Source organism: Taudactylus pleione, unplaced genomic scaffold (genome assembly GCF_031769625.1).
Source record: "Taudactylus pleione unplaced genomic scaffold, aTauple2 ptg000154l, whole genome shotgun sequence".
Classification (NCBI taxonomy): domain Eukaryota; kingdom Metazoa; phylum Chordata; class Amphibia; order Anura; family Myobatrachidae; genus Taudactylus; species Taudactylus pleione.
The window spans coordinates 27,105,514-27,249,692 of record NW_028284556.1 but is presented as its reverse complement, the minus strand read 5'-3'; the positions used below and the strand labels follow the sequence as shown (position 1 = coordinate 27,249,692).

Below are 144,179 nucleotides of genomic sequence, written 5' to 3'. Positions count from 1 at the left end.
CATCCTGTGTCATGCTAACAGTAAAGCATCCTGAGGCCATTTATGTGTGGAGTCGCGCATGCATAGCCAGGCCGACGGGAGGGAGGTAAGTAATGCAGCTGCGCTACTAACCGAGGGGACAGCTGCTTTTCGGAGCAGCTGGCCCCGCACCGGAGAAATTATGAATTGCTCCAGTGTAATCTATCCCCCACAGCGATTTAAATACTTAAGTCTCCCTCACAGTGAGATCAATACTAAATCATTGGAGGTAATATGGCCGTCGATGATGCATAGGCCTCATCAGTCTCTTCTGCAGGGCACCTGTAGATGGAGGATGCCGCAGCAGGACGAGGCACCATTTTATTAGGACCCGCAATTCGTGGGACTATTTGGAGAGGGTGGACAAAATTATGTGATTTTAAAGGAATCGTATCATATTAGCCCAGCCCCATCCTCAGTGATTCTCTAATCGCTGCATTTAGCTGCAACGAGGTGGGGGCTTAATAACATGGCGGCCATTGTAAAGAAAATTAAATAGTCTATCAGGGGAGGGGTCTCTGGGTGCTTAGAAACCCCCTCTACATGCGCCACTGCTGAGGAACTCTTAATTTCATCAGACAAGCAAGCACAATGGATAAATTACAGGACCTGGAAAAGGATGCCTAGTAATCGGTCTAACATTAAACTTCTGGGCAACAATATGGCTGTCCAGACTGTTTGTCGGAACTAAGCCAGTGGAACTGCGTACAAAGATGCAGTCATTGGCTGCGAAACACCCACAAAATGCTCACAACACACCCATGTTTGACTACCCACCCTCCATTACCTCCGATAATACATGCTAATAGTCAATCATTCTGCATCCAAATAATCGACTGCTATCAGGAAACCATCGAGTGCAATTTAGACGCATGCGCAGTACAATAAACATCGACAAACTGTGCAAACATCGGCAGAGAGTCCCCCTCTGAATCAGGCCCTCACTTTCTATTTTAGTATCAAATGCAAAAAAGCATCCAGAGCAAAGTTACTCCATTCATCGGTAAGAGCATGCCCCAGGGAAGTCAATAATGATGGCTGCTGTCTACAATATTTTATTGTTGTAAATAAAACACTTTAAAAAAATCCACACTCTCCCACTTAAAATCAATAACCTGCACAAGTGAAAACAATTGCTCATTTATAAGCACTCTACATTATGATTATAATTGTGTTGAACAAAAGGCGACTGGCAAGCCTTAACATACAGCCCACAGTTTTATGTTCTCATTCTCAATCTGACCTACTCTCTGCTTCATATAGATTGGTAACATTTGCAACACTGCAGGAAGGTCACATAGCACAACCAATCGGAGGAGAGATTGCCATGCATTCTGCAACATGTTTCTCCCGCCTTCCTCTGCTGTCTTCAGCTATGCAGATAAGAATTTTTAGCCATAGTACATTTGAAATCTTTGGGTTTGTGGGGGGACTGAGCGTCTGTGGGGCTTTTTTTTGTGAGTGCGGGTTTTGTGGTGGGAATAATTTGGAGAAAGTTTCAGGCATAGTTCCAGACATTAGCAAGCCCTGTCACGACTCTAGGAAAACTGGCCTCCTGTGACGGAGCAGACTTAGCAGACTGGGATAGTAGCAGTATGAACCGAGGAGGTCTGAGATAGGTCTTCCTCATAGGACGGCACAGGGCCAGGAAGGCAGGTCAAATGAACAACAGACGAGGGTGAACCATGTGGAGGCAGGAACTGGATATGAGATGGACAAGATAAAGTATGAGACTTTATTAAGTTTAGATAGCAGCAGAAGACTTTGGTACAGATGTAGCACTTGAACTCAGAGGTGAACAGCAGGAGTTTGTAGTCAGAAATACTGAGGTAATTCAGTTAGACAGAGAGTAGGAGACCTAGGGCCTGATTCAGACCCGGTCGCAAGCGCTGAGCGCTCGCAACCGGGTCGATGGTGGCCCAGAGCGCATGCGCACAACGGAGCCGGCTCCGTCGTGCGCATGCGCGAGACCTGGATAGCGACGGGCAATCCGTCGCTCCGGGTCTCGCACCAAAGGGAGCGTGCTGTCAATGTTGAGTGACAACACGCCCCCTTTGGTGGGCGGGCCGGGGGGGTGGCTGCCCAGGCAGAGGCGTTGACATGAAAACGCCTACAGTCTGGGGGCGGCCCCACTGACATCACAAGTGATATACTGACATCCCAAGTGTATACAAGTGATGTCAGTGGGAGAGCTTTCGGCTCTGTTAGAGCCAAATGCTCTCTGGGGCTTGCGGCCACGAGACCCTATCACAAGGGTCTCGTTGCAAGCCCGATGGTCTTGATCATCGCGACCATCATCCTGGCCGCCAACCCACAGTAATGTGAGCGGCCAGTTATTCCAGATAGTGTTGTCCAAATTGGATCTTCAGACCCTCAGCACTTCGGCAGTGGTCCCCGCATACACGTGAAGTCCGCACAGTGAGACAGAGGTCTCTACCGTGCGTGAAACTGTAGGTGCAGGGGGGCTTGTCAGCCTCTATCTCGTTGCTAGGACAATCCTGTGGTAACTGGTGCGGGGTCCTCAGAATGGCCACCCACAGCTTATGTGAGCGGCCAAAAAGATGGTCGCGAGGGCTTGCGACGAGACCCTGCGGTAGGGTCTCGCTGCTGCAAGCCCTGGAGTGCTTTTGGCTCTATCAGAGCCAAAAGCACTCCCACTGACATCACTAGTGATGTCAGTGGGGCCGGACCCAGATGGTAGGCGTTCCCATGGGAACGCCTCCGTCTGGGCAGCAATGCCCCCGGCATGCCCACCAAAGGGGGCGTGCTGTCAATCAACATCAACAGCACACCCCCTTTGGTGCGAGACACATAGCGACAGCTTGGCATTAGGGCACCATCGACCTTCTTGCGAGTGCTCAGCGCTCGCGAGCGGGTCTGAATCAGGCTCTGAGTCAGGAACAGACATAGATCTGGCAGGAGCCAAAAGGAAACCTTTAGGTGACGTTGCACAGACACTGACAGAATGTCCAGGAAGAGTTTATATGCCCAGTGCCTGCTGCTGATAGGTCAATACTCCCAGACTGAACAGGATTGGTGGATGCAGTACCAGGCGATCCTATGCAAGATGGCTGTGCCCATGGCATGGATATTGTGGATCTGCATCAGGTAAGTGGTAAGGAAACAGAGCTGTGCGCTAACCTCCTTGGCAGTGCTAGAATGAATCATTCAGCAGACTTCGCATACCAGTGCGGGGAGAGCAGATATCTGGGGTCTCTGCTGCAATCTGGCAGCCTGGGTCCTGACAGTAACACCCCTTTTTTAGGTGGCCTCCGGAGGGAATCTCAAATGGAAATTTAAGCACCAATCTGGGAGCATGGACATCAGATGCTCTTGACCAAGATCTTTCTTCTGGGCCGTATTCCTTCCAGTCGATAAGATACTGAAAGTGTCCTTGATGCCAACGTGAATCTAAAATTCTCTCAACTTCGAACTCCACTCCACGGGAAGTCTGCACTGGTGGAGTCTTGGGTAACTTGTCATGGAAGCGATTGAGAATTAAAGGTTTGAGCAAAGAAATGTGAAAAGAATTAGGAATCCGCAGATTGGGTGGCAGATGTAACTTGCAGGCCACGGGATAAATGACCCGTTTGATTTGAAAGGGTCCGATGTACCGGGGAGGAAATTTCATGGTAGGCACTTTAAGTCTTAGATTCTTAGTAGAGAGTCAGACTTGATCTCCATGAGAAAACTTGGGCATAGCAGAGCGTTTCTTATCAGCAAAAACTTTATAGTTATGTGAAGCTTTTTTAAGAGATTGATGAACTCGCCTCCAAATTTGTTAGAAGTGTTGGAGAGCCGCATTGGCAGCAGGAACTTCCACTATTGATGAGGACTGAAATTCCGAAATACGTGGATGTAATCCATAGTTGGCGAAAAAGGACTTTCTCGTGTAGCAGAATGATAGTGGAAGTTGTGAGCGAATTCCGCCCATGGCAATAGGTCTGCCCAGTTGTCCTGGGAAGAAGACAAATACATTCTGAGAACTGTCTCTAAGTCCTAATTGACTTTCTCGGTCTGGCCGTTTGATTGGGGATGGTAGGCTGACAAAAAAATAAATTTAATCTGCATGGCAGTACATAGGGATTTCCAAAAACGGGCTACAAATTGAACCCCACAATCGGATACTATCTCTTGAGGAAGTCCAAGCAGACGGAAGATCTCTAGTATAAATATTTGTGCCAACTTAATAGCTGAAGGTAACGGAACAAAATGAGCCATTTTAGTGAATCGATCCACTACTACCCAAATGTCTGTGAAATCCATTGAAAGATGGGACCAGGGTCTGACAGGAATCGACAGAGGATGGAGCAAGCCTGCTGGAGATTGCTGTGAGATCTTATGTTGAAGACATTTGGAACAGGAACTTATGAACTTCTGTACATCTTTCTTCATAGAAGGCCACCAGTAGTCGCATTGAAAAAAGGAGTAAGTCTTACGGACTCCGGAGTGGCCCAAAAAAAGGGAATCATGTGCCCAAGACAATAACTTGTTCCGTAATTCTGGTGTGAGAAAGGATTTACCACGGGGAGGGCTTGGAGATGTAGAGGTATTGAAAAAAGCTGGAGAGGGCATTGGCTTTACCGTTCAAAGATCCAGGTCGATACTTCAGAACAAAATCAAAATGAGAGAAGAGTGCCCAGAGGGTCTGACGAGGATTCAAGCAATGAGCGGATTTCAAGTACAGAAGTTTTTTGTGGTCAGTATAGATGGTTATGGGATACTTAGCTCCTTCTAATAAATACCTGCACTCTTCCAGGGCCAGTTTGATGGCTAAAAGCTCCTGATCCCCAATGGAATAGTTTTCACGGCCGGAGAAAACTTGCGGGAGAAGAATCCACAAGACATGAGTCTCCCACCGAGGGATGTCTGCGACAAGACTACTCCCACTCCATAAACCGATGCATCAACCTCCAGTACAAATGGTTTTTCTAGATCAGGTTGCAACAGGATAGGTGCAGAGAAGAAAGACTGCTTAAGGGTGTGGAAAGCAGAGAGGGCTTCTGGAGACCAATCAGCAGGATTAGCTCCTTTCTTGGTCATAGCCGTGATGGGAGCCACAATGGTAGAAAAGGACTTGATTAACTATCTGTATTAATTTGAGAAGCACAGAAATCTTTGGATAGCTTTCAGAGACGTAGGTAGCACCCACTCTTGAATGGCCTTGAGTTTCTCAGGATCCATGTGTAATTTTAAGCAGGAGATCACATATCCTAGAAAAGATATGGTAGGAACTTCAAAGACACACTTTGATATTTTCCTATAGAGCTGATTAGCACATAGCCGAAGTAACACCTCTTTAACATATTGCCGATGACTGCTGGGGTCACGTGAAAAATCAAAAAATCATCTAGATAAATGATAACGTATTGATACAGAATGTCACAAAAAATCTCATTCACAAATTCCTCGAACACATCTGGAGCATTACACAGGCTGAAGGGCATCACAAGATTTTCATAATGTCCATCATGAGTATTGAATGTGGTTTTCCACTCGTCCCCCTCTCTGATTCTTAATAAATTATAGGCGCCTCTCAGGTCAAGCTTGGTGAAAATGTTTGCGCCTCTAACTCTATCGAGGAGATCGGTGATGAGAGGCAACGGGTACTTGTTCTTGATGGTTATATCGTTTAAGTCTTGAAAATCTATACAAGGGCGGAGTTTACCATCTTTTTTCTTTACAAAAAAAAACCCTGCATCAGCAGGAGACGAAGAAGGTCGAATTAATCCTTTCCGTAGGTTTTCTTGTTTATATTCAGACATGGACTTAGTTTCATGGACAGAGAGGGGGTAGATGCAATATCTGGGAGTAAGTTTTCCAGATATAAGGTCAATTTGGCAGTCCCAAGGACGATGGGGGAAAATACATTGGTAAATTCTTGATACGGTGGTGGAAGAATATTCAGAGAGTGAGCATTGGTATCTGCTACTCAAACCACTTGAAGTAAACAGTGCTGTTGGCAGTGGGAACCCCAGGCCAGAATCTGAGCATTAGACCAATCAATATGAGGATTATGTCGAAGCAGCCACGGCATACCCAAAACAACTTCATGAGTAACGGCTGGAAGTACTAAGAATTCTACTTGCTCCATATGTACAGCACCAATCTTCAGCGTGAGAGGTCTTGTAACTTCACTGACAGTTCCTCTTTCTATTTGAGTCCCATTCACAGCGATGAGAGTAACAGGACGAGGCAGGGTACAGACAGGAACCACAAGTTGTTGCATGACTGATGAGGAGACAAAGTTATGTCGAAGCCGGATGATTGGCTGAGACAGAATCTGTTGAAATTAAAATCTGCAGAATGCCATTTTGCGAATGGCAACAAGACGCCATTTTGCGAATGGCCGCCCAATGCCAATCTCACACATTATCAGTACATACGGCGATGTTATTATTTAGCATTGTGCATCTCCTACACAATAGAACACTATTAAAAGTCCTTACCAAAACTATACGTACATTTATTAATACCCATAATAGGAACAACCCTGCAAAACATGTACCATGGTGTACTCCACAAACACGTAGACGCACAATGCTAACTAGCGTCTTTTCTTAATATCCCTACACTTACACATTGCACACTTACATAGGAAGGTTCCCTAGCATTAAGGTTAATATCCAAGGTTATATTCAGTATTAATTATGTTATGAATTGACTGTATTTAAGATCTAAGGTTTTGTACATGATAAGCAGACCGTGTTTGGTGCTATTCTAAACCACTGTTTATTTGCAGACTTCCGGTTCCATTGGCAAGGAAATCGCAACATGTGTCTGTGAATTATAGATCATAGAGACATAGGCATTGAAATGTACTCTGTAATGTAATGTAATGAAATTTACTCTGTAACTAGGAGGAAGAACCAATGGGATTGTGCCTACTTGTTCTATTGTATTGCCTATCTCTGCAAGGGTTTATATGCAAGCACCCTGGATCTGGTAGTTAGTCATCTTTCTTTTCTGTTGACGGAGGTTTCATAGTTGATGCCGGAAAATCTGGATCCAGAGTGCATGCGTATGTATTGACTGTACCTTGTGATTTTATAATTCGATTGTGCTAATTGTATTTAGATCACAGCGTGTAACTATATGGTTTTTGGTGAATAATATCTTTTTGTGCTTTGGAACCACAATCAAAGTCTAGTAAGCAATTATTTCTTGTGCGAATTACAATGCTAAAGAGCGACATTTTGGGTATAGAGATCATTAGGCATTCGTAGTTGGGGGCTCGTAAGAGTGAGATCACACTGCCAATTTACACGGTAACATGGTTATCGGTCCCTCATCAAAGGGTGGAGGCGCCATATGCAGGAAAGAATGCATTACGCCTTCGAAAACCTGCTACCACTTGATGCTGAGAGACCGCTATCCGTTATTGTGTGAGTTCAAGGAGCGCTGGTTAGAATCCAGGGACAAGGAAGGAAAAAGTTTGTTTTCCTTTGTTGATAAAGTTTTGTGTTAAAAGGGGAAGTCGCACAATAGCGTACACATATTTCCTGTATTGCTGCCACGTGTTCAAAACAGTTATTGTATGTATAGCATGATTGCTTGTTAAAACTTCTGAATTATACTGCCATATTAAGGAAAAAAGGTTTTTATTTTCTGCGCAGAAAAGGTGTGTAATTGAAACATGTGATTGTAAAGGCTACTGTCTGCTAAGCCTAAAATAGTGGAGGTTACTGTCTGTTAAACCTCGGTGGAAACTCGGTAGGTGCCTGACGGGGCCGTAAAAACTACTGGGCCAGTGTACAAAGCAGGTACATTGTGGTTTAGGTTATCGAGAAACTAAGGGGTTTCTTGGTCCGGCACCCATTAATCGCAAAGTCCATTTATCAGTTAGGTTCTCTGGGCAATGCGATCGAACCGCATGGTTATATAGACCGTGATTGTGAAGTGGAATGTCGTGGGAGTGAAACTGCTGGCAAGGTTAGGAGTTATTGGAACATCTTGATGCTACCAGTCGGAGTAAACTCAAAGTAGGAAGCGAGCAACGGAAGCTTGAGTTAATAATTTGCAATAGGTAGTTATTCTGCTCCTAGTTATACAGGCCGACTAACGCCAGGCGGGTCTGCTGTGTATAACAGGAGGGAGTGCATGAACGTAGCTCACTGAAAATCGTTCACCAATCGAAATTCTCTAGAAATTGCTAAGCATTTACTCAGATGGGTGCAAGGCAATCTCTAGTAATGGTCGATGATGTGCTGCAGATGGAAGGGCCATTAGGGTCGGCCAGGTATGTTATGTTTAAAAGTACGCTCTAGCGTATTGTGACATATGGGTCAAAATGACCAAGAAATGTAAAACACCTTTTCCTAAGATTGGTAGCTTTGATTCGGAGGTTCTGAACAATCTCAGAGACAGTATATGTTTAGTGAAGTCTCTGAAGAAAAGGGTAAAGTTTAACGATTGCTTGAACTTGTGGCAGCACGACGGGGATATGTGGCTTAGCGCTGTGCACGCGACACAAACTAGCGTCTCGCACACGACGCAAGGGAGCGCAAATGCAAACAGCGTTGCGTGCGCGCCGCAAAGTAGCGCACACGCACAGCAAGGTAGCGTTGCAGAAGGTAATATCAGTAGTGCACGCGCACCACCACCGCCCTATGCAGTTGGGGGTGAAGGTACAGTCAATCTAAAAACTCATAAAAATTTAACAAGTAATTTGTACCCTCTTCTAAGTAACTATAGGGAACATGTTTATGATGCAGATGATGAACCTGTTGTGATGTCCGCTCTTTCCCATGTTGCACAAATGTTAAATTTACCACCACAGCAAGCACAGGTAGCTGCCCCGCTAGTACCAGAAATGGAGGTAGCCCAACCAGTGCAGGAAGTATTAACACCCGTTTTAACAGTAGCAGAGATTACTAATAGCATACATAGTAGCAGTAGGCTGAACCCTCAACTAGGTAATCAAGCCAAAGGTAGCATTATGGCAGGCGTCCATCCCGTCCGGACAATATCTGTTCCCAGTGGGAATCCGGATGCACAGGGTGTAGTGGCCACAAGGGATGTAGCGATGCACAAGATAAAAACATCCTTAGGAAGAGAGAAATGCAGAGCGAGAAACTAATGGCTGTTAGTATTTAAGCTCTGGAAGGAATGCAAATAACACTGCAGCACTTTAATCACACTCAGCCACAATACACTCATCCCACACAACCTCCAAACTCTTATCCCTTTACACAACCACAATCTTTCCTCATTCCCCAACCCACACAACAACCTTTCACAACACGTCAACTACAAAGGTGTTATAGATGTAACAAGGAGGGCCACATAAGTAAGTTCTGTAAGACTAAGAAATGGGAAACACCAAACCAGGGAACTTCGACATACCTACAGAAGGGGTACCCACAACAGTCAGGACAATTCCATCTGTTGGGTGTAACGGGTAAAGTGCAACACTATCCTTTAACCAAATCTGCAGAGGTTACTATCGGTCCATTGCATACCGGGCATTCCTTCCTCCTGGCAGCAGCGGCCCCTACTGACCTACTGGGAAAGGTTTTTTTATGTAAAATGGGATGTGTCATTTATTGTACCCCTGATGGTATATTTCTAGATATCCCAGAGAGAGTTGCGAACGAGGTGAAGAATATATTGGACACTCCCCAAAGGTTGTTTCACTCTACTGTTCCAGATAAAAATCCATCTCAGGTAGAGCAAATGTTATCCCAAATACCAGGTTTACTTTGGACCAAAGATGGACAGGACACTGGAATGATAGCAAATGTAGCTCCAGTAATGGTAAATCTAAAAAGCTGTAGGCAAGCTCCAAAAATTCCCCAGTACCCATTAAAACAGGAGGTAGAGATAGGGGTTTTTCCCATAATTGAGCGGTTATTACAACAAGGAATTTTAGTCCGTACAGCGAGTGTAGCCAACAGTCCCATCTTTCCTGTGAAGAAGAGTCGTGGGAGGGGTTATAGGCTGGTACAGGACCTTAGAGGGGTTAATAAGGTAGTAGAGAGCCAATTCCCCGTAGTGCCAAATCCAGCTGTCATTCTCATGCAGATCCCACCAAATGCAACCCATTTTACTGTCATTGACCCCTGTTCTGCGTTCTTCTGTATGCCTCTTCATCCTGACTGTCAGTACCTATTTGCATTTACATACAGGGGGGTACAATACACATGGACACAATTTCCCCAGGGCTTCATAGACAGCCCCAGTATCTTCTCCCAGGCCTTACACGACTGTTTACAATCTTTTCAACCTGTCAATAGATCTGTTCTAATACAATATGTGAATGATTTATTGTTGTGTTCTGATTCATTTATGTCATGTTTAAATGATACTAAACATTTATTGCTTCATCTCTCGCAAACAGGACACAAGGCTTCTAAGGACAAACTACAGCCATGCCAGTCCAGGGTTAAATACTTAGGACACTGTCTAACGCAGGGATTACGACATTTAACTACTGACAGAATCCAGGGCATACGGACCATGACACTGCTTCAGAACCAACAGCAAATCCGTACCTTCTTGGGAATGTGTGAATACTGCAGAATGTGGATCCCAGGTTTTTCTATTTTGGCATTACCATTACAGGACTTAGTATCTTCCTCAAAGCCCGATCGTGTCATACACACAGAGGAAACAAAGCAGGCTTTCCTTAACCGTAAGGATAGTCTGACAAGAGCACTTGCATTGGGAATACCTGATTATGAAAAACCTTTTGATTTGTATTGTACAGAAGCTGAGGGTTGTGCAGCAGGTGTCCTCACACAAAAACATGGTGATGCCAGTAGACCCGTAGCATACTACAGTGCACAATTGGACACTGTGGCAAGATCACTCCCAATGTGTTTAAGAAGTGTAGCAGCAATTGCTCTTTTGGTCAGTAAGAGTGAAGATGTAGTATTAGGCCATGATATGATTGTTTATACACCCCATGCTGTATCTGTTTTGCTGATCTCTGCCCAAACCAGACATGTTACCTCAGCTAGATTCACAAAATGGGAACTAGCTCTAATAGTACCTGCAAACATAACCATTAAACGGTGCAGTACGTTATACCCAGAAACGTATTTACCATATGTGCCTCAGGATGCACAAAGGGTGGAGAGAGGTGAGTTGCTGGCGGAAGGTGAGTTTTGCAGGTATATTGATGCACATGATTGTATGGAATATTTGAATCAGACGTTTACTGCAAGACCTGACATACAGGACACACCTTTAGAAAATGTAAATGTGACATTTTACACGGATGGGAGTTGTCATAGACAAACTGACACTGGAGAGTTATGTACAGGTTATGCTGTTGTAAATGACAAAGACATCATAGAAGCCGAACTCCTTGGTCCACCCCACTTGGCCCACCCCACTTGGCCCAAGTGGCAGAACTGGTGGCACTAAGTAGAGCATGTGAATTTGCAAAAGGCAAATCTGCTAAAATCTCCACTGACTCTAGGTACACCTTCGGGGTAGTACACGATTTTGGTGCTCTATGGTGTCTGCGAAATTTTATGACAGCAGCAGGCACACCAGTCGCACACTCAAAACATATAAAAGGACTAATGACAGCTATCCAAATGCATAAGGCAGTAGCCGTCATTAAGTGTAAAGCCCATACATGTGAAGACGATCCGGTGTCACTGGGCAATAACAGGGCAGACAAAGCTGCCAAATGGGCAGCAGGTTTAAGAGTAAACATGCCAATTAATCAAATGATAATGGTTTTCCAAATGATTGATATGCAGGAATTAATTGAGATGCAAAATTTGTGTTCCATTCAGGAAAAGGCAGTCTGGAGATCCAAGGGATGTGGGCAAGAGTCCTCTGGACTCTGGAGAGATGGACAAGGTAAGTCGGTAGCATCCAAGGCATACTACACAAGCTTGGCCGAGGCAGAGCACGGTCTGACTCACCTAGGAAAGCAGGGTATGTGCAAGTTGGTCAGGGCGTATTGGTGTGCACCAGGTTTCTTTTCCCAACTGAAAAGAGGGCAATGTCCTGTTTGACATGCTTGAGGAAGAACGTTGGAAAAACAATACCAACCAAGCCATCCCACGTTCCTTCGACAGACGGACCTTTTCAGGTAATACAAATTGATTTCATCCAATTACCACCCTGCAGGAATCTCAAGTATGTTTTAGTTTGTACAGATGTATTTTCTAACTGGGTAGAGGCATACCCAGCTGCCACTAATACTGCTGCCTTCACTGCTAAAAAGATTGTTCAGGAGTTTGTTTGCAGATACGGTATCCCTAGAACTATTGAAAGTGATAGGGGTACTCATTTCACAGGTGATGTCTTCCAGAACATGTGTAAGTTGATGGGTATTAAAAGTAGACTTCACACCCCGTACCGCCTGCAAGCCAGAGCCAAGGTGGAGAGGATGAACGGTACTATTAAAAATAAATTGAGTAAGATCATGGCAGAAACTGGACTGGGGTGGCCAGAAGCATTACCACTTGTCCTTCATAGTATCAGGACAACTCCTAGAGCCTCTCTCAATCTGTCCCCCTTTGAGATACTGTTTGGTAGACAACCTCATTTGATTATAAGTCCGCAAGAAGATTTGAAAAGTAACAACGAGGTTACTGTAAGGTATCTTATAACAATGAGTAAACAGTTAAAACAGCAACAGCAGAAACTGAAATTGTAATCACATGATATGCCAGAAACAAGCTGTCATGATGTTAAACCTGGAGAATTTGTTATGATCTGAAATTTCTTGCGTTCAGGTTGCTTGACAGATCGATGGGAAGGTCCATATCAAGTGTTGCCGATGAGTACAACTTCCTTGATAGTGGCAGAGAGAGATACCTGGGTCCATTCCACTCACTGTAAGAAGGTCAACCAACCGGTGGAGAGACAAGGCGGAATCGAGGCAGATAACGTAGACCTGTCAATTGCGAGTCTGTTCCGGGAGGGTTAAATGTTACAGTGAGATACCTGAGCTAAATAAGTTTGTAGATCATTGTTTTCAGCAATGGAGTGGACTTATGTGGTTATTTTTGTGTTTTCTCCCAGAGTTTTCATCATCCTGGGTTGTTTCGGGATCTCTGGTTTCTGTGACGGAGGACAGAGGACGGAGAGGGGAGCTGATGGTGATATCGATGAAGTGGAGTTGGGAGAAGGAGCAATACAGTCACAAGGGTGGCATCTGACCAAACTGGGGGCCTGATTCAGACCCACTCGCGAGCGCTGAGCGCTCGCAAGCGGATAGATGTTGGCCCAGTGCGCATGCGCACGACGGAGGCGGCTCCGTTGTGCGGATGCGCGAGACCCAGATAGCGACGGGCAAGCCGTCGCTCCGGGTCTCGCTACAAAGGGGGCGTGCTGTCGATGTTGAGTGACAGCAGCCCCCTTTGGTGGGCGGGCCGGGGGCGTGGCTGCCCAGACGGAGGCATTCCCATGGGAACGCCTACCGTCTAGGGCCGGCCCCACTGACATCACAAGTGATGTCAGTGGGAATGCTTTTGGCTCTGTCAGGCAACAAGACCCTACCACAAGGGTCTCGTCGCAAGCCCGATGGTCGCGATGGTCTGGACCATCGCGACCATCTTTTTGGCCGCTCGCTATAGCTGTGGGTGGTCACCTACAGCTATGCAAGCAGCCAGGAGGCCGATCTAAAAAAAAAGAAGGACGGCCCTGATTCAGAGCGAGTGCTCTGTCAGAGAGTCCAGCTCTGAATCAGGGCCCCAGTACAGTAATTGTTAAGAGATGTGTTATTTTGGAAACTCGGAGACAGTGTGAAGGTCTATCGTCTGAGGATTATTGTATGTGTGAGTTTTGTGGGTCCCTAGTTGATGAGAGATGCATCCAGCGGTGTCAACCTAAGTATAACCCGTATTGGGGTGGGTATCCTTTAGAAGATTATCATACCATGGTGGGCAAAGTTTTAAATCAAACTGACTGTTTGGTGTGCTCTCACGTGCCTCAAGGGCAGCATAATGTAGGGTTAGTGCCATACCCATTAAATGTCTCTGAGGTTTTAGAATTGCGAAGAGGGGAAGCACTGGATGGAAAATTTCTTATGTCCAAACCACCTCATTTTAAACTCCACCAGTACAAAGTAGATAGATAACTTTTATGTATGAACCTTACCAACTTCAATAAACCAGGAATTTGGTAGGTGACTGGAATAACCAGCCGATGACCTTCTCACTAAGAGTGAATAGTGACCTTATAAATTTTGAACTTTTACGCACAATTAGAGTAGGTGGAAGACACTTCCGGTATAAATATACACTAAGTTCCACCAAGGAAATGGTTGGTAGGGTACCAGAAGGGTACTGTGCCAAGGTATTACAACCAGAAACTTGTATGAGTCAAATGGGAGAACCTGAAATAGGATCACTGGCTAGGGAAATGGCCATTCGCAAAAAGACGCCATTTTGCGAATGGCCGCCCAACGCCATTTCAGCGAATCTCACACAATATCAGTACATACGGCGATGTTATTATTTAGCATTGTGCGTCTCCTACACATTAGAACACTATTAAAAGTCCTTACCAAAACTATACGTACATTTATTAATACCCATAATAGGAACAACCCTGCAAAACACGTACCATGGTGTACTCCACAAACACGTGGACGCACAACGCTAACTAGCGTCTTTTCTTAATATCCCTACACTTACACATTGCACACTTACATAGGAAGGTTCCCTAGCATTAAGGTTAATATCCAAGATTATATTCAGTATTAATTATGTTATGAATTGACTGTATTTAAGATCTAAGGTTTAGTACATGATAAGCAGACCGTGTTTGGTGCTATTCTAAACCACTATTTATTTGCAGACTTCAGGTTCCATCGGCAAGGAAATCGCAACATGCGTCTGTGAATTATGGATCATAGAGAGATAGGCATTGAAATGTACTCTGTAATGTAATGTTTATTAGCCAGTTTAGACTTGTTCTTCGGCGGGAAAACAGACACAAAGAGCAGTTGGCGGCTGAACTATTACAATACAAACTGACCTATGAACTGCATCGTAACAGAAGAACCAGGAGAAAGAACCAATGGGATTATGCCAACTGTGTTCTATTGTATTGCCTATCTCCCTGGATCTGGTAGTTAGTCATCTTTCTTTTCTGTTGATGCAAGCACCCAGGATCTGATAGTTAGTCATCTTTCTTTTCTGTTGACGGAGGTTTCATAGTTGATGCCGGGAAATCTGGATCCAGAGCGCATGCGTATGTATTGACTGTACCTTGTGATTGTATAATTTGTTTGCGCTAATTGTATTTAGATCACAGCGTGTAGCTATATGCTTTTTGCTGAATAATATCTTTTTGTGCTTTGGAACCACAATCAATGTCAGGAAAGCAATTATTTCTTGTGCGACTTACAACGCTAAAGAGAGCTATTTTGGGTATAGAAATTCATTAGGAATTCATAGTTACCGGCAGCGCCGGAATCAATCAGAGCAGTGAACTCTATGGACTGGGATTCAGCACTTTCGATAGTGACAGGAACAAGACAGTCTTGATTTGGGGAAGATGTGGAAAGAACCCCTAGTCTGACATCCCCTTTACTGACTAGGTTCATCCGTTTCCCGGTCTCAGGGACATTTATTAAAAAAAATTCTCGGAGGATGCACAATAATGACACAAATTCTGCTGTCTTTTGTGCTGTTTTTCCTCTTCTGATAACTTGGACCAATTAATTTGCATGGGCTTGTCAAGTCCTGAGTGGACAATACAAGGCTGTGGCAAAGGACGAGGTCAGGTTTTTTCAACACCACGTTCAATCATCCGTAGATCAATCTTGATACTGAGGGATATCAGATCATCCAGATTATCTGGTAAATCCAGAGTGACTAACTCATCCTTGAGCTTATCCAAGAGACCACTCCAGAAAGTGGGTTTCAAGGCTTCATTGTTCCACTGTAATTCAGCTGCCACTGTTTGAAATTGGACGACATATTGACCCACCGGGCCCGAGCCTTGTCTCAACTGAAGAATATCGAAAAAAGCTGCAACCAACCTCTCTGGCTTATCAAAAATTATTTTGAAAGCCTGGATGAATTCTTGATAATTAGAAACCACCAGGTCATTCCTCTCCCACAGTGGAGACACCCAGTCCAACGCTGACCCAGCCAAGAGAGAAATTATGTACATCACTTTAGTTCTTGGAGATGGAAAATTCTGTGGCAGGAGTTCAAAATGGACTTCGCACTGATTGAGAAATCCACGACAATTCTTGGGATTGCCATCAAAAAGACTTGGGGTTGGGAGGTGCAAATGAGACTCAGAAGACCTTATAGGACTTGCAACGGTGACCGGTGCAGCTGTTCCCACTGGTAATGGTGTGACTTGGAGACGATCTAGTCGAGCCGAAAGATCCTGCAGACATTGGAGCACTTGCGTCTGAGTATTCCCCTATGTCTATAACCTTGCAGCGAGATTTTGCAAGACTTGAACCCCAGAAGCCTGATCCTGTTCAGAATTCATTATGTCTGTGCAAACTGTCACAACTCTAGGAAAACTTGCCTCCTGTGACAGAGCAGGCTTAGCAGACTGGGATACCAGCAGTACGAACTGAGGAGGTCTGAGATAGGTCTTCCTCATAGGACGGCACGGAGCCAGGAAAGCAGGTCACATGAACAACAGACAAAGGTGGACCATGTGGAGGCAGGAACTGGATATGAGATGGACAGGATAAAGTATGAGACTTTATTAAGTTTACATAGCAGCAGAAGACTTTGGTACAGATCTAGCACTTGAACTCAGAGGTGAACAGCATACTGTAGTCAGAAATACTGAGGTAATTCAGTTAGACAGAGAGTAGGAGACCTTGTTTTGTACTGAGTAATAACTTGTACTGTAGACACTCATTGAAGTCTTCGCGTGAACATGCTGGGTTGAGCCCAGGTAAAAGACAGAGGGCCTGATTCAGACCCTCTCACAAGTGCACAGCACTCGCAAGCGGGTCGATGGTCCCCTACTGCACATGCGCCGCCTCCGGCGTGCGCATGCACGAGACCCGTCCTGTGACTGCAGCTCAGTCGCTACGGGTCTCGCTACAAGACCGGGTGGCTGTCGATGGTGAGTGACAGCTCGCCCCGTTTTGTAGGCGGGGAGGGGTGGTGGCAACACAAATGCAGGCATTCCCTTAGGAACGCCTGGCGATTGTGGGCGGCCTTACTGACATCACTAGTGATCACTAGTGATGTCAGTAAAGGACTTCCTGCTCTATTAGAGCAGGAAGTCCACTCGGGCTTGCGGGAGCCGAGACCCTACCACAGGGTCTCGTCGCAAGCCCGATGGTCGTGATAATCGGACTTTGCGAGAGGGCGGAGAGAGAAAAAAACATGCCCTGATTCAGAGCGAGCGCTCGCCAGCAGCGAGCGGCTCTGAATCAGGACCAGAGTTCTAGGAGCAAGGTGCTGAGCTATGCTCAGTAATTAACAAGAGTTCTTGGAGCCAGGTACTGAGCTATGCTCAGTAATTAACAAGAGTTCTTGGAGCCAGGAACTGAGCTATGCTCAGTAAATAGCAAAAGTTCTTGGAAACTGGTTAAAGTGTACTGAGTCAGGAACAGATGTAGATCCGGCAGGAGCCAAAAGGAAACCTTTAGGAGACGTTGCACAGACACTGACAGAATGTCCAGGAAGGGTTTGTATACCCAGTGCCTCCTGCAGATAGGTCAATACTCCCAAAGACTGAACAGGATTGGTGGATGCAGTACCAGGTGATCCTTTCCAAGATGGCTGCGCCCATGGCCCGGAGGACCCAGTGTGGATATCGTCTATCAGCATCAGGAACGTGGTAATTAAATGGAGCTGTGCACTAACCTCCTTGGCAGTGCTAGAATGAATCATGCGGCAGATTCCGCTTACCAGTTCGGGGAGAGCGAGCAAGCAGGATCGTGTGCCGGAACCTGAGCGGAAGATGTGCAGTTATCCGGGGTCTCTGCTGCAATCTGGCAGCCCGGGTCCTGACAAGCCACTTTCAGGAGAGTGAGGTCCAGGTGGGTGGGTTGGGAGTGTGACTTGGCAAATTGTGGCATATCAGAGGCAATTGGGTCTTGATGATGCAATCCATAGCGAATTGCCTCATCAGGCCTTTTGTCCCACCCACTTTACCCGAAACGAATAAGGATGTGGCATAACACATCAACCCCTATATAATTTATTGCCAGAGATACTAACTACACCTGAATGCGCCTTGGAAGATCCCCAACAACCACTATTCTCTCTTGTGTATATATGACACTTTAGTCTATCATTATATTGTGTGTAAATAGTGTAATGGGACTTTTGCATTTATTACCAACACTGTCAAACAATGGCCCTCATTCAGAGCCGCTCGTTAGCGGCAGTACGCTCGTTCCGAGCGATGTTTGCACATCTGCGCATGCGTACGCTTTTTAGTACGCATGCGCGAACCAGTCAGTGCGGCCGAAAATCCTTTGTACGCTATATAGCGAGTGCCTGCTATTTTGAGTGACAGAATGAGGCGTATGTGGGTGGTAACAGGGGAAGGTGTTTGAAAATGGGGAGTGGAGATCCGAACGCAGGCGTGCTTAAAGGTCAAAACGGGCGTTTTATGGGTGTGTATATTTAAAACAGCAGCGTCATTGACCACGTCACTGGGTTATTTTATAGCCAGAACTGCACGCAAATTTGTGGTAGCAAACACCAACCACAAGAATAGCGAGCAGTTCATACGCTGGTCGATGTACTCGATTAATCTAATAAATAGAGGACATGACGTAGGATGCGTGCGGCCAGGGGGCGTTTTTAACAAATAAACGAGCGTATGTTTTGCTCGCTCGTTCAGACTTAGAGGTGTGAACAGACTGCAATGTGCGTACGGATCATTTGAATAGCCACCCCTTGTTGTTAAACGAACGACCGCAAATAGCGAACGGCTCTGAATGAGGGCCAATATCTCTATTCTATACTTAGGTATAAGTACTGTATACACATTTCTATGTCTGACAGACCTATCTTATAAATATGCTCTTCTGCAGCACAACCTTTACAAACATGTCTAAAAATGAGGCATACACTAAACCATTGTATGTTCAGACACACAAAACGATTGTACTGTCCTGAAAGTTTACTAAGATTTAATCATTTTAATTTGGTTTGTTTTCAAATAAGTCTTTGGAGACAGGAATGCCCAGGTAAGTCTGAGATGTCCAGGAAAGCTCTATTCATATAAATTGATTTGTGCATTCCTGCTTGTATTTGGGTTAGGTACCCAGGGTTTATTTTTTGACTTAAATAATGTGGGCAACTTTATGACCTTAAGTTTACTTAAATCAAAATTCTAAATCTAATGTTCTCAATAGGCAATACAAATGAACAGGGCTGTAACTAGGGGTGTGCAAGCGGTGCAGCCGCACAGAGCGTAACGCTCTGTAGGTGACACCAGAACTCACCTTTGGTCCCCTGCATCTAGCTAGCTGGCAGGGGTGCCATCAGGGGGGGACTGTCGGGACTATCATCCCGGGCACTCCGACAGAGAAGGGGGTTCAGCCCGCTCCTACCACCCACCTGCCGCTACTTCCAGTGCAAGAGGCCTTCTCTCCTACGCCTGCCCACAGCAAATGAACGGGGCCACCGGACAGTCCGCCCCCCAACCCGCCGCCTGCCATGAAAGAGGTGCTTGTCGCCCCCTCTGCAGATGTACAATAAAGTTTATTATCCGGTGCATGCGACATCATGACGTCACTGCGCACCACTGAAGGAGAGAGGGGCCGCAGCACCTATAGAACAGCTGCCTGGAACAAAAGGTAAGAATATTCATATGCTGCCTGGCTGAGGCAGAAGGGGGCTGGCTGGAACAACACTGCCCAGGGCTGCAGAGAGTGAGGCAGAAGGGGGCTGGAAACATCAGAGTGCAGACAGGGGCGCTGAGAGGGGGGGGAGCGGGTACAAATTACCCGGGCCCGGGCTTGCTGGAAGGGCCTGGCGGGGGCCCAGGTCTGGCACCGCCCTTTCTCCCTTCTACATCATAGCAGCCAAGCACATGCTGCTGTGTGCTGGGCTGCAGTGGGAGACTGCTAAGCAGCAGCTGGAGCAGTCTCCTATGCCTATGGGGTTAGCGATCACGCTGATCGCGCCCCCCACTGGCTGTGTGCTGTTTTTTCTGTGTTTTTTCATAAGGGAGTGTAGCCATACCTCCCACGATTAGGCCACGCCTCCTGTCACCCAGGCCCGGCGCTGCTCTTGGTGGCCATGAGTGCAGGGCTGGAGAGACAGACTCTGTTTACTCAGATAGCCTATATAGACTTAAGCTGGCCACACACTAGACCAACTTACATCCAACCAGCCAACTTGTTGATTGGTTGGAATGAAAATCTGGTAACGTATGGGAGTAAATGATGATCAGCAATTTGCTCCTAAATGCCAGAAAAGATGAAAATGGTCGTTCAGACAAGTTTGATAAATGTTTGATCTAAACTATTTGTTCAAACAACAGTTTTGGTCCATTTTCCAGCGTTTGGCAGCAAATTGCTGATTGTATTCCTTACCAGATTTTCATTCCAACCAATCAACTAGTTGGCTGGTTGGACAGATAATCTTTAGATGTGTGGCCAGCTTTAGTCAAACTATATATGATATATATATGTGTGTTTATATATCTGTTTGGAGGCATATCATTGGCATCTAGCAGCAGCAAACCAGGCACATATGCTGCATGTGCAGATGCCGTAAGGCATACTTACCTACCTTGTAATTTCTCTTCCCGGGAGAAGCCGGGGTAAGAGAAGCAGGAGGGTAGTGACGGGGGCAGGGCCTGATGATTTGCATCATTAAGCCCCGCCCCCTCATGGTAAAATCTCTGCGATTTGGCTAGAATTTACATAGGGGCGGTGCCAAATGATGATATTCATGTAGAATCGCGTCATTAAGCCCCGCCCTCTACATGGAGACACGCGATCGGGTGGACATTCTCTTCATTCTGCCCACTTCACTAGGAAGTGGGCAGAATGTGAGAGGAATGCCTACCGGCAGGGTAGGCATGTATGCCCTAAGGAGGGGTGTGCGGTATTGTCTGGGGGTGGTATTAGCCGTACCTGCCGTTAGCTGCAGACCGTGCCCTTCTCCAGCTCACGGTTTCTGTACTTTATGGGAAGGGGGGGTCCTGCCTATTTCTGATGGCAGACCTGCTAGCAGGGTTCCTAGAATGGCACCCTGCAGGCAGAATCTCTGCGCAAGTGCCACCTGAAGCATCCTTAGGACGCTTCAGACAAAAATACATTGCTGCTCTTACAGCCCCCCGTAGCATCCTGAGGATGATCCGTGCATTCCTATAATCACCGGCAATTGTGGCCACGCCCCCTCTGAATAATGTCACGTGGAGGGGGCATAGCCTGCACCAGGTGCCCGGAGCGCTAGTTACGGCACTGTAAATGAATATACTAAAATGTAAACAGATGGGTCAATAGCTAGCATAAAGACTGAAAAAGGAGAGTTTCTGTATATGGAACATATTCCATGTGTCACACTTGCTTACACAAGGATCAACATTTTCAGTATTTTCATTTATTAAAGTCAATAATCATAGAAAGTAAGGTGACCATATTTGCACTCAATTAAGTAAATTATCTAATTTTTACACTGTCAGCAAAACTTGTCCTTCCCATGCGCTACTCCTCCTATTGGCCTTTGCAAATTTCTACTAGACGGCAAACAGAATAATCTTGATCCACAAACCCATGTGCTTTGGCAGAAACTGAGGAAGATCTGTGCAAATCGATGACCATGACACCACCAACGAGTAATATCAGATCTTTTACGCTTCATAAATAGCCTCAATTGTCAACAGTAGATGTCTTTATTGTTCCCCACTGTCAACAAATGCTGCTTATCATTTTATAAACTTAGTACAAATACCAAAATTTGGTAACAAAATGGATTGATAAGAAAAAATACAATGGGTGGTATCCAATTAGCCCCGAACATTGTTTGGGCGCTAATTGATCCCCGTGATAGTCGAAAAAAACAGGGATTTTTTGCTGATTATCCCCGTTTTTCGACGATATTGTTTTTCACCCTATCCTATTATTTTGAACCAAATAATAGGATATATCTCACGAACACACATAGGGTCCGTGATAAGCTCGCAGACCTTTGTGTTTTCGCCTTTTTTGGGGTGAAAAAACAGCACTTATCGTGGATTCTTTTTTGGGACACATCAGGTCCCGGAAAATATCCATGATAAGTGATGGCATCGGCCAGCACTTCAGGCCTAATAGGATAGCCCCGCCGCAATCAATTAGCAGCGCTAATTAGCGGTGCTAATTGGACACCACCCAATATCTTGCAGCTGATAAGTGTAAATGTACAAAACCCTTTTATTAAATTCATAGCCTGCAAAAAAATAGCACAACAAAACAGTATATTTCAAGACAACACCACTAGTAATTTGTAAAACCGTTTGCGGACACTACGTCCTGGCACTGTCAGGACATAGATTAAAAAAGACTGACTTATACCGCTTTTATACCGAAATTCCGGGTTTGACCCGGAGGTTGGAACAGGGGCCCTGATTCAGAGCCGGACGCTCTGACAGAGCGCTCGCTCTGAATCAGGGCGACTTTTTTTTTTTATGGAGCGGCCTCCTGGCTAATGCGAGTGGCCAGGATGATGGTCGCGATGGTCAAGACCATTGCGACAATCGGGCTTGCGACGAGACCCTTGTGGTAGGGTCTCGTGGCAGCAAGCCCCAGAGAGCTTTCGGCTCAAACAGAGCCGATAGCTCTCCCACTGACATCACTTGTGATGTAAGTGGGGCCGCCCCCAAACGGTAGGCGTTCTCATAGGAACGCCTCCATCTGGGCAGCCACCCCCCCGGCCCGCCCACCAAAGGGCACGAGCACGATCCAGGTCACCCTGCAGCACGATCCAGGTCACCCGTTTACACTGCAGGGTTTCACGGGTTGTTCCCGTGTTAAACCCTGCAAGTTACCTGGGTTGGAGTGCCGGGTCACTCGACCAGACAATCCAACCCTTTCCCCTTTTACACCAAGGAGCTACCCGGGTTAACCCTGCAATAACCCGGCTTTTAGCTCTGGTGTAAAAGGGAATAAGCTTTATATCTGTAAAACATGGGAAAAAAAAGTATCCTGGTTTGAGTACTTTTGGGTCCTTATAGGCCTATCTAGCTTTTCTCACAAGTGCTCAATGAGATTTAGGGCTCAATTCAGACCCGCTCGCTAGATGCGTTTGCACGCAGCGAAAGTATGCAAATCCGCGATCGCATGGCAAGGCATTAGCACGCCCACTATGTCTTGGCATGCGATCTCAATGTTTATGCAGATGCCCACCAGCCTGTCTTAAGAAGCCCACTTATGCATGTCATCTCCAGGATGTGTCGAGTACCATCGGAAGCTAACGCAGCACTTGTGGTTGACCATACCCTACCGCAAGCACTGCGAGTGCTTCAGTGTGTAAAACAACCATGTGGCATATACTATGACACTGCATCTTAATTATGCATGCCTCTGAAATGGCGTTAAGACGCTCAGGCATGCCTGCGTTCGCACCACCACTCCCCCGTTTCCAGTGACCAACCCCTGTCACCACCCACAAGCAGCTTTACCTATCACTCATTCTAGCAAGGTGGCTATGCGATCGCATGGACTGGTTCGGGCATGCGCACTGCGATGCGTACGCATGCGCAGAATGCAAACATCGGCAGGCTGCGTGCGAACGCATCCTAGCGAGCGGGTCTGAATCGGGGCCCTTAGGACGGGACTTTGTTTTGGCCTCTCCAGTACATTAATTCTCTTTTTGTGGAAGTACCTGAATAATTTTGTAACTGTGGGCCTGATTCAGACCCGCTGAGCGCTCGCAAGCAGGTCGATGGTGGCCCAGTGCGCATGCGCGAGACCCGGATAGCGACGGGCAAGCTGTCGCTCCGGGTCTCATACCAAAGGGGGCGTGCTGTCGATGGTGTGACAGCACGCCCCCTTTGGTGGGCGTGCCGGGGGCATGGCTGCCCAGACGGAGGCGTTCCCATGGGAACGCCTACCATCTGGGGCCGGCCCCACTGACATCACAAGTGATGTCAGTGGGAGTGCCTTCGGCTCTGTTTGACCCGAAAGTACTCTAAGGCTTGCGGCAACGAGACCCTACCACAAGGGTCTCGTCGAAAGACCGATGGTCGCGATGGTCTTGACCATCGCGACCATCTTCCTGCCCGCTCGCTATAGCTGTGGGTGGTCACCCACAGCTATGTGAGCGGGCAGGAGGCCGTTCAAAAAAAAAATAGCCCGACCCTGATTCAGAGCTAGCGCTCTGTCAGAGCGTCTGGCTCTGAATCAGGGCCTGTGTTTGAAATCAGTTTATTGATCCATTTTCGGGGCATGCTCTTTTTGCCAAATGGTAGAATTTAACTAAGATTACTCCGTAAACTAACTGACTTGAACCTGACAGACATATGTTATTCCAGATTACATTTTCTCTTGTAACTCCATAACACCTTGGACCAATCAGGGGCTGTCCAGCTGAGGTGATCCTTGGCAAAAGTAACCCTTGCTCTCTTATTCTTGACACTGATGAAGAACTTCTTGCTCAGATGGTGACCAGTAAGCCGTGATCCTTCAGTAGACACTTTATAATTGAAACAGACATTTACCCTATAGTTTTTACATAAATATTGGACTATTTGAAGGAAGACTTGCGGGGATCAGCTACTGACTTATCATTCAGTTCACCATGGTTGTGGTTTTCCTAGGGTGTCCTTGCTTGTTGTTGACCCTGGACCCTTTTGAGACAATTCTTAACATTGACTATTTGATGCGAAATGCCAAAATCACGTGCAATGCTGGTTTGACTACATCCATGCCTTAAGCAGCCTCCATCACACGTATGACAGCCTACCCTCACATTTGCTGGGTATGCTTTTCTGCGACAACACAGAATGTTCCGTAGAGACATAACTTAAAAATCATAGACATAAAAGACTTTTAACTCATTGACACAAGGTATTTTTCTGATAAAAAATGTTCTAACTAATATTTTGTGAAGCCCCTGAGGTAAAACGTGTTTACTTCCAATATTCTTTTCTGTGTTAACTCAAACTATCGCACTATTATGCCAACTCTAAACGTGAAAACTGATCTGTCAAAAAACTTTTCAGCTGTACTGTATAAAAGCACAGGCCATCAATTACGGTAAGTAAGTCCAAGCCTTCAGCATAATATCCTCTTTGCTGATGGTTCGCCTACATTTCCCTCTAACATAATCAGGTTTGAGGAGCAAACATTTATGCTGTTTTATGGGAGGAGATAGGTGGAGCTCGCTCCTTCCCTGCTAACTACAGAGCATGCCCAATGGCGAGCCTAGTTTTGTTGAGCATCTAAAAAAAATTGATTTGGAGAGTTTACTCTGCAAAACTCTTGATTTCTGAACCAGCTGGCCCAGATTAAAGCCGGAATGTAATGAATTGCAAATTTTCTTTGAAAAGTGCAATCTTTTACCAGTAATTCCGGCCTCCAAATCGCCAGCTTTTACATCCGGTGAGTTGCCAAGCTGCCAGCCTAACCATTGTGTTATAAACCTACACATTGCCAGCATACAGACTTGTTTCTAGATTCATAAATCATTTGAAAAAAAGAGTAGAGTCCTCCTGGTAATTTAGATCTCAATTTAAAAACACATGATTATGAATGTATGATCCAATATAGGGACTCCCATTGATAGGAGGTAGGTGCACTCTTACTAGTAGCTCAGTGATGTGGCGGGTGGCTTATCATATATTTGCAGATGTGTGTAGCTGATACTTCTGCAGGTAGTTACATTTGGCATGCTAGCTTTTGTACTGGCTTACTGCAGGGTCTGGGGGAAAGTTTTGTGTTTTTCTTGTCTAGATAACCCCACCCTTCATGCACATATTTCAGCCCGTGAATTGATTTGGACAATTTCCATTCTGTATATTCTTGCTGTATGACCATACTGCCTTTCATGAATTGTGCAATGATCCTGCGTGCCACATTTTAATGCCTATTTGTGTCTTTATTACAAAATTCTCATTCACACTCTCCTCTCTTTCCCTCTACTTTATTCCCTTTCGCTTTTACCTGTCAAGAAGCACTCACCTTGCATCGATAAACAACACTTCTGCCACCAAACAAAACAAGAAAGGGGTCTATTCATTAAGATGTGCTGTACAGAATTGTTACTTATCACTATAGATCGCATCAGTTCAATGCGATCTATAGATTAGTTAAGTAGCGAATCATGTACCCTCACCTGTTTTACAAAGTGATGCGGTATATACCGGTGGTGCAGTCTGGTCTTCTTTTTAACAGAGCAGTGTCAGTGCCGGGTGGGGGGTGAACAGGGCACATCAAGCAGACTGGGGGGGGGGGTAAGGAAGGCACAGCGAGCAGACTGGCGTGGAGTGAGATGACCCGACACCAGGTTACTTCACATAGATATACATACAGCTGCTTCGGGGTGGGGGCAGTGGCAGTCAGCCGAGTTAAGCAAAGGGTCAACAAAATCTATTAGATCTGTATTATCCATTGCTTAAATGGCAGTGTCTGGTCAGTGCACAGATACTGAAAGGGGGGTGGAGTGACTGGTGAGGAGGCACCTCACTGGCCAGCATGAGTGAAGAGGTTGGAGAGGGGGCGGGGAGACGGCAGCCTTCGCTGCTCTTCTCCCCTCAGCAGCCTCCTTATGCGTTCTAAGATGGTGAATACAATGAAGCAAAAGAAAAGGAAAGCATAGCTTACCGTTCTTTCATGAATCGCACTCACTATACAATAGTATGCTGATACGATCCGGGCATGGAGCAAGTGCACCGCTGGAGAAGAGACAAGTTTCTCCACTATATCTTGCTTTATGAATTACAGAAAGGAGAGAAAAGCCCTGTTTAACGCAAAACAGGGTTTTTCTCAGCTCCATGAATAGACCTCTAAACCACTGATAAGCTTCCTCATAAATAAGGCAGCCCTGCAGGAGTGCAGGTAGGATGTGAGCATGCCACAGGTAATAGAGGGTGGGGCCCAGCAGGGGAGCCAGCCCCACTGTTGATCTGACGGGAAGCAATCGGAAAGCCGACTGCCTAAATACCGGCAGCCGGATTCCCGACTGTCTTATCCCGGCATGGGTGAAATGCCGGGCGTCTAGATGTAGACGCCCGCATTTCCCCGACGCCGGGGCTGGTGCCCGGCATCACGATCGTAGTGATGCCTGGTGCCGCGAGCAGACAGCCGCGGGGGGGAGGGTCAGGTTTAGGGCTCCCGGGGGGGACTTAGGGTTAGGCACGCCCCTGGGAGGGTTAGGGTTAGGCTAGGGGGAGGGAGGGTTAGGCACCCCCGGGGGGGACTCAGGGTTAGGCACTCCCCAGGGGACTTAGGTTTAGGCAGCGGGGAAGGGGGTGGTTAGGGTTAGGCACTTAGAGGGGGGATTAGGGTTATGCACTTGGGGGGGTAGTTAAGGTTAGGCACCCCTAAGGAGGGTTAGGGTTAGGGGGGTTAGGTTAGACTATACTTACCTATCCACGATAGGGATTTCCAGTGCTGTCGGGCTTCTGCTGCTTCGAACTCTGCTCCTGTCGGGCTGCCGCTGATGGGAAACAAACCGCCACCGGCGGTATGTCATACCCATTCTGATATGACTAATGTGGCAGGTCTCTCCTCTGGAAACAGACCCCCGCCCTCTTCTTCTCCTCCCTAAGTCCCCTCCCCTTCTCTATAAAGACTTTCTCCTACCCCTTCTCTAGACAGTCACTCTACTCCCTACCAGTGGCGGCTCCAGAGGTGTGGCTGCAGCACGGTCCAAAATTTAAATAGGGAACCACATCAACTTCCGGTGATGTTTGGTATCAGTTAGGGTGATAGTTGGTGTGCTCCCCTATTTGACCACCTCTGGAGCCGCCACTGCTCCCTACCAAGACCAGTGAGATCAACCTTCCAGGTAAGTCTCAGTGAAGGTGCAGGTCTGTTTTAGTGTTATCAAGCGGTGCTGTATTTATGTTATGGGGAGGGGTATATTTGGTTTGTTTGAAGGGTGGTGTGTTTATTAATATTTATGGATTGGATATGGTGTATGTTTGTGTGGGAGTGGGTATTATCTGTGTTATATAGCAGTCACTGATGATCTCTGAATTGTATGGTGGGCTCTGATGCTCTCTGTATTATATATATATATATATAGTGGCTTTTCATGCTCTCTTCCTTATATTATGGTCACAATTACTCTCTGTCTTGTATGGCAGTCCCTGATGCTCTCTGGATTGTATGGTGGTCACTGCAATGCTCTGTGTTGGGTGCGGTAGATACTTGAGTATTGAGATAGTATAGCCTGAATGCTCTATTTAAAGCGAAGACACCCCAGAACCACAGAATAAATGCAGCAGTCACTGGCACTTTAATGTAATGGGAATACAAATTAGCTTCTTCCTTACCGTATATACACTTCAGCTGTGTCCAAGCAAATCGAGGATGATTACTATCTACAGGGGGGTCGGCGCCGAGCCAAGTCTTTGCCCCAGATTGAAGAAAGAAAGCCTAACTTCACACTTGCATCCCTGGGTACATGCCTACTTTTCCTATTTGTAAAATACAGTCCTGGAAAAAAAGTCACCTTGGGGCAGCAAGAATTTGTCAGTGTCTCCTAATATCTTAACAAACAGCAGAGTGTATTGCTGGAATTGCACATCTGTCATAGTAAGCACAATTTATCCAGCCATGGAACATCATTCAATGGGCGGAATGCGATGCATCACATCCCACCACTCATCGTATGTATGTTGGCGTTAATAATGCCGGTATGCATGAAGAAAGTTGCAGAGGACAGCTTAGGTCAAAGTGTGGTAAGAAGCCCATAGGCTTCTATTGGGCAACGCCATGTGAAAATGGTGTTGCCCACCGGTTGTAAGCTGCGGAAACCTTTGTTTTACTAAGCTTGGTGCATATGAGAAACTCAGTCAAACCCACGAAAACTGCATTTTCAAGGGTTTGACCGCATAATAGAGGATAGTGCAACCCACCCAGTGAAATAAACCCTATCTGTAATACATATCAGGGAGAAATGTATCCAAAATATTAATGACAGGGTGATATAGTATGACCTATTTTAGACAGACACTGACTACAGAGTGGCTATATAAGATTCATTTTACAAGTAGGAATACAGCAAGTATTGAACCATATAGAAACCCGCATTAAGGGATACAAATTAAATGTAACCAATGACATTGTTCAGTTAATTCCAATATCCGCTCGCAAGCGTGTCGATGGCCGTGCAGTGCGCGAGCCCTGCAGTGAAGGAGAAATCACTCGCTCCGGGGCTCGCAACAAAACGTGGCAGCTGTCGATGTTGATCGACAGCTCACCCCGTTCTGTAGGTGGGGAGGGGGGGTGGCTGGTCAAACGGAGGCGTTCCCGAAGGAACGCCTGCCGTTTGAGGGAGGCACTACTGACATCACTCGTGATGTCAGTAGTTGAGCTTCCTACTCTATTAGAGCAGGAAGCTCACTGGGTCTTGCGGGAACGAGAGCCTACCACAAGGGTCTCGTTGCAAGCCCGATGGTTGAGACCATCGCGACCATCACCTGGCCGCTCGCAACAGCTTAGCGAGTGGCCAGGGGCTACAAAAAAAATTTAAAAACGCCCTGATTCAGAGCGAGCATCCGACTCTGAATCAGGGACACAGTCTAATTGTAGTTATTGTGGGGTCCAGTTCTGGTTTTAAACCATTTTGACATCCGTACGTAAAAGCAACATCTTCCACATAGTATTCACTGGAAATGAAGGGGTTAGCAGGACATATAATGGGATACTAAACTAAGAATACATTTATTGTGGTGAATCCTTCCGTTTTTGTCCAGGGGATCACAATAAGAGAACACTGGTCCATGCTCTCTCCTTTATGCGTTTGTGTTCTTGTATATGAAGACATTCTGTTTGGGACAGTGCCAGCACTCCTCCCTCTGCCCCTGTCCCTATTGCTTTTAATGTGCCTGTGTTGATACTGCAAGGCGTGTCTGATGCTAGACTCATGTGAAGGAGAAAGAGAGAGGGTAGGGAAGACTGAAAGAGGGATGATAGAAGGAGAGGCTGTCATTTGAAGGAAGAAAAAAACCACACACAAGAGTGTGTAAGATAGTTGGCTTGAAGCTGCACTGCTTAGAAAGCATTTACATTTTACAACTTGTCTTGAGCAGGAAGGTTTCACAGATCTGTTACTGGATTAGAACCTTAACAATTACAGTCTGCAGACAGATACATACATCCATCCACTATAGCTGGCCGGTGAATAGTAGAAAATTGAAATTCAATCTCTCGGGTTGACAAAAGCCTTCATACACCTTTTCAGGTAGATCTGCTCTCAGAGGAGTTTATTTTCTGCCACCCTAAAGAGGGACGCAGGTCACAAAGCGCTAAGAAGAAGGATCACACCATGGGAGCTGGGACTTCTGCAGAGCAGGTCGCTGAAAAGACGAATGAAGAACAAGTTGAGCAAAGCAATGACCTGGGGCAGCAAGAGCTGGATGGACAAGAGGTGGAAGTAGACCTAGAAGATGATGCCAAGGTAAGCTGTCAGATATACCTCTTTACAAAAGTATCCAAATGTTTCAAAAATAACTTTGCTGTAATATATATAGTTCCATTCACTGCTGTACAATCCAACATAGTGGTAAGCAGTTCATAGAGTGGGCACTCAAGTGTCTGCCACACCTGAAAATGACTTCCTGACAGTCCACCATGCACACGTTAAGCATAAACTGGAACAACAACTGTGCAGTTATACTTCTGTCCTATGGTCAGCTACTGATAACACTATAATGCACTGACAAATACAGTACAAAGTTAAAACATATATAATAATTTGTGAAAAGAAATGTAGTGTAACTAGTTCAGAATGCTCAGAGCAATGGATGAATATCAGCAATGCTGTCAGACTGTCTGGCTGGGGACGGTATGTAAATAGTTTGGTGATCACATAGATGGATAGTATTTGTTTGAAATAATTTCAAGTTTCCTTATTGTGCACCCACGAAAGGTCCTATATCTAAATCAGAACGGGATGTGGGAGCAAGACACAACAAAACAGAATAACTTGAAATTGCTTTTGTTTATTTTGTATTTTGTACATTCCTAATGCTGGGCATACACGGCAAGATAAAATGTCTGTCAGACCGACAGACATTTTATCTGGCCGGCTGCCAGCCGCAGATGTCCGCGGCATACACTGTGAGAGAAATCTCACAGTGTATAGCCCGATATCTGCGCTCCGCCCCCGGGGGAGGAGACATTTCCCTGTTCCTTCCGTAGGAAGGAACACAGGAAATGTCCGTCTGTCGGCCGCGTTGGGCATACACTGCCCGATGCGGCCGACAGTTACCGGGTAAATATCGCATCGGACGGGCATGCTGGACAATCCAGCATGCCCGACCGAGCAATATTTAACCCTCGGTCGCCCCCCCCCCACGCTACAATTATCGCGGCGATCCGCCGATATCGGGCAGATCATCCCGATAATTGCAGCGTGCATGGCCAGCATAAGATTTTATCAAAGCAAAACACTGTATAATTAATTAGGGGGTGGTATGTTATCCCATATCTCTTCTGTGCATGGGATCTTGCTGTGCCAACTGCGCAACGATAAGATCTACAGTCATAAAACCGGTAATCACGTTAACCTAATCCACAGCCATGTGTTAGCAGGAGGCTGACTTCTAATAAAAAGATGAGTTTCTGAGAAAGACCCTGCAAAGATTGCACAATCCCTTGTAAAGTAGATTTTACTGCTGTCTGGTGTGTCCAGCTTGCAGATCCTGCATGCAGCATTGAGCTACTGCTGCCAGCACGCGGTTACTCCTGGGTATTCTCTTCCACACCCTCAAGGTTAAAACACGTGGATATTAGATCAACCAATTTCCTAATGTCGAGGCTCATTCTAGTTGCACACAATGACATTGGTGTTTGTTTCTGCAGCAATAGCATCTCATTGTGCAATAATGCATGAATACATGATCAAATTGTGTTGAATATAAAGACTAAAATAAATTTTAGGATAATCATAATTTTGGTTATATGATCAATAATTTACAATGTACATTAAATTGGGTATTATTTTAAATAAACATAAAAAATTATCTTCAGGATATTTTCAGGATTGATAATGACAGTATTTACACAGCGTGACTGATCATGTGTTTTATAATTGGTTTTTATAACCGGTGCTCTCCAAGTCCTACTGGCAGTGAAAAGGTTAAGGGACAGCTTAGTTTAAAAAAAAAGCCCACTCCCTAATGCTTCTTGCATTCAGGCTTTCTGTGAGGGCCTGGTACCCAGCAGATCCTGCTTTTCCATTATGAGGGCATGACGTGGACTATACCGAAACAACACCTGAGATACAACCAGGATTTATCATTGATGTGGATCCTGTGTGCAGGAGAACTTTGGGTCATTTTCCGGAGCTGTTCTTACAATATATCAGTGAATAAAATCACAGCTATCCATCAATTTTTCAGATATCTAGGAAGGAAACAACATCCGCCAGTAGTGATTAAATATTAAATTATGTGTAAAGCTCTGCATAATATGATGTCAGTATGTAAATAAGTAAAGCATGTGTAAAGTGCTGCATAATATGATGTCAGTATGTAAATAAGTAAATCATGTGTAAAGTGCTGCATAATATGATGTCAGTATGTAAATAAGTAAATCATGTGTAAAGTGCTGCATAATATGATGTCAGTATGTAAATAAGTAAATCATGTGTAAAGTGCTGCATAATATGATGTCAGTATGTAAATAAGTAAATCATGTGTAAAGTGCTGCATAATATGATGTCAGTATGTAAATAAGTAAATCATGTGTAAAGTGCTGCATAATATGATGTCAGTATGTAAATAAGTAAATCATGTGTAAAGTGCTGCATAATATGATGTCAGTATGTAAATAAGTAAATCATGTGTAAAGTGCTGCATAATATGATGTCAGTATGTAAATAAGTAAATCATGTGTAAAGCGCTGCATAATATGATGTCAGTATGTAAATAAGTAAATCATGTGTAAAGTGCTGCATAATATGATGTCAGTATGTAAATAAGTAAATCATGTGTAAAGCGCTGCATAATATGATGTCGCTTTGTAAATAATCAAACAAACAAACAAAATGCTAATAATCAATGGTGGCTTTTTTATGGATCATCTGCTCTCCTGTCCAGGATTACCATTATGATAACACAATAGGACATAATTACCATAAAGCCCCATCTGCTCCCCATTAAATAGTTATACAACTTGCCGCAAATTTAACTATTGAATTATTCCAATGCAATGGCAGCTTCTCTGAAAAGTAGCCCTAATGCCGGGTACACACTGGGACAATGTCGTTCCGATTTGGACAAATTTGAACAACAATAGTGCGTATGGTGCAGTGTGTGTGCACGATATACGTGCTCCTGCGGTCCCATGAGACATCGTCGGGTTTGATGTAAAGCACATCAATCCTCATGATATCGCATGTGGCCCCATTCATGTTACTGAAGGATGGAACGAGTGATCATTGCTTCATTCATTACTGCGTTCTGGTTTGTACACGTGGCACGATATGTCGGGCCGGTACACGTTGTCCAGTGTGTACTCACCATAACACTGCTTTCTGGTTAGCAGTGAAAGCCTACATTGCCAGTTTTGATTTGGCAGTGTCACTGTTGTTGGACTTGATGACTGTAGGTCCCCATACTAGTGTTTAGGGACAGCATTCTACATCTGGGATAAAAGGTAAGCAGGAGATATCCGTTATAGCTCCTGTGTTACCAGGCGCTGGCTGGCAACTTCTAGCCTGGAGGGCAAGTCCAAGGCACTGGCCCATAAATAATGGAGCATCCTTAAATGGAGGTGTACGTGTAAAATAGCGTTGCTAACATACATAAGTGTAAGTGTAAAATAGCGCTGCTAACATACATAAGTGTACATGTAAAACAACGCTGCTAACATACATATGTGTAAGTGTAAAATAGGCTATTTTACACTTACACATGTATGTCACCAGCGCTATTTTACACATACACTTATGTATTTTAGCAGCGCTATATATTAAATAGCACTGCTAACATACATAAGTATAAGTGTAAAATAGCGCTGCTAACATACATAAGTATAAGTGTAAAATAGCGCTGCTAACATACATAAGTATAAGTGTAAAATAGCACTGCTAACATACATAAGTTTATTTATTTATTTTATTTATTACCAGTTATTTTTATAGCGCACATATATTCCGCAGCGCTTTTACAGAGAATATTCGGCCATTCACATTCCAGTCCCGGCCCCAGTGGAGCTTACAATCTATATTCCCTACCACATGCACACACATACACACATTTACATAAGTGTAAAATAGCGCTGGTTAAAGCGCATTTGTCACTTAGCAGCACCTTGTACATATTCCTCAAAGGTCAGTGTAGAGAAATATTACATACAGGAACTCCTACCATATTTTTTTTTTTCAAAAGAAAAATAAGAGTATAAAATCCATACTAAACATACACTTACCTTTATTTCTTCTCTGCTTTTCTCTTCCTCCACTTTCTGTTCTTTTAACTGGGTTCTTCTCCTTCTTTCCTTCAGCTCCTCTTCCCCTGCTTTTTTCCCTCCACTTCCCAATGTTCCCATCATATTCAGGGTGCAGCCAAGGGTGGACTTTCCATGGCCCGGCCTATTTATCAGTCACATGTTCTACCAGGGGTGGGCTATAATAAGCTGCCCTTTAGCTGCTGGTAAACTACACATCCCAGCATGCCTTGTCAGGATGCTCTTGTAGAAAAACTGTGGCAGGCATGTTGGGATGTGCAGTCCCAAAGCTGAAGGACCGCTTATTTATTAATATATTTTTAAATCACTAATCATGGGAGCCTCTTATTAAGAATAAGGCTCCCATTTTTCCAACACACCACTTTTATTTGGGCTGCAAATATATCTGTGGGGGCGGGAGGAGGGGTCCTGGGTGACACTGCCAATAGCAGCAGGGTGGCCGTGTCACTCATATACTGAATAATTAACCAGTGCTGCTGATGCCCTGTGACCCCACAGCAGGATACCCCATAGCAGTGACCCCATAGCCGCTGCCCCCCCAGCCCCCCAGCCGCCGCCGCTCGTTGTGTACGGCCACCTGTGCGCGACACCGACGGGACGGCTGGGGTTGTGCCTTGTTGATTATGTACCTACAGGGCTTCCGTAGCCCTGTAGTACAAACAAGAACAGCATGTGACCGCGGCTGCCTCCGTCAGTCAAAGTCGGAACGCAGCCGCGCCGGAGGCAGCAGAGCTGCACACTGGTCCACCTCCACAGCCCTTTGCAAGGAGGAGGTGGGCGGCCCACAATGCTTAGTAATAGAGCGGCCCGGGGGGGCACATGGCACCCTGCCCCCCAGCCCAGCCCGCCACTGTGTGTTACCAATATGATGAATGCCTCTGATACTTACATTTTACAAAAGTAAAGGAAAAATATTATTTTCAATGAACCCCTTTATCCTTTATTCAGCCTGTATGCAGTGGACTCTCTGGTTTCAGATTACATTATTTAGCGGACAGAGGGCCTGATTCAGAGCCGGACGCTATTTGCGCTCGCTCGTTCAGAAAAAGGGGCTATTTAAATTGAGCGCTCGCTCTTTGCGGTCTGTTGACGCCTCTATGTCTGAGCGAGCGAACGAAATATGCGCTCGCTATTTTGTAAATACGCCCCCTGGCCGCTCGCATCATACGTCATCTCCGCTATTTATTTGATTAATCGAGTACATCGAAAGGCATCTGAACTGCTCGCAGTGCTTGTGGTTGTATTTTCCTACCGCAATCATGCGAACAGTTCAGGCTAAGAAACAACCAAGTGACGTGGTCGATGACGCTGCTTTGTTAATTATGCACAACCTTAAAACACCTGTTTTGACCTTTTGGCACGCCTGCGTTCGGATCTCCACTCCCCGTTTCCAAGCACCTTCCCCTGTTACCACCCACAAACGCCTCATTCTGTCACTCAAATTAGCAGGCATTCGCTATTTTGCGAGCACACAATTTCCGACCGCAATGAATGCGTATTACAACCCATACACATGCGCAGTTGTGCGAACATCGCTCGGAACGAACGAGCGTCCGCTTACGAGCGGCTCTGAATCAGGCCCAGAGGACACAGTTGCTGGTGGGATGGTTAAAAATTGGAATTTTCAAGTACAGGCTACAGATAGTAACTGCTCTCTAATGGAGGTCATCCAAAAAATGATTTGCGTGAAAAGACCATTACACACTTATTATTAACATTTATTAATATAGTGCCAGCATACTCTGCAGTGCATTACGATTGGGAAACAACACATAAGCAAGCCTGGTAATTAAAAGACACAAGTTTTCAAACTACAAACTTTATACAAGAATTCACAACAGTTTTGATACAGAAACAAAGGGGGAATAGCCGGGGAGGAAATGAGAAAACGAGAAAACAATAAACACTAATCTGCAGCTGCAGGAAAACAGCTTCTAGGGCTGCATAGTCTGCAGCCCATAGAGGCACATTATGGTAGACAATTAGCATAGCATGGGCTTCCTGCTGGAAGCTCTAAAACTGGGTACACACTGAGCGATGTGTACCCAGCCAATATGTCAGGCCGACATAACGGATCCTGGGTACAAATCAGAACGATGTAATGAACAACGGAATGATCACTCGTTCCTTCCGTCATTACCCTGTATGGCACCGCATGTGATATCGACAGGTTTAATGTGCAACACATCAAACCAGACGACGTTGCATGCGACCATGGGAGCGCGCATATCGTGCAACTGCATACACACTGATGCGTGCTATGCATGATTTGCTGTTTTGATGTGGCCAAATCGGCCAAATCGGAACGACATCGCTCCAGTGTGTACCCAGCCTTACTGTTAATCACTCTCTGTAGTGACAGTCGTAGGAGGAGGTGATGCCCCCCCCTTCCCTGAGATTGACAACCCTGTATAAGATTAGCTAGCAGAGCTTCCAGCAGGAAGCCAGTACACGACCAACTCGTCCTTACGCAGGACCGGTCCTACACAGGTAGACTGTCTTCTTATGCCTGCTATACCTGCCCTGTACTAGTGAGGACTCGGCGATTGTAAACCTAGACCTTAGGTAAAATCCGTCACTGGTAGCTAACCTCAAAGCTAACCTGCTCATAAATACTACAAAATAAATAGTTGGGTCGCGTACTAGCTCTGCTTGTGTTGTAGACTAAGGGCCGCATTCAATTAGTTTCGCACCCTCGATACTTTGTTGCATGCCGGATTTTTCGCCTACATCACGTATTTTAGCTATGGAAACTTATCGTGCGTGCCACCGCTATTCGCCATATTCAATTCCAAAACACGCGAAAACGGAACCCGGCGAATGCAAACCAGGCAAAAAGTACTGTCAGAATTGGGGAAATCAGCCTGACACCCCCAAAAACATTCACTAACCGAATAGCCCTAATAAAGCTATTTGGGGTACTTAAGGTGTGTCAATTTCTTCTAATTAGCATCTTTGTACTAGTGGTGAAGAATAGTATTAAGGTGCGTACACACTAAGCGATCAGGAAAGACAGTAGGATTACGACATCGTAATCGTACCGTCGTTCCTGATCCCCTGTAGTGTCTGCACTGAACGATCAGTCGTTCAGTGCAGGTACTGTCCATCATTCCTGAACATGCCAATCTGTCGTTATCGTCAGATTGTGCTGCATGTTCAGGCGATGGAGAATTTCGGAAACGACCAGCGGCAGTGCGCTTCACTGGTCGTTTCCGACATAAAAGTGCACGATTTGTGCAGGATTACTGAGCGATTGCACGATTACGATGTCGTAATCGTGCAGTCGCTCAGTAATATCGCCCAGTGTGTACCCACCATTAAGCAGGTTTCTTTTTATAAAATAAGTAGTCCTGTTAAATTTGTTGTACTTAAAAATGGGTGCAAGCATGGTTTAAAGTCCCTAAAATAAAGTTTAAAAAAACTTAAAAAACTCACCTGCAACAAGCACCTGCAAACCAAAAAACACCTCAACCATACTTGCAGACCTCCAAAAGTCTATTTCGCAAGTTTTTAAATTGGTACCCCCACTTTGCACTTTTTTGCCCCCTTTTCAAGTCATTTTTTGGGGTGTTCCTCTTTTTTTTTTAGTTTTTTTTACGCAGTTATTCTTTGGGGAGCTGTCCCAAGGGTGCAGAGTGGTTTTTCCACCTGTGCACCCCTAAATAGCGATTTTACACTTTTTTTCAACACCTATTCATAGGCGAATCTTTTTCGCCTATTACATTGCATTGCGTTTTCACGTACGCGAAAAGATTTTGCAATTGAATACGGAGATAACTTTCCGCCTAGCGAAAAGTTGCAATCGGCGATACTTTTTTGCGGATTCCGACTTTTCGCGGCTAATTGAAAACGGGCCTAAATAAGAATTCCGCAGAAATTACCATAAAAATTATTATAGAAATTCATTAAATTACATACAGAATTTCACAGAAATTAGAGTATCAAAGTAAGGAACTTCTCATTTTTGGGTAACAAGAACTGTTGAAATGCTTAATACATTTGTAGAGCTCTCCCTAGAAGTTATTTATTTTGTGCTGAATTATTTATAAACTTAGGGAACATGTGACTAACCTATTACCTATAAAATGTTGAAAGCAAATTTGTGTTTTATTACATATATTAATATATGTTTTTCATTAATTTGGGTTTCCAAACGCCGTCCTCGAGGCTCCACAACAGTACAGGTTTTAGCTATAAATGGCTGAGCACAGGTGACTTAATTAGTACCTCAGTCAATTTGATTAAACCACCTGTGCTCAACCATGGATATATCTAGAACCTGAACTGTTGGGGGGAGCCTTGAGGACCGCGTTGGGGAACCTCTGTACTAGACAATTGTAGGTTACCTTTCTTTGTAGTATACCTGATTGTTAAATATGTCGGTGCTGGAGACAAAACAATACGTTTCTATGTGTGAAATTCCTCTAGTTGTCCTTGTGGCTAAACTTCATTGCTATATTTTGTTTTTCTTCTCATTCATTTTCTATTTCCCGTGCTATTTATTTACAGAAGGTCTAAAAAAAAAGAGGTGTGGGATGAAAGCTTGTTCACATATGCAAGAAGCCTTACAGACTTCGCTAGTATCACTGCACCTGGAGTATGTATACAAATGTGTTTGGCATTGGCAGGTGACTACAGCTGTCTGTTTTCTGACACGTTTATTAGCACAGCTGCATGTTATATATGTGCCTTTTGTGTTTATTAATAAAAAATATTTAAAAAAACTGATCAAGACTTAAAGGTGCATACACACACAATGATTGAGTTAATGAACGATTTTAGTAAACGATTTTCTACCTTGAAAAAATTAACTAAAATCATTTACTAAAGTTGTTCATTTACTATGTTCATTTAAATGTAATGAACGATTTTTATGAACTACAAACGATTTTTGCATATTAACTTAATGAAAATCGTTGAGTTGACAAGTCTGACTGAACTACAAACTACAAACGTGAAAACGCATGAACAATAATCGTTCGTTTGACTCAGAAAGTGAACGATTTTTTCAAACGATTATCGTTAAACGATATTGTTTAACGATAATCGTTCAAAAAAATCGTTGTGTGTGTATTAGGGGTGAGCGGGTTCGGATTTCTGAAATCCGAACCCCCCCCCCCCCCCGAGTCCCCCCGATCCGAGGACGATCCGAGTCAGGCTCGACTTTTCCCGCCTGACTCGGATCTGAAATCGAGGCAAAACGTCATCATCCCGCCTTCCGGGTCTCGCGGGTTTTGGATCCTATATAAGGTACCCGCGTCGGCGCCATTTTCTCACTCGGCTGTGGACAGTGAAGAGGGAGGGTGGGAGTTAGGGCTGGCAGGGCTGTGTAGTGTAGTGTAGTGTAGTGCTGTGCTGCGCTGTGCTGCTGTTGTCCATAGGGGCTGTGTCCACTACTTCAAAGTCCATAGGGGCTGGCTGGACTGTGTTGTGCAGTCAGTTGTCCATAGGGGCTGTGTCCACTCCAAAGTCCTGTGCAGTGTCCCAGTCCTAAAGGGGTGCTGTAGTGTTGTCCAGGGGGTGCTCTGTCCGTCAGGGGTGCTCCCCCCAAGTGCAAAAAAAAATAATATTTTTTCTGTGTTTGTGAATTGTGTGCACTGTGGCTGCACGTGCATCAACAAAGGAGCAGCGCCAAGCGTGCGCCTGTGTCCCATAAGTAAAAGGCCGGCTGGCTTGTCCGTTAAAGGGTACTGTAACCCCCAAAGGGCACTCCAAACCAAATAAAAAAATATCTTTTTTTGTGTTTGTGAATTGTGTGCGCAGTAGCCGCACGTGCATCAACAAAGTAGTGCCAAGCGTGCGCCTGTGTCCCATAAAGGGCCGGCTGGATTGACCACTAAAGGGTGTTGTAACTCCCAAAGGGCACTCCAAACAAAATAAAAAAGTATATTTTTTTGTGTTTGTGAATTGTGTGCACTGTGGCTGCACGTGCATCAACAAAGGAGCAGCGCCAAGCGTGCGCCTGTGTCCCATAAGTAAAGAGCCGGTTGGCTCAGTTCTTAAAGGGTGGTGTAACCCACAAAGTGCACTACTCTCCAGCAAAAATAAAAAATTATTTTCTGTGTTTGTGTGCGCCTTAGCCCCACGTATATATCAATATAACATAAATGGAGGACCAAACTTTCTCCGATAAAAATAAAATAGGGAAAGATCAAGAACCACTTCCTCCTAGTGCTGAAGCTGCTGCCACTAGTCATGACATAGACGATAACATGCCATCAACGTCGTCTGCCAAGGCCGATGCCCAATGTCATAGTAGAGGCCACATACAATCCCAAATGACAAAGTCCAGGAAAATGACCTTGAAAAAAACATTTAAATCATCTGAAGAGAAACGTAAACTTGCCAATATGCCATTTACGACACGGAGTGGCAAGGAATGGCTAAGGTCTTTCCCTATGTTCATGACTAGTGGTACAGCTTCACATGACGATGGAAGCCCTCCTCCCACTAAAAAAAATCAAACGAGTTAAGCTGGCAAAAGCATAGCGAAGAACTGTGCGTCCTAAGAAGATATCACAAATCCCCAAGGAGAGTCCACGTGTGGTGGTGGTTGCGATGCCTGACCTTCCCAGCACTGGACGGGAAGAGGTGGCTCTTTCCACCATTTGCACGCCCCCTGCAAGTGCTGAAAGGAGCACCCACAGTCCACTTGCTGATATGCAAATTGAAGATGTCACTGTTGAAGTACAACAGGATGAGGATACTGGTGTAGCTGGCACTGAGGAGGAAGTTGGTGAGGAGGATTCTGATGGTGATGTGGTTTGTTTAAATCAGGCTCCGGGGGAGACAGTTGTTGTCCGTGGGATGAAAAAGCCCATCACGGTCATGCCTGTGCAGAAGACCAAACATTCCACCTCTTTGGTCTGGCAATATTTCTATCCAAATCCGGACAACAACTGTCTTGCCATATGTACCATATGTAAAGGTGAAATAAGTAGGGGTAGGGACATTAACCACCTAGGAACATCCTCCCTTATACGGCACCTGCAGCGCGTTCATAAAAAGTTACTGTCAAGTTCAGAAACTGTGGCTAAGACCGTAAGCAGTCCAGGGACACTGAAATCCCGTTGTCCTGTTGTATCCAAGCGCCTGCAAACCACACCGTCAACTCCCTCCTCGTCAATTTCCTCCTTAGTCAGGATCGGAAGTAGTCCTGCAGGCCATGTCACTGGCATGACTGACTCTCCTATCCGGGATTCCTCCGGAGGATCCTGCATTGCTACGCCTCCTGCTGCCGATGCTGCTGTTGCTGCTGCTGGGAGTCATTCATCATCCCAGAGAGGAAGTAGGAACACCACTACTTTTACTAAACAATTGACCCTCCAACAGTCCTTAGCGAGGAGGATGAAGTACGACAGCAGTCATCCTGAAGCAAACGTATAACTGAGGCCTTGACTGCTATGTTGGTGTTAGACGTGCGTCCGGTATCCGCCATTAGTGCAATGGGATTTAGACAATTGATGGAGGTAGTGTGTCCCTGGTTCCAAATCCCATCTAGATTCCACTTCACTAGGCAGGCGATACCGAGACTGTACAGAAACGTCAGAAAAAGTGTCCTCAGTGTCCTGAAAAATGCCGTTGTACCCAATGTCCACTTAACCACGGACATGTGGACAAGTGGATCAGGGCAGACTAAGGAGTATATGACTGTGACAGCCCACTAGGTAGATGTATCACCTTACGCAGCAACAGCAGCAGCATCACCAGTAGCAGCATCTCAGGAATGCCAGCTCGTTCCAAGGCAGGTTACGCTGTGTATCACCGGTTTCAGTAAGAGGCACACCGCCGACAGAAACTGAGGGAAATCATCGCCCAGTGGCTTACCCCACTTAGACTCTCCTGGGGATTTGTGATATCTGACAACGCCACCAATATTGTGAGGGCATTACATCTGGGCAAATTCCAGCACGTCCCATGTTTTGTTCACACAATAAAGTTGGTGGTGCAGAATTTTCTGAAAAGCGATAGGGGCGTGCAGGAGACGCTTTGGGTGGGGCGAAAAATTTCTGAGCACTTTCGCCATTCAGCGACTGCGTGCCGAAGACTGGAGCGCCAGCAAACACTCTTGAACCTGCCCCGCCATCACCTGAAGCAAGAGGTTGTGACGCGGTGGAACTCAACCCTCTATATGCTTCAGAGGATGGAGGAGCAGCAAAAGGCCATTCAAGCCTATACATCCACCTATGACATAGGCAAAGGAGGGGGTATGCACTAGGGGTGTGCACCGGCCACTTTTCGTGTTTTGTGTTTTGGTTTTGGATCTGGATCTTTCTTCGTGTTTTGGATCTGGATTGGTTTTGCCAAAACCACCCTTCCGTGTTTTGGGTTCTGGGTTTTGTGTTTTGGATCTGTATTTTTTTGAAAAAAAGCATAAAAACAGCTAAAATCACAGAATTTGTAGGTTTTTCTGCTCCTATGCTATTATTAACCTCAATAACCTTAATTTCCACTCATTTCCAGTCTATTCTGAATACCTCACACCTCACAATAGTGTTTTTATGTCCAAAAGGTTGCACCGAGGTAGCTGGATGACTATGCTAAGCGACACGAGTGGGCGGCACAAACACGTGACCCATCTAGGCGTGAAACTGCAGTGGCAGACAGGATGGCATTGAAAAACTAGGCCCCAAACTGTACATAATGCAAAGAAAAAAAAGAGGTGCAAGATGGAATTGTCCTTGGGCCCTCCCACCCACCCTTATGTTGTATAAACAGGACATGCACACTTTAACAAACCAATCATTTCAGCGCCAGGGTCTGCCACACAACTGTGGCTGAAATGATTGGTTCGTTTGGGCCCCCACAAAACAAGCTGGCAATTAATCTGTCCCTGCACAAACTGGCTCTACGGAGGCAAGAAGTCGTCCTCATCCTCCTCATCCACAGATTCCTCACCCTCTTCAGTGTTATGTACATCCTCATCCTCACAGAGTATTAATTCGTCCCTGCTGGAACCACAGGTCCCTCTGTACGTTCTGGAGGCTGGTCTCCCTGGAAGAGTTGATCATTCATTTTATGAACATCATCTTCTCCACATTTTGTGGAAGCAACCTCCTACGCCTTTCGCTAACAAGGTTCCCGGCTGCACTAAACACTCTTTCGGAGTACACACTGGAGGGGGGGCAACTCAGGTAAAATAGAGCCAGTTTGTACAGGGACCTCCAAATTGCTTCTTTTTCCTGCCAGTACAGGTACGGACTGTCTGACATGCCTACTTGGATGCTGTCACCGATGTAATCCTTTAACAGACAGACGCACGCTTGTCGCTGCTGCTTTGAGGATTCAAGTGCGGCTACAGCCCACACAATTCACAAAGACAGAAAAAAAAAAAGAATATTTTTATTGTTTGTGGAGCACACTTTGAGGGTTACACCACCCTCTAACAGACAGACGCACGCTTGTCGCTGCTGCTTTGAGGATGCAAGTGCGGCTACAGCCCACACAATTCACAAAGACAGAAAAAAGAAGAAGAATATTTTTATTCTTTGTGTAGCACACTTTGAGGGTGTCACCACCCTTTAACAGACAGACGCACGCTTGTCGCTGCTGCTTTAAGGATGCAGGTGCGGCTACAGCCCACACATTTCACAAAGACCGAAAAAAAAAGAACAATATTTTAATTGTTTGTGTAGCACACTTTGAGGGTGTCACCACCCTTTAACAGACAGACGCACGCTTGTCGCTGCTGCTTTAAGGATGCAGGTGCGGCTACAGCCCACACAATTCACAAAGACAGAAAAAAGAAGAATATTTTTATTGTTTGTGTAGCACACTTTGAGGGTGTCACCACCCTTTAACAGACAGACGCACGCTTGTCGCTGCTGCTTTGAGGATGCAAGTGCGGCTACATCGCACACAAGTCACAAACACATAAAAAAAATAGTTTTTTATTTTTTGGAGCACTTTGAGAGTTACACCACCCTTTAACAGACAGACGCACGCTTGTCGCTGCTGCTTTAAGGATGCAGGTGCGGCTACAGCCCACACATTTCACAAAGACCGAAAAAAAAGAACATTATTTTAATTGTTTGTGTAGAACACTTTGAGGGTGTCACCACCCTTTAACAGACAGACGCACGCTTGTCGCTGCTGCTTTAAGGATGCAGGTGCGGCTACAGCCCACACAATTCACAAAGACAGAAAAAAGAAGAATATTTTTATTGTTTGTGTAGCACACTTTGAGGGTGTCACCACCCTTTAACAGACAGACGCACGCTTGTCGCTGCTGCTTTGAGGATGCAAGTGCGGCTACATCGCACACAAGTCACAAACACATTAAAAAAATAGTTTTTTATTTTTTGGAGCACTTCGTGAGTTACACCACCCTTTAACAGACAGACGCACGCTTGTCGCTGCTGCTTTGAGGATGCAAGTGCGGCTACAGCCCACACAATTCACAAAGACAGAAAAAAAAAGAACAATATTTTAATTGTTTGTGTAGTACACTTTGAGGGTGTCACCACCCTTTAACAGACAGACGCACGCTTGTCGCTGCTGCTTTAAGGATGCAGGTGCGGCTACAGCCCACACATTTCACAAAGACAGAAAAAAAAAGAACAATATTTTAATTGTTTGTGTAGCACACTTTGAGGGTGTCACCACCCTTTAACAGACAGACGCACGCTTATCGCTGCTGCTTTGAGGATGCAGGTGGAATCTAGACGGGATTTGGAACCGAGGACACACTACCTCCATCAATTGTCTAAATCCCACTGCACTAATGTCGGATACCGGACGCACGTCTAACACCAACATAGCAGTCAAGGCCTCAGTTATACGTTTTGCTTCAGGATGACTGCTGTCGTACTTCATCCTCATCGCTAGGGACTGTTGGAGGGTCAATTGTTTAGTAAAAGTAGTGATGTTCCTACTTCCTCTCTGGGATGATGAACAACTCCCAGCAGCAGCAACAGCACTAGTAGGAAGTGGTTCTTGATCTTTCCCTATTTTATTTTTATCAGAGAAAGTTTGGTCCTCCATTTATGTTATATTGATATATATACGTGCGGCTAAAGCGCACACAAACACAGAAAATATTTTTTTATTTTTGCTGGAGAGTAGTGCACTTTGTGGGTTACACCACCCTTTAAGAAATGAGCCAGCCGGCTCTTTACTTATGGGACACAGGCGCACGCTTGGCGCTGCTCCTTTGTTGATGCACGTGCAGCCACAGTGCACACAAGTCACAAACACAGAAAATATATATTTTTTTGGTTTGGAGTGTACTTTGGGGGTTACAGAACCCTTTAACGGTCAAGCCAGCCGGCCCTTTACTTATGACACAGGCGCACGCTTGGCACTACTTTGTTGATGCACGTGCGGCTACTGCGCACACAATTCACAAACACAGAAAATAATTTTTTTTTTGGTTTGGACTGGAGTGTACTTTCGGTGGTTACAGCACCCTTTAACGGTCAAGCCAGCCGGCCCTTTACTTATGACACAGGCGCACACTTGGCACTACTTTGTTGATGCACGTGCGGCTACTGCGCACACAATTCACAAACACAGAAAATAATTTTTTTTAGGTTTGGACTGGAGTGTACTTTGGGGGTTACAGCACCCTTTAACGGTCAAGCCAGCCGGCCCTTTACTTATGACACAGGCGCACGCTTGGCACTACTTTGTTGATGCACGTGCGGCTACTGCGCACACAATTCACAAACACAGAAAATAATTTTTTTTTTGGTTTGGACTGGAGTGTACTTTCGGGGGTTACAGCACCCTTTAACGGTCAAGCCAGCCGGCCCTTTACTTATGACACAGGCGCACGCTTGGCACTACTTTGTTGATGCACGTGCGGCTACTGCGCACACAATTCACAAACACAGAAAATAATTTTTTTTTTGGTTTGGACTGGAGTGTACTTTGGGGGTTACAGCACCCTTTAACGGTCAAGCCAGCCGGCCCTTTACTTATGACACAGGCGCACGCTTGGCACTACTTTGTTGATGCACGTGCGGCTACTGCGCACACAATTCACAAACACAGAAAATAAATTTTTTTTTGGTTTGGACTGGAGTGTACTTTGGGGGTTACAGCACCCTTTAAGGGTCAAGCCAGCCGGCCCTTTACTTATGACACAGGCGCACGCTTGGCACTACTTTGTTGATGCACGTGCGGCTACTGCGCACACAATTCACAAACACAGAAAATAATTTTTTTTTTGGTTTGGACTGGAGTATACTTTCGGGGGTTACAGCACCCTTAACGGTCAAGCCAGCTGGCCCTTTACTTATGACACAGGCGCACGCTTGGCACTACTTTGTTGATGCACGTGCGGCTACTGCGCACACAATTCACAAACACAGAAAATAATTTTTTTTTTGGTTTGGACTGGAGTGTACTTTCGGGGGTTACAGCACCCTTAACGGTCAAGCCAGCCGGCCCTTTACTTATGACACAGGCGCACGCTTGGCACTACTTTGTTGATGCACGTGCGGCTACTGCGCACACAATTCACAAACACAGAAAATAATTTTTTTTTGGTTTGGACTGGAGTGTACTTTCGGGGGTTACAGCACCCTTTAATGGTCAAGCCAGCCGGCCCTTTACTTATGACACAGGCGCACGCTTGGCACTACTTTGTTGATGCACGTGCGGCTACTGCACACACAATTCACAAACACAGAAAATATATTATTTTTTTAGCACTTGGGGGGAGCACCCCTGATGGACAGAGCACCCCCTGGACAACACTACAGCACCTCTTTAGGACTGGGACACTGCACAGGACTTTGGAGTGGACACAGCCCCTATGGAGAACTGACTGCACAACACAGTCCAGCCAGCCCCTATGGACTTTGAAGTAGTGGACACAGCCCCTATTAACAACAGCAGCACAGCACAACACAGCCAGCCCCTATGGACTTTGAAGTAGTGGACAACAGCAGCACTACACTACACTACACTACACAGCCCTAACTCCCACCCTCCCTCTTCACTGTCCACAGCCGAGTGAGAAAATGGCGCCAACGTGGGTACCTTATATAGGATCCAAAACCCGCGAGACTCGGAAGGCGGGATGATGACGTTTTGCCTCGATTTCAGATCCGAGTCAGGCGGGAAAAGTCGAGCCTGATTCGGATCGGACTCGGATCGGGGGGGCTCGGGGGGGTTCGGATTTCAGAAATCCGAACCCGCTCACCCCTAGTATGCACCTGAATCAAGCGCAGTGGAGAATGATTTCCGTGTTGTGCAAGGTTCTCCAGCCCTTCGAACTTACCACACGTGAAGTCAGTTCAGACACTGCCAGCTTGAGTCAGGTCATTCCCCTCATCAGGCTTTTGCAGAAGCAGCTGGAGAAAGTGAAGGAGGAGCTAAGACGGAGCAATTCCGCTCGGCATGTGGGACTTGTGTATGAAGCCCTTCATTCGCTTTGCCAGGATTCCAGGGTGGTTAATCTGTTGAAATCAGACCACTACATTTTGGCCACCATGCTCGAACCTAGGTTTAAAGCTTATGTGGTGTCTCTCTTTCCGGCCGACACAAGCCTGCAGAGGTGCAAAGACCTGCTGGTGAAAACACTGTCAGCTGAAGCAGAACGTGACACGTCAACAGCTCCTTCTTCATTTTCTCCCGCAACTGGGGCTGCCAGGAAAAAACTTAGGTATCCTAAGCAACCCGCTGGCGGTGATGCAGGGCAGGCAGGACCAAGTTTGGACATCTGGTCCAGACTGAAGGACCTGGCAACAATTTCTGACATGTCTACTGTCACTGCATATGATACTGTCACCATTGACAGAATGGTGGAGGATTACATCGGTGACAGCATCCTAGTAGGCATGTCAGACAGTCCGTACCTGTACTGGCAGGAAAAAGAGGCAATTTGGAGGCCCCTGTACAAACTGGCTCTATTTTACCTGAGTTGCCCCCCCTCCAGTGTGTACTCCGAAAGAGTGTTTAGTGCAGCCGGGAACCTTGTCAGCGAAAGGCGTAGGAGGTTGCTTCCACAAAATGTGGAGAAGATGATGTTCATAAAAATGAATTATCAACTCTTCCAGGGAGACCAGCCTCCAGAACGTACAGAGAGACCTGTGGTGGTGGATTCCAGCGGGGACGAGTTAATACTCTGTGAAGATGAGGATGTACACAACACTGAAGAGGGTGAGGAATCAGTGGATGAGGAGGATGAGGACGACATCTTGCCTCCGTAAAGCCAGTTTGTGCAGGGACAGATTAATTGCCAGCTTGTTTTGTGGGGGCCCAAACGAACCAATCATTTCAGCCACAGTCGTGTGGCAGACCCTGGCGCTGAAATGATTGGTTTGTTAAAGTGTGCATGTCCTGTTTATACAACATAAGGGTGGGTGGGAGGGCCCAAGGACAATTCCATCTTGCACCTCTTTTTTTTCTTTGCATTTGCATTATGTACAGTTTGGGGCCTAGTTTTTCAAACTGCCATCCTGTCTGCCACTGCAGTGCCACTCCTAGATGGGCCACGTGTTTGTGCTGCCCACTCGTATCGCTTAGCATAGTCATCCAGCTACCTCGGTGCAACCTTTTGGACATAAAAACACTATTGTGAGGTGTGAGGTGTTCAGAATAGACTGGAAATGAGTGGAAATTAAGGTTATTGAGGTTAATAATAGCATAGGAGCAGAAAAACCCACAAATTCTGTGATTCTAGCTGTTTTTATGCTTTTTTAAAAAAAAAATACAGATCCAAAACACAAAACACGAAAAGTGGCCAGTGCACACCCCTAATATATATATATATTTATATATATATATATATATATATATATATATATATATATATATATTAGGGGTGTGCACCGGCCACTTTTCGTGTTTTGTGTTTTGGTTTTGGATCTGGATCTTTCTTCGTGTTTTGGATCTGGATTGGTTTTGCCAAAACCACCCTTCCGTGTTTTGGGTTCTGGGTTTTGTGTTTTGGATCTGTATTTTTTTTAAAAAAAGCATAAAAACAGCTAAAATCACAGAATTTGTAAGTTTTTCTGCTCCTATGCTATTATTAACCTCAATAACCTTAATTCCACTCATTTCCAGTCTATTCTGAACACCTCACACCTCACAATAGTGTTTTTATGTCCAAAACGTTGCACCGAGGTAGCTGGATGACTATGCTAAGCGACACGAGTGGGCGGCACAAACACGTGACCCATCTAGGCGTGAAACTGCAGTGGCAGACAGGATGGCAGTTTGAAAAACTAGGCCCCAAACTGTACATAATGCAAAGAAAAAAAAGAGGTGCAAGATGGAATTGTCCTTGGGCCCTCCCACCCACCCTTATGTTGTATAAACAGGACATGCACACTTTAACAAACCAATCATTTCAGCGCCAGGGTCTGCCACACAACTGTGGCTGAAATGATTGGTTCGTTTGGGCCCCCACAAAACAAGCTGGCAATTAATGTGTCCCTGCACAAACTGGCTCTATGGAGGCAAGATGTCATCCTCATCCTCCTCATCCACCGATTCCTCACCCTCTTCAGTGTGTACATCCTCATCCTCACAAAGTATTAACTCGTCCCCACTTGAATCCACCACCACAGGTCCCTCTGTACCTTCTGGAGGCTGGTCTCCCTGGAAGAGCTGATAATTCATTTTGATGAACATCATCTTCTCCACATTCTGTGGAAGCAACCTCCTACGCCTTTCGCTGACAAGGTTCCCGGCTGCACTAAACACTCTTTCGGAGTACACACTGGAGGGGGGGCAACTCAGGTAAAATAGAGCCAGTTTGTACAGGGGCCTCCAAATTGCCTCTTTTTCCTGCCAGTACAGGTATGGACTGTCTGCCATGCCTACTTGGATGCTGTCACCGATGTAATCCTCCACCATTCTGTCAATGGTGACAGTATCATATGCAGTGACAGTAGACATGTCAGAAATTGTTGCCAGGTCCTTCAGTCCGGACCAGATGTCCAAACTTGGTCCTGCCTGCCCTGCATCACCGCCAGCGGGTTGCTTAGGATACCTAAGTTTTTTCCTGGCAGCCCCAGTTGCAGGAGAAAATGAAGAAGGAGCCGTTGACGTGTCACGTTCCGCTTCAGCTGACAGTGTGTTCACCAGCAGGTCTTTGCACCTCTGCAGGCTTGTGTTGGCCGGAAAGAGAGACACCACATAGGCTTTAAACCTAGGATCGAGCACGGTGGCCAAAACGTAGTGGTCTGATTTCAACAGATTGACCACCCTGGAATCCTGGCAAAGCGAATGAAGGGCTTCATCCACAAGTCCCACATGCCGAGCGGAATCGCTCCGTCTTAGCTCCTCCTTCACTTTCTCCAGCTGCTTCTGCAAAAGCCTGATGAGGGGAATGACCTGACTCAAGCTGGCAGTGTCTGAACTGACTTCACGTGTGGCAAGTTCGAAGGGCTGGAGAACCTTGCACAACACGGAAATCATTCTCCACTGCGCTTGAGTCAGGTGCATACCCCCTCCTTTGCCTATGTCATAGGTGGATGTATAGGCTTGTATGGCCTTTTGCTGCTCCTCCATCCTCTGAAGCATATAGAGGGTTGAGTTCCACCGCGTCACAACCTCTTGCTTCAGGTGATGGCGGGGCAGGTTCAAGAGTGTTTGCTGGCGCTCCAGTCTTCGGCACGCAGTCGCTGAATGGCGAAAGTGGCCAGAAATTTTTCGGGCCACCCAAAGCGTCTCCTGCACGCCCCTGTCGCTTTTCAGAAAATTCTGCACCACCAAGTTTATTGTGTGAGCAAAACATGGGACGTGCTGGAATTTGCCCAGATGTAATGCCCGCACAATATTGGTGGCGTTGTCAGATATCACAAATCCCCAGGAGAGTCTAAGTGGGGTAAGCCACTGGGCGATGATTTCCCTCAGTTTCTCTAAGAGGTTGTCGGCGGTGTGCCTCTTACTGAAACCGGTGATACACAGCGTAGCCTGCCTTGTAACGAGCTGGCGTTTCTGAGATGCTGCTACTGGTGATGCAGCTGCTGTTGCTGCGTAAGGTGATACATCTACCCAGTGGGCTGTCACAGTCATATAGTCCTTAGTCTGCCCTGTTCCACTTGTCCACATGTCCGTGGTTAAGTGGACATTGTGTACAACGGCATTTTTCAGGACACTGAGGACACTTTTTCTGACGTTTCTGTACAGTCTCGGTATCGCCTGCCTAGTGAAGTGGAATCTAGACGGGATTTGGAACCGGGGACACACTACCTCCATCAATTGTCTAAATCCCACTGCACTAATGGCGGATACCGGACGCACGTCTAACACCAACATAGCAGTCAAGGCCTCAGTTATACGTTTTGCTTCAGGATGACTGCTGTCGTACTTCATCCTCCTCGCTAAGGACTGTTGGAGGGTCAATTGTTTAGTAAAAGTAGTGGTGTTCCTACTTCCTCTCTGGGATGATGAACGACTCCCAGCAGCAGCAACAGCAGCAGCGGCAGCAGTAGGCGTAGCAATGCAGGATCCTCCAGAGGAATCCCGGATAGGAGAGTCAGTCATGCCAGTGACATGGCCTGCAGGACTACTTCCGATCCTGACTAAGGAGGAAATTGACGAGGAGGGAGTTGACGGTGTGGTTTGCAGGCGCTTGGATACAACAGGACAACGGGATTTAGGTGTCCCTGGACTGCTTACGGTCTTAGCCAAAGTTTCTGAACTTGACAGTAACTTTTTATGAACGCGCTGCAGGTGCCGTATAAGGGAGGATGTTCCTAGGTGGTTGACGTCCCTACCCCTACTTATTTCACCTTTACATATGGTACATATGGCAAGACAGTTGTTGTCCGGATTTGGATAGAAATATTGCCAGACCAAAGAGGTGGAATGTTTGGTCTTCTGCCCAGGCATGACCGTGATGGGCTTTTTCATCCCACGGACAACAACTGTCTCCCCCGGAGCCTGATTTAAACAAACCACATCACCATCAGAATCCTCCTCGCCAACTTCCTCCTCAGCGCCAGCTACACCAGTATCCTCATCCTGTTGTACTTCAACAGTGACATCTTCAATTTGCATATCAGCAAGTGGACTGTGGGTGCTCCTTTCAGCACTTGCAGGGGGCATGCAAATGGTGGAAAGAGCCACCTCTTCCCGTCCAGTGCTGGGAAGGTCAGGCATCGCAACCACCACCACACTTGGACTCTCCTTGGGGATTTGTGATATCTTCTTAGAAAGCACAGTTCTTCGCTGTGCTTTTGCCAGCTTAACTCTTTTGATTTTTTTAGTGGGAGGAGGGCTTCCATCGTCATGTGAAGCTGAACCACTAGTCATGAACATACTAGGGATCGACCTTAGCCGTTCCTTGCCACTCCGTGTCGTAAATGGCATATTGGCAAGTTTACGTTTCTCTTCAGCTGATTTAAATGTCTTTTTCAAGGTCATTTTCCTGAACTTTGCCATTTGGGATTGTATGTGCCCTCTACTATGACATTGGGCATCGGCCTTGGCAGACGACGTTGATGGCATGTTATCGTCTATGTCATGACTAGTGGCAGCAGCTTCAGCACTAGGAGGAAGTGGTTCTTGATCTTTCTCTATTTTATTTTTATCGGAGAAAGTTTGGTCCTCCATTTATGTTATATCGATTTGATATATACGTGCGGCTAAACACAGAAAATAATTTTTTTTTGGTTTGGACTGGAGTGTACTTTGTGGGTTACAGCACCCTTTAACGGTCAAGCCAGCCGGCCCTTTACTTATGACACAGGCGCACTCTTGGCACTACTTTGTTGATGCACGTGCGGCTACTGCGCACACAATTCACAAACACAGAAAATAATTTTTTTTTGGTTTGGACTGGAGTGTACTTTCGGGGGTTACAGCACCCTTTAACGGTCAAGCCAGCCGGCCCTTTACTTATGACACAGGCGCACGCTTGGCACTACTTTGTTGATGCACATGCGGCTACTGCGCACACAATTCACAAACACAGAAAATAATTTTTTTTTTGGTTTGGACTGGAGTGTACTTTCGGGGGTTACAGCACCCTTAACGGTCAAGCCAGCCGGCCCTTTACTTATGACACAGGCGCACGCTTGGCACTACTTTGTTGATGCACGTGCGGCTACTGCGCACACAATTCACAAACACAGAAAATAATTTTTTTTTTGGTTTGGACTGGAGTGTACTTTGGGGGTTACAGCACCCTTTAACGGTCAAGCCAGCCGGCCCTTTACTTATGACACAGGCGCACGCTTGGCACTACTTTGTTGATGCACGTGCGGCTACTGCGCACACAATTCACAAACACAGAAAATAATTTTTTTTTTGGTTTGGACTGGAGTGTACTTTCGGGGGTTACAGCACCCTTAACGGTCAAGCCAGCCGGCCCTTTACTTATGACACAGGCGCACGCTTGGCACTACTTTGTTGATGCACGTGCGGCTACTGCGCACACAATTCACAAACACAGAAAATAATTTTTTTTTTGGTTTGGACTGGAGTGTACTTTCGGGGGTTACAGCACCCTTAACGGTCAAGCCAGCCGGCCCTTTACTTATGACACAGGCGCACGCTTGGCACTACTTTGTTGATGCACGTGCGGCTACTGCGCACACAATTCACAAACACAGAAAATAATTTTTTTTTTGGTTTGGACTGGAGTGTACTTTCGGGGGTTACAGCACCCTTAACGGTCAAGCCAGCCGGCCCTTTACTTATGACACAGGCGCACGCTTGGCACTACTTTGTTGATGCACGTGCGGCTACTGCGCACACAATTCACAAACACAGAAAATATATTATTTTTTTAGCACTTGGGGGGAGCACCCCTGATGGACAGAGCACCCCCTGGACAACACTACAGCACTCCTTTAGGACTGGGACACTGCACAGGACTTTGGAGTGGACACAGCCCCTATGGAGAACTGACTGCACAACACAGTCCAGCCAGCCCCTATGGACTTTGAAGTAGTGGACACAGCCCCTATTAACAACAGCAGCACAGCACAACACAGCCAGCCCCTATGGACTTTGAAGTAGTGGACAACAGCAGCACTACACTACACTACACTACACAGCCCTAACTCCCACCCTCCCTCTTCACTGTCCACAGCCGAGTGAGAAAATGGCGCCGACGTGTGTACCTTATATAGGATCCAAAACCCGCGAGACTCGGAAGGCGGGAAGATGACGTTTTGCCTCGATTTCAGATCCGAGTCAGGCGGGAAAAGTCGAGCCTGACTCGGATCGGACTCGGATCGGGGGGGCTCGGGGGGGTTCGGATTTCAGAAATCCGAACCCGCTCACCCCTAATATATATACATACATACACACACACACACACCCGAAAATAGGGGTGCACTCACTAGTCTTCAAAAAATGTTCTTTATTCCAGCAGTGGAAAATATTACATAGACAGGATCTATATACACATTATATATATATATATATATATATATAAGTCCACAAAGTGAAGGCACTACTCCTTGTTTCAATATTCTTATCACAAAATGTGTTTTATTCACCACCCAGTAAACACAACACCATTACTGGAGCATATTGTCCAAACCTTGTAAAATGCATGTAAAGCGGTTCATATAACAGTCAAAATACTTATGCAATCAATGTCTGTCGACTTCGGTCCACTTTAGGGCCGTTCTAGACTCACAAAGACTTGTCAACAATCCAGCGTGGTATACTGCTAAGGCGCCTTAGCAGTATACCACGCTGGATTGTTGACAAGTCTTTGTGAGTCTAGAACGGCCCTAAAGTGGACCGAAGTCGACAGACATTGATTGCATAAGTATTTTGACTGTTATATGAACCGCTTTACATGCATTTTACAAGGTTTGGACAATATGCTCCAGTAATGGTGTTGTGTTTACTGGGTGGTGAATAAAACACATTTTGTGATAAGAATATTGAAACAAGGAGTAGTGCCTTCACTTTGTGGACTTGTTTGCAGAAGTATCAATTGTGGATACTTCCATGAAAGAGCACACCCAGGATGAATATATAAGGACAGTGCATAAGCCTACAATTGCATATATATATATATATATATATATATATAAAAATACTGCCCAAGAACAGAGGCGGAGCTTGAATAGGAGGGAGGGAGTATGGATATTGCCGACTGTAGACATTGTCACACACAGCTGCAGCCGCACCAGGGGGAGGGCCGTGGATACAGCCTGGATCAGCAGAGACCGCCGCAGGGCAAGAAGGTAGGGGTCGGGGGAGGGTCCGGGGACACAGGAACAGCTACCTGGAGGAAAAGGGGGGCCGTGGATGAAGCAGCAGCGGCCGCCGCAGCGCAAAGGCAGGGGGGTTCGGGGAGGAGCCGGGGACACAGGAGCAGCCGCCTGGAGGACAAGGGGGGCCGGGGACAAAGCAGCAGCGGCTACCGCAGCACAAGACAGATGGGGTTGGGGGAGGACAAGGGGACACAGGAGCAGCCGCCTGGAGGACAGGGGGGCCATGGATGAAGTAGCAGTGGCCGCCGCAGCGCAAGAAGGAGCGGGTTGGGGGAAGAGCTGGGGACACAGGAGCAGCCGCCTGGAGGACAGGGGGGGGCCTGGGATGGAGCAGCAGCGGCCACCGCAGCGCTGGTTGCAGGGGGTTGTTGGAGGCTCCATGGACACAAGAGCAGGTACCTGGAAGAGAAGGGACAAAGCAGTACGGCCGCCACAGCGCCAGGAGGAGCCGGTGCGGAGGACTGCCAGGGATACAAGATCAGCCGCCCAGATGAGAAGGGTGGCCGGGACGTCGCAGCGCCGGGAGGAAGGGGTTGGAGGAGGGTCCGGGAACACCAGAGCAGGAACCTTGAGGAAAGGGGGGGCCGGGGATGGAGCAGCAGCAGCCGCCACAATGCCGGAAGGAGGGGGGGTGACCAGGGACAACGGGCAGCTGCGCTGGGAAAAGATGCGGTGCCGGCTACACGGGGGGACAGCAGCAGCCGCGGCTAGCAGGAGTTGCAGCTACTGCAGTGTGGATGGTCACACATGCTGCCCGATCACTGCTGGCCACAGTGATTGGGACACAGCATTAGGAACAAGCGGCTGTCCTTGCAGCCGCACCAGGAGGGGAGTGTCGCGGATTGTCCAATCACTGTGGCCAGCAGTGATTGGGACAACCTGGAGAGGCAGCCACAGTTGCAGAGGCTGCGGGAAGATTCGCTTCCGACAGCCGCCTAGTGGGCACTTCTGACTGGTCGTATCAGATACGACCATGTCAGGGAAAGCCCAGCATGGTGTGGTCGTATCTGATAGGCAAGTGGTTAATTATGCACGCCTCTGAAACGGCGTTGAGATGCTCAGGCATGCCTGCGTTCGCACCTCCAGTCCCCCGTTTATAGTGGCCAACCCCTGTCACCACCCACAAAAGGCTTCTACTGTCACTCATTCAGCCGGGCTGTCTGTGCACGGCGAGCGAACACTTCCCAATCGCTCACACTGGTTCGCGTACGCGCATGGTGATGCATACGCATGCGCAGAATGTAAACAATCAGCTGGCTGCGTGCGAACGCATCCTAGCGAGCGGGTCTGAATCTGGCCCAGAGAACCTGGATGTGCATGAGGGGAATAGGCACTTGTAGGAATGATAATGGTGTAGCAGAATTTTATAAAACACCTTTTTCTTTTAGATTAAATCATGAAAAGAAAATGTCATTTTTGTAACATCTTGTTTTTTAAAACTGAAACACATCTTGTTTATATAAGAACAGTGGGCCTGATTCAGAGCCGCTCGTAAGCGGCCGCTCGTTCGCTACGAGCGATGTTCGCACAACTGCGCATGCGTATGGGTCGTAATGCGCATGCGCCAACCAGTCATTGCGGTCGGAAATCGAGCGCTCGCAAAACAGCGAGTGCCTGCTAATTTGAGTGACAGAATGAGGCGTTTGTAGGTGGTAACAGGGGAAGGTGCTTGAAAACGAGGAGTGGTGATCCGAACGCAGGCGTGCCAAACGGTCAAAACGGGCGTTTTAAGGGTGTGCATAATTAACAAAGCAGCGTCATCGACCACGTCACTTGGTTGTCTTTTAGCCTGGACTGTTCGCATGATTGCAGTAGGAAAATCCAACCACAAGCACTGCGAGCAGTTCAGACGCCTTTCGATGTACTCGATTAATCTAATAAATAGCGGAGATGACGTATGATGCGAGCGGCCAAGGGGCGTCTTTACAAAATAGCGAGCGCATGTTTCGTTCGCTCGCTCAGACATAGAGGCGTCATCAGACCGCAAAGAGCGAGCGCTCAATTTAAATAGCCGGCCCCTTTTTCTGAATGAGCGAGTGCAAATAGCGTCGGGCTCTGAATCAGGCCCAGTGTGCTTACTTTCCTAAAACAAAGTGGGATGCAAAAAGGGTTACTTTGCTTAAGCTGTGTACACATTAGGTCGATGGCGACCTATCTGACGATTGGTAAGGATATACACACTTACCAACACGTCTACCCTCTGTGGCGGGCATGACAGCTCAAATGGGCGAGCATTTAAATTGCCCGCCCAGTTTAGCTGTTAATTACCGCTGGGTCCTGCAGCATGTGTTTGGGCGATCGGCGGGTCGTCCGTGCACGCCAGCAGATCGGATATGTCCGTGAATGATGTCGTTCACAGACATATCCACTGTATACACCCTGCAATGCACTATAGAAACATGGAATTTGACGGCAGATAAGAACCACTTGGCCCATCTGGTCTGCCCCTTATCATGTATCCTTTAGGCAATTTCAACCCTATTTACTCCTTTTGTCTCTCTTAAGGATATTCTTATGCCTATCCCAAGCCTATTTAAATTGTTCCACTGTTTTAGCACCAAACACATCTGATGGGAGGCTTTTCCACTTATCCACTACCCTTTCTGTGAAGTAATTTTTCCTCAAGTTTCCTCTGAGCCTACCTCCCTCCAGTTTCAGTGTATGTCCTCGTGTTCTTGTACATCTTTTCCTTTGAAGAATGCTTCCCCTCCTGTCCCTTGTTAAAACTCTTCATGTATTTTAAAGTTTCTATCATGTCCCCCCTTTCCCTTCTCTGCTCCAAACTATACATATTAAGATCTTTTAGTCTTTCTAGGTAAGTTCTGTGCTGTAGGCCATGCACCATTTTACTTGCCCTTATTTGTAAAGTCTCTAATGTATTTATATCCTTCTGGAGATGTGGCCTCCAGAACTGAGCACAGTATTCTAGATGAGGGCGTACCAAGGACCTATACAGTGGCATTATCACTTCTTTTTTCCTGCTACTGATTCCTCTCCCTATGCGCTTCTCCTTACTTTACTTTCATCTACCAGGGCACCTAACACTTGCTTGCTTACGCTCTGTTGCATATCTAGGTGTTATGGTCACTTATGTAGCAATGTATTTTATCCTTGTCCTGTAAGTCGCTTGTCAAATTATCTGTTTATGTACTATGTAAGGCGCTGCGGAACTTGTGGCGCCATATAAATAAAGGATAATAATAATAATAATAATAATGCAACCAAGCATCTGACTTGCCTTCCTCATTGCTTTGGTGCATTGCTTGACTGCCTTCAAGTCATCTGAAATGGTGACTACTAAATCCCTTTCCTCCTCTGTATTTTCTATTATAGTGTCCTTAATACTATATTTAGCCAGTGGTGTAACTAGGGCAGGGCGAGCGGGGTGCGTGCCCTGGACGCCGTTGGACCGTCGGCGCGGGGGGGCGCCGCCGGCCACGGTACCGGCCCGCCCGCCCTAGTTAGCCAGTGTAGCGCCGACCGCAATGAGTGCGGTCAGTGCTACACATTTACACAGGACCGGCGCTAGGCTTCCAACGCCGGTCCTGTGCTGCACAGCTGAGCCAGTTCCCTCCCCCTGAGCGCTTGCCCAATAGCGCTAGGAGGCGGGCTCAGGCTGTGCATAACACACGCATCGCCGCCAGCACTGGCGGCGATGCGTGTGTTAAACAGCGGCCAATGAGAGTCAGATAGACTCTCATTGACTGCTGCAGCAACCACTGCAAGAGCCGGGCTTCCGTCCGGCTCCTGCAGTGGGTAATGGGACAGACGTCATGACGTCTGTCCCATAATGCTGAGCGCACCAGCCCGGGAGGACTGGCGGGCAGCGGCAGCGGGAGCGTCGTCGCGGACCAGAGCAGCAGCAGCGTGGATTCAGGTAAGTATATTTTTATATATATATTTTTTTTTAACCTATCTGCACTACTGGGGGCACAACGGGGGAGGGGGGTGGCTACTACTGGGGGGACCTCTACTGGGGGTGGGGCACAACGGGGGAGGGGTGGCTACTACTGGGGGCACCATTATTGGGAGGACCTCTACTGGGGGGGGCTACTACTGGGGGCACTTAATCGGGAGGGGAACCTCTACTGGGGACTACTACTTGGGGGGGGGAACTACCACTGGGGGCATTATAAAAGGGGCCTACTACTAGAGGCACTGCACTGGGGGGACCACTACTAGGGGCAATAATAGGAAGGGCCACTACAGGGGGCACTGGATAGGGGGGATCACTACTGGGTGCCTGCATAAGGGGGCCACTACTGGGAAAACTGCATGGGGGGACTACTGCTGGGGGCACTATATAAAGGGCACTGCATAGGGGGGGGCTACTACTATAAAGGGCACTGCATAAGGGGATACCGCTACTGGGCGCACTGCATTGTGGGGACTGCTACTGGGGGCACTGCATAAGGGGGAACACTACATGGGGCACTGCATTTGGGGGGCCACCACTGGGGGTACTGAGTAAGGGGAACTAATTGGGGGTTGTATAAGGGGGGACCACTACTGGGGATACTGTATAAGGCGCACTACTATGGGCCTGCATAAGAGGGACCACAACTGCATACTGGGGGTACTGTATAAGGGGTACTACTGGGGTTAAGGTGCATATGGATAGGAATGTTCAGTGTGAAAATAAAGGGGTGTGTCATGTTGACACGCCCCATTTTTAAGTGACCACGCCCATTTTTTTTGCCGCGCGTGCCTTCACCGCGAGCACATTGGGGGGGGGGGGCTCCCTTTTCAAATTTGTCCTGGGCTCCAAATACCCTAGTTACGCCACTGTATTTAGCCTTTGGGTTATTGGGACCCAAGTGCATGATTTTGCATTTTTTGACATTAAATTGTAGTTGCCATGTTCTTGCCCATTCCTCTAGTCTACAAAGAACCTCAGTCATTTGTTTTACCCCTCCTGGTGTGTCTACCCTGTTGCATACTTTTGTGTCATCTGCAAAAAGGCATACTTTCCCTTTAATATTATTTGCAATATCACCAACATAGATATTAAAAAGCATTGGCCCCAGTACTGATCCCTGGGGTACTCCACTGGTTACCTTTCCCTCCTGTGAATACACTCCATTTACTACAACTCTGGGCCTGATTCAGAGCCGGACGCTCTGACCAGAGCGCTCACTCTGAATCAGGGCCCTCCTACTTAAAAATGGAGCGGCCTCTTGGACGCTCGCATAGCTGTGGGTGACCACCCACAGCTTATGCGAGCGTCCATGATGATGGTCACGATGGTCAAGACCATCGCGACCATCGGGCTTGCGACGAAAGACCCTGCGGTAGGGTCTCGGTGACCGCAAGCCCTGGAGTGATTTTGGCTCTATCAGAGCCAAAATCACTCCCACTGACATCACTAGTGACCCAGACGGTAGGCGTTCCCATGGGAATGCCTCCGTCTGGCAACCACGCCCCCAGCACGCCCACCAAAGGGGGCGTGCTGTCATTCACCATCGACAGCACGCCCCCTTTGGTGCGAGACCCGGAGCGACATCTTGGCTGTCGCTATCTGGGTCTCACGCATGCGCACGACGAGGCTCCCTCCGTCATGCGCATGCTCATTTGGGTACCATCGACCCGCTTGCGAGCGTCCTGCGCTCACGAGCGGGTCTGAATGAGACCCTCTGATCCTATCCTGCAAACAAAATCTTATCCATTCAACAGTCATAGAATCCAATCCCAAGCTTTCCAGTTTGTTTATCATTCTGCGTTGCGGGACCGTGTCCAAAGCCTTACTAAAGTCTAGATAAGCTACATCTACGGCCCCCCCTTGATCTATTACTTTTGTCACCCAGTCAAAAAAGTCAATAAGATTTGTTTGGCATGATCTTCCCTGAGTAAATCCATGCTGTTAGGGATCCTGTAAATTGTTGGATTTGAGATATTCCACCACTCTTTTTCTTTTAATAGTGTTTCCATTATTTTTCCCACTACTGATGTAAGGCTTACTGGTCTGTAGTTACTTACTTCTTCTATGCTGCCACTTTTGTACAGTGGTATTACATTTGCTCTTTTCCAGTCCTCTGGAATCACTAGTGATACTAGCGAGTAGCGACTGGTTGAATAATTCTGTTAATGGCGTTACCAAGACCCCTTTAAGCTCTTTTAGTGTCCTTGGATATATCCCATCTGGATCCATTGATTTATCCACTTTCAGTTTAGACAGTTCTGTTAGGACCCTCTCCTCTGTAAATGAAATTTTATGTACTTCATTTTTATGAATGCCTCTGCAACTTAACTGTGGCCCCTTCCCCTCTTTTTCTGTAGTGAATACTGAACAAAAATAATTATTTAGATGATCTGCTATATCTTTGTCTCCCTTGATCATGTACTCACTCTCTGTCTTAAGTCTCATTATTCCTCCATTTGTCTTCCTCCTTTCACTTATATACTTAAAAAAAGTTTTGTTCCCTTTATCTACTGACTGGGCCATTTTCTCCTCAGCTTCTGCCTTTGCACGCCTTATCACCTTCTTAGCCTCCTTCCTTCTGGCAAGATACACCTCTTTGTCGTTATTATTTTGAGTCTGCTTATATATATCCTAAAAGCCATCTCTTTTGCTTTCACACTAGTTGATACAGGCTGAGTCTCCCATATCCAAATATTCCAAAATACGGAATAATTTTGGCATGACTGAGATAATGAAACTTTAGATTTTTGATGGTTCAATGTACACAAACTCTGTCTAAGGCACAAATAATTAAAAATATTGTATTAAATTACCTTCAGGCTATGTGTATATGAAACATAAATTAATTTCATTTCTGTACACAAACTTTGCTTGAGCCACAAAATTATTGAAAATATTGTATAAAATTACCTGCAGGCTGTGTGCATATTGTATATAATACATAAATGCATTGTGTGTATATATGATATATATATATATATATATATATACATTATATATATATATATATATATATATATATATATATATATATATATATATATGGGTCCCATTCCCAAGATATTTCATTATGATATGCAAATATTCCAAAATACAGAATATTCCTTTATAAAAAATACCCGTGGTCCCAAGCATTTTGGATATGGGAAACTCAACCTGTTTTGTACACCACACTGGTTTCCTTTTCCTGGTGCTTTTCCTTACCCTTTTAATACAAAGGTCTGTAGCCTTCAGTATTGCATTTTTTATTTTTACCCACCTCTCCTGCACTCCTTCCAAGTTCCTCCAATCTGCCACTGACTCAGTAACACATCTTTCCATCTCTACAAAGTCAGCCTTCCTAAACTGTAACACTTTTGTTTGTGTATGGCATGATTTGGACCCTGTCTTTATACTAAACCATACTGCTTGATGATCACGGGATCCTATGTTCTCACCCACATTTACATCCGATATTCTGTCACAGTTTGTGAGTATCAAGTCCAGAATAGCATTTTTGCGAGTGTGCTCCCTCACTAATTGTTTGAGAGATGCTCCCTGCATAGAATTTAGAAAGTGGCCACTTCTAGAGGAACTTGCAGCAGACACCTCCCAGTTTACATCAGGTAAATTAAAGTAGATTATGACCTCTCCTTTTAACCACTTAACTGACTAATTCTCTCCCAAAAAACCGCTCTAAAATTGTCGTTTTTTTTTATGATTGAATTAGGTCAGGAACAGCTTTTTAAAACTTATCCAACAGGATTTTCTAAAAAAAAAAATAATTTTTTAAGCGCTGTGTACCATAAAAATGGCAATTTTTATGCTATATAGTACTGTTGGCCATCGATAGAAACATCAATTGTGACCACAGCTACCGATGTTTCCTTAACATCGGTTGGGGGCTGCCATCTATATACGTGTGTGTATATATATATATATATATATATGCATATATATATATATATATATATATACGTGCATATATATATATATGTGCATATATATATATATATATATATATGTATAAATTTACATATATGGTGTAATGGTAGCATTTACAGATGGTGTAACGGTAGCATTACTGCCTCACAGCTCTGAGGTCGTTGGTTCGATACCCTCTACAGCCCTAACTGTGTGGAGTTTGTATATTCTCTCTGTGCTTGCGTGGGTTTCCCCCGGGTGCTCCGGTTTCCTCCCACACTCCAAAAATATACTGGTAGGTGAATTGGCTCCCGACAAAATTACCCCTAGTGTGTGCGCATGTGGTAGGGAATATAGATTGTAAGCTCCACTGGGGCAGGGACGGATGTGAATGGCCGAATATTCTCTGTAAAGCGCTGCTGAATATGTGTGTGCGCTATATAAATAACTGGTAATAATAATAATAATATACATATATTATGGCCAGGGCTCTGATTTATTCATGGGGGTGGGGTTATCATCAATGGGGAAGAGGCTGCTGATAGCGGGGGTGGAGTGAGGGAAGGACAGCACTGACAGCGCTACCTTCCCTGCCCGGCGGCTGCTGCTAGCCGGAGTTGTAGGGAGAGAAGGACTCAGTTGTTGCTTTGACATTTTGTATTATAGTAGCATTTATGCTGTTTTTCACATACAGTACATAGCTATTCCTCCTCCAATCCTCCCCATTCTGTCCTTTCTAAATAGATTATAGCCTGGTATAGCTATGTCCCAGTCATTATTTTCATTATACCATGACTCTGTAATTGCTACAATATCTAGTTAATCCCTTGTCATTATTGCAATTAGGGGCGAGTCGATGGTGGCCCACAGCGCATGCGCACGACGGAGCCGGCTCCATCGTGCGCATGTGCGAGACCCGGCTAGCGACGGGCAATCCGTCGCTCCGGGTCTCACACCAAAGGGGGCAAGCTGTCGATGTTGAGTGACAGCTCGCCGCTTTGGTGGGCGGGCCGGGGGGTTGCTACCCAGACGGAGGCGTTCCCATGAGAATGCCTGCCGTTTGGGGGCGGCCCCACTGACATCACGATCAACCATGAGACCCTACCACAAGGGTCTCGTTGCAAGCCCAATGGTCGCGATGGTCTTGACCGTCGCGACCATCATCATGGCCGCTTGCAATGGCCGATCCAAAAAAAAAAAGCACGGCCCTGATTCAGAGCGAGCGCTCTGTCAGAGCAAGCGGCTCTGAATCAGGCCCATAGGTCTAAGAGTGTTGCTGGTTTTTCTTTTTTTCCAAGACATGGTTTGTGAGTATATTACAAATGACAATGGGCAAGATGATTTTTTGGAATTACCTGGTCTCAGATGTTGGTCAATGTTTTTCAACTGTTTTTTTAACTGTTTTTTAAAATGTTTCTACACTTTTTAAATTTCTTTACTTTGTAAATTTCTGACCCCAGACCACTGCCCCCACAACTGAATGCAAAGATAAAGTAGGTCTGATTAATACAGGCTACAGCTGAAGCCACATGACCAGCTAATCAAAGGAGTGGAATTACCCTGTTTTAAGTAAACACTAGGCCATAAATGACACTTCACTGACAAACATCTTCAACTGGTAAAACCAATTACAAGCATGTAGAATATTATACACATACTTTTAAAATTTAAATACACAGCTAAATTTGCATTAGTGCAAATATAGATTAGGAGTTGTAGTTTGCAGGATGGCAAATACAATCACATACATTTCCTAAACAGCTGAGGATGCATGACTGTTAATGCAGATTCTGGGACTTGTAGTATTCAGTAAGGAATATCACATACATTTCCTAAACAGCTGATAATGCATGAGGGTTAATGCAGATTCTGAGAAATGTAGTATTCAGTAAGGAATATCACATACACTATAGCTATATCGCCAGTTCAATGCAAAGGGCGATATATCTATCAGTGTGTATCCAGCTTTACACTTCACTGTTTAATATGTGGTACTTACTACTGTATGTATGTTTTCAATAAATTAGAAAGCCTCTTCATGCAATCTGCAACTGTTAGAAGCTATATGATTTCACTATGCATTTTATATATAGCTATATATATATATATATATATATTATTTTTTAGTTTTTTTTAAGTTATAAGGAAAACATGAAAAAAAGCTTTTTTTTTTTATATTTTTTAGAAATCTAAAATGTTTCTACACTTTCATTACAAAATCCTACTCCCTACTTTGAGCATTTCTATTGTAGCGTATCAGCGCTAAACAAATTTTATACATTGTGGGCCTGAGTCGGCAGCGATCACTAATGCGATCACAGCTGAGATTTCGCACAGAATGCAGCTGTGAAAATATGCTTATGCCTGCCAAAACACAGCCGGCATAAAGACGCCCACTGCTGCCTTCTCATATCCATCTGACCTCCATTTTATGTGTAAATATCGTTACCATCAATGCACATCGGTCAGTCACGCAGCATTTACAACAGGTCTGACCAGCCGCAGATACTGCAAGTCTCGTCGTACGCAGAGAGCTCTCATTCTGCGTATGCAATCTCAGTGGCTAATTTATGCACGCCCATAAAACGGTGTTCAAATGGACAGGCACGCCTGCTTTTTTTATGGCCACCCCCCTGTCACCACCCCCAAACGCTGACGGCCTGTCACTCACTTCGGAACCCTTTGTTCATCTGTAATTGCAATGCTACACGTGCAGTGTAGCTGGTACGCATGCACACTGGCAAACAATTGCTCGACTGTTTCCCTAATCGCTATTGCGTATACTGCTGAATCTGGCCCTGTATGGTTGATGTCTTTGATAAAGAAATTAGAGATGGGAGTTGATGATAAACTAGAAATTGATGACACAAAGTGATGAAACGGTTTACATCATATCAGAGCTAAATGTGACAGGGACTCAGGGAGTTGGGCACAAGGGTATTTTTTGTGGTCTGATTCCAGAGCAGTAACTACACATTTACTAGGGGTGGATCTTTCTTCGTGTTTTGGATCTGGATTGGTTTTGCCAAAACCACCCTTCCGTGTTTTGGGTTCTGGGTTTTGTGTTTTGGATCTGTATTTTTTTGAAAAAAAGCATAAAAACAGCTAAAATCACAAAATTTGTAGGTTTTTCTGCTCCTATGCTATTATTAACCTCAATAACCTTAATTTCCACTCATTTCCAGTCTATTCTGAACACCTCACACCTCACACCTCACAATAGTGTTTTTATGTCCAAAAGGTTGCACCGAGGTAGCTGGATGACTATGCTAAGCGACACGAGTGGGCGGCACAAACACGTGACCCATCTAGGCGTGATACTGCAGTGGCAGACAGGATGGCAGTTTGAAAAACTAGGCCCCAAACTGTACATAATGCAAAGAAAAAAAAGAGGTGCAAGATGGAATTGTCCTTGGGCCCTCCCACCCACCCTTATGTTGTATAAACAGGACATGCACACTTTAACAAACCAATCATTTCAGCGCCAGGGTCTGCCACACAACTGTGGCTGAAATGATTGGTTCGTTTGGGACCCCACAAAACAAGCTGGCAATTAATGTGTCCCTGCACAAACTGGCTCTACGGAGGCAAGATGTCATCCTCATCCTCCTCATCCACCGATTCCTCACCCTCTTCAGTGTGTACATCCTCATCCTCACAAAGTATTAACTCGTCCCCACTTGAATCCACCACCACAGGTCCCTCTGTACGTTCTGGAGGCTGGTCTCCCTGGAAGAGCTGATAATTCATTTTGATGGACATCATCTTCTCCACATTCTGTGGAAGCAACCTCCTACGCCTTTCGCTGACAAGGTTCCCGGCTGCACTAAACACTCTTTCGGAGTACACACTGGAGGGGGGGCAACTCAGGTAAAATAGAGCCAGTTTGTACAGGGGCCTCCAAATTGCCTCTTTTTCCTGCCAGTACAGATAAGGACTGTCTGACATGCCTACTTGGATGCTGTCACCGATGTAATCCTCCACCATTCTGTCAATGGTGACAGTATCATATGCAGTGACAGTAGACATTTCAGAAATTGTTGCCAGGTCCTTCAGTCCGGACCAGATGTCCAAACTTGGTCCTGCCTGCCCTGCATCACTGCCAGCGGGTTGCTTAGGATACCTAAGTTTTTTCCTGGCAGCCCCAGTTGCAGGAGAAAATGAAGAAGGAGCTGTTGACGTGTCACGCTCCGCTTCAGCTGACAGTGTGTTCACCAGCAGGTCTTTGCACCTCTGCAGGCTTGTGTTGGCCGGAAAGAGAGACACCACATAGGCTTTAAACCTAGGATCGAGCACGGTGGCCAAAATGTAGTGGTCTGATTTCAACAGATTGACCACCCTGGAATCCTGGCAAAGCGAATGAAGGGCTTCATCCACAAGTCCCACATGCCGAGCGGAATCGCTCCGTCTTAGCTCCTCCTTCACTTTCTCCAGCTGCTTCTGCAAAAGCCTGATGAGGGGAATGACCTGACTCAAGCTGGCAGTGTCTGAACTGACTTCACGTGTGGCAAGTTCGAAGGGCTGGAGAACCTTGCACAACACGGAAATCATTCTCCACTGCGCTTGAGTCAGGTGCATCCCCCTCCTTTGCCAATGTCATAGGTGGATGTATAGGCTTGTATGGCCTTTTGCTGCTCCTCCATCCTCTGAAGCATATAGAGGGTTGAGTTCCACAGCATCACAACCTCTTGCTTCAGGTGATGGTGGGGCAGGTTCAAGAGTGTTTGCTGGCGCTCCAGTCTTCGGCACGCAGTCGCTGAATGGCGAAAGTGGCCAGAAATTTTTGGCCCCACCCAAAGCGTCTCCTGCACGCCCCTGTCGCTTTTCAGAAAATTCTGAACCACCAAGTTTATTGTGTGAGCAAAACATGGGACGTGCTGGAATTTGCCCAGATGTAATACCCACACAATATTGGTGGCGTTGTCAGATATCACAAATCCCCAGGAGAGTCTAAGTGGGGTAAGCCACTGGGCGATGATTTCCCTCAGTTTCTCTAAGAGGTTGTCGGCGGTGTGCCTCTTACTGAAACCGGTGATACACAGCGTAGCCTGCCTTGGAACGAGCTGGCGTTTCTGAGATGCTGCTACTGGTGACGCTGCTGCTGTTGCTGCGTAAGGTGATACATCTACCCAGTGGGCTGTCACAGTCATATAGTCCTTAGTCTGCCCTGTTCCACTTGTCCACATGTCCGTGGTTAAGTGGACATTGTGTACAATGGCATTTTTCAGGACACTGAGGACACTTTTTCTGACGTTTCTGTACAGTCTCGGTATCGCCTGCCTAGTGAAGTGGAATCTAGACGGGATTTGGAACCGGGGACACACTACCTCCATCAATTGTCTAAATCCCACTGCACTAATGGCGGATACCGGACACACGTCTAACGCCAACATAGCAGTCAAGGCCTCAGTTATACGTTTTGCTTCAGGATGACTGCTGTCGTACTTCATCCTCCTCGCTAAGGATAGGAGAGTCAGTCATGCCAGTGACATGGCCTGCAGGACTACTTCCGATCCTGACTAAGGAGGAAATTGATGAGGAGGGAGTTGACGGTGTGGTTTGCAGGCGCTTGGATACAACAGGACAACGGGATTTAGGTGTCCCTGGACTGCTTACGGTCTTAGCCAAAGTTTCTGAACTTGACAGTAACTTTTTATGAATGCGCTGCAGGTGCCGTATAAGGGAGGATGTTCCTAGGTGGTTGACGTCCCTACCCCTACTTATTTCACCTTTACATATGGTACATATGGGAAGACAGTTGTTGTCCGGATTTGGATAGAAATATTGCCAGACCAAAGAGGTGGAATGTTTGGTCTTCTGTCCAGGCATGACCGTGATGGGCTTTTTCATCCCACGGACAACAACTGTCTCCCCCGGAGCCTGATTTAAACAAACCACATCACCATCAGAATCCTCCTCGACAACTTCCTCCTCAGCACCAGCTACACCCAGTATCCTCATCCTGTTGTACTTCAACAGTGACATCTTCAATTTGCATATCAGCAAGTGGACTGTGGGTGCTCCTTTCAGCACTTGCAGGGGGCGTGCAAATGGTGGAAAGAGCCACCTCTTCCCGTCCAGTGCTGGGAAGGTCAGGCATCGTAACCACCACCACACTTGGACTCTCCTTGGGGATTTGTGATATCTTCTTAGAAAGCACAGTTCTTCGCTGTGCTTTTGCCAGCTTAACTCTTTTGATTTTTTTAGTGGGAGGAGGGCTTCCATCGTCATGTGAAGCTGAACCACTAGTCATGAACATACTAGGGATCGACCTTAGCCGTTCCTTGCCACTCCGTGTCGTAAATGGCATATTGGCAAGTTTACGTTTCTCTTCAGCTGATTTAAATGTTTTTTTCAAGGTCATTTTCCTGAACTTTGTCATTTGGGATTGTATGTGCCCTCTATTATGACATTGGGCATCGGCCTTGGCAGACGACGTTGATGGCATGTTATCGTCTATGTCATGACTAGTGACAGCAGCTTCAGCACTAGGAGGAAGTGGTTCTTGATCTTTCTCTATTTTATTTTTATCGGAGAAAGTTTGGTCCTCCATTTATGTTATATCGATTTGATATATATGTGCGGCTAAACACAGAAAATATTTTTTTATTTTTGCTGGAGAGTAGTGCACTTTGTGGGTTACACCAGCCTTTAAGAAATGAGCCAGCCGGCCCTTTACTTATGGGACACAGGCGCACGCTTGGCGCTGCTCCTTTGTTGATGCACGTGCGGCTACTGCGCACACAATTCACAAACACAGAAAATGTTTTTTTTGGGGTTTGGACTGGAGTGTACTTTGGGAGCTACAGCACCCTTTAACGGTCAAGCCAGCCGGCCCTTTACTTATGACACAGGCGCACGCTTGGCACTACTTTGTTGATGCACGTGCGGCTACTGCGCACACAATTCACAAACACAGAAAATATTTTTTTTTTTGGTTTGGACTGGAGTGTACTTTGGGAGTTACAGCACCCTTTAACGGTCAAGCCAGCCGGCCCTTTACTTATGACACAGGCGCACGCTTGGCACTACTTTGTTGATGCACGTGCGGCTACTGCGCACACAATTCACAAACACAGAAAATATATTTTTTTTTGGTTTGGACTTGAGTGTACTTTGGGAGTTACAGCACCCTTTAACGGTCAAGCCAGCCGGCCCTTTACTTATGACACAGGCGCACGCTTGGCACTACTTTGTTGATGCACGTGCGGATACTGCGCACACAATTCACAAACACAGAAAATATTTTTTTTTTTGGTTTGGAGTGTACTTTGGGGGTTACAGCACCCTTTAACGGTCAAGCCAGCCGGCCCTTTACTTATGACACAGGCGCACGCTTGGCACTACTTTGTTGATGCACGTGCGGATACTGCGCACACAATTCACAAACACAGAAAATATATATTTTTTTTGTTTGGACTGGAGTGTACTTTGGGGGTTACAGCACCCTTTAACAGTCAAGCCAGCCGGCCCTTTACTTATGACACAGGCACACGCTTGGCACTACTTTGTTGATGCACATGCGGCTACTGCGCACACAATTCACAAACACAGAAAAAATATTTTGTTATTTGGTTTGGAGTGTACTTTGGGGGTTACAGCACCCTTTAACGGTCAAGCCAGCCGGCCCTTTACTTATGACACAGGCGCACGCTTGGCACTACTTTGTTGATGCACGTGCGGCTACTGCGCACACAATTCACAAACACAGAAAAAATATTTTGTTATTTGGTTTGGAGTGTACTTTGGGGGTTACAGCACCCTTTAACGGTCAAGCCAGCCGGCCCTTTACTTATGACACAGGCGCACGCTTGGCACTACTTTGTTGATGCACGTGCGGATACTGCGCACACAATTCACAAACACAGAAAATATATATTTTTTTTGTTTGGACTGGAGTGTACTTTGGGGGTTACAGCACCCTTTAACAGTCAAGCCAGCCGGCCCTTTACTTATGACACAGGCACACGCTTGGCACTACTTTGTTGATGCACATGCGGCTACTGCGCACACAATTCACAAACACAGAAAAAATATTTTGTTATTTGGTTTGGAGTGTACTTTGGGGGTTACAGCACCCTTTAACGGTCAAGCCAGCCGGCCCTTTACTTATGACACAGGCGCACGCTTGGCACTACTTTGTTGATGCACGTGCGGCTACTGCGCACACAATTCACAAACACAGAAAAAATATTTTGTTATTTGGTTTGGAGTGTACTTTGGGGGTTACAGCACCCTTTAATGGTCAAGCCAGCCGGCCCTTTACTTATGACACAGGCGCACGCTTGGCACTACTTTGTTGATGCACGTGCGGCTACTGCGCACACAATTCACAAACACAGAAAATAATTTTTTTTTTGGTTTGGACTGGAGTGTACTTTGGGGGTTACAGCACCCTTTAATGGTCAAGCCAGCCGGCCCTTTACTTATGACACAGGTGCACGCTTGGCACTACTTTGTTGATGCACGTGCGGCTACTGCGCACACAATTCACAAACACAGAAAATATATATTTTTTTGGTTTGGAGTGTACTTTGGGGGTTACAGCACCCTTTAACGGTCAAGCCAGCTGGCCCTTTACTTATGACACAGGCGCACGCTTGGCACTACTTTGTTGATGCACGTGCGGCTACTGCGCACACAATTCACAAACACAGAAAAAATATTTTGTTATTTGGTTTGGAGTGTACTTTGGGGGTTACAGCACCCTTTAACGGTCAAGCCAGCCGGCCCTTTACTTATGACACAGGCGCACGCTTGGCACTACTTTGTTGATGCACATGCGGCTACTGCGCACACAATTCACAAACACAGAAAATAATTTTTTTTTTGGTTTGGACTGGAGTGTACTTTGGGGGTTACAGCACCCTTTAACGGTCAAGCCAGCCAGCCCTTTACTTATGACACAGGCGCACGCTTGGCACTACTTTGTTGATGCACGTGCGGCTACTGCGCACACAATTCACAAACACAGAAAATATTTTTTTTTTTGGTTTGGACTGGAGTGTACTTTGGGGGTTACAGCACCCTTTAACGGTCAAGCCAGCCGGCCCTTTACTTATGACACAGGCGCACGCTTGGCACTACTTTGTTGATGCACGTGCGGCTACTGCGCACACAATTCACAAACACAGAAAATATATATTTTTTTGGTTTGGAGTGTACTTTGGGGATTACAGCACCCTTTAACGGTCAAGCCAGCCGGCCCTTTACTTATGACACAGGCGCACGCTTGGCACTACTTTGTTGATGCACGTGCGGCTACTGCGCACACAATTCACAAACACAGAAAAAATATTTTGTTATTTGGTTTGGAGTGTACTTTGGGGGTTACAGCACCCTTTATCGGTCAAGCCAGCCGGCCCTTTACTTATGACACAGGCGCACGCTTGGCACTACTTTGTTGATGCACGTGCGGCTACTGCGCACACAATTCACAAACACAGAAAAAATATTTTTTTATTTGGTTTGGAGTGTACTTTGGGGGTTACAGCACTCTTTAATGGTCAAGCCAGCCGGCCCTTTACTTATGACACAGGCGCACGCTTGGCACTACTTTGTTGATGCACGTGCGGCTACTGCGCACACAATTCACAAACACAGAAAATATATATTTTTTTGGTTTGGAGTGTACTTTGGGGGTTACAGCACCCTTTAACGGTCAAGCCAGCCGGCCCTTTACTTATGACACAGGCGCACGCTTGGCACTACTTTGTTGATGCACGTGCGGCTACTGCGCACACAATTCACAAACACAGAAAAAATATTTTGTTATTTGGTTTGGAGTGTACTTTGGGGGTTACAGCACCCTTTAACGGTCAAGCCAGCTGGCCCTTTACTTATGACACAGGCGCACGCTTGGCACTACTTTGTTGATGCACGTGCGGCTACTGCGCACACAATTCACAAACACAGAAAATATTTTTTTTTTTGGTTTGGACTGGAGTGTACTTTGGGGGTTACAGCACCCTTTAATGGTCAAGCCAGCCAGCCCTTTACTTATGACACAGGCGCACGCTTGGCACTACTTTGTTGATGTACGTGCGGTTACTGCGCACACAATTCACAAACACAGAAAATTATTTTTTTTTTGGTTTGGACTGGAGTGTACTTTGAGGGTTACAGCACCCTTTAACGGTCAAGCCAGCCGGCCCTTTACTTATGACACAGGCGCACGCTTGGCACTACTTTGTTGATGCATGTGCGGCTACTGCGCACACAATTCACAAACACAGAAAATATTTTTTTTTTGTTTGGACTGCAGTGTACTTTGGGGGTTACAGCACCCTTTAACGGTCAAGCCAGCCGGCCCTTTACTTATGACACAGGCGCACGCTTGGCACTACTTTGTTGATGCACGTGCGGCTACTGCGCACACAATTCACAAACACACAAAAAATATAATTTTTTTAGCACTTGGGGGGAGCACCCCTGATGGACAAAGCACCCCCTGGACAACACTACAGCACCCCTTTAGGACTGGGACACTGCAGAGGACTTTGGAGTGGACACAGCCCCTATGGAGAACTGACTGCACAACACAGTCCAGCCAGCCCCTATGGACTTTGAAGTAGTGGACACAGCCCCTATTAACAACAGCAGCACAGCACAACACAGCCAGCCCCTATGGACTTTGAAGCAGTGGACAACAGCAGCACAGCGCAGCAGAACACTACTCTGCACTACACTACACTACACTACACAGCCCAGCCAGCCCTAACTCCCACCCTCCCTCTTCACTGTCCACAGCCGAGTGAGAAAATGGCGCCGACGCGGGTACCTTATATAGGATCCAAAACCCGCGAGACCCGGAAGGCGGGATAATGACGTTTTGCCTCGATTTCAGATCCGAGTCAGGCGGGAAAAGTCGAGCCTGACTCGGATCTGACTCGGATCGGGGGGGCTCGGGGGATTCGGATTTCAGAAATCCGAACCCGCTCACCCCTAACATTTACATAGGTATATTAGGTGCTTGCCAAAAAAAAAGATGTATTGTCTTGTGGGGAATGGTGTATCCTCACGACATATCCCCATTTTATCACTTTGGAGATGTTGGGCTACCCCTAAGCTATCCCATTCCCCAGTATTGTAGATGCACAGCACCAGCAGCTCCACCCTCCTTACGACCATGCATGTACAGACAATTAAAGAACTGTACTGTGCCAGCCAAAATGGTACAGTTGGAGGGTCTGATTCATGTCTAATGACTCCAACCCCTAATTAGCTAATGACCCCCAATACCTAAGGCAGACACCTGTCTAATGACCATCCCCAGAAATGAAGATCCCTGTCTATTTACTTCCACCCCACTGCAGACACCTGTCTAATTACTTCCTCCTCACCCCAGTGCAGACCCTTGCCTAATTACCCCCCACTCTTAATGCAGACCCTTGTCTATGACCCCAGCCTTAATGCAGATCCATATCTAATGACCCCCCCTCCCCAATGCAGACCATAGTGTAATGAACTCCCACCTCTAATGCAGACTCCTACATTGGGGTTGGGAGTAATTAGAGAGGGATATGCCCATCCAATGTATACTCCTCTACATGAATACTCACATTGTAGTTGTATTATATATGATAAATTATCCATTCCAAGTGCTACACTTATATAGGTGCAGTCAGGTCATTAATGCAGTGATTTTCTGTCAATATAATGCTTCAAATGAGCGATCAGCCAGCAATGTCATTAGCCTATTACAGACTAGTTGCTAAAAAAGTAAAGCTGCCAAGTAACATGTTTAATCATGCCTGCAGCCTGTGTGTTCTCCACCATTAGTACTGACTACCCCCCACCTGTCACTCACTCACCTGCCAACAGCCTAGTAGTATCAGTGATATCAACTCTGATGATGAATGAAGCCTCCATGCGGTGCGGTCCCATCCAGCGGCGCCTTGCTCAGCACAGTGCTGGAGCCGAAGAGGAATTAAGGAACTGGGTGCACTGCTAACGCTACATACATCACAGCAGGTGCCCAGTACATAGAGATTGCGGTGGTGGCCAGTCCCACCCATAGGGCAACCTGCACCCTGTGCAATGTCACCATGCGCACCGCCCTAGTTACGGCCCTGTCCGATTTATCCTGTGTACATTTACCCTGCTCATTCTAATCCACCTGGGTTGACCCCTGCTGTGGTACCTGACTATAGGTCTGATTCAGAGATGTACGATTTTTACGCAGATCGAGCGATTGTTTGCGCGGCGGTTGCAATTATGCCTGCACATGGGAGTGACAGCTAGTCAGCGTTTGGGGGCAGCAACGGGGGGTGGTTAGAATATTGTTTAATGTAATTTTATGGGCATGCATAAATTAGCCATTGTGATCTCTTTGCAGCATGAGAGCTCACTGGGATTGCAAAGCAGCACACAAATGGCTTTGTAATCCTGTCCTACTAAAATGCAAATGTAGTAGGTGGTGTCTGACACCTCCTTGCTGCATCTGCGATCCCAGCACTGCGACTGGGATCACCATCGCAACCATTGCGACCGGGACCTACCACCAGTACGTCTGAGTCCATGGATGCAGACCCTGGCCTCGCCACGCAGACTGTTCCCACGCCACCCTGCAAACGCCTCTGCCTCTCAATCAGGCTGAGGCATAGCAGTGCCTGCATACGATCTCGCAGGACCCGTTTTGCACATGCGCACAATGGGTCCTGCGCATGCGCAGACTCACGATAATCTGCAATCTCCGTGAGAACAAAGATCTGCGTCCTCTGCTGAATCAGGCTGTATCTTTGGAATTGCAATCTACACATCTTCATGTGGTTCCTTGGTGTGGTACCATCAGGTTCTACTTCTATCTGAAACAGCACTTAAAAAGTTACCACTTAACTGACTTTAAGTTTTGGGGGCATCTAGTTACCAGTGATTGCAAATAATTCTAGGTGAAGTCTCAAAATTTCTTCTGGTGATTTTATTTATCAAGTGTAGGTAGTTTCCTTATGGTGGAGGAAGATTTCCATCCACTATTGGGGCTCAGCAATGCAGGACCACTTTTGGCGGTAGATGGTCTGCCTGGTGTACCACAGTGGAGGTTGTCAGAGACTATACATAGCGGCTGAAGGGAATGTTTAGTTGGAGAAATAAGCAGGACGGAGTAGTCATAGGAAAGCGTAGTTTAAGTGAAAATGAAGTTGAGAGTATGTAGGACAGAAAAAAAGTGTGTGGTCTTATAGGAAGGGGCATTGCCAAGCATAGTACCCCCCAATTCCAATTATGCCACACAGTAGTGCATTACATTGCCTCTTATTCACATTTTACTGCACAGTAGTGCCCCTTATTCATATTACACCACAAAGTAGTGTCCCTAATTCACATTACATCACACAGTAGTGCCCTTTATTCATGTTACACCACACAGTATAGTCACTTATACATTGTGCCACACAGTAGTACCCTTTACATATTATGCCACACAGTAATGCTGCTTACATGTTATGCCACGCAATAGTGCCCCTTACACATTATGCTATACAGTAGTGTCCCTATCTCAAGCACATTCAGTCATATCCTCTTTTATTTAACACACACATTTCAAAATACTGTCATACCTGGGACTCAAACCTGTCACCTCTTACATTACAGTAAGACACCTTACACATGGGGCTATCTGCCCCACAATTTCTGATGGCAGTCCTAAACACAGCCACCGATTCCCAACCCAGACGTTAACAGCATGCCTTGAGTACTCTTGCTGGTGAATTCAGCTGCTAGCATAGTGTACATACACAGACCTCCCCACTGCTGATATTTGCTGCATATACACTACAAGTATCATTTTTTCTATACCTTCATTCGATGATCTACACTGCTGGCTCCAGGCTTGCGCATGGCTGTTCTGATGTACAAATCCTGCAGCAGGTACAGCTCACCAGCGCTCTCCTACATCTAGAGCTGGTGAGGTATACTTCATAATTATTGTGTACCATCAATGCAGCCATTTGGCAGTGACATCTGGATAACAGTGGGGTACAATGGAATCGGTACCCCTTAGTCATCATACAGGACAAATCAGATCTCTCATGGCCCTTCTCTCTCCTTGAGACCACGCCACGTAGCCGGTTGCATGTCTTATGTCCCTATTTGAAAAATAGTGTGGGGGGGGGGGGCTCTTTCTGGTCCAGGGCACCAAAAGGTCTAGTTACAGCTCTGTAATGATGATATCATTGTGCATTGTATAAGGAGGAAAATAATATTAGTAATTCTCTTATGGGGAAATACTATTTTATTAATATAGTATGGTTTCATTTTATTAAGAGCAATATTATTAATTACATGAAAGGGGTAATATTAATTAATTGTTGTTGAAAACTGTTTTTATTACAGGGACAACATTTATTATTTTGTGATGTGGGTAACATTTATATCCATAAAATAATAAATGTTGCCCCAGCAAAACTGCTGAATAGTAAATTTGGTGGTTTGGTGCTCCAATCCCAACAACCGACGCCCTGCACCTTAACCTTACTTTGATTTAATGCTATATTCTTTATGGAAAATATATAATATTAAAATTATTATTTTAGGACTTCTACATTTTCCGAGAATGAAATTAGTTGCGTTACAGAAGTTAAATCACATATTTTTAAATAAGATTTTGTAATCAAGTTTAAACACTTAACTGGATGTAGGCAAGCAGATTATATCTGGAGATTTTATTTTGCTGTTATTTAAATTTAATAACTGTATCCCATGTCTAGTCCTCGTGTATTCATAAAGGGTGTTTGTACTTTTTAAACTAATTTCTTACACACACGCACATACGCACACACAGAGAAAGCTATTTAAATGTTTTAATTTTCTTCAATAACTTTTTCCAACATGAACAAAGTGTTAGGCATTGGAAAATGACAGACAAAGGTTTATAAGGCACAGTTCATATCATGGGAGTTTTTGCCGGATTTAAGGCTTCTATTATGATCCTGCAGTAGCTTTCACAGGGGCCTAGTCCGACGGTTCCCCATACAAAACATGAGGAAACCTACTTTTAATGGATTGTTAATGCAAAATATCAGAATGGCAATTGCCTTGAGTAACCACGAAAAAAATGCTATTTGTGAGTGAGCACTTCACCTAAGATAGTGAGAGGTCATTAGGAGACACTTCTGATTGACATGCACACTTTACCAAAACAATCTAGTACAAGGCTAAACAATTTATATCACTTTGGAATTGTCTGAACATTTTTATATTTTATGTTACGGAATTGCACTATATACCTGTCTTTACTTTCAAGTATCATCACATGTTGGGTCACTGGGAAGTGACACAATTGGCTCCATGAAAATACATAAAGACAAGGAAACAGATGAGCATAATTTATATTTTCTTTTGGTATGAGTCTGGATGTAAATTACACTGTCATTTATATCACAGTGGATGGTTCAGTGTCTTCCTTCATGTACCTGTAGTACAAAACAGGTCATTGCAGAGACAAGCTGCCATCCCATTGACATAAAGGGAATTCTTTGCACATAATTTGCTGTAATTTTAAAACATAATAAACAAATTTATTTCTGTAAATGTATTTATATGTGGGCACAGTGATTAAAAAGGGCTTTATATAATATATATTATTTATAAAATTTTTTACTTGGTATTTTTTAAAGCTGGAGGCTCAAGTCCGGACTTCCAATGCCAGTCCGCATATGGGAGCCAACGACACTTTTCTATCAAACATACAAATAGCTGCAAGAATATGTAATTGATCTTATTTAAGATGTGCCTGTAAACATTTAATTTTTGAAAGTATGATATGACTAGCAAAAACCTGGTTGGATTGTAATTGTGTATTAGTAACTGTAGGAAGAAAGCATCTAGAAAATATTGCAATAACAATGTGAATAGGTACTGTACATCCAGTGGAGCAACATGCAGGGCCGAAACTAGGATTTTTGTCACCCGGGCCATAATTTCGCTCCCCCCCCCCCCCAAAAAAAAAAAAACAACATAGAGGGCGAAAAGGATGTGTGGTAATGACCCTTATTCATTAAGCCACAGTAATAACCCTTATACACTACTGTTCAAAAGTTTGGGGTCACCCAAACAATTTCGTGTTTTACATGAAAACTGACTTGTATTTATCAAATGAGTTGCAAAATGAATAGAACATATAGTCAAGACATTGGCAAGGTTAGAAATAATGATTTTTATTTGAAATAATAATTTTGTCCTTCAAATTTTGCTTTCATTAAAGAATGCTCCTTTTGCAGCAATTACAGGTATTCTAGCTATTAATTTGTTGAGGTAATCTGAAAAACTTTCACCCCCACGCTTCCTGAAGCACCTCCCCTAAATTGGATTGGCTTGATGGGCACTTCTTGCGTACCATACGGTTAAGCTGCTCCCACAACAGCTAAATGGGGTTGAGATCTGGTGACTGCGTTGGCCACTCCATTACACACAGAATACCAGCTGCCTGCTTCTTCCCTAAATAGTTCTTGCATAATCTGGAGGTGTGCTTTGGGTCATTGTCCTGTTGGAGGAGGAAATTGGCTCCAATCAAGCGTTGTCCACAGGGTATGGCGTTGCAAAATGGAGCGATAGCCTTCCTTATTCAAAATCCCTTTTACCTTGTATAAATCTCCCACTTTACCAGCACCAAAACAGCCCCAGACCATCACATTACCTCCACCATGCTTGACAGATGGCGGCAGGAACTCTTCCAGCATCTTTTCACTTGTTCTGTGTCTCACAAATGTTCTTCTGTGTGATCCAAACACCTCAAACTTTGATTTATCTGTCCATAACACTTTTTCCAATCTTCCTCTGTCCAATGTCTGTGTTCTTTTGCCCATATTAATCTTTTCCTTTTATTGGCCAGTCTCAGATATGGCTTTTTCTTTGCCACTCTGCCTAGAAGGCCAGCATCCCGGAGTCACTTCTTCACTGTAGACGTTGACACTGGCGTTTTGCGGTTACCATTTAATGAAGCTGCCAGTTGAGGAATTGTGAGGTATCAAACTAGAGACTCTAATGTACTTGTCTTCTTGCACAGTTGTGCCCGGGGGCCTCCCACTTCTCTTTCTACTCTGGTTAGAGCCTGTTTGTGCTGTTCTCTGAAGGGAGTAGTACACACCATTGTAGGAAATGTTCAGTTTCTTGGCAATTGCTCGCATGGCATAGCCTTTATTTCTAAGAACAATAATAGAGTGTCGCGTTTCACATGAAAGTTCTCTTTTTCTGGCCATTTGGAGAGTATAATCGAACCCACAAATGTGATGCTCCAGATACTCAACTAGCTCAAAGGTAGGCCAGTTTTATAGCTTCTCTAATGAGCAAACCCATTTTCAGCTGTGCTAACATAATTGCACAAGGGTTTTCAAGGGTTTTCTAATTATCCATTAGTCTTCTAACGCACTTAGCAAACACAATGTACCATTAGAACACGGGAGTGATGGTTGCTGGAAATGGGCCTCTATACACCTATGTAGATATCCCTTTAATAACCAGATGTTTGCAGCTAGTATAGTCATTTACCACATTAACAATGTATATTGTATGTATGTATATATGTATTTCTCATTAATTTAATGTTATCTTCATTGAAAAAAACAGTGCTTTTCTTTTAAAAATAAGGAAATTTCTAAGTGACCCACAGTAAGGCCTCTTACACATTATGCCACGGTAAGGCCCCCTTTACATTATGCCACAGTAAGGCTCCTTACACATTATGCATCAGTAAGGCTCCTTACACATTATGCATCAGTAAGGCTCCTTACACATTATGCATCAGTAAGGCTCCTTACACATTATGCATCAGTAAGGCTCCTTACACATTATGCCACAGTAAGGCTCCTTACACATTATGCATCAGTAAGGTTCCTTACACATTATGCATCAGTAAGGCCTCTTTTACATTAAGCCACAGTGAGACCACATCTCCCTTCTCTTACCTGCTAGGGCCGTGCGGTGGGTGAGTTCGGGGTGGCATGGAACAGGGCTGCCACACGCTGGGGAACTGTCAGTACTGCTATCATTGTAATGTGGCACAGCTCACGAACCAATTGGAGCTCACGGACTGGCAGCCTCTGGTGATTGGCTGCCGGTCCGCGAGCACTGATTGGCTTGCGACCGGCACCACATTAGATGAAATAGATAAAACCAGTCGGTGCTAATTATCCAAAATAGAGCTGAACTTGATGTATTGGGATTGATTCAGCAGCTGTTCCAGAAAGAACTCTGTAGTTCTTCAACAGAAATTAGTAACCAAAAGATATATAAATAAGGAACTGCGCTGTACCAATCGCAATAGATATGCAATACATACACATATGTTTAGGATAAAGATATAAACAATTTATTAGACAAGTGGTACAATACTGACATTAATGCATGGGTCCCAGCATCATATAGAACAGCACCCCCTGCCCTGTGGTGCCCTGTGCCAAGGCACTGGTCGTACTACCCTGGTTACGGCCCTGCCTCCCTGGGCCAGTACCATGAAGCTGCTCTTGTGGTAGCCTGGGGAGTGAAAGGTTGGTGACACATGATGCCATCTTATTTTAGACCTATATTCCTATTAATTGCTGTGTGTATAGGATCAATTTACATCTGATATGGAGCCATAAGAAGTCATTTGGGTTGAATGAGAAATTGGACTTGTATATAATATTCATTAAAGGTGCGATGTCTGACCACACCTTTGGTCCCAAGCACCAAACAGCAGGATCTTATAGATTTAGCCATTCATATCCATATACACATCTGGCCAAATCAGACAGAGAACAGCGACCTGACCAGCCAGTTTATGGCCAGTGTATGTGTACGACCTCTTTCCTATTGCATTATTGGGAGGTAGCAGCTTCCCCTCTGAATTGTGCCGATTATGTGCTACTGTAATCTACTTGCAGCAGAGAAATAATCTATTTTGCCAAAACCACAGGACATTTGAAAATATATCTCCTAAGGTTACCTAAGGGCTGAATTTGGAAAATAGTTTTTCAAATGAACTTGTGCTTCTTTAATTTAATTTCAATGTAAGTAAACTAAAATCATAAGCTGAACATCAGTTCTAATCTGTTTTTCTACTTTCAGTGGGTTTTAATGTAGTTACAATTGTAACTATTTCATGTGCATCACTGGTTACAACCTGTGTTTTAAAGGCCAAGATCCATTGATTGTTATTTGCATTCATAAGAACTTACCTTAAATTGACTCTAGTCCAAAATGCCAAAACATGCCATGGAGCCAGGTCGGTACTGATAGTCATCATTCACTGCATCTTGGACGGGGTGACTTACATATTTGGCCTGGTCCATGCAAATGTTTTCATTGGCAAAGTGCACCTATAAATGTGCTTCTAGGCTTAAGTGCAAAACACGCCAAAATACAGAATGAGACCGGATTTTTACAAATTTAATGCTAGTACAAAAATGTAAGCCCTTTTGCAGAGTGCAAACGACCCCGTGTCCTTCCCCAGCAAGTATGTTCCTTGGGCTAAATGCTCTGTTACATGTATCTCTGCTGCTGCTGCTGACTGGAAACGTTTGAAAGCTCATTCTTGGATCATACTACCGAACAACACAACCAACTGGTTGACAGAATACAGGGCAACCAAAAGTCTATTTGCCCACACTGATCAGCTGAGAGTGCACTTTGAATTAACTAGCAGCACCCCCCACACCTACTCAACGCTCACCAACTTATTTGCAGCCTCTCGCATGTCCCCAGTACCATACACAAAGTATTTTCACACAATGGGCCTTATTCAGAGGTGCATGCTATTGCATCCATGACTGCATCTTCTGCCGCAGCGTGACTGCGTCTATAAGCTAATATCGCGGCCGATGGACTTTGTACAGAGATGCCCACTGCTGGTGTGCATATTAAGACACACTCTATGTAGCATGTCAGTCATTCCATCGGAGATTGTACCAGCACTATGGAGGCGTAGAATCTTCTAAACATGTCTGCCGGCATCAGTGCAACTGCAGAAAAAGAGGCAACTGCTGACCGGGACACGCCCGAGTCTGACTAGCTTCCCCCCACTGTTACCAGAGACACCCACTGAAATTGCCTCTCTCTGCGTCCAAATTCATTCTGCGTCTTGCGGTAATCATCGGGACGCTCAATGTTTCTTGGGTTACCCGCACACACAGGCAGATGTAATGATATATTTGCAAGATATATTGGCATCTGCTGTGCTGCAGGGCAGACTCAATATTAATGGTGTCGTTCACAGACATATTGGCGGAACACATCAGCTGATACACTCAGCAATATATCGTTCGTCAGCTGTTAAAATGGTATCTCACATAGGGGGAAATGTACTAAGCTCTGGAAAGTGATAAAGTGGAGTGATAAACTTAAACTACCAACCAATCAGCTCCTAACTGTCATTTTTCAAACACAGCCTGTAACATGACAGCTAGGAGCTGAGTGGCTGGTAGGTTATCACTCTCCATTTTATCACTTTCCAGAACTTAGTATATCTCCCCTACAGTGTGTAGCCAGCTTAAGGTCAGTCTAACTGTTCTCCTGGTTTTTTTTTTTTTTAGCAAGTTCTATATCCATCCCCTAACTTCCTTTATAAACCTGGTCCTGCATACTTGCCTACTCTCCCGAAAATCGGGTGCTGCTCCCGGCCCCTTGCAAGAGTTGCAAGTCTCCCGGAATGGACCCCCCCCTGGTAGCACACGTAGCCCCGCCCCCTGATTTACAATGGAGCTAATATTGGCATTGTAAAACGGGCGGGCTGCAATGACGCCGGCACAACCCCGCACAGCCCACTTATGCCACCCTTATGCACCCTGCTGCACCGACCTGGCTGCACCCTCCCCGAGGAGATGCAATCGGCAAGCCGGCTGACATTATACCGACAGCTGGCTTCCCGACTATCTTATCTCGGCGAGGGTGAAATGCCCGGCGTCTGGATGTAGACGCCGCTCATTTCACCGACGCCGGGAGACCGGAGACCGGCGCCCGGCATCCCGATCGAAGGGATGCTGGGCGCCGCGATTGGACAGCCGCGGGGGGGAGGGTTAGGTTTAGCACACCGGGGGGGGGGACTTAGGGTTAGGCACCCCCCGGGCGACTTAGGTTTAGGCAGCGGGGAAGGGGGGGTTAGTATTAGGCACTTACAGGGGGGATTAGGGTTAGGCACTTGGGAGGGAGGTTAGGGTTAGGCACCCATAAGGAGGGTTAGGGTTAGCGGGGTTAGTTTAGTCATTACTTACCTTACGACGATCGGGATTTCGGGCGCTGTCGGGCTGCCGCTGCTGGGATCTGTTCCAGTGTTGGGCTTCCGCTGCCGGGAATCGAACCACTGGCCCCCGAGGGGGCTGCCAGAAAGTTGGTAAGTATGAACCAGGTCCTGTGACTTCCTCTTTGATTATTGTCCTCCTGTCAGAAATATAGTTGCTGATGTTTGCTGCTGCACTCTGCATTCTGTCAATCTCAACTCAAACAACAACTATAGTTTTCCCTCAACTTTGCCCCTGCCTCAACCCTTGTTGTTCATTTCTTATACTGTGTACTGAACCTTGCTGTCTCTGACCTATATTGGTCTGCCTTCCTTTCCATTCACTGGATCTTTGATTCAGACCATTATGAATATGTTATGGGCAAATGAAATGTAAAAATATTTTTTGAAACACATCCAAGAATACTTTTTAAGCAGCATGTATTATATGGCCATGTATATAAATTGGAAACTGTTTACATGTTAAGGTAATCAGCTGTTATTTGTTTAAATCAGAAATCTACAATAACAAGTATCCAGTATCGAGCCCAGTGAGCGGGTTGATGGAGGCATGTGCAGAAGTGTACACAAGTTGTTGCTCTGTAACAGGATGTAAAAGAGGAGGAGTGAGGAACTACATGCACATGTGGTAGTCACTATCTTCTGTAAGTAGAACAAATACAGGTCCTGATTCAGACCTGCTCGCGAGCGCTATGGGGTGTGCTGTCGATGTTGAGTGACAGCACGCTCCCTTCGGTGGGCGGGTTGGGAGAGTGGCTGCCGAAACGGAGGCGTTCCCATGTGAACGCCTCCGTTTGGGGCCGGCCCCACTGATATCACGAGTGATGTCAGTGGGAGAGATTTCGGCTCTGTCAGAGCCGAAATCTCTCTGGGGCTTGCGGCAACGAGACCCTACCAAAAGGGTCCCATCGCAAGCCCGATGGTTGCAATGGTCTTGACCATCGCGACCATCTTCCTGGCCGCTCGCTATATCTGTGGGTGGTCACCCACAGCTATGCGAGCGGCCAGGAGGCGTCTCTAAAAAACAAGAAGGCCGTCCCTGATTCAGAGCGAGCGCTCTGTCAGAGCGTCCGGCTCTGAATCAGGCCCACAGTTCAGAAACAATAACCAATGTGTGGTTCAATCATATGAGACTAAAGACACTTTAAAGTCTCCAATTCTTAACCTGCAACAGCGCTATACAACCTGACCTGACAAGTAGCACTTAGTTCTCCTGCTAGAGGGTAAACCAGCACCAAACTAGACAGGCTGGGCTGCTCATATTATAATGGGCAAATCCACAGCATATTGTGGACCTGATTCAGAGATGGACGGATTTGCAGACCCCCACACAAGCAGCTGTGCATTTCCGTATATCTCAGATGCAAATGCAGAAGGAAGTGTCAGTCACCTCCTTGCTGCATTTGCGATCCCAGCACTGTGATCAATGTCGCAGGCTGGGATCACCATCACAACAATTGCGACCAATAATCATGATGGTTGCTCCTTTGGACAGGCTGTGGGAGCTGAAGCTTCCCGCAGCCTGAATGAGTGCTGATAACTTAAGAGGCCAGGAATTTGCGTCCACCGACACTGGCTCTGGCCTTGTGTCACCCCCTTTTTCCGGGAACTGTGACCAGACATGCTTCCGCTCCCTCCCCCCCCCAAATACTGCATGCTGCGGCTTTTGGGGGTCTGCTAATGAGATTGAAAGATCTTTTTTGCATACGCGCAGAACTTGACCTGCACAGGCGCAGACACCTCAACATCGGAAATGAACGTACATCTCTAAATCAGGCCTGGCACTTAGACACAGCCTCTCTTCTCCCTTAGTGAACTAGAGAAGAAGGTCCCAACCCCCCCCCCACCCAGCAGGAATAAAAGATCTTGAACTGCCACTCCTTTAAGAGGAGGAGGTCTTGATCATTGTGCCCATCCTCTTTATATTTCCGCAGTATGAACTGCAGGAGAGACGGAGAGAAGAGCTGTGATAGGAGGCTGTGTTCTGTTCTGCAAATACCACAGTGTGTTCCATAGACTTGCTGGGTAGCACCATATATACATCTGCAAAGATTGAGCAAAGGAAGAGGGATATAAAGAGATATTAGGGAAAGATAGAGACACACAGGAGGACAGAGGGCCTGATTCAGACGCGCTCGCAAGCGGGTCGATGTTGGCCCAGTGCGCATGCGCAAAACGGAGGCGGCTCCGTCGTGCGCATGCGTGAGACCCAGATAGCAACGGCCAAGCCGTTGCTCCGGGTCTCGCTACAAAGGGGGCCTGCTGTCGATGGTGAGTGACAGCATGCCCCCTTTGGTGGGGGCGGGCCCATGGGAACGCCAACCATCTGGGGCCGGTCCCACTGACATTACAAGTGATGTCAGTGGGAGTGCCTTCGGCTCTGACAGAGCCGAAAGCACTCCAGGGGCTTGCGGCAACGAGACCCTACCACAAGGGTCTCGTCGCAAGCCCGATGGTCGCGATGGTCTTGACCATCGCGACCACCTTCCTGACCGCTCACTATAGCTGTGGGTGGTCACCCACAGCTATGCGAGGGGGCAGGAGGCTGTTCTAAAAAAAAAATAGCCCGGCCCTGATTCAGAGCGAGCGCTCTATCAGAGCGTCCGGCTCTGAATCAGGGCCAGAGATCGGAAGGGTTTGAAAGAGAATAAACAACCTGCATTGCAGGGCACAATAGCTAGCCCCCAGAGAAAGACCAAAATACTAGTTTTACATGATATCTTTAAATAACTTTTTAGTATTTCCAAAGTGATCATGGTTTTTATCAATTGCTAGACGAGTCCAGAACATACTGACTGCATAGTGCATACATATTATCTTTAAGTTTGGCTCAGACCTTTGCCTGACAGCAAATCCAAATAAATTGTCCTTTACTAAAATGAATTGAACAATCCTGTGTCTAGAACGCAGATAGACTGATAGGGTACATGGCAGTTGATGTAAGGGCAATGCTATGGAAGGTTTTTGTAATTACAATGCAAAAAAAAAAGATGTAGCTCATGCATCATACAATGGTTGCAAAAATTGAATTTAAAACTATGTGTAAAATGTTGTAGATACCAGAAATTTCAAGAACCATAATAAGTTCATATCTAAGACATATTTTGACTTAACCTGCTCTTTTTTCATGTAAATCCACCCCAGAATTTAGCATTTTTTTGTCAACTGTCTTTATTGTGATTTGTTTCCTTTAAAATATCAACGATGTTGATGTTAAACTCCTACATGATGAAGTCATATGATAAGAACTAGAAAATCTGAATTTAGATTAATATCTACTGTTAGCACAAATATTATGTGGGACGTAGTGTAACTCTGTGATAGTTTATCTTCCAAGAAATACAGAAGTCGTACATGTACATCGGCAATAATCCAGCCACCAGTACAAGTGACACATATTGTGAGCTGCCATGCTGATCAGTAAGTATGGTTCTCTCTGTCATGTACATCGGCAATAATCCAGCCACCAGTACAAGTGACACATATTGTGAGCTGCCATGCTGATCAGTAAGTATGGTTCTCTCTGTCATGTACATCAGCAATAATCCAGCTACCAGTATAAGTGACACATATTGTGAGCTGCCATACTGATCAGTAAGTATGGTTCTCTCTGTCATGTACATCGGCAATAATCCAGCCACCAGCACAAGTGACACATATTGTGAGCTGCCATGCTGATCAGTAAGTATGGTTCTCTCGGTCATGTACATCGGCAATAATCCCGCCACCAGTACAAGTAACACATATTGTGAGCTGCCATGCTGATCAGTAAGTAAGGTTCTCTCTGTCATGTACATCGGCAATAATCCAGCCACCAGTACAAGTGACACATATTGTGAGCTGCCATGCTGATCAGTTAGTATGGTTCTCTCTGTCATGTACATCGGCAATAATCCAGCCACCAGTACAAGTGACACATATTGTGAGCTGCCATGCTGATCAGTAAGTATGGTTCTCTCTGTCATATACTTTAGCAGTAATCTAGCCACCAGTATAAGTGACACATATTGTGAGCTGCCATACTGATCAGTAAGTATGGTTCTCTCTGTCATGTACATCGGCAATAATCAAGCCACCAGTACAAGTGACACATATTGTGAGCTGCCATGCTGATCAGTAAGTATGGTTCTCTCTGTCATGTACATCAGCAATAATCCTGCTACCAGTATAAGTGACACATATTGTGAGCTGCCATACTGATCAGTAAGTATGGTTCTCTCTGTCATGTACATCGGCAATAATCCAGCCACCAGCACAAGTGACACATATTGTGAGCTGCCATGCTGATCAGTAAGTATGGTTCTCTCGGTCATGTACATCGGCAATAATCCAGCCACCAGTACAAGTGACACATATTGTGAGCTGCCATGCTGATCAGTAAGTAAGGTTCTCTCTGTCATGTACATCGGCAATAATCCAGCCACCAGTACAAGTGACACATATTGTGAGCTGCCATGCTGATCAGCAAGTATGGTTCTCTCTGTCTTGTACATCAGCAATAATCCAGCCACCAGTACAAGTGACACATATTGTGAGCTGCCATGCTGATCAGTAAGTATGGTTCTCTCGGTCATGTACATCGGCAATAATCCAGCCACCAGTACAAGTGACACATATTGTGAGCTGCCATGCTGATCAGTAAGTATGGTTCTCTCTGTCATGTACATCGGCAATAACCGAGACCAGTACAAGTGACACATATTGTGAGCTGCCATACTGATAAGTAAGTATGGCTCTCTCTGCCATGTACATCGGCAATAATCCAGCCACCAGTACAAGTGACACATATTGTGAGCTGCCATACTGATCAGTAAATACGTCTCTTTCTGTCATGTACGTCGGCAATAACCCAGCCATCAGTACAAGTGACACATATTGTGAGCTGCCATACTGATCAGTAAGTATGGTTCTCTCTGTCATGTACATTAGCAATAATCCAGCCACCAGTACAAGTGACACATACTGTGATCTGCAATGCTGATCAGTAAGTATGGTTCTCTCTGTCATGTACATTAGCAATAATCCAGCCACCAGTATAAGTGACACATATTGTTTGCTGCCATGCTGATCAGTAAGTATGGTTCTCTCTGTCATGTACATCAGCAATAACCCAGCCACCAGTACAAGTGACACATATTGTGAGCTGCCATGCTGATCAGTAAGTACGTCTCTCTCTGTCATGTACGTCGCCAATAACCCAGCCATCAGTACAAGTGACACATATTGTGAGCTACCATGCTGATCAGTAAGTATGGCTCTCTCTGTCATGTACATCGGCAATAATCCAGCCACCAGTACAAGTGACACATATTGTGAGCTGCCATGCTGATCAGTAAGTACGTCTCTCTCTGTCATGTACGTCGCCAATAACCCAGCCATCAGTACAAGTGACACATATTGTGAGCTGCCATGCTGATCAGTAAGTATGGTTCTCTCTGTCATATACATCAGCAATAATCCAGCCACCAGTACAAGTGACACATACTGTGATCTGCAATGCTGATCAGTAAGTATGGTTCTCTCTGTCATGTACATCGGCAATAATCCAGCCACCAGTACAAGTGACACATATTGTGAGCTGCCATACTGATCAGTAAGTATGGTTCTCTCTGTCATGTACATTAGCAATAATCCAGCCACCAGTACAAGTGACACATATTGTGATCTGCAATGCTGATCAGTAAGTATGGTTCTCTCTGTCATGTACATTAGCAATAATCCAGCCACCAGTACAAGTGACACATACTGTGATCTGCAATGCTGATCAGTAAGTATGGTTCTCTCTGTCATGTACATTAGCAATAATCCAGCCACCAGTATAAGTGACACATATTGTTTGCTGCCATGCTGATCAGTAAGTATGGTTCTCTCTGTCATGTACATCAGCAATAACCCAGCCACCAGTACAAGTGACACATATTGTGAGCTGCCATGCTGATCAGTAAGTATGGTTCTCTCTGTCATATACTTTAGCAATAATCTAGCCACCAGTATAAGTGACACATATTGTGAGCTGCCATACTGATCAGTAAGTATGGTTCTCTCTGTCATGTACATGGGCAATAATCAAGCCACCAGTACAAGTGACACATATTGTGAGCTGCCATGCTGATCAGTAAGTATGGTTCTCTCTGTCATGTACATCAGCAATAATCCTGCTACCAGTATAAGTGACACATATTGTGAGCTGCCATACTGATCAGTAAGTATGGTTCTCTCTGTCATGTACATCGGCAATAATCCAGCCACCAGCACAAGTGACACATATTGTGAGCTGCCATGCTGATCAGTAAGTATGGTTCTCTCGGTCATGTACATCGGCAATAATCCAGCCACCAGTACAAGTGACACATATTGTGAGCTGCCATGCTGATCGGTAAGTAAGGTTCTCTCTGTCATGTACATCGGCAATAATCCAGCCACCAGTACAAGTGACACATATTGTGAGCTGCCATGCTGATCAGCAAGTATGGTTCTCTCTGTCTTGTACATCGGCAATAACCCAGACCAGTACAAGTGACACATATTGTGAGCTGCCATACTGATCAGTAAGTATAGTTCTCTCTGTCATGTACATCAGCAATAATCCAGCCACCAGTACAAGTGACACATATTGTGAGCTGCCATGCTGATCAGTAAGTATGGTTCTCTCGGTCATGTACATCGGCAATAATCCAGCCACCAGTACAAGTGACACATATTGTGAGCTGCCATGCTGATCAGTAAGTATGGTTCTCTCTGTCATGTACATCGGCAATAACCGAGACCAGTACAAGTGACACATATTGTGAGCTGCCATACTGATAAGTAAGTATGGTTCTCTCTGACATGTACATCAGCAATAATCCAGCCACCAGTACAAGTGACACATATTGTGAGCTGCCATGCTGATCAGTAAGTATGGTTCTCTCTGCCATGTACATCGGCAATAATCCAGCCACCAGTACAAGTGACACATATTGTGAGCTGCCATACTGATCAGTAAATACGTCTCTTTCTGTCATGTACGTCGGCAATAACCCAGCCATCAGTACAAGTGACACATATTGTGAGCTGCCATACTGATCAGTAAGTATGGTTCTCTCTGACATGTACATCAGCAATAATCCAGCCACCAGTACAAGTGACACATATTGTGAGCTGCAATGCTGATCAGTAAGTATGGTTCTCTCTGTCATGTACATCGGCAATAATCCAGCCACCAGTACAAGTGACACATATTGTGAGCTGCCATACTGATCAGTAAGTATGGTTCTCTCTGTCATGTACATTAGCAGTAATCCAGCCACCAGTACAAGTGACACATATTGTGATCTGCAATGCTGATCAGTAAGTATGGTTCTCTCTGTCATGTACATTAGCAATAATCCAGCCACCAGTATAAGTGACACATATTGTTTGCTGCCATGCTGATCAGTAAGTATGGTTCTCTCTGTCATGTACATCAGCAATAACCCAGCCACCAGTACAAGTGACACATATTGTGAGCTGCCATGCTGATCAGTAAGTACGTCTCTCTCTGTCATGTACGTCGGCAATAACCCAGCCATCAGTACAAGTGACACATATTGTGAGCTACCATGCTGATCAGTAAGTATGGCTCTCTCTGTCATGTACATCGGCAATAATCCAGCCACCAGTTTAAGTGACACATATTGTGAGCTGTCATGCTGATCAGTGAGTATGGTTCTCTCTGTCATGTGCATCAGCAATAATCCAGCCACCAGTACAAGTGACACATATTGTGAGCTGCCATACTGATAAGTAAGTATGGTTCTCTCTGTCATGTACATTGCAGAGGGTGATCCTCAGTTACAACACAAATGAAAATTAGTTACATTTAAATTGGTCTATATGGGCAGCAGGGTTTTTTGTCTTTGCATTTAAAGGAAATCCCCACTCAAATCTTAAAATATGTTTTTTGGGTTGAACTCAATAGGTAATTTTCTAATACATAATTTGAATTACTTGGGTACCCGAATTCCCCAAAATCTGATTGGTTGCATGGAAACTACACAAGGTCATTGACAACACTGCTTCTTGCATTGTTTTGCATGACTGACCACAGTGGGTGAATACCAGAACCCATGTAAGTAGAGCTGTGTGTTATATGATATATTATTGTACTCCAATCAAAACTACTTTCATAGTTTAATAGACTTCAGTGAATTCCTTTAAACAATACTAGGGGTATATTTACTAAAGTGCGGGTTATTAGAAGTGGAGATGTTGCCCATAGCAACCAATCAGATTCTACTTAACATTTATCTAGCACCTTATAGCTCACACTCCCGAAAGTCGCGGGAAGCTCACAATTTTTCAGGTAGCCCGCCGCACCCCCTTGCACCAGCCTTACGCTTAGTGAAATATATGCGCTTGAAAACAGGTGTACAGTAAATAGGAGTACCTGCCCTAGCTGAAAATGTGAATGGACAGTTACTTCCCAGTTTCGCCCCTCCAGCGATGCAGCTGATTGCGTATAATTTAGCAGCACCTATAGTTGTGTACACTTGGCTTCAGAGCACGGACAGTGCAAAAAAACCAACATACATTTGCAAAACTAACTTGCATTCAACTATACATCACTGCCTAGGGCACGTATTCAATTAGACGTGAAAAGCCGAGAGCAGCGAAAATGTATTGCCGATTGCCTCTTTTCGCCTGTAGGAAACTTATCTCCATGTTCAATTTCACCTGCTTTCGCGTACGCAGTAAGTCAATGCAATGTAATAGGCGATAAAGATTCGCCTCTGAATAGCAGGAGAAAAGAAGTGTAACATTTTTATTTTGGGGTACAAAGGTGGAGAAACCACTCAGATCCCTTGGGACAGTCCCCAAAGGTCAACTGTGTCAAAAAAATCCAAGAAAAACTGAAGAACACCCCAAAAGTACTTTCATATTGGGGGCGAAAAAGCACAAAGTGGGGGGACAACTTCAAAAACTAGCGAAATAAGGTTCTGGGGGTGCTCTAAGAAGGGGCCAAGTGTTTTTGGGATTGCAGGTGCTTTTATGACAGTGGAATTTCACTTTTATTAAAACTTCACTTTAGAAACTATAAAATATGCTAGCACCCATTTTCAGGTACCCCAAATTTGCCAGGACTACTTATTTTCTCCAAAAAATTCTACTTTATGCCATTCTTCACCACTTGTGCAAATACACTAATTAGAGACTATTGAACCAACTTAAGTACCACAAACAATGTTATTAGGGCTATTCGGGCATTACCACATTGATCCCCAATGTTACTGCATCTGTTTGAGTGGTTCAGGCTGATTTCCCTGATTGTGACACGATTTTCCGCCTGTTTTGACTTCGCGCGTCGCCGTTGTCACGTCTTTTGTAATTGATTTCGGCGAATAGTGATAAGTTTCCGCGGCCAAAAGACGCGATGTGGGGCCGTGGGGGAACTTAAGTCGGGTCTGCACTGTGCAGGAGGGGAGGTGCGGACTGCCTTGTGGTTGCAGTGTCGGCTCCCTCACACAAAGTCAGGAGCCGAGTGCTGCACTTAAAACTACAGTGCAGTACCCGGCTCCTGTCACTGAGGGGGGAGTCTGCACCTTGGTGTCACCCCCCCGCACCTTGTGACGCCACTGACAGTAGATTATTTTTGGTTATTATTCACTGAACAATATACATTTCAGGATAATGTGCCAGTCTGGGGTCACAAGAGCAACTTATGTAAACTATGTCAAATATGGTTTTATCCTATTATAAAACTGCAATTGAAAAACAATTCTATATTTATTCTAGAGTTCAGCAGCACCATCTGCAAGAAGGACTGATACAGACAGCAAAAATATGATATAAATATATATATATATATATATATATATATATATATTAGGGGTGAGCGGGTTCGGATTTCTGAAATCCGAACCCCCCCGAGCCCCCCTGATCCGAGTCAGATCCGAGTCAGGCTCGACTTTTCCCGCCTGACTCGGATCTGAAATCGAGGCAAAACGTCATCATCCCGCCTTCCGAGTCTCGCGGGTTTTGGATCCTATATAAGGTACCCGCGTCGGCGCCATTTTCTCACTCGGCTGTGGACAGTGAAGAGGGAGGGTGGGAGTTAGGGCTGTGTAGTGTAGTGTAGTGTAGTGCTGCTGTTGTCCACTACTTCAAAGTCCATAGGGGCTGGCTGTGTTGTGCTGTGCTGCTGTTGTTAATAGGGGCTGTGTCCACTACTTCAAAGTCCATAGGGGCTGGCTGGACTGTGTTGTGCAGTCAGTTCTCCATAGGGGCTGTGTCCACTCCAAAGTCCTGTGCAGTGTCCCAGTCCTAAAGGAGTGCTGTAGTGTTGTCCAGGGGGTGCTCTGTCCATCAGGGGTGCTCCCCCCAAGTGCTAAAAAAATAATATATTTTCTGTGTTTGTGAATTGTGTGCGCAGTAGCCGCACGTGCATCAACAAAGTAGTGCCAAGCGTGCGCCTGTGTCATAAGTAAAGGGCCGGCTGGCTTGACCGTTAAAGGGTGCTGTAACCCCCGAAAGTACACTCCAGTCCAAACCAAAAAAAAAATTATTTTCTGTGTTTGTGAATTGTGTGCGCAGTAGCCGCACGTGCATCAACAAAGTAGTGCCAAGCGTGCGCCTGTGTCATAAGTAAAGGGCCGGCTGGCTTGACCGTTAAAGGGTGCTGTAACCCCCAAAGTACACTCCAGTCCAAACCAAAAAAAAAATTATTTTCTGTGTTTAGCCGCACGTATATATCAAATCGATATAACATAAATGGAGGACCAAACTTTCTCCGATAAAAATAAAATAGAGAAAGATCAAGAACCACTTCCTCCTAGTGCTGAAGCTGCTGCCACTAGTCATGACATAGACGATAACATGCCATCAACGTCGTCTGCCAAGGCCGATGCCCAATGTCATAGTAGAGGGCACATACAATCCCAAATGGCAAAGTTCAGGAAAATGACCTTGAAAAAGACATTTAAATCAGCTGAAGAGAAACGTAAACTTGCCAATATGCCATTTACGACACGGAGTGGCAAGGAACGGCTAAGGTCGATCCCTAGTATGTTCATGACTAGTGGTTCAGCTTCACATGACGATGGAAGCCCTCCTCCCACTAAAAAAATCAAAAGAGTTAAGCTGGCAAAAGCACAGCGAAGAACTGTGCTTTCTAAGAAGATATCACAAATCCCCAAGGAGAGTCCAAGTGTGGTGGTGGTTGCGATGCCTGACCTTCCCAGCACTGGACGGGAAGAGGTGGCTCTTTCCACCATTTGCACGCCCCCTGCAAGTGCTGAAAGGAGCACCCACAGTCCACTTGCTGATATGCAAATTGAAGATGTCACTGTTGAAGTACAACAGGATGAGGATATTGGTGTAGCTGGCGCTGAGGAGGAAGTTGGCGAGGAGGATTCTGATGGTGATGTGGTTTGTTTAAATCAGGCTCTGGGGGAGACAGTTGTTGTCCATGGGATGAAAAAGCCCATCACGGTCATGCCTGGGCAGAAGACCAAACATTCCACCTCTTTGGTCTGGCAATATTTCTATCCAAATCCGGACAACAACTGTCTTGCCATATGTACCATATGTAAAGGTGAAATAAGTAGGGGTAGGGACGTCAACCACCTAGGAACATCCTCCCTTATAGGGCACCTGCAGCGCGTTCATAAAAAGTTACTGTCAAGTTCAGAAACTTTGGCTAAGACCGTAAGCAGTCCAGGGACACCTAAATCCCGTTGTCCTGTTGTATCCAAGCGCCTGCAAACCACACCGTCAACTCCCTCCTCGTCAATTTCCTCCTTAGTCAGGATCGGAAGTAGTCCTGCAGGCCATGTCACTGGCATGACTGACTCTCCTATCCGAGATTCCTCTGGAGGATCCTGCATTGCTACGCCTACTGCTGCCGCTGCTGCTGTTGCTGCTGCTGGGAGTCGTTCATCATCCCAGAGAGGAAGTAGGAACACCACTACTTTTACTAAACAATTGACCCTCCAACAGTCCTTAGCGAGGAGGATGAAGTACGACAGCAGTCATCCTGAAGCAAAACGTATAACTGAGGCCTTGACTGCTATGTTGGTGTTAGACGTGCGTCCGGTATCCGCCATTAGTGCAGTGGGATTTAGACAATTGATGGAGGTAGTGTGTCCCCGGTTCCAAATCCCGTCTAGATTCCACTTCACTAGGCAGGCGATACCGAGACTGTACAGAAACGTCAGAAAAAGTGTCCTCAGTGTCCTGAAAAATGCCGTTGTACACAATGTCCACTTAACCACGGACATGTGGACAAGTGGAACAGGGCAGACTAAGGACTATATGACTGTGACAGCCCACTGGGTAGATGTATCACCTTACGCAGCAACAGCAGCAGCGTCACCAGTAGCAGCATCTCAGAAACGCCAGCTCGTTACAAGGCAGGCTACGCTGTGTATCACCAGTTTCAGTAAGAGGCACACCGCCGACAACCTCTTAGAGAAACTGAGGGAAATCATCGCCCAGTGGCTTACCCCACTTAGACTCTCCTGGGGATTTGTGATATCTGACAACGCCACCAATATTGTGCAGGCATTACATCTGGGCAAATTCCAGCACGTCCCATGTTTTGCTCACACAATAAACTTGGTGGTGCAGAATTTTCTGAAAAGCGACAGGGGCGTGCAGGAGACGCTTTGGGTGGCCCGAAAATTTCTGGCCACTTTCGCCATTCAGAGACTGCGTGCCGAAGACTGGAGCGCCAGCAAACACTCTTGAACCTGCCCCGCCATCACCTGAAGCAAGAGGTTGTGACGCGGTGGAACTCAACCCTCTATATGCTTCAGAGGATGGAGGAGCAGCAAAAGGCCATACAAGCCTATACATCCACCTATGACATAGGCAAAGGAGGGGGTATGCACCTGACTCAAGCGCAGTGGAGAATGATTTCCGTGTTGTGCAAGGTTCTCCAGCCCTTCGAACTTGCCACACGTGAAGTCAGTTCAGACACTGCCAGCTTGAGTCAGGTCATTCCCCTCATCAGGCTTTTGCAGAAGCAGCTGGAGAAAGTGAAGGAGGAGCTAAGACGGAGCGATTCCGCTCGGCATGTGGGACTTATGGATGAAGCCCTTCATTCGCTTTGCCAGGATTCCAGGGTGGTCAATCGGTTGAAATCAGACCACTACATTTTGGCCACCGTGCTCGATCCTAGGTTTAAAGCCTATGTGGTGTCTCTTTTCCGTCCGACACAAGCCTGCAGAGGTGCAAAGACCTGCTGGTGAACACACTGTCAGCTGAAACGGAACGTGACACGTCAACAGCTCCTTCTTCATTTTCTCCCGCAACTGGGGCTGCCAGGAAAAAACTTAGGTATCCTAAGCAACCCGCTGGCGGTGATGCAGGGCAGGCAGTTTGGACATCTGGTCCGGACTGAAGGACCTGGCAACAATTTCTGACATGTCTACTGTCACTGCATATGATACTGTCACCATTGACAGAATGGTGGAGGATTACATCGGTGACAGCATCCAAGTAGGCATGTCAGACAGTCCATACCTGTACTGGCAGGAAAAAGAGGCAATTTGGAGGCCCCTGTACAAACTGGCTCTATTTTACCTGAGTTGCCCCCCCTCCAGTGTGTACTCCGAAAGAGTGTTTAGTGCAGCCGGGAACCTTGTCAGCGAAAGGCGTAGGAGGTTGCTTCAACAGAATGTGGAGAAGATGATGTTCATCAAAATGAATTATCAGCTCTTCCAGGGAGACCAGCCTCCAGAACGTACAGAGGGACCTGTGGTGGTGGATTCAAGTGGGGACGAGTTAATACTTTGTGAGGATGAGGATGTACACACTGAAGAGGGTGAGGAATCGGTGGATGAGGAGGATGAGGATGACATCTTGCCTCCGTAGAGCCAGTTTGTGCAGGGACACATTAATTGCCAGCTTGTTTTGTGGGGGCCCAAACGAACCAATCATTTCAGCCACAGTCGTGTGGCAGACCCTGGCGCTGAAATGATTGGTTTGTTAAAGTGTGCATGTTCTGTTTATACAACATAAGGGTGGGTGGGAGGGCCCAAGGACAATTCCATCTTGCACCTCTTTTTTTTCTTTGCATTATGTACAGTTTGGGGCCTAGTTTTTCAAACTGCCATCCTGTCTGCCACTGCAGTATCACGCCTAGATGGGTCACGTGTTTGTGCCGCCCACTCGTGTCGCTTAGCATAGTCATCCAGCTACCTCGGTGCAACCTTTTGGACATAAAAACACTATTGTGAGGTGTGAGGTGTTCAGAATAGACTGGAATTGAGTGGAAATTAAGGTTATTGAGGTTAATAATAGCATAGGAGCAGAAAAACCTACAAATTCTGTGATTTTAGCTGTTTTTATGCTTTTTTTCAAAAAAATACAGATCCAAAACACAAAACCCAGAACCCAAAACACGTAAGGGTGGTTTTGGCAAAACCAATCCAGATCCAAAACACGAAGAAAGATCCAGATCCAAAACCAAAACACAAAACACGAAAAGTGGCCGGTGCACACCCCTAATATATATGAATTAAAATGTTACTTTGAGAGTTAAAAAATTGTTTTCTAAGCTTCTTCTACCAGTCATATTATAGCTGACATCATGTATATAACATGCACTTTTTTTTGTTAGGTTTTCTTTTTTTTTAATTAAAGTAATTTTGGTCCATGCATGGCACTATTAGTACAGTTGGCAACGATAAACATAAAAGAAAAGACAAATCTAAGATGTCTGCGCTTTAAAACATTACTTCCCAGGGGACTAGAATATTTCTGGATATACTGTACACTACATGGGAAAAGTCATAGCTGTTAATGTAGATATGGAGCAGAGAATACTCACTAAACAAAAAACACATGGAAACATAAAGCAACTCAGCTGTAATTACTGTTCAATAAGGTTTTTTCTAGGCCAAATCTGGAAATAGGTAGTTTTAAGGTCAAACATAATCAATTATTTACATCTTTGTAGAAATATACAGTATTTCCGATTTTTTTTTAGTTTAGTAAGAGAGATGACTCGTGCTTCATTATGTCCTACCTAGACTAAGGTAGTAGGGGCAGATAGGGGCCTATGTATTAATAATCGCAGAACTGCCATGATTATTAAGGATCTGTATCGTGATGTATAATTTCATTTTTAATGAAAGTATCCCCGCTATGTACAAAGGGGAACTTGCAGGGACAGCAGTTGCAGTAACCACTGTCTCTGCGAGTTACATCCTCAGCATTTTGTAGAAGTCTTTGTGGAAGACTTCTCCCGGGGAGGCTGACACTGCACTTGCGTACAGTTTCAGTTTTCTTTGCCGGCCGGATGCTGCTGCAGAGAGATTGGTAGATCTCTCTTCTGCTTGTAAACCTCCATAGACTTAAAGCAGTTTACAATGTCTGAAGATGGTGTATACTACTAACGAGGGCAAACTAATAAAAGGTTTGCTTTTTGGAGTTTTGTACATAGGGCATAGATGGATGTTTCCATTGATAATAATGGGGACTGCGATCAGCAATGCTAATTAGCACTCTGTTGGAGATTTCTGTGAAACACAGCAACAATCCATAAAATTAAGCAGAAACTGCAGTTTCTACATAATGTTATGAAAGCAAAAAGATTGATAAATACGCTACATAGACTGCAGTGCATTTTATTGAGCACTGGCATTATAAAGCACAGCAGGAACATGTTGCCCACATACAGCGATTTCTACTTCTTTCTGTAAAGGTGCATACACATGGGACGATTTTTATGAACGATATGGATGATAACGATATTGTTCAACAATATATAGTTTATATTGTTCAGTGTGTATGCAGTGAATGACCAACGATGCGTGTTACCGCTGGCCGATAACGATATCTCTTGTGGTCCGTACATGCAGGCCAATCTGATGACATCGTCAAGAATTGCCTGTTCAGAGATGTGGCAGGATGACTTCACTGAAAGATATGTTTCAGTGTGTATACTAGGGATGTGCACCGGAACATTTTTGCCGGGTTTGGATTTGGTTCCAATTCGTTGTCCGGCTTTTGATTTGGATTTTTTTACAAAAATTGACAAAAAAAGCTAAAATCACATAAATTGGTCGTTTTTTCTTCCTAGAGTATTATTAACCTCCATAACATTAATTTTCAGTCAATTTAGACCACCTCACAGCTTATAATATTGTTTTCAACATTATTGGCCAAAGGTTGCAGTGAGCTGACTGGTTACCAAGCAACAAAGCAGCGGCGCAGCGGCACAGACACCACAATTTAAAGCACATCTCTGACACATTGCCACACAGCAGTGGCAGAAATGAAAAGTAGTGCACCCACCCAGTGGGGTACGGCCAGCAGAACCACAGTACTTGTTTACAAAGTGGCTACGGCCCTTGGAGTCACAGTGCACAATCTTATTCACATTACACTGCACATAGTGCCCCTGATTCACATTACACCATAAAGTAGTGTCTCTTATTTATGTTACGACACACAGTAGTGCCCCTTTTACACAATGCCCACAGTAGTGACCCTTTTACAGAATGCCCACAGTAGTGCCCCTTTTACACAATGCCAACAGTAGTGACCCTTTTACAGAATGCCCACAGTAGTGACCCTTATACACAAAGCCCACAGTAGTAATGCCCCTTATACAATGCCCACAGTAGTAGTGCCACTTATACAATGCCCCCAGCAGTGGTGTCCCTTACACAATGCCCCCAGTAGTGGTGCCCCCTATGCAGTGCCCCCAGTAGTATGCCCCCCATTAGCAGGCCCCCAGTAGTATGCCCCCCATTAGCAGGCCCCCAGTAGTATGCCCCCATAAGCAGGCCCCCAGTAGTATGCCCCCCATTAGCTGGCCCCTAGTAGTATGCCCCCAGTAGTATGCCCCCATAAACAGGCCCCCAGTAGTATGCCCCCCAGTAGTATGCCCCCATAAGCAGGCCCCCAGTAGTATGCCCCCCCAGTAGTATGCCCTCCATTAGCTTGCCCCCAGTAATATGCCCTCCCAGTAGTATGCACCCATAAGCCGGCCCCCAGTAGTATGCCCCCCCAGTAGTATGCCCCATAAGCAAGCCCCCAGTAGTATGCCCCACTAGTAGTATGCCCGCCATTAGCTGGCCCCCAGTAGTATGCCCCCCCAGTAGTATGCCCCCATAAGCAGACCCCCAGTAGTATGCCCCCCCAGTAGTATGCCCCCCATTAGCAGGCCCCCCCAGTAGTATGCCCCCCAGTAGTATGCCCCCCATTAGCTGGCCCCCCATTAGCAGGCCCCCCTGTAGTAGGCCCCCCCCAGTAGCAGGCCCCCTGTAGTATGCCTCCCCAGTAGCAGGCCCCCATACACACATTTAAAAACAAAAACAAAACGTATCTGTATCCCTGCTCCAGCTGCCGTCCGCTCTGCTGCAACGCGACGAGGAGGGAGCCAGAAGACGGAGCTCATGAGTGAGCTCCAGCCGGCTCCCTCCGTGCAGCAGCCAATGAGAGTCTGTGTGACTCTCATTGGCTGCTGTAACAAACACACAGTTGCCGCTGGCGGCTGTGTGTTTGTTCTATCACAGCGGTCTGCCTTACAGTCGAGGAGCCCTGATGTCGGATTCTCTAGCAAGAATCCGACATCAGGCGGCCGCCGTTCGGCCCCGAACTAGTATCTGAGTCAGGCGGGGAACACCCGAACAGGGTTCGGGTGGACTCAGATCCCCTATGTTCGGAGCTGTTCGGATTCCACAGAATCTGAACCGCTCATCTCTATTATTTATTATTGCCAATATATAGATTATAGATTATTTTAGTTTTATTCCAGCAAATGCTGAGTTACGTGAACATTAACTAATCTTCAACACCTTACTGCAGTTCAGGAAATCAAGTTAGCCTGGGTATACATTAAACAACCCAGCAATCTTGTAAGGGCGATGTATGGACATATAAAGGTATCTTTATTTTCAGAAACCTCGACCTGTGGTCCTTAACAGAATGTGGGGACATCAGATGGTAATATTATGCAGATTCCTATTTCCCTGCAGAAGATGGACCCGGATCAGTAAGGGCAAATGGGTAGCATATAGAATGGATGGGATACTGCATACAATGGGTGAAGCGACACTTCAACGCGTTTCGGCACGCTAGCTTGCATCAGAGAGTGAAAGGATACTCTTCTTGAAAAAGGCGCTGCAGCGCACCGAAACGCATTGAAGAGTGTACCATCTCATGTCCCCACTTTCTGTTAAGGACCACAGGTCGAGGTTTCTGAAGATAAAGATACCTTTATATGTCCATACATCGCCTTTACAAGTAAGCATACATGTAAGGAACTCCACACAAGACATCCTCATTCACATCTGGCTGGTTCTTACGGGAGTTTGGACCATACTAAGCCAGGAGAAGATCTTCAAAGACCACCATATTCTCCTCATATTCACATCCCCGGGTGGCTACATTTCGTACAGTGACGTTATTACACTATATTGTGTTTTACATTTCTTCTTTTTTATACCGGAGAATGACCTTTACCAGAGGATGTGGGACAAATCCTGTGATGGACTTATTGTTGACTTGTTGGAACAATCCAGAGCGCAAGTGAGGTTGATTTGTTTTGCTATATGCTATTAGATATAAGGTGGTGACTTACTATTAACCTCTGCAGCACTGAAGTGCAGCGCCATTAGGCTTGTACATTTTTTGTTTGTATTAACCCAGCAATCTTGCCCATGGTTGGGGCAATTTACCTTCGTCCCAGATCATGCAAGATTGCCGGTACACATTAACGATATAATAAATGACGGAATGATCACTTGTTCCGTCCTTCATTAAACTACACTGCACCATATGCAGTATTGTGATTGGCCGTGCAGTACTGCAATTCACATGACGTCGCTGATGATCCACGGGAGCATGCAATCGGGGTACATATTAGCTAAAGTGCTCGATATATTGTTCCGATCCTCATCAAAATGATATATCGGACGATATATAGTCTAATGTGTACCCAGCCCAAGTGTCACACTCAACAAGTGACCTCAAAACTCCCTGTACTTGTCTATCTATTTCACAAGTGGCTTAGCGTACTGTGTGCTTGATGCTAAGTCAGATGCCTGCATCTTATGCTAATTCTGCGGCCATTTTTTCAAATACTGAGGTGCCCATTTGAAGCATCTTGCGGGATTGTAAATCCGTCGCAGTGCATCATCGGACACACTATGGAAACTTGCACCATGCCTATGGCAGGTGCAGCTTCTCCATCTGAAAATGGCCTCCTGTATGATTGGCTATGCATCTTTAGTTGCAGCCACTGTAAGCGACATGCCTGTGTCTGCCTAGCCACACCCGCTACCACCCAGGAACCCCTATTAAAAAAACACTCCATGCATCCAAATTAGGGAAGAGCAGGTTCTGATTTTCGAAATCAGAACCCCCCCGATCCAAGCCGGGAACCGAGTCAGGCTCAAGTTTTCCCGAATGGCTCGGAACTGAAATCGAAGCAAAACGTCATCATCCCGCTGTTGGATTCTCATGGGTTTTGGATTCTATAAAAGGTCCTGGGATCGCCACCATTTTTCATTCCAGCTGTGGAGCGTGCATGCAGAGGGAGGGAGCTGGGAGCTATTGGCTAGTGTTGTTGTGTGATACTACATTGTGTGATACATTACATACTGGGCTGGCTGGCTACTGTGAAGAGGCTGGCTGGCTACTGTTGTCCATATAGGGGCTTGCTGTTGTCCTGTCCATAGGGGCTGGCAGAGGGAGCTGGGAGCTGTTGGCTACTGTGCTGTTGTTGTGAGATAAAAATACAATTAATAAACTTATTAGTACACTAACATTATATACATTACAATACTGGGCTGGCTGGCTACTGTGAAGAGGGAGACAGCTGGGAGCTGTTGCTGACGCTGGCTGGGCACTGTTGTCCATATACTATAGGGGCTGGCTGATGCCCTGTCCATAGGGGCTGGCTGGCAGGTTGTAGTGCTGTGTTCAGGGGGTGCTTGTCCTTCAGGGGTGCTCTCTTCACCTACCACCACCAGTGGTTTTTTTTTATTTTCTGTGTGAGTGTCGTGTTAGCCAGCCACACCTGTCATCGGCGTAGGGGTGCGCAGGGGTGCTGTGCTTCTATCAAGGGCTGCTGCCCAAAAATACAAATAAATTTTTACAGGTGCTGTCTTGTGTGTTGTGGTGTAAGCCGCTACCATTCAAAAAAACCAAACTTTTAAAAATGTACAGGTGCTCTCCTGTGTGTTGTGGTGTAGGCCGCTGCTCTTCTTAAATTTTTACTGGTGCTGTCCTGTGTGTTGTGGTGTAGGCCGCTGCCCTTCAAAAAAACCAAACTTTTACAGGTGCAGTCCTGTGTGTTGTGGTGTAGGCCGCTGCCCTTCTTCAATGTTTACAGATGCTGTCCTGTGCATGAGCGCCGAGAGGGGGGGGAGTGGGTACAGTTTATCCGGGCCTGGGCTTGCTAGAGGGGCCTGGCACCGCCCCCCTCCCTCACAGCAGCTCAGCACACAGCTGCTGCAGCGGCTGGAGCAGTCTCCTATGGCTGTGGGGGAAAGCGATCACACTGATCGTGCCCCCCCCCCACGCTTAGCGCCGGGCTGGGGGGGGTTACAGCCCCCCTCCCCAGCGCACAAAAGTGATTTTTTAATATTCTTTTTTGTCAAGGGGGCGTGGCCACGCCTCCCATGATTAGGCCACACCTGGGTCCGGCCGGGCTCTCTATGACCCTGGTCCTGTGTGTTGTGGTGTAGGCCGCTGCCCTTCAAAAAAAAAAACTTTTACAGGTGCTGTCCTGTGTGTTGTGGTGTAGGCCGCTGCTGTGTGGGGGTACGCTGCCCTTCAAAAAAAAAAAACTTTTACAGGAGTTATTCACTCCATAAAATTAATGGAGGATAAAATAGGGGAAGATCAAGAACCACTTCCTCCGAGTGCTGCAGCTACTGCCACTAGTCATGACATAGACGATGAAATGCCATCAACATCGTCTGCCAAGGCCGATGCCCAAGGTCATAGTAGAGGGCATGTAAAATCCAAAAAGCCAAAGTTCAGTAAAATTACCTTAAAATATAAATTTAAATCGTCTTAGGAGAAACGTAAACTTGCCAATATGCCATTTACGACATGGCGTGGCAAAGAACGGCTAAGGTCCATCCCTATGTTCATGACTAGTGGTTCAGCTTCACATGACGATGGAAGCCCTCCTCCTCCTGCTAGAAAAATGAAACGAGTTAAGTTGGCAAAAGCACAGCAAAGAACTGTGCGTTCTAATTCTAAGAAGATATCACAAATCCCCAAGGAGAGTCCAAGTGTGGCGGCGTTTGCGCTGCCTGACCTTCCCAACACTGGTTGGGGAAAGGTGGCTCTCCTTCCACCATTTGCACGCCCTCTGCAAGTGCTGGAAGGAGCACCCACAGTCCACTTGCTGATATTCAAATTGAAGATGTCACTGTTAAAGTGCAACAGGATGAGGATATTGGTGTAGCTGGCACTGAGCAGGAAGTTGACAAGGAGGATTCTGATGGTGATGTGGTTTGTGTAAATCAGGCACCAAGGGAAAGAGTTGTTGTCCGTGGGATGAAAAAGCCCATCACGGTCATGCCTGGACCGTAAGCAGTCCAGGGACACCTAAATCACTTTGTCCTGTTGTATCCAAGTGCCTGCAAACCACACCGTCAAATCCCGTCTAGATTCCACTTCACTAGGCAGGCGATACCGAGAATGTACAGAGATGTCAGAAAAAGTGTCCTGAGTGTCCTAAAAGATGCGGTTGTACCCAATGTCCACTTAACCACGGACATGTCAACAAGTGGAACAGGGCAGACTAAGGACTATATGATTGTGACAGCACACTGTGTAGAAGTATCGCCTTACACAGCAACAGCAGCAGCGTCACCAGTAGCAGCATCTCAGAAACGCCAGCTCATTCCAAGGCAGGCTATGCTCTGTATCACCGGTTTCAGTAAGAGGCACACCGCCGACAACCTCTTAGAGAAACTGAGGGAAATCATCGCCCAATGGCTTATCCCACTTAGACTCTCCTGGGGATTTGTGGTATCTGACAACACCACCAATAGTGTGCAGGCAGTACATCTGGCCAAATTCCAGCATGTCCCATGTTTTGTTCACACAATAAATTTGGTGGTGCATAATTTTCTGAAAAACGACAAGGGCATGCTGGAGACGCTTTAAGTGGCCCAAACATTTTCTGCCCACTTTTGCCATTCAGCGACTGCGTGCCGAAGACTGGAGTGCCAGCAAACACTTTTGAACCTGCCCTGCCATCATCTAAAGCAAGAGGTGTGACGTGGTGAAACTCAACCCTCTATATGCTTCAGAAGATGGAGGAGCAGCAAAAGGCCATTCAAGCCTATACATCAACCTATGACATAGGCAAAGGAGGGGATATGCACCTGACTCAAGCGCAGTGGAGAATGATTTTCGTGTTATGCAAGGTTCTCCAGCCCTTCGAATTTGCCACATGTGAAGTCAGTTCAGACACTGCCAGCTTGAGTCAGGTCATTCCCCTCATCAGGCTTTTGCAGAAGCAGCTTGAGAAAGTGAAGGAGGAGCTAAGATGGAGCAATTCTGCTCGGTATGTGGGACTTGTGGATGAAGCCCTTCATTCGTTTTGCCAGGATTCGAGGTTGGTCAATCTGTTGAAATCAGACCACTACATTTTGGCCACCATGCTCGATCCTAGGTTTAAAGCCTATGTGGTGTCTCTCTTTCCGGCTGACACAAGCCTGCAGAGGTGCAAAGACCTGCTGGTGAAAACACTGTCAGCTGAAGCGGAACGTGACACATCAACAGCTCCTTCTTCATTTTCTCCCGCGACTGGGGCTGCCAGGAAACAACTTAGCTATCCTAAGCAACCCTCTGGCAGTGATGCAGAGCAGATAGGACCAAGTTTGGACATCTGGTCCGGACTGAAGGACCTGCCAACAATATATGACATGTCTACTGTAACTTCATATGATACTGTCACCATTGACAGAATGGTGGAGGATTATATAGGTGACAGCATCCAAGTAGGCATATTTGGAGGCCCCTGTACAAACTGGCTCTATTTTGCCTAAGTTGTTCCCCCTCCAGTGTGTACTCCGACAAGAGTTTTAAGTGCAGCCGGAAACCTTGTCAGCGAAAGGCGTAGGAGGTTGCTTCCACAAAACATGGAGAAGATGATGTTCATGAAAATTAATTATCAATTCTTCCAGGGAGACAAGCCTCCAGAAAAGACCAGAGGGACCTGTGGTGGTGGATTCCAGTGGGGACGAATGAATACTCTGTGAGAATGAGGATGTACACCACACTGACGGAGGTGAGGAATCTGTGGATGAGGATGAGGACGACATCTTGCCTCTGTAGAGCCAGTTTGTGCAGGGACAGATTATTTGCCAGCTTGTTTTGTGGGGGCCCAAACGAACCAATCATTTCAGCCACAGTCGTGTGGCAGACCCTGTTGCTGAAATGTTTGGTTTGTTAAAGTGTGCGTGTCCTGTTTATACAACATAAGGGTGGGTGGGAGGGCCCAAGGACAATTCCATCTTGCACCTCTTTTTTTTCTTTGCATTATGTACTCTTTGGGGCCTAGTTTTTCAAACTGCCATCCTGTCTGCCACTGCAGTGCTTCTCCTAGATGGGCCACATGTTTGTGCCACCCACTTGTGTCACATAGCATAGTCATCCAGCTACGTCGGTGCAACCTTTTGGCCTAAAAACAATATTGTGAGGTGTTCAGAATAGACTGGAAATGAGTGGAAATTAATGGTATTGAGGTTAATAGCGTAGGAACAAAAAAAAACCTAAAATCTGTGATTTTAGGTGATTTTATGCTTTTTTCCAAAAAATACAGATCCAAAACACAAAACCCAAAACATGGAGGGGTGGTTTTGGCAAAACCAATCCAGATCCAAAACATGAAGAAAGATTCAGATCCAAAACCAAAACACGAAAAGTGGCCGTTGCACACCCCTAATCCAACTTTGTTCTACATCTCAGCACAGTAACAATCGGGACGCAGGCAGTAACAATCGGGACGCAGGCGCAGTGCCACTCAGATGCATGCGCAGCATCAGCAAACCGCGTAACTATTGGCATAGCGTGCTGCTCAGAATCAGGCCCTGTATCTGTGTCAGTGTACCAGATAGCCTCAGAGCTGTGCGTTTCAAGTACAGTAATAATGAGCTGCAATAACTCCTCTAGTAAGGTAATGAGAGGGTTAGCATGTGGTTGTGGCAACAGTGTGAATAACCTAAAAACATTCGTCTAGTTATCAAGCACATATACATTCTTGCTTTACATTACAGGACCTGGGAAAATTGGTTTTCCAGTCAAGCTCCAAAACAAGGAGAATGCATAAAGATTGTGAATTATAAGTATCTGCCATGCAGGAAACACGCCATAATCAGCATTTTCTTTGATTGAAGCTAAAAATGTCATATTATTTTATATGAAAATGTGCAGAAGTTATGCCTGCTGTAATGGTGGGGAAGTTATGTCTCGGTGACGTATCACAGGGAGATGATAAACTGAATTACACACAGCAGCTCTCGTAGTGCTTGCGTTAGGGTATGGTCAGCCACAAGTGCTGCGTATGGGTCCGATGTTACTCGATGTTACCGATTGTTTAATACACTTCCTGGAGATGACGTGTGTTATTAAGGGAAATTGGGCGTCTTGTGACAGGCTGGTGGGCATCTAAATACATACCACGATCGCACGGCAAGACATAGTGGGCTTGCTAATGTTTTGCATTGCGATTGCGGAAATTTGCATACTTTGGCTGCTGACGGCTGCGTGCAAACGCATCCTAGCAAACGGATCTGAATCAGGCCCTTAGTCTGTCTCATAGAAAGTGCAGTGTATGTGATACCTACAGTAAGATGTCATATATAGGGTATACAATCACCTCAGACTTATACAGGACCAACTCATCGGAGCTCAATGTTTTTTTTTTTTGTGGACACCATTCCACAATCCATGTCACCTGCAGTTCTTTGGAGTCTCAGGGAGAGTCAAAGAAGTTAGCTTTGGATCTGAACATACATGTACACATTTGTCTCTTTATACACTGGATATTTTATATAAAACAGTTTTAATAAATAACACCATATGGGGCATATTTACTAAGAATTGGTGTCTGTCTGAGACTTTTTAGCAATTATCAAACGGTATACTTGCCTACTTTTTAAAACCAGTTTTCAGGGAGACTATAAACAATATTAGAATGTGCTGCGCAAAGTGCGACTTGGGGCTGAGGGGGGCGTGTCATGCTCTGCCCAAAGGGCATGTCTAGCTTCGCCTATGAGCATATCTAATGCCGCTCAGCAGTGTGTCCTGCAGTGGTTGGTACAATAAAAGTCCTCAGTGCAACAGGCTGACAGGCGGGTTTTGTGAATGGGTGGCATGTGCAGTCACAAAAAAATCACTAATTTACGTGATAGAATCAGCCCCAGAAATGATTCCTCCAACAAATTATTTTTGAAGCCTCCACTGTTGGGCAAAACTGGCAAACTAGATTGGCCAATAGTTTCTTATCTACCTCAAAATCATGTTTCTATGATTAGAAACTTATGATGCAGCTAATATTTTAATGTTCCATAAGCAAATGTGTGGAACATTCTGACCTGTCTGTTTAATATAAAATTATATTTCTAAGTAGTACCAGTGAAAACATGGGAGTCAGTGCAATCCTACACACAAACATACACACCCTACACACAAACACATACACTAGCGTGCACTACTGAATAAGGCCCTTACACTGATGCAGAGTTATGCCATTCTGTAAAGAAGGGTAAGGTTCTCAATGGCCAGAAATGATTGATGGTGGCAGTGTCCTTTGGTTAGTATGCTAGGATTTGGGTATTGATATTCTAAGGAATTGATAGTGACTTTACAAAGTGGATTATTTGCATTCCCTCTACCACCCCCCTTTGTCTGACACACACACACACACTCACACACACACACACACACACACACACACACACACACACACACACACACACACACACACACACACACACACACTCGGGAGATAGGAGTGGTCTGTATCAGTCTTCTCCTTTTTCACATACTCAGCATTCGCCACCCTTGGTCAACATCATAAGCGGTGGGCCAGTGGGACTTGTATGCATAGACTTTCTGAAAATTGAGCATGATAAGTGAAATAGCTGTACTGTCTTTAAGGCCCTTACACACGGAAAGATGTAGGCAACTATACGATCTAGCCAACGATTTCCCTTGAAATCCTGAACACTCCCGAACCAACGATATTGTGCATACACATGGAACGATAGTACAAAAGGTTAACGATATATCGTTTGGCAGCAAACAACCTCACGATGCATCTTCTGGGTGGTACTATCTAGAGGGTATATAAAGCAGGAGCCATTTTACCTCTATCCAGTTGTGCTTTGTGACTAGTGAGGCTTGGTGTATACCTGCTGGACGCTGTACATTGCTACTGCTCTGCTTTGTTTTTGGCTTGCATTAACAAAGTGTGTTTATCCTGCATTCTGTGGTGCTGGATTCCTATGACTATATAATTCTGCTAGCCTATGCTGGTATGAAGCAGAGAGCTGGGAGGGCTCAGCAAAGGAGGAGGGTGAAGTCCTGCTGGACGAAGGAGTGGCTGATGAAGAGGGACCCTCGCTCCCACATTCCACTGTTGATGGAGATTCGTTAGAACGGAATGGGTATGAAATACCGCCGGCCGCATGGAGCAGAGTGCGACGCAGCGGAAGCCCGACAGCGCTGGAAATCCCGATCGTGGATAGGTAAGTATCCACTAACCTAACCTAACCCCCCTAACCCTAACCCTCCTTAGGGGTGCCTAACCCTAACTTCCCCCCCAAGTGCCTAACCCTAATCCCCCCTCTAAGTGCCTAACCCTAACCACCCCCTTCCCCGCTACGTAAACCTAAGTCTCCCGGGGGGGTGCCTAACCCTAAGTCCCCCCGGGGGTGCCTAACCATAACCCTCCCTCCCCCTAGCCTAACCCTAAGGGGGGTGCCTAACCCTAAGTCCCCCCCGGGAGCCCTAAACCTAACCCTCCCCCCCGCGGCTGTCCGCTCGCGGCGCCTGGCATCACTATGATCGTGATGCCGGGCGCCGGTCTCCCGGCATCGGGGAAATGCGGGCGTCTAAATCTAGACGCCCGGCATTTCACCCTTGCCGGGATAAGACAGTCGGGAAGCCGGCTGCCAGTATATAGGCAGTCGGCTTCCCGATTGCTTTCCGTTAGAACAATCCTTATGACTACCGCTACTTCCTGCGCATGGATGATGCCACCTTCCAGGAGTTGCTTGGCCTGGTGACTCCCTACATCCGGAGTGAGAATACTAATATGCGGAGGGCCATTCATGCTGAGCAGAGACTGGTGGCTACCCTGAGGTTCCTAGCTACAGGAAGGTCTCTGGAAGACCTCAAGTGTGGGACCGTCATCTCCCCTCAAGCTCTGGCGAACATCATTCCTGAGACCTTCAAAGCCATTGTGAATGTGCTGAAGTACCAGTATTGTAAGGTGAGTGAAAACACTGCACTATTTTTTCTTGTGCAAGAATTTTTTTTTTTTTTTGAAGACACATTTTATTGAAAGGATGAGACACAATACATAGAAGACCTACATAAAGGTCCAAAGCAGATGAAATAATATAGTAAGGATGCATGGAAAATCAACAAATTGTCAGATACATATATTGACAAACCATAAAATGAGTATCCATAAATCTACAGTCTCAACCAGCAAAAATTTTATTTTACTTAAATAATGTACACACTGTGCATTCAACATGGCTGCTCGTTTTGCTGTAAAAATGTTGCTATTTTATGTAGCATACGTAAATTTTGCACCATTGTAATAACAATATTTAAAACTGGATTATCAACAAGTTTTATCAGTCCCAATAGCTATGTTGCTCTATGGTATATGGTGGGTCTGATGCTGATTTGAATAGGCCAAAAAACACATGGCGCAAGTCCAGATGGTGGCCCAGGCTTCCAACAATCTGCCCTTACGCCATGTGTTTAGTAACCGTGTCCAATCAGCGTCATTACCACCATATGGTAGCTATTGGGAAAGATAAAACTTGTTGATAATTGGGGTAGAAAACCTAAATTTGGTGTAGATTTTCAAAAATTAGACAAAAATAAGGCAGCTCCACGTCTGCCTCCAGCATGCCTCTCAATCACTTGAACGAGCTAGCCAATTGCTTGGGCCAGAGGCTCATCAGTAAGCCGTGTGGTAGGGGGTAGTTGTTTAATTTTCCCCCATATAACCATTTCGTAGAGCAGCCTTTCAAAGTTGATCTGCTGATCTGGTTCAATTAGCCGTATGGAACTACCAATATGTGTGGTTAAATGGTCGAAATGGTCGCCTGTTCCGCCTGCAGATGAGTGTGTAGTGTGTGTTAAAATGTTTTTTTTATATTTTTTTATTTTTTTTATTTAGTTCCCATCAGCGGTGGAGGAGCGGAAATTCATTGCTGATAAATTCGATAGGTGTTGGAATTTCCCAAACTGCGGGGGAGCCATTGATGGATAGCATATCCGCATAGACCCCACCTGCCAACAGCTGCTCTTATTACTACAACTATAAGTTTTTCTTTTTTAGTATTGTTCTCATGGCAGTGGTGAATGCCAACTACGAGTTCATTTTTTTTGATGTTGGAAAAAAAGGGCATGCTTCAGATGGTGGCTCTTTGAAAAAAAAAAACCTGTTTTACTACAGGCTTACCTCAAATACCTTAAAATAACCAACTGTGGAGGAAATAAAGCATGGCCTAAACGTTGTGTTTGTGACTGCTGAGGCGTTCGCACTAAACAAACACATAGTGAAGCCATACGCGCAAAGAAGCCTGACCAAAGAGAAGCGCATGTATATTAATTACAGGCTTTCAAGGGCACGCCGGATTGTGGAGAACACCTTTGGTATCCTGAGTAATCGATTCCGCATCTTCCACACGGCCATCAATATCGGCTGCTATATCGCACTGTGTACAGGGGCCTTTAGGTGTTTACAGATCATTGCCAGCACCTGATCATCAAGAGACTTCCAGTAACAAATCTGCACAAAGAGAATGAGATCAACCAAGATGCAGAAAACTGCAAACTTACTTTCAGCTTACTGGTTAGAGGCTGCATTGCTGCAAATAGGATTTCTCCGTTCATAGTCCTGGCCACGGGTGGTGTCCTGCGGCATAAAAACCGCATATCTGTCAGAATATAACTTTGGCTTCAAAATGAGACCCCCTTAATGCCAATAGCAAGGCCCTTGTGGCATATGACCCTCCAAGATACATTTGTATGGACGTTGGGAGACTTTTGGTCATGACTGATCAGCAAGGGTCGTGACATCTGCCAACTTTAACTTTTTTTTTAATATAACGGATTGAGAGTTAAAATTAGTGTAACAGGCACAAATTGTATTTTCACATTGTCTATGAAATTCATGTATTTAATTGAAGTAAGACCACTAAATTAACATGCAGTTGGTGCAAAAAATAAAAAGCATATTATTATGCTAATACACAAGAAAATAAATAAATTATATGTATATGTGTATGAGAGAGCGAGATGAACCATAGTACAATTGCATATATCTCCTTTATATTTAATACTTCTTAGTAAATTGTAATCAAAAGCAGATGGGTTTTAATCAGTCCAAATCCAATCAGTTAGTGCTGCTTCCCCTGTATAATCCACAACTGCACTGATCCAGAAACCTAGTATAGAATTATGAAAACAAAAGGAGCACAGTAGCTAAATTATAGTAAATAGGCATATATATTTAATACATAACTGTCATTTTCATAATTGCAAATAACATTTGTTATATTTTATTGTGGAGCAGGAAATGTATTGGTATGTGCTTACTGGGAGTTGACTTTGGAGAAACAAAAGAGGATATATGGCGAAGGGAATCGGTATGTAATACCACCGGTCACATGGCCGGCAGTTCGAATCCTGTCAGTCCGACAGTAGAACAAATCCACGCAGGGGCAGCCCGAAAGTGCTGGAAATCCCGATCGTCCTCAGGTAAGTATGAACTAACCTAACCTACCCCCCTAACCCTAACCCTCCCTTACGGGTGCCTAACCCTAACCCCTCTAAGTGCCTAAACCTAACCCCCCCTTCCCTGCTGTCTAAACCTAACCCTCCCTCCCCCTAGCCTAACCCTAACCTCCCGGAGGGGTGCCTAACCCTAAGTCCCCCCCGGGAGCTCTACACCTAACCCTCTCCCCGCGAGGCTGTCCGCTCGAGGCGCCCGGCATCCGCTCGATCGGGATGCTGGGCGCCGATCTCCCGGCGTCGGTGAAATGAGCGGTGTCTACATCTACGCGCCGGTCATTTCACCCTCGCCGGGATATGACAGTCGGGAAGCCGGCTGTCGGTATAATGTCAGCCAGCTTCCCGATTGCATCCCTGGCGAAGGAAAGGTGAGCGCTACCATCAGTCCTATGTCATGCCAACAGTAAAGCATCCTGAGACCATTCATGTGTGGGGTTGCTTCTAAGCCAAGGGAGTGGGCTCACTCACAATTTTACCTATGAACACAGCCATGAATAAAGAATGGCACCAAAATATCCTCCAAGAGCATCTTCTCCCACCCTTCCAAGAACAGTTTGGTGACGAATAATGCATTTTCCAACATGATGGAGCACCTTGCCATAAGGCTAAAGTGATAACTAAGTGGCTCGGGGAACAAAACATCGAAAATTTTGGGTCCATGGCCAGGAAACTCCCCAGACCTTAATCTCATTGAGAACTTGTGGTCAATCCTCAAGAGGCGGGTGGACAAACAAAAACCCACAAATTCTGACAAACTCCAAGCACTGATTAGGCAAGAATGGGCGGCCATCAGTCAGTATGTGGCCCAGAAGTTGATTGACAGCATACCAGGGCGAGTTGCAGAAGTCTTGAAAAAGAAGGGTCAACACTGCAAATATTGACTCTATGCATAAACTTAATGTAATTGTCAATAAAGCCTTTGACACTTATGAAATGCTTGTAATTTTACTTCACTGTACCATAGTAACATCTGACAAACAGGTCTAAAAACACTGAAGCAGCAAACTTTGTGAAAAGCAATACTTGTGTCATTCTCAAAACTTTTGGCCATGGCTGTAGACACAATAAACATGTTCATGCAATTGTCACACAAAAGACTTGGACACATTTGCACATAGACCTTTTAAGCAAGAAATTGATAAGAGAAATAATAGCACCAATAAGATAACCTACCATTGTCTGGACAATAGATCTATAGGATTCTGGCTGTTGCTTACGGTTCCCAGTGTTTCAAGGTGATTGGATGAATTATCAAATCTCTGAGCAACATTAATACATGGACTCAGGTATGGAATTGCAATGCCAGTGGTATACCTTTCTAGAGTGGCCACAGCACCAACAAAAGAGTCATGGGAATTAAAGTAGTTACTGGTACAGACACTTATGATGCATGCTTAGGTACAGTATATATTTTGATGGTTTAATAGTTATCAGTCTTGTGTTTAAATAAAGACTTGCTTATTTTAAATATATTGTCTGAACATGTGTCCCTACCCAAGCTGCGGTACCCAAGGACCTGGTTTCTTAAGGGGGGTATCCACTAGACGATAAAGTTGAACGATTGAACGATAATGATAAAATCGTTCGATAATCGTTCAAACATCGTTTGCAAATCGTGCAGTAATTGTTTCTAACGATGTACGATGCGCGCTCCCGCTGGTCATTTGATCGTCTCCTCCATCGACTGAACATGCAGGTCAATTTCACTTGATTGCTTACAAATCGTTTACACATCGTTTACACATCGTTTACACATCGTTCACGCTGAACGATCAAACGATGAACCACTGTCTGCCCACTATAGCTGAAAGCTCTTAATCACAGATTAAAACAACATAGTTTATTGTTAGATCTTTTGCAAATCGTTTGCAAATCTTTTGCAAATTGTTCAGAGTGGAAGATCATATTTCAAGGGAAACTTCAAGGGAAAATCGTTAAGAGGTTGGACAGGGATAAAATCGTCTAGTGGATGCCTCCCATTAGATCCTTTATAAAGTCAGCCTTCGTTGTGTAGTCACTCAGCGAATGCTGGGGGAACATTCATTGTTTAGAAGCTCTGTATAGTGCTTTTCCCTCTTGGGTATCATCACACCCTAAGCCAGCTTCTTCAGATTAATGTCAGAAATTTTTATTACTAACACACAGGTTCTCAAACTCTGTACTCAGGACCCCAAACAGTGCATGTTTTCCAGGTCTCACAGAATCACAAGTGAAATAATTAGCTCCACCAGTGGAACTTTTAAAATGTGTCAGTGAGTAATGAATACACCTGTACATCTGCTGGGTGACCTGGAAAATGTGACCTGTGTTGGGGTCCCGAGGACCAAATTTGAGAATCTCTGCACTAATACAATGTAACATAGTTTTTTTTGTTTCATAGGGTGGAATTCAATTGCTTCAATTATGGCAGGGCCGAAATTAGGATTTTTGTCACCTCGGGCAATGAGGCAAGGCAGTAATTTGGCGCCCTAACCCCCCCCTCCCTGTGTGAAATGACAGAAGCAACTGAACATGAGTGGCACACAGTAATTACACATACTGTAGGAGTTGTACAGTCTATGTTGCACATGAATGCAGCAGGGCAGGCAACTTTATAACTTTATTGAATGTAGTGCAGACAAGTGCCACTTTACCTGCTTTTATCAGGAGTCGGGCTGACAGACGGAAAAGCAGCATGTCACCTGGCTGGCCAGCTCAAAGCCCAATGGGAACTGCCTGGGCTGGGCAAAGCTGCGCACGCAGCGGCTGCAGGAAGTGCAGTGCATGTTCAGGCATGCAGGGGCGGTGCTGTTACCGTCCAGTGGCGAGGGTGGTGGCTGTTAACAACCAGTAACTGCAGTGAAAGTTATTGGGGGCCTGGCGACTGTTACCGGCCGCAGCAACAAGCTATGGGCAGCAAGCCCATACAATAAGACATCCTTGCTGGCAATGCCTTATGGAATTTGTAATTTATATTTTACTGCTCAGAGTCTGAGCAGTAAAAGTTGAACTACAAATCCCATGCCACTCCTGTTTCTTCCGAGTGCCTCGGCTGACAGCTGACTGCCTAACAGCTGACTGCCTGACTGTATTTCCTGGCTGGCACCCGCTGCTCTCCCCGTACCCAGCCTCTGCTCTTTCCCTTTTTCAATCGATTGCAGATTGCAGAATTGCCACAATCGACTGAAAAAGGGAAACATTTTTATACACAATCGATTGCAAATTGCACGATTGCTGCAATCAATTGCTGATGTATGGGGGCCTTTAGTTAGAGGATTCCAAACTGTGCCTTTACAGTCCAAAGTTTTAAGAATATCAATGATTGAGTCCAGATGGTTAAATCAAATTGACTTAACCATTAAGTCATTTATCTAATTAAGTCACCTGTGCTGAAGCATGGATTTTCTTAAAACCGTAATGGTGGAGTTTGGGAACCTCCACTCTATAGTTTATACTCTCAGACTGAAATGATGAGCAGGGTGTTTACTGCATGGCAAATTCTACTGCACCATGTATTACTTTCTTAAAGAGTAAAGAACATTGTAATACCCCTTTTAAACCAGAGCTAAAACCCGGGTTATCGCAGGGTTAACCCGGGTAGCTCCTTGGTGTAAAAGGGTAAAGGGTTGGCTTGCCGGGTCGAGTGACCCAGCAATCCAACCCAGGAAAGCTGCAGGGTTTAACATGGGACTAATCCGTGAAACCCTGCAGTGTAAGCGGCGCGCTCCGGGTCACGATGACCTGGAGCACCGCATGCCGGCTGATTGGTCCAGCTTCAGTGGCGCTTGGAGATGATGTCATCTCCAAGCGTCCACTTCAACGCCGGGTCAATGCAGACCCAGCTCCGGTGTTAACGGCGCCAACTCAGGAATATCCTGGGTCAGCGCTGGGGAAATTCCGGGTCTGATCCGGGTTGCAAGTCTGTTCCAACTCTAGATCAGACTCGGAATTTCGGTGTAAAAGCAGTATTAGTTTGCTGTTTTATAGAGGATTTTATTTTCCATATTATGGACTTAGAATTAGGAGTAAATGCATCTTAACATGGCCATATTGCACTGCTGGGGATGGAAACACTGAGTGAATTTACAAACTGCACAGATAGGGGTCTGGTTGGGAATCAAATTCATGACCCCAGCTATGGGAAATAGCAATGCTAACCACTGTGTTGCCAAATTGGGAGATAATGTATATTAAAATTCATTGAGGAGTTTATGCACAGGCCAAGTGATCTGTCACAGGCGACAGCCATATGGTCCCTACTGCTGGCAATCGGGACCCGGCAGCAGCCTTTCCGGCTTCACCGAAGACTTCCAGCCACTGGCGGGTCCCCGCTGGGTGAACAAATCATGCAGATGCACAGACTGACCATCGCGCATTTGGTTGCCAGCAGCTGAGCAGAAGATGCCGCCGACTAGAGGGACGTCCCTGGGCCCCTCCAGCGAGGTAGGGAATGATGAATACAAGTGGCATATTTGTATCACTGTGATACTAAACAAAATATGCCCCCTGTGTTTAGGTTGGTGCTTAAATGGGGCCCTACGTTTTTTTTCTATATTTATTACAATCACTATGATACATAAATCTGTTCCTGACAAATATTTTACTGCTAACAGAGGGAGACATACACTTCATTGGACTGAATAGAGACACGGCTCACCTCAGCTATCCTGACTTTGGCTCACTAAGACCTGGCGACGGCTCCTGCTTTGCACCTTGCCACACAAGTAACCAGGTGCCGACCGCCACGCCTCCCGCTCACACAGAGAATCCGGTAACGTGAGAGCTGGAAGGACGGACTTTACTCTATACCTGGCGGCTCTGAAATACGGGACAGGAACATCAGGTACGCTCGGCGGCATCCTCCAAAACCTGCCTACAATTCACACTGCTGGAGCAGACTGAACGGCACGGAGGTATAATCCCTGCATCACAGCCGCCCTATTTCCAGAATCTACTTACATTCATTTAAGTCGCTCCCCGCTGGTCGGCTTGAGCATAAGTACCAGTTGGGTACTAGGGTGTCATCACCCTCCTTAACTTATTGCTGCTAAGGATTGGAGCCTGCAGATAATAATATCAGAACTTACTGTCCATTCAGCCCATATAACATCCAGGGGTTCCGCATTATAAAAGACTACAAACACCATATATTTCCATCTCTTAAGGAAAGATCTTAATTCTGAGCCTTCTCCTGAGATCAGTACTGCAGTTTTTTTATAAACTTATGCTTAGATGTGTGTTTAGTTGTATATTGGCTTACTATTACTAATATATATCAAACATTTTTTATTGTGTGTTATGCAAAATCACATGTGTGATTCTTTTATAAATAAACATTATGTACTATTAATATTTTGATTCATTGTCTTGAGTTTTATAATTGGTATCTTTCAATCCCTGCGACTGCCTTCTCTTATACAGTATATCTATTTCCTTTATGAGGCTGACTACCTCATTCAGTCGCATAGAGATTGAAAGGATTTTTTTAACTCTAACAAGCGCCTGGGTTTTTTTCCTATCTATTTACATAAATATTTATGAATACTGTCATTGGACACTATAACATAATGAATTTACACAAATCACGCTGCATCAATTTAGGAACATAATATACTTTATCACTCAATATCTGAAATTGTGTACAGAAAACATATTTTATTCCTTCATATCTTGCCTGTTTTGGATTCAGAGAAACAGAATAGCTTTTGGTATCATGTGTATTCACTTAGCCTTCTTGGAGAACACAAGTATTACCACTAAAATCATGCAGCCCTTGTTCTGCACATGCTAGGGATATACCATACATTATATACGCCATTATATTTACCATACATTATATGTTTTATGCCTTGACGCATTCTTTAGTTTTCCACCTTACAAATATTTTAGTTTACAATTTTGTTTTTTGTTGAATTAAATTAAATAAATTATGAAATGTGAATATGTAGGAAACTAGGAATTCACAGGGAAAGTGTTTGAGCATCTACTGCGCCGTTTGCTGAATCAGATGCATCCTGGGAACTGCCATATTACAGCATCAACAAAATGCAGGTAGCAGGCAATTAATAACAATGACACCTACATTTTCAGACTTTAGCAAAATCAAGGAACAATAAAAAGCGAAGATCGTTTAGTTCACTAGTTTGTTTAGTTCACTAAAATTAAGTTGTATATCTATATATCTGTATTTCTATAACGTTCCTGCGACTGGACTTGTGGGATTTTGCAATATTAGTAGTCAAGTCACTGTCACCAAGCTGTTGAATACCCCAACAGACACGTGCAGGGCTGCCATCAGAAATCATGGGGCCCGGTACCAATGAAAAGACAGGGCCACCCCCCACCCCCAAAGGCCTTGTGGACGTAAAGGATTTGGGGTTGAGCTCTGTGTGTGTATGTGTGTGTGTATATATATATACTTTTGTCCAGGAATGATGATGTTCGTCCATGTAAGATGACGTTTCGCCTCTTTCTGAGTTCCGTTTTTTAGGAGGGAAAAATCCGAACTCAACGTGCAAACACGAACCTATCCGAGCCTGCACATCCCTACTTTAAAGATTAAAAAGGAATAAAGATTTTTTTTTTTAAATGAGAAAAGCCTAATGATTTACAACAGAAAACTGTACTTACCGGCCATCCGGAGCTTCAGTTACTGTGTGTTGTGTGGAATACAGCACAGACATGGCAAAGGGGTAGAGGCACACATGGGGAGGAGCACACCTTGGTAAAAGGGACAGAGGTGCATATAGGGAGAGGCACACTTGGGTAAAAGACACAAAGACACAGATAGGAAGGGAGCAGAGTCAAAACTGGGAAGCGGCAGAGCAAGACATATGGAGAGGGGGCAAAGGTACAGGTATGGGGGAACAGGAGAACATATATGACACACATATGGGTAGAGTACTGAAATAGAGATTTGGGGAGGGGTGAAAGAAGCAGGATTCAGGAGTAGTACAGGGGACAGTGGATCAGATTGTATAGGAGTGGGAGGGAGGCAAAGGCAGGATTCAGGCATAGTATAGGGGACAGATAGTACAGGAGGGGCAGAGGCAGGATTCAGGCATAGTACAGGAGACAGATAGTACAGGATAGGGCAGAGGCAGGATTCAGGCATAGTACAGGAGACAGATAGTACAGGAGGGGCAGAGGCAGGATTCAGGCATAGTACAGGAGACAGATAGTACAGGAGGGGGCAGAGGCAGGATTCAGCATAGTACAGGAGACAGATAGTACAGGAGGGGGTAGAGGCAGAATTCAGGCATAGTACAGGGGACAGATAGTACAGGAGGGGGCAGAGGCAGGATTCAGGCATAGTACAGGGGACAGATAGTACAGGAGGGGGCAGAGGCAGGATTCAGGCATAGTACAGGAGACAGATAGTACAGGAGGCGGCAGAGGCAGGATTCAGGCATAGTACAGGAGACAGATAGTACAGGAGGGGGCAGAGGCAGGATTCAGGCATAGTACAGGAGACAGATAGTACAGGAGGGGGCAGAGGCAGGATTCAGGCATAGTACAGAAGACAGATAGTACAGGAGGGAGTAGAGGCAGAATTCAGGCATAGTACAGGAGACAGATAGTACAGGAGGGGGCAGAGGCAGGATTCAGGCATAGTACAGGAGACAGATAGTACAGAAGGGGGTAGAGGCAGGATTCAGGCATAGTACAGGGGACAGATAGTACAGGAGGGGGTAGAGGCAGGATTCTGGCATAGTACAGGAGACAGATAGTACAGGAGGGGGCAGAGGCAGGATTCAGGCATAGTACAGGAGACAGATAGTACAGGAGGGGGGGGGAGGCAACTCTGTATGTGCACCATGGTTGTTTTCCCACATTTCCTTCCTCAGTGGCAGTGTAGTGCACACAAAATCTGGCCAATTAGAGAAGAGATGGAGAGCTGAGGGTGGAGCAACTATGGAGGCAGAAGTGATTGGTGAAGTAACTTATAGTATTTGATGGGGTTCTGTCTGTGAGAGGGGGCCCAGTGCTCCTAACATAAGCTGGTCCTCTGCAGCTGCTCCTGATTCAGAAGCAGGACACTAGTGCCGGGTATGTGTGTGAAGATCATGCAGCGCTGGCGGGCGAGTTCATTAATGAATGAGTCATCACACACTGCTAGGCTGTGTGTGATGACTCATTCATAGAATTCTCCAGTCCAGCCAGCACTTAGCAGCCTCAGCTGTCCTGTATGAGGGTGATGCATTAGCAATTAACTCTGTCTGCCGGTGGCCAGGCCCCTCAGCTGTCCAGGCCCGGTACAGGAGTGCTGGCTGTCCCCCTCTGATGGGGCATGGCGGCCCTGGACATGTGTAATGATTTATGTGTCAGTTCCAGTAATAGTGGCAATTGAAATCAGGGATTTTATTACGTGCAACACACCTAATGTATATCTGGTGGAATGTTCGTGTGGACTGGAATATATAGGTCGAACAACAAGACCATTAAAAATACGTATAGCGGAACACTTAAGAAATATAAAAAAGGGGCTCCAGACACCATTTATCTAATCACTTTCGGATGATACACAAATGCTCAAATGGGGAAATCAAGAAATTTGTTGGACTCCAGCACATCAAAGCAACATGGAGAGATAAGAACACAGAGAAGAATTTAGCTACTACAGAAATGAGAACTATTTTGAATTTCAAAACTCTCCATCCTAGAGGCCTGAATCAGGACTTCGAGCTAAAGTGGTTTTTATAAAACCTTAATATCAATAACTAGAGCACCTTCTTACTTAGTTAGGTATTCTCCTTGATAGGGGAATATATAAGCATATTTTATTAATCTTTTGGAGTATTAATATGTCTTAACAATTTATATCTCTATTTAATGTGTTTTTAAATATTTATCATATATGTTTTATGCAAATGAATCTTTTTACACAATCATGTGTGATTTAAGTATTTTTATTTTTTAGGAGATCATATAACTACATTTCAAATGAAAGATCCACATCTTCCAAATAAATTTCTATTCAGATAAATCATATTTATTGGAAGCAAAAGTACAAACATTCATCTCCTCGGTAAAGTTTTAAGATGACATCAACAAAACATCATCTTTTGTAGAAACGAGCCTTCACTAACCTACACAAAGGACTACATTTCCCTACTTCCCATGCGGTTGGACTTCCGGTCTTTGCAGAGAACTACAGGGAGTAGGAAGAAGAAAACTACACCTCCCTACTCTCCCCGCGCGAATTGGACCACTGCTATAACAAGACCTATAAGGTAGCGGAGGATAAACTCAACACAGATTAAGAAGTCTCTTCCTCAGTTTTGGAAGAGTATTCCAACATAGAACACAATACTATTAGTGAAACGTCGATATGTGAGAAAAGTATATGCTAACCGGAACTGGAAGCAACGCCATCTTGTATTCACTGCGAGTGACTATTTAAATCCAGCCACAGACACTGACTCCCAGAACCTTGAAAAAGACGTTATATACGTCAAAACGCGTTGGTTTGGGAGCGCTCACTGGGGGATTCTGTGCTGTAACCTTGTACCAGAGGTAAGTGCCCTTTTTTCTACCATCTATTTTTACCATCATATTGGATAGGAACCGGACCGTATGTTATTGCACTTACCTCATCAAGTGTGCAGCACAGACCCCTGCATCACACAGTCTACTCTGATAGAGATTGTGAATTTTTTTGTCAATATTGTGTATTTTGGTCATATAAATATTTTGTTTTATGGAGGTGCTCATTGTTTGAACACATTGACCAATATAAAGAAATCGCTACGTGTTTAAAGAAAACCATCTGCAGCGTAAGTACCGGTACGCTCACCTTCACCTACTTATTATGTGTGTTGAAATATACCCCAGATGCTCAGATCGCTCTAAGGAAAGTTAGAAAAAAGATACCTTTATAAGTTGGAAAACACCTTATGCGGTGTAAATACTGGTACGCCAATTTCACTTCATTTCATTTTTTTATGAGGAGTTAAATATTCCAAGAAAGACGGATTAATATTGAACAACTTTTCGAAGTTGTGTTACATATACCCTATTCACATTTTGGTAAATTAAGTATCCCTTAAGAAATTCCAGATCACTTAAAAGACATTGTATATGACAATTTTCTGTGATAAGACAATACTACACATTTGGTGTCATTGTTTTATTTTTCTCATGCCACGAGGAACTCCACGTGGATAAGAAACAACATAATAAGTAGGAAGGTCTGCCTAGTGCCCTGAACCCTGTGCGGTTGGAGCCTGGAGGGGCCAGCCGGGGAGAAAGGAGACAGACATTGTGTGTGTACAGCACTGTGATGCTGCAGTTACACTGTCTGTCTCAGTCCCGACTCCCTTACATTATCACGGTGGCCGCGGCTGGCTTCACAAGTGCCGCGGGCGCCAGGCGTACACCTACTGGAGTGCACTGTCTGTGACTGTGCCTACCGGAGTGGACAACATAGTGCGGTGGCCATGTCCGGCTTCATAATTGCAGCAGCCGCCGGGGCGGACACGGTGGATACCTACAGAGACTGTGCCTGCCGGCATGGATAAAATAGCACGGTAATTTACACAGGGAAGCAAGCGGCGCCCTCTAGTGGCCAGCGCCCCTAAGCAGCTGCCTAAAGCTTTTGGAATTAAAAGGTAGTTCCGGTGCTGTCTGTGATCTATTCTGGATTAAAGAGCTCTTGATAGTGTTCTCAATTTATTCATAGATATACGAAAAAATGGAAAACAACAATATTGTGTAATAATGTAAAAGAAGTTTCTTTTATGGTGATAAATAGACATTGGACCCAACCTTCACCATGGTCCTGCGGTGGTTGTGGAATGCAACGTAGAGCCAGTCAATCTATTCTTTGAGTAACTCCGGATCGATGTGTATTATTGGGGGAAACACATATAACAAGCAAATCAGTATACCCAATGCAAGGTCCTATAATGTCAAGTAATGTACTCACCTTAAATGGGGAATAAATTGAGCTTTGGACATTTATTTATCAGAACCCGATGTCCGTCGTTGTTGGATGCATCAGCAATAACTTCCTGGAACTAAATAGTAGTCTTTGGATCCAAAAACTTATGCAAAATCCAGTTACCATAAAAATACATTAATTTATTGTAGTGTGGTCACATAACACCAATTGTTTACAAAGGTAAAAGGATATACTACATAAAATATGAATACAATAAAATCCAGTTTACAAAATAAATCATAAAATAAAAATGTAATTATTTAAAAATATATATATATTTAAAACATTGATATCAAGGAAAAAGTGGAGAGTACCAATCAGTGGTTACTTGGCAACGCGAGTTTCACAGAACCAACATCTGCTTGGGTATACTGATTTGCACTATGGAGGCTTGTTATATGTGTTTCCCCCTATAATACACATCGATTCAGAGTTACTCACGGACAAAATTGACTGGCTCTACGTTGTAATTTGCAACCACCGCAGGACTACGGTTAAAGTTGGATCAAACATCTATCAACATAAAAGGGTGAGTGTACACCTATATCCTATGGGAACAAACTTCTTTTACGTTATTACACGATATTGTTGTTTTCTATTTTTTACATATATCTCTGAACAAATTGATAACACTATCAAGAAGCTCTTTAATTCAGAATAGATCACAGACAGTGTCGGAACTACCTTTTAATTCCAAATACTTCTCCAGAGGAGCCCTTTTGAAAAGCTCCCACTGCTCCTGGCTGCACATCTGGGTCTATCATCAGATCTCTAAGGGAACTAGGCACCACTCACATGCACTCTTAGCTGCCTAATGGTAGCGCCAGCCCTGATGCTTCGAGAGAGATAAAGTAATAACCAATCAGCTTCTGTTATTTAAGAGCTGACTTCCCATCCAATCCATCCATGTCACAAGGCATTTGCCGTGGAATTTTCGACAATACCATTCTTTTTGCATTATTTATCTTATACATGCCCATACTATTATTTCTACCTTTTACTCCTCATAATCAGCATTATGACACATATATATATATATATATATATATATATATATATATATATATATAAACCCAGTGATTAAAATGGAAATTTAGAAGTGATAGTATGAAAATGTAGGTGAAAATAATTGATAGTATTACAATTGAAGCAGACCACTCTATATACATTTATTTTATAGTCCCACAGACAGGTAGAATTGAGCATATTTATGCCCCAGCTACAAAAGCATAAATATAGAGCTGCATTCCTCTATGTCTTTATTTAATCCACAGTGTAGTTTACCTTATAGAGAGAACTGAATTTACTTCTTTGCTACCCATTAGTCCCCATTCAGTCTTCATATTCACAAATAATTCCTTCTCTCCACCAGTAACTATTTTAATTGATCCCACACCCACTTTCTGGTAAACAGGAGGATGAGTATTATAACAAACTATTAGCTCTAGGGGGCAGGGTGCCCTATGGCCCTGGGCCGAACAATTTTACATCAGGGGGGTGTTATGAATCCCGGATAAGATTCACCTTTGATGAGGGCAATAGTGCTTCAGATTATATGAATCGATGGAGTCAACAGAAAAGATTGTCCAGCTGCAGCCTTGAGGGCTGGAAATGCTTGACAGACATGTGGCCTTGTGGCCAATTTGCAGCCTTGAGGGCTGGAAATGCTTGGCAGAGATGTGGCCTTGTGGCCAAGTTGCAGCCTTAAGGGCTGGAAATGCTTGCCAGGGATGTGGCCTTGCGGCCAGGTTGCAGCCTTGAGGGCTGGAGATGCTTGGCATGGATGTGGCCTTGCGGCCAGGTTGCAGCCTTGAGGGCTGGAGATACTTGCAGGGATGTCTGGAGATGCAGAGTAGCAGATGTAGCTGAGGTGTATGGCAAAAAGCACTCAGACGCTGCAGTGCGGCTGATGCTGCCAGGATGTAGTACGACAGCTGAGATGACTGGAGACGCAGAGCAGCAGAGATAGCCAGGGTCTTATGGCTGAGGGTACTCGGAGCCTGGAATGTGGCTGATGTCACCGGAATGTAGTACGGCAGCTGAGATGACTGGAAACACAGTGCAGCGGAGATAGCCACGGTGTTTAGGCTAAGTCCACTTAGACGCTGCAGAGTGTCCTGGAACAACAACAACACGGCCAAGACAGGAGACGCTGGAGTAACACAAGGAGTGAAACCAACACTATGGAACCGGAAATACGTGTAAGATGCTATCACCGGCATCTGAGCAATGCACAAGCGGGAAAGAAAAAGGAGGAGGAACCAATCTGGTCCAGGCAGAGAAGACGGAGCAGCCAGATGGGAGGACTTCATGGAATGGCAGAGTGGCGTCCATGTCTCCCAGCAACAGGTCTGAGAGAGCCGCCAGGAGCACCGTTGTCCAACAAGATGCAGCAGTAACTTGTGACAGGGGGGATGCAAGCGCTAATGCACATACATGACTTGCAGCCGGTTAACAAGTGTAAAGGGCTCGCATTGAGGGCCTGATTCAGAGCCGGACGCTATTTGCGGACGGTCGTTCAAAAGAAGAGTCCGGCTATTTAAGTTGAGCGCTCGCTCTTTGCAGTTTGTTGACTCCTCTATGTCTGAGCGAGCGAACGAAAAATGCGCTCGCTATTTTGTAAAGACGTCCCTTTGCCGTTCGCAACACACGTCATCTCCGGTATTTATTAGATTAATCGGGTACATCGAAAGGCATCTGAACTGCTCGCAGTGCTTGTGGTAGGTTTTTCTTACCGCTATCACTGCGAGCAGTTCAGGCTAAAAGACAACCAAGTGACGTGGTCGATGACGCTCCTTTACTAATTATGCACTCCCATTAAACGCCCTTTTTACCGTTAGGCACGCCTGCGTTCGGATCTCCACTCCCCCGTTTTCAAGCACCTTCCCCTGTTACCACCCACAAACGGTACATTCTGTCAATCAAATTAGCAGCCCCTCACTGTTTTGCAAGCGCACGATTTCCGACCGCAATGACTGGTTGGCGCATGCGCATTATGACCCATACGCATGCGCAGTTGTGCGAACATCGCTCAGAGCGAACGAGCGGCTGATTACGAGCGGCTCTGAATCAGGCCCTGAGTTTATAGCACCAGCAGAATGGCTGGGCAACATTCTCTTCCCACGGCCCTGCTGTCATATCCATGCAGTTTGTGTCTTTCAGTCCTTCTGTGTCTGCTCCACTGAATTGGTACCTTCCTGTCTGAGATGGTCTGAAACTGCCTGCGCTGCGTATGCCCAGCAAGTGTGGGATGGACATCGATGGTCAATGTTTGCCGACTATCAATGTTTTTCTTGTGATGTTAGTGTTTTTACCTTTCGATGTCAGCATTCCCATGTTTGCTGCCATCGAATGGTAATCATTATTTAGGAGATGTGTCTTTTTATACAATCTGGCGTCATCTTGTTGAGTCGCATATGATCTGTTTAGACATGCTGGAGACAGGTCACACCTAAGGACTACGTTGAGGTTAAGGCTTGGGGAAATCCCAGAGACAGCCCAGGTGAAATGGATCACTGCTAGAACAGCATGGGTTAAAAGGCACAGTCTCAATGCAATGAATAGAGGGCCTCCGTGGCTCCGTCGTGTGCATGCGCAAGACCCTGATAGCGACGGGCACTCCGTCGCTCAGGGTCTCGCAACAAAGGGGGCGAGCTGTCGATGTTGAGTGACAGCTCGCCCCCTTTGGTGGGCGGGCTGGGGGAGTGGCTGCCCAAACGGAGGCATTCCCATGTGAACGCCTCTCTTTGGGGGCAGCCCCTCTGACATCATGAGTGATGTCAGTGGGAGAGATTTCGGCTCTGTTAGAGCCGAAATCTCTCTGAGGATTGCGGCAACGAGACCCTATCACAAGGGTCTCGTCGCAAACCCAATGGTCACGATGGTCTTGACCATCGCGACCATCTTTCTGGCCGCTCGCTATAGCTTTGGGTGGTCACCCACAGCTATGCGAGCAGCCAGGAGGCCGTTCTAAAAAAAAAATAGCCCGGCCCTGATTCAGAGCGAGCGCTCTGTCAGAGCGTCCGGCTCTGAATCAGGGCCAGAGTTGGTTGTATATAATTTGGTTACTGCCAACATGGACAAAAGGGTCATATTGGAATAGAAAGGCTTGACCATTAGGAAAATGCAGAGTGGCTGCAAGTGGATCTATAAGTGTCTGTGAACTTGACCACTTTGTGTACCTACCATAAGTGGAAGGCATTAAGGCCCTGATTCAGAGCCGGACGCTCTGACCAGAGCGCTCGCTCTGAATCAGGGCCCTCCTCCATTAATATGGAGCGTCCTCCTGGATGCTCGTATAGCTGTGGGTCACCACCCACAGCACATACGAGCGTGCAACAAGATGGTCGCGATGGTCTTGATCATCGCGATCATCGGACTTGCGAGTGAAACCCTGTGGTCGGGTTTCTCAACCACAAGCCCAGGAGTGATTTTGGCTCTATCAGAGCCAAAATCACTCCCACTGACATCACTAGTGATGTCAGTGGGGCCGGCTTCAGACGGTAGGCGTTCCCATGGGAACGCCTCCGTCTGGCAGGCACGCCCCCGGCACGCCCACCTTTAGTGCGAGACCCGGAGCGATTGAAAGTCCTTCGCTCGCCGGGTCTCGCGCATGCGCACGACGGAGCTCCATCCGTCGTGCGCATGCGCAGTGGGGACCATCGACCTACTTGCGAGCGTACTGCCGCTCGCGTGTGGGTCTGAATGACCCCCTAAGGCCCTGATTCAGAGCCGGACGCTCTGACAGAGTGCTCGCTCTGAATCAGGGCCGTCCTTCTTGATTTTTAGAGCGGCTTCCTGGCCGCTTGTATAGCTGTGGGTGACCACCCACAGCTATAGCGAGCGGCCAGGAAGATGGTCGCGATGGTCAAGACCATTGCGAACATCGGGCTTGCGACGAGACCCTTGTGGTAGGGTCTCATTGCCGCAAGCCCTAGAGTGCTTTCGGCTCAAATAGAGCCGAAAGCACTCCCACTGACATCACTTGTGATGTCAGTGGGGCTGGCCCCAGACGATAGGCGTTCCCATGGCAACGCCTCTGTCTGAGAAGCCACGCCCCCGGCACGAAACCCGGAGCGATGGTTTGCCCATCGCTATCTGGGTCTCGCGCATGCGCACAATGGAGCCGGCTCCGTTGTGCGCATATGCACTGGGCCAACATGGCCCGCTTGCGAGCGCTCAGCGCTCACGAGCGGGTCTGAATCAGACCCTAAGCTCAGTCCATATCGGTAGAGGGTCAGAGAGAGTGTGGCTCAGCAGATGGGATTGAGCATCAAAGTGAGTGAAACATGCTTATGAGTTGTAGGATTATGTGTAATTTGCATTGTGTTGAACCCCCTGGTATTGTCACATATATGCTAATGTTTTATGCTTTGTGCTGTTATATATTAAAAGAATGCACCTTTCACCCACAATTGGCCAAAGTAATATAGTTAACCCATGTTGAGGTGCCAAGAAGGCCAGGAGCAATGCATAAGGCTAACCTATGGGTAAGCCAGTAAAAATTACCCCAGTATCTTCACACTCACCTTTAGACCCAAACTCCTTCTCATTTTCATTAAAACAACCATTTTTTCCAATGACAGTCTGACCCCGGGGACGATGTTTGCTGTTTCCACAAAACCCTCAGTCTAGAATTAGCCAATGCCACTACATATGGGGGTTGATTCAGAGTCGCACATTGCTGTGACCGATTTAGCATCTTTTGCTGTAGTCGCGCCTGTCAATTTACGCTAATGCTTGTATCAGCCCCTCTCCTGGGGTACAAGCGTGCGTCTGACTGAGGCACCCACTTTGTACATCTTTAGACACTACAATACTGCTTGATGCAACTGTAGACGCTACCATTGGATGCACCATGGAAACTGCAGACTCCCTGTCACAGTACGGCCTCCAATGAAAGCGTCTTAGTTCACAACCAGTTCTGCAACATCCCAAAAGATGGCATATCTATGTGATTTTGAATAGCCACCACCCAGGAATGCCCAATACCTTTCCAATACATATCTGAGGCTAAGTGTCTCAATGGCAACTGCGCCTCTGTGCATACAAACCGTGGTATGCATGCGCTCTGCAACTTTATTAATGACTTAGACACATACGTAGCTGAAATACATAGATCATTTGCACGATTATCGGCATTGTGTGCATGTCCCAGAATAAGTCCCATAGTATTCAATGTTCCAATCTCAACCAAAGAGACCCACTACCTGCTCTGCTCAGAGCCACTGGAGGAAATCTTACTCCTATGCCATCATCTTCTGATATAAATTCATATTTTCAACAAACAGTACCACAGTGCACTTTCACTTGCCAACAACATTCTTATTTTCTCTAAGAGCCACCCAGTCTCATAATCCCCATAGGCATTGTCCACCTCACCTCCTCTCCCACTTCCCTCATCACAGGTCATGTTGTGACATCTACTCAAAAGACAAAACACCATTTGATGAGTATTGATCATGCCAAATCCCACACACAGCGACCTCCTTCTTCTACTCTCCCTGAATCTACCCTCAGTTCATTTTCTCTGTAACTCATCTCACCCTAAAACCTGCCCCCTCAATCCTATTCTCTGCTCCCGCTCCCCTACTGCATACCCTCTCCTAGTTCAGCAATTCTACTTCTTTCTGTCCCCAAAGGTATATTTCAATCCTCCTTTAACACACACTAATCTCACCAATCTTAGAGAAATCAACCCTCGATTAAGCCTCTATGTCCAACTACCGCCCAATTTATCTCATCCCCTTTACCTCCAAATTACTTATATACAACCACTTATCTCACTTTCTCTTCTATCACAATTCTTGATTCCTTGAAACCAGTTTCAGGCCCCAACATTTCAATTAGTCGAAACTCAAAAAAGTGAACAATGACCTACTTTTAATGGTCACTTCTCCAAACTCTTCCTCCTGGACCTTTTTGCTGCTTTCTACAGTATTGATCATGCTCCTCTCCTGCAGATTATTCATTCCATTGCTCTTTGTGACATTCTTGGTTCATCTTAACTGACAGCTCCTTCAGGGTCTCTACATCCGGTATATGCTTCCTTCCACTATGACTATTTATTGGTCCCACAAGCTGCTGTTCACTGCCCTCTGATTTTCTGACAGTACATATCTTCTCTTTTGGAACTTGTCGAAGCCAGATAATTTGCTGAGGCAGAATCGGTTTAAAATCAAATCTGCATTACGTAATTTTTTGCGAATGGCAATGAGACGCCATTTTGCGACTGGCCACCCAGCACCATTTTAGTGACTCTCGCCCATTATAAGTACATACGGTGATGCTATTATTTAGCGTTGTGCGATTCCCACGCAATAGAAAGAAGTTAAAAGTCCTCATCATATAAATACAGACAGTCACTAAAACATATGAAATGATTAACCCTGCAAAACACGTACCATGGTGAACTCCACAAACATGTAGTCGCACAGCACTAACTAGCGTCTTTTTCCTAAACCCCAATACTTACACACTGCACACTTAAGCTGGCCACACATCTAAAGATTATCTGTCCAACCAGCCAACTAGTTGATCGGTTGGAATGAAAATCTGGTAAGGTATGGAAGCAAATGATAATCAGCAATTTGCTCCTAAACGCTGGAAAATGGACAAAAACTGTTGTTTGAACAAATAGTTTAGATCAAACATTTAACAAACATGTCTGACGACCATTTTCATCTGTTTTCTGGCATTTAGGAGCAAATTGCTGATCATCATTTACTCCCATTCCTTACCAGATTTTCATTCCAACCAATCAACAAGTTGGCTGGTTGGATGTAAGTTGGTCTAGTGTGTGGCCAGCTTTACATAAAAGGTGGCCAGCTTTACATTAAAGTGTAATATTCAAGGTTTATTCAGTATTATAAATGTTGTGAAATAAATGTAATTTGATATCTAAGGTTTAGTACAAGGTAAGCAGACCGTGTTTGGTGTTGTACTGATCCACTGTGTGTTTTTGTTTGATTTCCAGTACCATCGGAGAGAAGATCGCAACATGTCTCTGCAAACTATGGACCATAGAGAGTTAAACATTAAAATGTACTCTGTAATGTAACCAGCTTAGATTTATTATGCAGCGGTAAAAAGGACACAAAGGGCTGTTGGATGCTGGATTATGTCCATACGAACTGACCTATGAACTATACTGTAACAGAAGAACCAGGAAGAAGAACCAATGGAATCATGCCAAACTGTTCTATTGTATTGCCTATCCCTGTAAGAGTATATATGTGGGCTCTCTAAACTGGATGCCAGTCTGCTTGCTTTGCTGTTGACGGAGGTTTTTACTTTGATGCCATTATCTGGGCCCAGACCTAGTGCGTATGTAACAACTGTACCTTCGGTCTGTATGATTTATTTGCACTAATTGTCTTTAGATCACAGAGTGTAACCATCTTTTTTATATTGAATAATAACTGTTTGTGCTTTGGAACCACACTCAAAGTCTGAAAGCATTTATTTCTTGTGCGACTCATAACGCTAAATAGCGACAAGTTTAGAAGGTATAGACAGGCAGGAATCGATAAACTAATTACTTCATTTTGTCCCCAGTACCACCCCGTGCTATTGACACCCAAAATCTACTTCTCCTCAGCCCACCTCTCCCCTTCTGTACTATCTCTTATAACCAACTCTCTGCTACTTCCATATGACTGACCCAAAGATATCTAAAGCTCCACATAAGCAAAACCACTTTGCAAATCTCCACACTGGTTCTCCGATCCAATTCAAATTACTCTTACCTACAAAACCCTCAATATCACCCCTTCATACATCTCAAATCTCATCTCCCTCTCATCCTTTTAGTCTTACCTCTGACCTGCACCTCTTCACGTCTCTGGTAATCACCTGTCACCTGTCACTCCCACCTACAAAACTTATCCTGTGCTGCTTCCTACTTCTGTAATTCTCAGTCCTCAAGGTACTCTAACAGACCAGGTTTTAAGGATATTTAAGCTCAAGCACAGGTGGCTTAATTAGAACCTCTTTCAGTTTGATTTACCCATCTGTGCTCAAGCATGGATATCCTTAAAACCTGGACTGTTAGGGTACCTTCAGGGCCGAGATATGGAAACCCAGGTCTAGAGATAACAGTTTCTAACGCCTTTTGGATGCCATATTCTATTAATTCTGTTTTAGATTTTGATTGTCAAAAAGTTTATCTTTAAAATCTTTTTAAACTGCCATACTACTACAGATACTAGCAAAAAAGCAGTGACAACACATATTTATGCATTATTTTAGTTGATAGAGGAACAGAGAGCTTGAAGCTTGGCTGGACTTAAAAAGAGACCATAAGGAGGAGATTCCTTCACAGACCTCACCTCAAGTTCCTTTAACAGTTCATTCAGGGATTCCTTGTGTCAGGACATGTTGTATGATTATTGTTCAAGTCAGTAAGATTAAATCACCGGTGAATAATTAATGAAATTATTAAAACATGAAAATAATGTCAGTGTGGGCTGAAAACCTGTGGCATAGAGTACTAAACTTTGGGCGCTTGGATAAATAGCTATTTCACCGATAACAATTGATTGTAAGACGCTGGTTGTATAATTCCATGCAACACTCTTAAAACACCTGCATTATAATGACCTTATATCACTGGTGATCCAGGTGCAGCATATGGAATCCCCTTTAGTGCAGAAAGGATAAAGACAGCACTTCTCATGCTGACTGAGTTATCGTTCTGGAATTTTAATATGAAGAAGCATGATCATTTCCGTGAAGAATGAGGAAAAGTCTGGAATTGATAAGTATTTTATTTTTCTGTAAGTCACAGGTGTTTAGTTAATTTTAATTAAGTCCATGTGGATTTTACATTGTGAAACATCTTGAAGCAGCATCTTGTTATCTGTTTTTCTTGAAGAAAACAAAAAGGTTTTGTATTGCAGAGCTTGTTGAAGGGCAAAACAACAGGAATTCCAATAATGGTAACAGATAAGACGCAACAAAATATTTGCTGTACAGTACATTTATGTACATTAGGCAAACTAAATAAGACAGTCACATCTGTAATTTACAGAGTGCGATTTTACACTGCTTCCTGAGCGCAGTGCTCAGACCTGTTTTATAGAACAGGTTTTTATGTACGCAGCCACTTTATAGTTTTTGTAAACAGCCCCTAAAACATATCTGCACCTACATTTGTGAGCTGATTGAAGCTATAGAAATGTGCATCGTAGAAACAGTAAAAACATCAAAGTGTAACTTATTCCATGTTAAAATCAGCCTTCATTCATTAAATGTTTTTGTTTCTGTTTTTACTTTGCTAAAATGTTGTTTTTTTACCTCATTTAAGGGCCTACGGGGGCCGTATTATGTTATCAGCTCGCTGCGAGGAATACTTAAGTATCCAACTCGCAGCGGGGGAAACTTGACACTGGACCAATTCATCATTGCTCCGGTGCGGGAACAGCTGCTCCAAAAAGCAGCTGTCTCCTCGGTTAGTATCGCAGCTACAGAAGTAGTTGTGTTACTTACGTCTTCCCCGTCGGCCCAGCTACGCTTGCGTGACCCGAGGTCACGCATGCGCGCAGCCGCAGGGGAGGCAGTGAGAAGGAGGTGGAGGGATTCACTCGGATTCCTCTTCGGATCCCCGGAACTCCTTCCCATAGGAAGGAGCAGGGATATGAGAACAAGTGCCACCTGAAGATGGCGCTTGTTCTCGCAAACAAACTCCTAAAAAGCTTTTAGTTTTCGGAGTATGCTGAATATCAGGTGGTCCTATTTGGGCCCCTGATGATGAATGGCCCGGTAACTAAAATATGCATGGTTACTGGGCCATTTAGTGTTGATGAATAGGCCCTTCAGGCCTTAAATGAATCATGAAGATATCAGGACCATTACATAGGTTAAAGTGAAGATGTAAAGTACAAAATGTGTTTTATTATTAATTTAGGGTGGAAACTGGATTTCTGGGAGCTCCGGGGTGGCAGAAATATAAATGATTTAAATAATTGCATCACACAAATCTTTGTATTTCAATGCAAAACTGATCATCAATGGACGTGATCCGCACAGACACTAAGGGGAAAATTTACTAAGGATCGATTTTCAGTTTTATTTTGTGGTGATTTTGAGGTGAATTGGTGGTGATTTTGACTTCAAATAGACCATTGGTACTTCCCCCTAGCCATCTGTAGAAAAAGCTTATTCACTAACAGTTGATTTGAAAAGTCGACCAAAAATTTACCCAATATCGACATTTTCAATAGATCCATCAAGAGTGCTATTTGATCTTAAACCATGTAGAATTGTCTGAAAACTCAATATGATGGACAAAAACATTGGAGAGAAGCATGTGGGACACTCTGGCTGTATAAATCAGGTATTTAAAGGCATAGAAATTCTAAAAAAAAATGTGGATATGCAAATTAGCACTGGGATAAAGGTGTTTGTGGGTAATATAGTACATGTGACATATTTCGGCCAATAGGAATGCTTTTGTATAATTTTGGGTAAATTTTTGGTTAATTTCGGTGAATAGAATACATTAAAACTTCAAATAGAATTTCAAATAGAAACCAATGCACCATCGAAATCAGAATGGAACCCAAAATCGACTTTTAGTAATTGATCTATTTTGAATAGAAACACTGTGGTCAAGTTATTGGGGTTGTTGGTTCTAATTTGGTTGATTTTAAATGGAACCAAAATAGAGTTTTACTAAATTTACCCTTAACTGTCCCTTTATCAATCAATAATAATTTATTCAAAAATAGACATAACAACAAGCAGTGGAAAGAAAATAGCCAGAAGTGAAAATATAATAGGCTGTGGCTTTAAAACATTGGTGCGTCCCATGCGAGACTACCCAATGTTTTAAAGTAGCAGTCTTTTAGTAGGCGCCTATTAAAAGACTGCTACTTTAAAACATCGGACAGTCTTGAACGGGACTCGCCGATGTGTCACAGCCTGTTTTTTTACCCCAGAGCCTTGTTTACTTGCTTGCATTTTAAATCTGAAAGGGTAAGTAATACAGAGAAATGGGGTTTAGAAGGTGCACTGATTTCACCCCGTTTGTCGAGGTTTAGTCATTATTAACCGGTATAAATCAGCGGTCATGTAACTGCATACAAATTTACATAACTATATTCTTACAAGGCATAAATATTTCCGGTGGTGCTCCCTAGAGCTAAACCATAGATAATTATTACAGAGAAAAGAAAACTTTTTGTTGGGGCACTCTGTACAGTGATCTGTTAAAACTTAACTTGTATTCATAGAAAAACTTGACTCACATGACACACAATGACAATAAACACAAATATACTGTATATATATAAAAATTAAAAGGTGCAAGGTCATGAGGTATCATTAGCCTTGTACCTCATACAATGTGAATAGAAGACCAATCAAACTTCTCTTTATGTATGCATAAAAGAATTTGCTTTGTGTCATCTCTCCCATAACACAAAAATCTGTATCACATAATTATGTTTTCCCATAAAGTATACCCAATGTTTATACATAAGATATTTTCCTGCAGGACCCTGTATTTATGGTTCTTTGTAAATAGATTAACTGATTTGCGCGATCATATATACGGTTAAATAATTATTTACTTCTAGATGTCGTGGTCATTTTGGTTTAATTATAAATCATTTATTACCTAACTACATGGTATTATTACTATTTAATAGCAACTCAATAACCTACTTTGTAACTGATATATCTGAGCACTGCAAACTTTTACCTGTCATTTCTACATAACAAATCCGGAATTGCCAGGAGATGTAACCATGATTGACAGCTATATTGGACCAATCGGGTGTTGGCCTGCCTGTAATTAACTATCTACACCTTTCTATTCACATTGTATGAGGTACGAGGCTAACACCTTATGACCTCGCACTTTTTCATATACAGTATATATATTTGTGTAATCATTGGGTGTAATGTAAGTCAAGTTTTATAAAGGGGGTTAGTGCCAGATAATCCAAAATCTGTTGGTCAAGTTTACAGTGCCCAATAAGCTGCTACATGCCCCATCCTGGTGAGCATCCCAAGCTAGAGTATCTTGACCCAAAACCATGGGCCAAGAGCACTCCAGGACCACTGCCAAGCTACTTCCCTGGTGTACAAACAAATACCAATTCTTGCTTTATGTTTACATCAGCTCCCAATCATTCAATAGCTATCAACACTGCTTCATGTGTATGCATATGAAAACTAATATGTGACAAAAGCATCCTATCGTTATATATTTAACCTGGACATGCAATCCTCTAATTAATTACCAATGTCTGATGGCAAATAACGCCATCAGAGCCAAAAACCTCCTGGTTTCTTATTTACTTTTCAGTCTACCAGAAGCTGAATCATTTCATATAAGACCACCATACAATTATCAAACATTTCAATGACCATTCGGTAAATTTATTGTCTGCATTTTTTGGGGAGGGGGCAGATTTGAAACAAATGCAAATCGCAATGTTGTCCACCAAGTCACCAGATTTATGATATAGAGGTTTGAGAGGTTAAAACTCAAATTGCTGGCAAACATCCCATATATGCTTCATCAGCCAGCACAGGTGTAAGGGCCTGAAATATACAGTATGGCATCTTCACAGAACACACACACAATATATCAGTGACTTCACAAGAACACATTAACACCGGCCTACTCCACATAACCAATGCAATAAATACATTTATGTGTACAGTCAGAGAACTGTCCTCCAATATAGCCTTATCTACTGGACAATGGCAACATGTCCTACTATCTCATTTACCTAGCTCATCTTCTTTCTTCAAGACAAGCCAACCCAGCAGACTAGCAACAACAGTGCCAACAACTCTGCCTACGTACAGTGTGTTGACCGGGGAGCAGTGGTGCAAGTAGTAAACATTTTTTAGTCTTACTGTCTGCGCCCCAAAAAAAGGCATACAAAAATAGGGGCATGGCCACACATCACAAGGAGCATGGTGACTCGTGTCAGCATAACACGCCACCCATTTCTCATCACTCTGGCAGCATTCCTCTCCATTCCAAATATACCTTACCTACTGTATATGGTGCTTTCTCTGCAATGGGGAACCTCTGAAGAAACTGATCCTCCCTAGGCACACAGTGTCTTCATTTTGTATTCACTATTCATGTAGGAGATCACATGGTAAAGAAGATGCCTGTTTGTGTAGTAATATAACCAATGTCATCATTATACAACAGTCAACCAGCCTCCTCCTCCTGCACCGTCACTCCAGCCTCCTGCCCTCTGTGTCTCTCAGCCTATCCCTGACCCTTTGTCCCTTAGCCTCCTCCTTACCCTGTGTCCCTCAGCCTCCCCCTTACCCTGTGTCTCTCAGCCTCCCCCTCAGCATCAATCAGCCTCCCCTTCTGTGTCTCTCTGCCTCCCCTTCTACATATCTTAGCCTTCCCCTCTGCACTTCTCAGCCTCCCCCTCTGCGTCTCTCAGCCCCCCTCTGCATCTCAGCCTTCCCCTCTGCATCTCAGTCTCCCCCTCTGCACCTCTCAACCTCCCCCTCTGCGTCTCTCAGTCTCCCCAATTGCATCTCTCAGCTACCCCCTGTGTCTCTCAGCCTTCCCGTGCCCAGGCCAGTGCAACCCACACTTACCTCATCCTGCTGCTGCTGCTCCATCTTTGCACAGGTGGCTGGGCTCCTCTCTTCAGTGTTCTGCGATGCAACATCATTACATCATGCCGCTGCGTCTGTGGGCAAAAAAAACTTTATTGTGCCACCAACCGGTGGCTGCCTCCTTTCTGTGCAGTTTGTCAGACATGAAAATGGAACAAACTGTGCCCCGTTGGCTGTAAGGTGGTAGGGGGTACAGCATACCAGCTACGAAATTCTTAAGGGTACTCCGTACCGCCATACTTGCACCACTGCCAATGAGGCAGCAAAAGGATGAAGAAGTGAAAAAGAAAAAGTAGTGCACATACTGTAGGACTTGGACACAAGTCAACCACAAGTGTGGCCACATTGCTTGAATGGAAATATATGCAAATCTTTGCCCCTACGCTGAGTTGCAATCATCTATGAGGCTGCACTTCCCCCTTCCATCTTTTCACTGAATTAACCATAATCACTATCAACACGGATTTGCAACAGCACTATATATTGTGCAAGAGATTCATGTAAAATTAATAATGAATATTCTAAGAATATCTTATATATAAAATTAATTGGTCTGTTAACTTGTTTGTTTGTCTATTTGTTTGTCTGTCTGTTCGGTTATGCAATCAGACACCGATGCACCGATTGGGATGAAACCAACGCAAGGTGATCCAGTTGGATCCTGGACAGGTTTTATGGGAGTTAGGGTCCCGGTCGGACCTCCCGTTGGTGTAGAACTTTGACCCGGGGAGCCTGTTCTGAGCCTTCCACTGGATGGATTTGGACAAAAACTTCCCAGAGTGATAGCATTGGATCCCAGAAGACATACAAGGGGGTTGAGGTCCCAGTCGCACCTCTCGTTGGTGTATGCTGGGCAGAACTTTGACCCAGGGAATCTGGCCAGAACTTTGACCCAGGGAGCCAGTTCTGGGCCTTCCACTGGATGGATTTGGATGAAACTTCTCAATGGGGTGGCAATTGGTTTGAGATGCCTAATGAAGTGGTTGGGATCCCAGTTGGACCTTACAGCGGAATGAGACGGGCAGATCTTTGACCCAGGAAGCCTGTTCTGGGCATACCACTGGATGGATTTGCACGACATCACATAATTTGGACAAAATTTCACATAGTAGTAACATTGGATCCCAGAAGACATACTAGGGGGTTGAGGTCCTGGTCATACCTCCCGTTGGTGTATGCTGGGCAGAACTTTGACCCAGGGAGCCTGTTCTGGGCCTTCCACTAGATGGATTTGGATGAAACTTCACAGAGGGGCGGCAATTGGTCTGGGTTGCCTAATGAAGTGGTTGGGATCTCAGTCGGACCTTACAGTGGAGTGCGCCAAGCAGAAATTTGACCCAGGGAGCTTGTTCTGGGCCTTCCATTGGTTGGATGTGGATGACATCACATCATTTGGACAAAAACTTCAGAGTCGTAACATTGGATCCCAGAAGACATACTAGGTGGTTGAGGTCCAGGTTGGACCTCTCGTTGGTGTAGGTGTATTCTGGACAGAACTTTGACCCGGGGAGCCTGTTCTGAGCCTTCCACCTGCTGGATGTGGACGAAAACTTCACAAAGTGGTAAAATTGGATCCCAGAAGACATACTAGGGGCTTGAGGTTCAGGTCAGACCTCTTGTTGGCTTACTCTGGGCAGAACTTTTACCCAGGGAGCCTGTTCACTGGATGGATTTGGATGAAACTTCTCTGATGGGAGGCAATTGGTCTGAGATGCCTAATGAAGTGGTTGGGATCCCAGTTTGACCTTACGGCGGAATGCGACGGGGAGATCTTTGACCCAGGGAGCCTCTTCTGGGCCTTCCACTGGATGGATTTGGCGACATCACATAATAAAACTTAATAACTTGAAGAATTAAATCTGGGCAATGCCAGGTACTTCAGCTAGTTCTGAATAATAGTTTCCTCAACATATTACATATGCATAATAACTTATTTCCCTTCACCAGAGTACATGACATATTCTCTGCATTGTATCCCTTGAGAAAAGTGTGATCTACATAGAAATGAGTCAGTTGCATCATATACTTTTACTGGTCTGTAGCTGTGGGAACCTCAGATTTGCAATGGCTGAGTATTTTTTTTGGGGGGGGGGAGGGGGCAGAGGAACATATGAAACAGTTGGATTCCACCTAATGCTGATATGTTACATCGTTAGATGATTAAAACATCTTAACCAGAGATACTGGAGGGACTCACTTCACCAACAGGAGGCTGATCTGAGCCTTCTGAGTTCCGCATTAATTCAGAAGGCTGAGGGAACTCAGAAGGCTCAGGTCAGTGCCAAGAAGATTTCAATCTTGACTATCTTTAAGAAGTAAAAAAGTCGTAACAAGGTTTCCATAGGTGAACCTTGGGATGGATCATACAGGTTTATGCTTCAGTTCTTTTGCGCCTAAGAGTATCAAATTTAATGCAATTTAAACTCTACTGATAATTTCATTTGTATCTACAGTTAGATATTTTGTAATTTAATTAGTGTGTCTGCCAACACTAATAAGTATATCCTGACTCAGATTACCTTTGCTGGATATGTGATCGGATATTAGGAATCTCAAAACATTCCATGTATTTTCAGTGAGACTGTGTAATACTGATTGGTATTAATTGTTCAATAGTTTACTTCCCTTGATAGCCTGCTTAATGTTGCTTTTTTATTTATTTATATATTATATTGTATATATGTTTTAATGATAAATTGTCTTGAATGTCAATCTAGTTTAAATTACCACTTTACATTTAATAAAGTTGCACAAAAACCTAGGAAAATATTTTTCTACAGTAACTTGTCCACTATCCCTTTCAGGAACCCCGGCAGCAGCCATATCTAGTGGTTTTTCAGCCGGGACTGTGAAAGAAATGAAGGGTCTGGAAAATGCCTGAACAGAGCATCCCTGGCACTTTGGTAATGGGAGAGACACTTTAGTGAAATATAGCCCTAGGTGGCTATGCAGCTTTAAATTGCTAATCATTGAAAAATAAATGGGCAATTTGGATGTTAGATGATACTGCTGGGCAGAGTTGCAATGAGAAGTTTTAGGTATGAAGGGATATGTGGCCATGTCACATTGTGAATCACAGGCCCCATCTTTAAATGCTGCAAGGGCTTGGCTACACTGTGTTTGCCGCAGAGTCAGACTAAAGCTAGGTACACACTGGAGCGACAGGCTTTCGTTCCGACATCAGAATGAATGCCTGTCAACAGTGATTGTGAATCCATACTGGACGACTTTAATGAATGACATAACGATCACCAAACCTATATCGCTAGGTTTGATGTGCAGGTGACCGTCGAGTGATGCAGGCAATATGTCCTTACGAAACAGCATTTCGGCCCGACATTGCTCCACAGTGTACCCAGCTTAAGGTTTGTGGGGACCCAGAACAACAAACTTGTGGACATCTCACCCACCAGCCTGGGAGTCATTGAGTGCTGCTGTGCAATAGATTATCGATTAACCTTCCAGTGCCAGTGAGTGCCCATTATGCCATGAGTGACACTCATCCACTCACCCCCCCATAATACCTTCCCCTGACCCTTTCCCCTCTAGCCTTCCGCCACCACACACTCCCCACACTTGAATTAGGTGCCTATGTGCCGAGCAGAGGACACCCCCACCCCGATGTCGTCCTTCCCCCACAGGCAGCCATACTCAGTGATTGACAGTTTCCAGTCCTATGTTGTCTAAAAGCAGTGCCTGGATATGCCAGGAGAGCGACACAAGCTGTATCCCCTACAACCAATGGGAGCCCTCCGGGGCCACCCTGTCAGTGGCTCATTGGTATGCATGAGAGGATGCTGCAGAGAGGCTCAGGACATGACCATGTCTGGAGATCCAGAGTCGGGTGCAGAACACAGATATTGCTGTGCCGAGTTATTGGGTGTGTGTGTGGGGGGCTTAATCCTGCACATGTGGCTGCACTTCTTTGACAGGTCCAGGTACCGCTACTTTGTACTCACCCTCTTCGTTTCGCGTGCGCC

At 45.3% G+C, this 144,179-nt stretch overlaps 1 long non-coding RNA gene across 1 annotated transcript; it reads left to right on the top strand.

The window, feature by feature from the left end:
- Positions 1–30,018: 30,018 nt before the first annotated feature.
- Positions 30,019–133,982, top strand: LOC148521962 (uncharacterized). The gene is made up of 3 exons (XR_015878789.1): positions 30,019–30,497; positions 123,571–124,166; positions 133,568–133,982. It is a non-coding gene; the product is annotated as an uncharacterized LOC148521962 (long non-coding RNA).
- The last annotated feature ends 10,197 nt before the right edge of the window (positions 133,983–144,179 follow it).